Genomic DNA, 144,179 nt, shown 5'->3' on the forward strand with positions numbered 1-144,179 from the left:
AGGTTGGACGTTTTTTCACCCACCATGCCAAATGACACTGTTTTGGAGTGTAACTCACAATATTACTGAACAATAGATGTGAGCTGGCAGAGGCCATGTTGTTTGGATCCGGTTTAAGCAGGGAGTCAAAAGCATCCATTAAATCTTTTATCTCCAGGAAAGTGAGAACAAGAAGAATGACTCTGGACTTTGACTTTCAACATTATGGAGAAAAAAGACTTGTGGTCTCTTTGATGAGGGAGCCGAGAAGATAAATGAGTCAATTTATTCGGCCATATTTGTTTCTTTCGTGCAGGAAAGTTGCTTTTTACACAGAAGTTCTGAAATGTGTAAAAATGGACAGGAGTGAAATTTTGTCAGACCAACACTGACCTCTGTTGGTAGCTTGATCTCCTACATCCCATTTATTTCTCTGCCACTACAGTTGCTGCCTACAGTATAGTGTATCAAACTGGTGGCACATTAAAATATACTTAGATGGTAGCTGTTTTCCAAAACCCAACTAAAACAGCAACATGTGTAGTTCATTGTTATAAAAGAAAGTGCATAAGGCGCAAGACGCTAATCAAATGTCTGCATTGCAGCACTAAGGAGAACCTTTTTGCTGTGCTCAGTTTGGCATGAATTGTATATTAAATCGTATTTATACAGCATTTTTACAAGGTGGTGTATAAACAAAAATTCAAAACATAAACTATAATATCAGAAATAGGAAGGATGGAAAATAACCATAAATGAATAAAAAAGGCCATGCAATACATGTGATATTCAATCCACATACACAAATTGCTTTAGGGTTTATTTTTCACTGCCAACATAGGATTAATTCAGTGTCTTCATGGGTAGGTTGCATGTTCTCTCTGAGCATGGGTGGGCTGATCAGTGACTCTAAAGTGTGAAGCTGTGTGAAGATAGAAGTCACAGGTCAAAGACAGAGAGACATTTGCACTCACACTGCATGTGTTGATCCGTCAGTCCATCAGTAAGCCTGTGGGAGGAAACCAGAGTACCAAGCAACAATCCATGCAAACACAGTGACAACATGCCAACTCCATCCATAGCTCCCCCAACGAGGACTCGACCAGAGCACATTATCCCCATAAGGTAAGAGCTCTGACCACCAGACCACCGGTCAGCCTTGATTACATATCCATTGATTAATTCTATTTCAGAGTTTGATGAAGAGGAGCTGCATTGCAGTGAAGACCCCAGAAGATCTGAGCAGCCAGGATCCTGCACAGTGTGGGTGTGAAGGACGGCTGAAGATAGAAAAAGACTTGTTGTAAGATCAAGGACAGCGCACGTTGGAATTTGAACAACAAGAAGCAGAACTGACGAGCTCGGTGAGAAAGCACATAGAAGAGAAACAGTGACAGCAACGTGAGCAATCGAGAGATTTTAAAAGCGTGGGGAAAGTAAAAATGACAAAGAAAAAAGTGGAAGACTGATGCATACCTGCCAGCGAAGGGATACAGATAAGATGTGCATGAGCAGACTATCTGTACTGAACTTAAGCATAAAGCCAATTTACGAGATAATTTCCTTCTTTCAGACCATTAGGCATTATGCATTTTATTCAAATCTGCTTTTCATTCCCAGAAAACTACATTCAAAATCCACAACTGAAAAAATACGAGCTGTTCGACTTTAGCAAGTTCATCAAATGCTAAATCTTTTTCATTTTAACGGTGTAATTCACAGCTTTGCAGCTTTGAACCTTCTTCGGTCTCTGTAATCTTTGCAAACCCAGATTTATTTCATTTCCCGGGGAGATCCTGTCCGGCTTTGTCAGATTAGCTGGAAGGTATCTGCCCTGTCTTCAGGTCTCTTCAACAGATGCTACATGAGCATTAAGTGTGGACACTATGAGCCACTCAGGGACAGTCAGAGGCCTGTCCTGAAGCCACTCCAGCAGTATCTGACTGTCACACTCATGTGTGGAGTAACACCTCAGGCTCCTTCACTCTGGAGAAAGCGTCATTTAAGAGCCTCTGTCTGTTTAGCTGCAATCGCTTGTGACAGGTTTCACCACAGCAGCGTGACACAACAATAAAAGATACTGAGGCAGATGTGAAGTACTGATGTTTGTCAAACTTCATTATTATTTCTTGGTGTTTTTTCGCCGTTTAAATTTTTTTTTTTTTAACCAAAGTGGCTTGTGTCATCAATGAAGGCCTGATACATGTACTGCTCAGTGTACTGCTTGGAGGATTTTCAGCCTAAGATGTTGTGAAGTTAAGTTATAACCATATGATTCCTGATTATGAATTTGCCTAAATGAAGAATGACATAAAAACCCTTCAAAATGGCTTTTCAATCCAGTTTAATGCTGATGGTCAACATCAAGTTAAGCATCTTTTCCAACCCCAAATTACTACTTAATTATTTAAAAGTAGTGTTCTAAACAGGTTTGTAAAAACTGAGTTTGTTTAAATTATCTTTTTTCATTAATTTGTATGTACAAAATTGACAAAATGTGATAACTAATAATTATATAACAGAAAATATATGATCAGGTCAACTGTATCTTCATACTTGCAGGTAAAAATTACCAATTTTTTTTTTTTTTTAAAGATATGATGTGACTATTGAATGCAGATGCCCCCAAACAGACAACACCAGAAAAATGCTAAACATTTGGAGCAGTTGACACCCGGTAATGACACTTAACACTTAATTCTACTCACCTGAAATGATTCCAGTTTGAGAAGAAGAAAAAAGACACCTATTAAAGGTCTGAATCATTTTACTGAAAGGTTACATTTTTCAGGAATAATTTTGTTATTGAGGACTATAACACACACACACACACACACACACACGCACGCACGCACGCACGCACGCACACACACACATATATCTATCCATCTCCGAGACCACTTTATTCTACTCGGGGTCACTGGGGCCTGAAGCCAATCAAGTCTTACAGTGGGTGAAGGCAGGCAGACACACACGCAACTTGGACAGTTTGCCAGCCCATCACAAGCCACAACACACACACACACACACACACACACACACACACACACACACACACACACACACACACACACACACACACACACACACACACACACACACACACACACACACACACACTGGAATTAGTTCCTATGTTGAGAGAGAGAGAGAGAGAGAGAGAGAGAGAGAGAGAGAGAGAGAGAGAGAGAGAGATTCTGTAAAAAAATATACAGTCATAACTCAGACTCATGAAAAGAAGTCAGTGTAAACATATTGATGACTCACACACTGGCTGATGGTCACAAAGTATATTTGATGATATAAGTTATTTTTGAGAGGGTGAGACTCGCAAATACATTTAGAAAAATGCTAATATTTTTGGTCCCGGTCCACAGGGCACTTATGTAAAACACGGAGGTGGCATAAAGCTGCAAGATCTGCAGCTCCGTCTCACACTGCCAGTACCTGTCCGTGCTCTTCTGTCAAGGTTAGCTAGGGGAGATAATACAAAGATATGTGAGCATGTGCATGTGGGGGAGGGAGTGGTGGTGGTGGGGGGGTGTGAGTCATCTGGATGAGTCATGTGCAGTGTGTGTGTGTGGACAGCTCAGGGAAAGGGATGGATGGATTGAGAGCGGGGGACCGGGGTGTGGAGGCCAGAGCAGAATAGCGAAGGTGTCACGGTGCTTCATGAGACTAAACTGGACTAGTTAAAGGGCAGATGTTTTCCTGTGTAACACTGCTGCATCAGAATGCAGGAGCACACACCGTGTGTGTGTGTGTGTGTGTGTGTGTGTGTGTGTGTGTGTGTGTGTGTGTGTGTGTGTGTGTGTGTGTGTGTAAAAAGCCTGCTGCTACTGTACACTCCATCTGATGCATTTTTCATGTATTCCAGCGAGACAGCATGGCAAACATAGTTTAATGTCATTCATATACGCTCGTGCTTGCGGTACGCGTTCACAGCCAGCAGGGGGCCTTTAAAGTATGCAGATGTGGGGCAAATATCTCAAAGGCAGCTATAAGGTACTGAACTGTGGGGGAGCAAGTAGAGAGTATGGGGATTGTGGGAAGGTTTCACAAGAAATGACAGCCATTCAAGAAAAAGAAAAAAAACAAGGTTTGATCTTCAGCACATGGGATTTGTGTGTGTGTGTGTGTGTGTGTGTGTGGGGGGGGGGGGGGGGGGGGGGGGGGGGGGGGGGGGGGGGGGGGGCATTTCATTGAGATTCACCATCCAGGTTTTCAACATTTCATTCAGCGCTCATCCTCACACTCATCTTTTCTCACCCTGTCTTCATTCCTCCCCTTTTCTCCTCCCACAGAGGATTGGTTCACATCAAACACAGCCCCGCTGTTGCTCCTGTCACATCACTTTATCCTCCGAGCCTTCAAAGTGAAATGTCACTCTGTCACTTTTCCACAGAAAACACAAAAAGATGTACATTAATGGAAAGGAAAGCGTGAGGACAAGTGTGAAAAGAAGGAAGGCAAAGATGTAAATTGTTTACCGACGTGTTGGCTCGAATCTCCTTGGCTGGAAGGAATCGTGATCAGCTGAGTCAGACTGGTGATTTCGTCCATATTTTTTCGAATCTAGCTTCGTGAGTCAGTTTACGACTCCAGGTCTATACCTCAAGCAGACAGCCCTCTGCCTTAAAACAGCCAGTGACGAACACACTGTATCCATGCACAGTAGGCAGGACGGCATCAACTTTACAGGATTCATCTGACTTGAAAGGGAAATGACGGGAGGGATGGCGCAGTGGGACGAGCCACAAGGATGATTTCTCTCTCTTCCTCAGAGCCCACACACCTGAGAACGACCAGTCAAGTCTGGTGAAATCAAACTACCTCCAGGTGATCCTGTTTAATTAATTCTCCCCTACTAACACGAGGGAGAGCCGTGGAGGCTGGAGAAAGGGTTGTGGGGGTGATGAAAGATTCATGAGTAGTGGTTGGTGTTGGAATAAAGATATGGGTTTTATGTCAGTCTAAGTGAAAAGGATGTTGTAACCAAGTGATCCCAGCAAATAAATATGCATGAAGACCGAATACATGTGCAACAGAATGCACAGAGGATAACTCAGAGAATGAGTGTGTGAGAAGACGGGAAGAATACCCCTGCTTGGTTTTCCTTTATTGTTCTCTCTGAGCTGAGGGTGATTCCTGATTTTAACAATGCACTGTAGCACCACAGTTGACACGACTCCAGGCCCTCACTTCTAACAAGCTGCAGATTGGAAACCAGGCTGAATCATTGTCAGTGCTGCGCCTCGGTGCATGTAAAACTATGCAGCTGGGTTAGAATGAGGGACTCAGATGAGGCAAGAGAGAGAGAGAGAGAGAGAGAGAGAGAGAGAGAGAGAGAGAGAAGAGAGAGAGAGAGAGAGAGAGAGAGAGAGAGAGAGAGAGAGAGAGAGAGAGAGAGAGAGAGAGAGAGAGAGAGAGAGAGAGAGAGAGAGAGAGAGAGGGAGAGAGAGAGGAATATAAAGATGGTGGTGGTGGATGTTGTGGGGGGGGCGAGGAGGAAGCAAAAGAGTGTAAAGCAGAATACTGATTAGTAGTAGTGTGTGAGAGGGAGGGAGGGAGGGAGGGAGGGTGTCAGGGGAGGTGTGGCTGGAGCAGCACTCTGCAGGTGAATGCTCAGCCCAGTGGGGTCTTTCTCCTTCTTTTCCTCCTCCAGTCGTGATAAACAGCAATGAAAGACAAAAAAATAAAATCAAATAAAAACAACAACTCAAAAAATCCCCCCAAACAGACACTGGGCATCTAAAACATTAAAAGGGGGGAAATAATCACGCAGAGGGTCATTCGTGAAGTTGAAACTGATTGTGGAGGACACAGGCTTTCCCCAAAACATGAACGTGGAAACCCATAACCCCTCCCCCACGCATCATCTCCAATTCATCACTCTTTATCTTTTCTGTTTCTGAAAGAAGCAATCGTTGCATTAGAGAGCGGATTCTTCTTTGTTTCAGGAGGCAGCTGGTTGGAGGTATCAGAGCTGGAGAGAATGTTGCTGCACAACACCAACAGAAAAGAGGGGAGTCTGAAGAAATACAGCCTGAGGGTGAAAATGGGAGTGAAATAAGCATAAGAAAATAAAGTGCACTGAGGGTTTTCACTCCTCGTGACGTGTTACTCTTTCATACTTAATTCATGACACCCCAGTGAGAAAGCTGATGGCTGGTTCTGGCATTTGTGTGAGTAAGAGTACTGACCAAAGCTACCTTTGATTCCGTATGACTTATTAATGTTGGGCTCATTAGTTTGTATAACTCATCCCCTCTTAAGGTCTCTTCGACACACGATTTTGTGGACCTCTGAGAGAGGCACGAATTAATGAATACATGGAGAGAGGAGGGGGTTGAAGTAAAAAGATCGACAGGGCAAAATGTAGTACATCCAACAGTATTTATGTATAGTAAGTGTGCCAAAATATGATTATATGCGATCCTGTAAGGGAGCGTGTTTTATATGTAATTTTTTGTCATATATTGTATTTATATGCCGAACATGCTGCGGATATACATACAATATGTCTGAGTCTACTGTAAATGTGGCAGGACATGTTGTATAATATCATGTTGTTTGTTAGTTACCTCTAAAGAGGTGGCAATAACAATAATAACAATAATCTTGTGTTTATGGCACTCATAAACAGCAGTAGTAAGACATTGCTTTGTCTCAATTGGAAATCATTTATATGTTGATTATCAGCATTCTTAAAGAAGTAGAGCCCCACCTGTTTGTCTTATCATAATGAAAGGTTTCCGTCGAAAAGGGAGCAGACCCTCGCTCTGATCTCTGATTTTCCAAAACATGACAGAGAAGCCAAACATTGGCAGACACTCACAAAACCAGGACCCTTTAAAAAAAGAAATTTTAAATAAAAAAAATAAATAAAAAATCAATGAGCAACTACCCAGGTCTACACAAGATTTTAGAAATGGTTTCATTAAGGTTTTCTTCCTCATGGGCAAATCTAATTTCAACAACCTCAGAAGCAGGCAAATCTACAGGTTGGCCGACCTGTTTTTTTTTTTTTTTTTTCTTGTCCATTTAAGACAATCACCCTGAAAACATTCAATAACTGCATGTTTATGAGCTCAGGGTGGTCACCTCCTGAGCTGCCATAACTTGCATTGCATGCTGAGCATCCTGTGTCATTTCCCTCCCTGTTGCCTCTTCATCAGCCCATCCTGTATAACTCCTGTTCTATAATTTGGAGATGTTTACCTCCCCCTTGTTGCTTTTCGTGCTTACACTTAACTAGTGAATCATCACTTGTCGCTCCCTCCCTCTTCCTTTTAACTGCAGTCGCCTCACTTGTACACGCAAGAACTAGCCACCAGACACCAATGAGAGGATTAGATGTATGTGAGAAGAGAGGAAAAGGGCACGCTATGACACAGACAAACATATTTTCCAGAGATTATTATGTAATTGCATGCTGTTAACACCTTTTTCTCCTTTGAAAATCTTATTTTAGGGAGATTACCTTGTCGCTCCTACTAACACCTGTTCACCTCCTACACATCTTCAGTGAAGCATGTTGGTGTGGTGAAGGTGTGATGAGCTCTTGGTAATTATGAGATTAAAAAAAATAAAAAAAAGTCCAACCACTGCTGTAATCTTAGCTTGTTTGAGTTAATGACTTTTGAAAGTAATCGGTGACTCAGCAGTAAGGATTTTGTTGGAGGTGGTAATAGTTATTAACAGATTCCAATTTGAAAGAGAGTCAAATAAATGGAATATTAAATGTAAATGTAAATGGATTTTACAGATTCAGCAGTATCAACTTTTGCCATACGGATAGTGTGAGACGGGGGAATCAAACCACTGACAATAGGACTTTCTAAGCCAGAGCTGCTCTCATACAGAGCGAGGAGTGACAAAGTCATGATTTATGTGTTTTAATTTTGCTGAATAATTCATAAAACCTGAAGCTGGAGTCATAAAATGGGTCTTCTACTACTATTACTACTGTGTTCTGACTTAATCATGTGCTTCCCTCAAACAAATCTGTATTATCCAAAAGAGAGACATCAACTTTAGGCTGACTGTGGAGCAATTCACTTATATTAAATTATCTTATGAATAAAGAGATTAGACAATATTTACTATCTTTGCTGTAACCTTTTGAAGTTGCATCACATGGTTTGTTCAAAAAGAAATTGTTTGCTAAACAAGCTGTCTTTGGTCAGCCAAAGCAGGGTACGCCAGCAGGGCGCTCATACATTACAGGCTTCAGAAAGTAAGAGATAAACACAAATATATGTGCTACCCTGCTATACATAGAAAGGGAGTTTCAACCAAGGTCATGAGTCAATGATTTATCCATCCATCCATCCATCCATCCAGGTCATCAGACTGATCCTAATTATGTGACGTATGAACAGATGACAGCACTAAAAAAATCGTGAAAAAAAGCGAACAGTTCAGTTCATATCAGACAACTCATGGAAGATTTTCACCGAATGTGTATAGTAGTTTTGATGTAAAATTGCCAGATAAGAGATAAAGCATTCCACGTCCATATTGAAAGCCCTTCAGGAGGGACTCAAACATGGAGTTCCCTCACTGTGCGGTAAGAGTGTGAACCACTCCACCGGCCAGCAGGTCGGGAAATTTTTTTTTTTTCTGTGAATCAATTGATTGTTTTATTTAAATTTGGAAGACGCACGCGATTCATGTCGCTCAATACAAACGTGGAGCACGAATGATGTATGTTGGAGTACAAATGATGTAGTTTACATATAATCGAAAAGAAATGAGGTCAATTAATGAACATGAACCTTTACTTGGCACACACACGCACACACAGTGCAGTGAAGTTGACAAATAGTTTAATAATCCACCAACAGGAGGTGCAGGTGACTAATCTCCAAACAAACCTTTTTGTTGTCGTTTCCTCCCCTGAGATTTCTTCATCATATTCATCATACTTCACTCCTGGAGCTACACCCCCAAATCAATTTTCGGGGGTGGGAGGGTGGGGTTTGCACTGACAAAAGGCCTATAACTACAATACCCAATAAAAAACAACAACAAAAAAACAAAACACATGTAGTCTTGCCCACCCCCTGTCACACTTCCTTCCTTTCTTCCTCCCTACCCCCTTCCTTCCCTCCTTCCTTCCATCCATCCATCCTACCCCCCCCCCCCCCCCCTCCCCTCCCCCACCCTCGCGGAGCCCCGCGCGTCCTCCTGTTGACTAAATTTCCTTGATGACGTCAGAGTCTACGTACATGGTCCATGTAGGTGCTGCTTCTGAATGAATGAGTGTCCCCTCCCATCTCCATTACTAGTACTACGGGATGTCTATAAGAGCAGATCACCGGGACAGCCCGCTGAATTTCATGAGATAGCGAGGTGCGGGAGCGAGACGCCACATTGAAAACAAATCTCGCTCTCTCGCTCTCTCCCTCTCTCTTTTTTTTGAAAACTGAAAATTGCGCAGCGCGAGACAAGATGAGGGTAGACTACAAACATCTGTAAAGCAGAATATATCAGTTATCATTAACTTCCCTATGCGGGAACTGTGCTTTCTTTACAGTTTGATCAAGCCTTAAACTAAAGAATTCTCAGCGGGAGACCAACAAGGTAAGTTTGTCTCTTGTAATTTCCTCTTCAAACCGTCCAAAGTCTTTTACAGTCGATGTCTCGATTCACGTGTAAGAAATACATTTTCTCAGTTGCCGAGCTTGTAAAAATCACTGCGAGTTCACGCTGTTTTTCATCTGCGTGTCATTTCGCGAGTGTACGGTAGATTACAGAGGCTGGAAGTTACTGCAGTGTGAGTCACTTTGGCGCACATGGGCAGTGACAAGTGTGGAGAGAAAAAAAAAAGAAGAGAGGAGCATGTCTTGTAGGGTGTAGGCTACGCTGATTGCATGTTAACCAGGCTGCATCCCCGCATCACGACACGAGGAGGATTTCTCTTTCCTTCCTCCATCGGAAAGGTTATCCGTCTCGCGTGAGAGGACACAGGACACACCGGCATATAAAGCCGGGATGTTACGGGACAGCATGTACGCAGATGCGCGCCAGGGAGAGACGAGCCAAATTATAAGGAGCGTGAAGGTTTCCGCCTTTAAATTAAAGCTTGTACTCATCTGCCTGTTCTTTTTTTTTTAAATGTGAGCTATTAATGAAGAAGAGATCCTCTCCTTAGTTCGTTTTTCCTTTTTTTTTTTTAAATGTTGAAATGACATCGTGACGCGCTCTTGAGATGAAGTCAATTTTGCGTCATTCCTGCGCACATGCAGACAACTTCCAATCAGCCAGCAGAGGGCTTTAAAGGCACAGAGCGAGGCGCCTATAGACGTCCACAACCTGCATTGCGAATGTGTGTCTCTATATTTGGTGGTGTTGGTGGTGGTGGTGATGGGGGGGGGGGGGGGTTCTGATGAAAACTCCCCAAGGTAACTCCTGAGAGAGGGCACGGACCAGAATGGCAATGAGCTCGGTTCAGGAGCCTCTCCCACCGTTTTTGGCTTTAATGTCCAGCTGCTTCCAGCATCCACGCTGACTTCTAATCCGGCAGGACGCTGGAAACACCGTGACCTATAAAGAAAAAGGGGGGGGACGCGACTGCCAAGTGCACACGCGAGCGCCGATCCGTGTCGCTGTCCGAGGTGCTGAAGCGGCTTTGCGGCCTCGCCGGCTCACGTTGAGCCCGGCGATGCTCTGTGAAGCCGCATCTTTCGGATAAGCAGGTCAAACTCAGGTGATCTGCATCCTCTGAGTCAATTGTTCATCGGGAGTGTTATAAAGCAACACTATGATTTATTCAGATGTGTCACAGAGGATGTCGTCTGCTTTGCTTTGCTGATCATTTTTCCCCTTCAGCTCCTGGTTAAATGACAGTAGTAAATAGTATAAACTCACTGACCTCTTCCCTCAGTATATGGCCACCTCTTTTGAGATATTTACGGCTTCGCGTCGCTGCAGAAAGTCGGCCAGCTGCCTGATTGTCTGAGCTTCAGCACCATGGACAGAGACACACACTTGCCCACAACACACATTGGTGTTCTTCAAATAGAGTGTAACTTTTTTTTTTTTTTTTAATGAGGGGCCATAGCTGACTCAAGCACCTGTTAAGATAGATAAAATAATAATGGATACTCCTGACCAGCGCTGCTTCTTACATTTTCTGCCCGCTCACCTGTATAGGTTCCTTCAGAAGAGAGCCTTGTATAGAAATACACAAACAAAACCCCACTGGCCACTTTACACAGCTCCAAAGAGCCTGTGTACAAACATCAGACGAGTGCCTGAGTGGACTCAGATTTCCTGAGTGCTGACGTCAGTGCCAGAGTTACTCAGTTGAGCTTGCATAAGCCAACCAATCCACCCTGTGCTCCAGTCCATTTCTATCTGCTGGCTGACTCATAGCTAATCGGCATGGAAATCAATACCACAAACACAACAGCAACGTAACCAGCACTCTATCTGTACACAGCCCGGTGCCTTGGACAGGAAGAGGCCAGGCTGACTGTAAGGACTAGCTGTCATACATGATCCGATTTGGACACACGTTGTCACACACCTCACATGATGATTTGTGTACGCGGTACAATTATAGATGACATTTAATTTGTGAGCAAAGGGCAGCATCATGGTGTCTCTCTCACCCCCCCCCCCCCCCCCCCCCCCAGTTACCAGCTTGTGTTCTCTCACTACAGCCGGATTTAGGTTTAGTGCTTCTGCTCTGCTCTGCTCTGTCAGTCAGTGCATCAATACCTTGGCTCTAGACTGCTTACTGCTAAAACTCCTCCAAAGTACAGTAACAGTCTACAGTCATGGCTACTGATGTCTGGCAAACCTCTGCTCTGTGTGACGAAGTTCACCTCAGTGACTGTGAGAGGCTGGCTGAGTGGGAAGATGCTGCTGTACCGTATGAAGTTGTGGAGCCCGGCACTACTGAAGCCTGCATCACCGACATCATAAAAACCACAGAGGACGTCAGCCGTTACCACAGCCAATCATATTTCTCCTGCTGTATCCATGGTGACCGTGGCATTAGATTGTTACTGTAGCAACAGCACCACTGGTAACAGTCTACAGCCATGGTCGCTAGGGGGCAAAGATGCACATCTGATCCAGGGTGGTGCAAAAGAGCAAGTGACAGGAACATTGAGATGTCCAACAGAAAAGTGATCGAGAAACCGAAGGTTTAATCACAGAAACACAGAGCCTTAAGATGATGTCTTTATTACTGGACTTTATGAGTTAACGATAAAGGACATGTAGGTACAGAAAGGACAGAAGCTCTGTGGTCAATCCACTAGAAGTTTGCTGAAAATGTCTGTTGAGTCCTCATAATTAGATTTTTAAATTGTTGTAGTCGTCTGTCTGCTGTGCGGAATGTTAATTTCTTATAAAACGTGACAGTTTTAATGCTTCATATATTCTTTTTTTGTTTTTTCAAGGACATGCATGCTTGAATTCTGCCCATGTACCGTATGTTTTATGACAATTAAATTCATTAAAAATGAGCACACAGGAATTTGTATCTTTGCCAGTCGGAATGATTCTATTTACATTTGATTGACCACGTGAACGCACAGTGACGGTGCCTGGATGAAGGACAGCTTGGTGAATATCAACGTGATGTTTTAAGAATTCAGGACAAGATACGTCAAAACTTTCAGTCACAGATCGAGTTGTAGATGTGTATCTCACCACATTGTGGATTTGTACACGCAGAGATGCTTCCCTGCTGAATATTAAACTCCTCCTAGTGTGACTTCAACAGAGTCTAGTGGAAAAGTTACTCTACGCTAATGGTGACTAATGAAACAAAGTGGATGGAAGTTTACATTGAGCCATGTCAGTATTATTGTACAGTTTTCTTTTTCGATCTTTGTTACCTGTTGCTTAATTCTGCATCAAGTTCAGTTGAGTGTGTTTAATATTCTATACTTTAATGAAGATTACTGTACATCATATATAAATTATTCTTCTCTATTTGAACACCAGATAAAAATATAGCACCTATAAATGGTGTCATCGCTCTTTTATCTGAAGAACAGAGACAATCAAAACCCACTTACTGTACGATCGCACTGGGACAGAACATTTGTTATGGTGAGTCACAAATTCTATGGAAGTTGCTGCTACATTTCAATCATGAGATCTATGGATATCTCAATCACATGCACACACTGTCAATTAGATTGACAGAATGAAAGCAGCAGCATTATTAGGATTATTGCATTACTTTGCTCCCATTGTGGCTTTTGTCATGGCATTAGTTAAATGCAAATATTATTGACAGATTCCACAACACATGAAAGCAAAAAAGAAAATTGAACATTTATTATCAGCCTGATGGTAAAAACTGTAGAAAATGTGGTGCTCTGTTGACGTGAGTCTGCATGCTCATCACTGTGCTACACATCTTTTATTTCATTAAATCTCAATCAAATGGTGTTGTTGCAGTCAATACAGTAATGCTTTTTAATCAGGAAAACATCAACGGCTTGGGAATGAGGCCAGAAATGATACAGTATGAAAAATAACTGAAATCAATAATGCTCAAAGTTTCAAACATGGTTGATGCTGATAAATTGCTGTGCAAAATGTGTGTGGTCAGCTATGAGTCTACCACAGACAAACGACTTATTGTCGTTCTTATCACAAGCTGCTGCTCTCGATTGGCCACAGCAGAGCCATTACATGTAACCACAGACCACATGTTGTTATGGCAAAGGCTGTGACAAGTCATTGTTCTCTTTCACATTAATAATGAACTTCAATAAAAAAAAAAAAATGGAACTGAAAGAACAAAACACATCGGAAAATGTAAATAGATTACAGTATCAGGATCGTGGAGAAATCGACGTAAACAAGCCGACTGTTCCTGCTCATTAGAAAACTTGTTATGCCACAATAGAGTTACATTCAAATTATAACAGTGCTGCTAATCAGAAATGTTTTTTAAATTATACATCGACAATATTGACTTTTCAACAGTATTTTAATGGCATGAACCGCACGACTTTAAAAACGCAAACACTCATTCAGTTTTTCTGCTTTTCCACTTCGCTCTTTCCCTATAGGGCGAGATAAGACTGAATTAATTACTTTATTTAATTGAAATTTTTTTTTAAAAAAGAGAGGGAGAGTAAAGAATGATGGGTAAACAGTGAGAATCGACGGCAGGACGTGATGTGTTGACGAAGAAGGTGACATTGTGACAGCCCTGTGCTGGGGTGGCTCTTGGCCGGATGATCAGGGACAGGCTGACCTCCCACGCAGAATTAGTCATCTCTTTACACCACTTATTTTTCTTCCTCTAAAGACTCTTATTCAACCTTCCAGCAACCTTCCTTCACATTACTGTTTGGCCGCACAGGCTTCTTCTCTCTCTCCCACGCACGCACGCACGCGCACGCACACACACACACGCACACACACACACAGTGATGCTGCAAAAACGATTTGACGTACAAAGCGATTAATTTACTTCGATATTAAAATGAGGAAAAATCAGTTAAACAACAATCGGTCGGACAAATATGCATAATCATGCCAGATTTCACTTTCAAACAAGCTCTTAATGAAAAATGAACCTTCTTTTGTGATAATTCTGTGAAAGAATTGATGCTTTTTCTCAATATAGGAAAGAAGACAAAGTATCAGGGATGAGCGTTAACAGAATAAGCTTTCTTTACTCGTCAACATGCTGCCTTTTGGTTCACACATGTTCACAAAAAAAGCCACCAATGATTTTCTCACGACATTCACTGAAATGTCCATGATCATGCATGAAGCCTCTTACACACTCGCAGCATACAAATCCTCATTCCTCCGTCTGAAACTGCACATGCACCATCATCTCAGACATTCATTATTATTGCAGCAGCACAGTGGAGGAAAACCTGTCAACCAACGAACCTCTGCAGCCAAGCCTTCTGTTTCTCTCAACTTCTTACTTCTCTCTCTAAACAGTTTCCACCCACCTACAGAGTTTCTTGACAGATGTGAAGACAGGCAAGTTAGATAAAAAAAACAAAAAACAGCCATCTCTTAAGATGTAATGCAATCCAGAAGGAATAAAGCAATGAGGAGAGAGGGATAGAAGATGAAATATATGATTTGAAAGGGCTCATTTTGGATCTTATATGCAGGTCTTGAATTGCCACACCTTCCCCTGCATCACTCCAGTCACATGAAAGTGTTTGAAGTCACACTGTCTCATCGCAGAAGACTTATGGACCAAATAATGCGCAAACAGAAAACTTGTAAAACAAGAGATTCTACTGTCCTGCTTTTATACTCATTTCCTGCCATGACTCATTCACTTCTGTCTCGCCTCACCCCGTGCCTGATTTGTCTCGAGGACATAAAAGTTTAGGCAGTGAAAAGAAGCATGAGGGTAACAAAAGGCTGGGGTGATGCATTTCATTATTCACAGAACGAATATAAACCTTCCCGACGTGCAGTGAGGTGTTATTCGCATGGGTTTGGTGTAAAATGTTAGCGATTGCTGTGACTCACCCGTTCTCAGACTACATCACAGGTGCAGACGTGTTTTTCTATTTTTTTTTTCTTTCTTCTGCTCATAACAGCATAACCCCAGTCATACAGTTCATAGGAAGTGAAAATATATTATTTCAATCCAACTCTCTTCCTCTGAGTAGCTGTTCTGGGTCCATTTACTGATGACTTCTGAGTCATGATGCCACTCACTGCTGTCGGCTACACTAACATTTGCAGCTGTGCAGTACGAGGGCATCAATATTACCGCACGAGTCCCTGTAGAATCAAACTGTGGGTCATTAGGAATGACAAAATCTCAGGGCTGAGAAATTCATGTGATAAACAGATGAACAGAAATATGTCTCAAAGGGGATTTTAAACAGTAGTCATGACTTCTAATAGAAAATAGAAACTTAAATGTCTCATTTGTACCCCCTTTGATATATTTGTTTTTACATTTCAAATACCACTTTCATCCAATTCAGAGTAGAAAGTTGAATTTCCTCTGCAGGATAAACCACACCTCAAATTTAAGTTCACTTCAAATGCATTCTTTTTTTTCGGGGGGCAAATTGTGTATGGAATATGATCCTGAAACTTGGATTCTAACAATTGATTCTCTAACTGTGAGGCAAGAGCGCTTCCCTCTACATTCTCTAGATTAAATGAACCTAAACATGTATACAAAAAACATCCAGGCTATAATAATATGTTTTTTATGAAAATAACAAGGAATTTCAGTTCAAACATTAGATCAGTCCAGCTAATTGTCAGAACAAACTACCTATAGTTTGAGGAAAAAATAAAAGGAAATGCTGTTTACAGATATAGTTTAATGTAAGCCGCAGTAAAACAAATGAAGGTTTCCATGGATCTGCCATATATCTTTAAAAAATAAATCACTTTGTGTGTGTGTGATTAGTCCAAATGTTTTTACTGTGATTTGAGTGTGTACGTTTCCTTAAGCTATGGAAGCAATTTTCAGTTTTTCAGAGAAACAAGGGCTGCAGAGCCCCGTTATTTCCACCTCTGATCTGCAGAATCATCACCTATGTGATGAATATGTCAGAGATCACCTGTAACAAGCTTCAAAAAGTAGGTGCTGGCGGCAAACATGCACATTGAGCGGTGAAGAGAAAAGATGACAATGCGGCACAGAGTCTGATTCCTACCACGTCTGGATGCAATTTCAACGCATCAAACACCAAAGTACAGAGGGTACCAGGACTCACTATCTGGCAGGCATGCTGCTGTGCCTCAGCCTCTCCACGGTGGAAAGTGTGTGACTTGAATGCCTGTCCAGGCTGCAATGAGCTGTACACACACTGCCACCCAGTGGCCACTCACCTGTTTGCGTCTCCGGAGTGAAGAAAAACAGACCAGACGGATGAATTTTGGACCTCAAAGTGGTCATCTGACTGCAAGAGGAAGGACCCCATTTTTCCTCAGTCACTTTGGAAAATCTGTTGAATTATCATCAACATTCACAAAACAGAAAATGTATTTCTCACAACAATTCCTACAAATAGCAAAATACCGTGGATCACCTGCAAAAACCCTGTACTGGGCATGGCACGTCACTGTGCACAGGCACATATTTAACACTTAACACACCTTAATGAGGACAACCTGCTAAACGTGGACAACGGACAGGTTTTTCTGGCAACATTCACTGAACGGACTTGGGCTGGACCCGATTATTGGAATATTCAGACGTATTCAGACGTCTCCCTTCCAACCCACCGTGTGTGTTTCTTCCCTGGGGGTTGTCCACTGTCGGGTGGAACACCAGTCAGCACGGGGAACATCTTAAACTGGATGAGCACAAGTGCAGAACCACGTCCGTGTCAACAAAGGCACATGTAATTACCGTATTTTATGGAATGGTTGACCCTGTTCTCACGTGTTTCCAATAGACGCACCCCAACGCTTGCGCGAATGCACTGCACGTCTAAGATAATCAGGCCTTTAATCCCTCGAGTTTGACGCATGTGCTTTAGACTTTTCGGCAACACTTCCTCTATTGACCCTGGTTTGTGCACTTCAAAGGGGAATAAGCAGCAGTCATGTGTGCAGCGTTGTTCCTCACTGTTGCACTGGGTCAAGGTTGTTCAGGGTTCTTACGGTGTAAATTTATACAAGAAGAGAGTGAGAGAAATGTGTTGATGCCCGAGTCATGTTTACCAGCATTTGTTGTGACTTATTGTTGTTCTGCTGGTGCAAAGTCGCAGAGATCATATGAAACAAGCACCAGGCCAGCAAGGACTTGAGCTGAACTCAAAGATCTCAGACTTGCTCAATAAAAGGCCCCTGTTCCCTCAAATATAGTTTACAAATTTGTCTAAATCTGTCGGTGAGCACTTATCTCGGCCAAGGAGAAGTCCTCCATAACATTTGTGTGAATATTTGAAATGAAATAGGCCTGTTGTGCAGATAGAAAAAGTCTTAGATCTTTGAGTTCAGCTCATGAAAAATGGGAGCTGCAGTGTTTTATTGATGTTCAGTGTAAATTGCACAATGTCAAAATAATTATGGATTTTCCTGGAGTGATACCAAGATCATGTACGGTATGTTAACAAATTGAGGTTGACACGTTTGAGACAAACTGATAAAAAAAGTGTCATTACTTCATCATCAATGTCATCACAATATCATAGTGAAATGCAAACATGACTCGCTTTTTACTCACACGAGATATGTCTTCATGTCTGATTACCGTAAACCCTCCTGCTGATTTATAGTTTCAAAGTCATTCTGATTATATTCCTTGGACTTCTGGTCTTATTCTTTGTTGTACTTATTGATCTGAAATAGTACGAATGCTGAGGTTACCGTAATATGGCTGATGCTATATACAGGGAGAAAGTGATATGTGTATGTATGTGTTGGGTATGTATTTTTTTATCGCCATTTGATGTGTCACTGTCTAGATAGAGAGATAGATAGATAGATAGATAGATAGAGAGATAGATAGATAGATAGATAGAGAGATAGATAGATAGATAGATAGATAGATAGATAGATAGATAGATAGATAGAGAGATAGATAGAGAGATAGAGAGATAGATAGAGAGATAGATAGAGAGATAGAGAGATAGATAGAGAGATAGAGAGATAGATAGAGAGATAGATAGAGATAGATAGATAGATAGAGATAGAGATAGAGATAGAGATAGAGATAGAGATAGAGATAGAGATAGAGATAGAGATAGAGATAGAGATAGAGATAGAGATAGAGATAGAGAGATAGAGATAGAGAGATAGAGAGATAGATAGAGAGATAGATAGAGAGATAGATAGAGAGATAGATAGAGAGATAGATAGAGAGATAGAGAGATAGAGAGATAGAGATAGAGATAGAGATAGAGATAGAGAGAGAGATAGAGATAGAGATAGAGATAGAGATAGAGATAGAGATAGAGAGAGAGAGAGATAGAGAGATAGAGAGATAGAGAGATAGAGAGATAGAGAGATAGAGAGATAGAGAGATAGAGAGATAGAGAGATAGATAGATAGATAGATAGATAGATAGATAGATAGATAGAGAGATAGATAGATAGATAGATAGAGATAGAGATAGAGATAGAGATAGAGATAGAGATAGAGATAGAGATAGAGATAGAGATAGAGATAGAGAGAGAGAGAGAGAGAGAGAGAGAGAGAGCGAGCTCTGCTGGCCACAGAGTGATTCTTGACCACCTTGCATCACGCGACACCGTTTCAAGCGTTGAGCTCCAAAATAACAGCAACTAGTGAGACACATCATCAGGGAAATTAATATGTGGCAGGAAGGGCTGCATCACACTGGCCTCTGTTACCAAGGAGATGTGAAAGTGGAGAGTCGAGAGGAGAAACACCTGACCGGAGACACCTGGCGAATAACGAAACCCACAAATGATCATGGGACTCCATGGGTCCGAGGCCGCGCTGAGCTCCTGTCCATCACTGTTTGCTGTAGCAGCCCAACTGCAATGGTGTGTTTATTTATTTATTTATTTATTGACAGACTCCAGCATCAATAAATAATGAGGATGGAGTGCAGTCGTGACTCGTGCTCAGCACTCCTCAGCTTTATAATAAAAAAAAAAAAAAAAAAGGCAGGCTCATCTCTCTCTGTGATTGAGCTAAACATTTGATTACATTCACTGTTAAGCGTTTCACCAGAGACGCAAGAAAATGACAGAAGGTCAGGTCATGTCGTACGATGCTTTATATGCACGCATGGGTGAAAAGTCACACTGCCTCCTACAATATGTCTGTCATGCAAACGTAGAATAAAGAGAAGCTCGTTTGAAGTGTCAAACGATTTACAGCGACAGGACTGTATTTAACAGAGGCCACCCACTTTAACACACTTCAATTCCATACAGCGTGCTCAAGGTCATCCTTTCTCTGAGAAACATGACGCACGATTCCCCCATGTGCGGGGAACATTTTCTTCCTCGGCACGGCGAAAAGACATTCGCATGAACATTAGTGAATTCTGAAGACATGGCCTCCTCGCTGGGCTGCGTGTATTATGGGCTTAAAAATCCATGACGGAAAAAAAAAAGTGAATAGAGCACTGAATGCAGTTTGATCTGCTGCGCTGTAAGATGAGGGATTTTACATGGCTGGTAATCCGTTTGAGGAGAGGCTGAGAACTCCTCGGGCTTTCGCTCTGCTCGCTGACAGATGCTCTCAGAGACGAGGACCCGCTCTTCTCCTCCGGTCTGACCTTCCCTCGGAGGCAGAGGTGGGGGGGGGGGCGGCGGGGGGCACGCAGGGGAAGGGTCGCCGTGTGTCATTCACCTTGGCAACCGCAGGGGGCGCACTGGCTCTGCTCGCATGTCTTACTGGGCGGGGCTGGCTCTGAGCCTTGTTTCTGCAGGGGAGGCAGTGGGATACAGTAAACACTTGGAAAACTGAGGAAAAAAAACAAACAAAAAAAACCTCAAATAGAGGTGATGTTGGTCAACATGGCTGCTGGAGAGAGTTCTCAAAGAGCAGCAATTAATCTAATATGCAAATGTGTCAAGTAATTAAATGAGAACATTTGGGATACAATGTCAAGGTTACAAGGTCAGCAGAGCAGGTTGCTCAAAGCCAGGCCTTTGGGCAACCTGCTCTGCTGTCGCTCGGCCACTAGGTGTCAGTGTGGTGACATGCTGACAGAAGCAGACCAAAGCTACACTTTCAATCTGCAGCAGCAGCAGTCCCCCCTTCCCCTCCCCGCCCCCCCCCCCGGTCCTGTTCACCTGAGTCTGTCGGCGGGCGGGCCGCGCAGGCTGGTTGTCAGGGTGGTTGGGCGCCCACGGACCCAGGCTCTGATTGGAGTAGAAGTCCATGGGGTAGACTTCCTTCCAGCCGACCTCCTGCAGAGCGACAGCTGCCTGAAACAGAACAAGAAATAAAGATGGACAGTCACACATCAAATGGCGATAAAGAAAATAAAAAATAAAAACACGGAGCACAGGCAGGCTTGAAAGTGCAATAAAAACACCCTCTGAAGATCTCTGACACATTACTCTCCCTTATTGTCTCCTACTGTGTTCACAGTTTGCGGTTTTTGGGTAAACGAGCTGCGGGGAACCACAGAGTGATGAGACGACACGACACACAGACGACACGGAGCAGACAGGTGCCACAACATTAGGGTTGAATAACTGGCAGAGTTGTCATGTTATCCCCATGCAGCTGCACCGCGTGACACAACATCTGTTGGGAGGCGAGCGGCGGCACTGGCATGACGGCGCCGGGACATAAGTTCAGCTCGCTCCATATGGAGGAGAAGCACTCGTGAATATTGAGTGTGAATGAAAGAGCAGAGGAAGGATTGAACAGATGAATAAACAAGAGTCTTGAATGAAAGAGTGAATCTCTCCATTGTCCATTTTTGTTTTTACTCTCCATCTTTCAAATTCCGGTTGAATACGCTGTGAGTGTGTTGAGATGATTCATACACACGACAAATAAAGTCACATTATCATTATGTTGAACTAAAATAGTCTTACCGAGCCCTCAGCACAAAATAAAATCTTGAAAGTGATTTCAAACTGTTACACAGCGTGTGTACGAGGTTGAGTTGTTTATGAGCTTGTGGTGTTCCAACTGTTGGGATCTCACAGGACCACAGAAAGTTTGTTCATTTCAGGGAAAAGACAATTGTCATTTGTCATGATACGCAGTCATGACATGAATTCTGACCCAGGAATGTGATTGTCTTTCACACCCAGTGGGGGAGGAGGGGCCTCTACAGGACCCCCCCTTTCTGCTCACAAGACTCTTCCCCCCATGAACTCAGCCAGTCACTGATTGGTTGAAGCTCCCAGGTTTTGACACCTCCGAATCCACACGTGGAACAAAAGGCTTTCAGCCAGCCTCCACGCTCTCTCTTGCAACAAAGACTCCGAGGAGCAGGAAAACCATCACAGACCTGAGCGACCAGCTCCTCAGTCTGAACAAAGGGACAACCAGGAGCTGCAAAGAAGGACGGCTCCTGAAACATCAACTCCATCTTCTTCTCCTCGGCCTGCAGAACCAGTTAGCAGGAGGTGCTAACTACAGGAGAAGACACCAGCTTCCCTCCAGCAGGACAACAACCGAACTCCTTCAAGGAAGTGGGAACAACTGGGCTTTACCTGAGATTAGTTAAACCTGATGCTATGATAGAACTGTGTAACTTTTATGAAGATGTGTTGATTCTGTTACAGTGATTGAGTTCTATAGATAATGATATTAGGAGCTGTTAACTTGTAAACCAACGTTAGCTCTGCCACAGACACAGGGTCTGCATGCTAATCTTTGCTTTACTAACTTGTCAACTCACAATCCTACACATATCACATCAAAGACAACATCACACAGTAACTGAACACCATCTGATGACTCCTGACGTTTTACAGAGCAAGTCGCAGTCACATAAACTCATTCTAGAAATGGTCCTTTAGCAGAGACACACCAGAAGCAGATGCTAAGGCTAGCTTCTATTGTCCCCCACACATGGTGGAGACCCAGGACAGACTTCCTGTTCTCTGATAACCTCCATTTGGTATGTAGTTTCTTGTGATCCGCCATCTTGTTTTGTAGTTCCATCACACGTCTCACACATACACTCCCTCCACCTCTCTCTCTTTCTCTCTCCACACACACACGCACACCTACACACACCGAGCTGTATATAGGTAGTTAGAATCTGTGTTTTATTTGTTTTCATTGTAAATAAATATAATTTTTGGAATCATACTTGTTGTTTTATTAATGAGCACAAAGGTGAATGAAATGTCGACCTCTTCTGTGTCAAGAACTCCAAAATCCTTCAAGCTTTACTGTTAACCCTGGTAATTGTAATTAATTTAACTATTAATTCAAATTCCTGATTAACTGTGTAGTATATCTTATGAGACTGACATAACTGAATCATTTCCTGTTAAGACAGGTGGAGCTCCGAGGTTCTGATACAGATCAGATTAAATTTCAACAACATTATTAATAACTATCTTTGATAATTATTAATCATTATCGATAGCCAACCATAACATAAATAGTGATCCATATGAGGTAATAAATCCCTACACAACAATAACAGAACTAATTTACATACCAAGTGATTTTTATATATTTTTTTGTGTAAAAACATCCTCACCAGAACAAGGCTTTTACAGAGAACAGAGGAACTTCCTCAAGTACTCCACCTGTTTCTCCTCGTTACTGTTTTCAACGGCACAAACTGTTTCTCACATCAATTGTCTCACTTTTTTATTTAGACGGGTATAACGTATGAAAGTTTTAGTTTGGTGTGAAAAATGTTAATTTACCATGATGCATTTCCTGAATACAAGAAGTCTGACTATCTCCAAATTCAATAAACAGCAAAATCAAACAACCCACTACTTTACAAAATCTGATTCCAGTTTCTATCCAGATGTCTGCATGTATATGTTTTTACAAAATCAACCTGTCAGTAACTTTCTCTTAACCCTGTTGACTTTGACAGGGTTAATAGAAAGGCACTGTGACCATTCGGCTGCTGGCGTTGTTGCCATCTGCTGCTGCGTCGTGGGTCTCCGTGTTGCATTACACCCTCGACTCAAACAGCTAGATGTTGATTACATGATTTAGGAACAGCAGTTACTTATTGAGAAATGACACGACTGTTTCATGGTTATTTCTGCAGACTGAACCCTCTTGTGGGCCACTTAAGGCCTGCGGGCTGCGTGTTTGACACCGTCGATGATGCCAGGTTTAGATTACATGTAGAGGCAGATGGGTTTAAGCCAGCTGGCACTCGTATAAGACCAATGCTTAGTTCTGCAAGATGTCTGCAAAAACCTCCCAGCACAGTTCCTCAAAAGCCGTGTGCGCGCCGTTTTCAATGCACACGGTGCACAATTTGATATATGCCTTTTGTTTTCATTGGATTTAATTGTGAAGTTATAGCTTTTACACATGTGATCTATACATATAGCCACTCTTTAATTATCAACCTTTTAATGAGTACTTTCATTCTACTGTTTTGGATATGGGTGACTGGTTCTGTTGTGTTTTCTATGTTTTCAATGATGCCGGCAGGTGTGAATGTGAGTGTGTGTGGTTCTCTGTCTATGTGTGCTTGTCCTGTGATGGACAGTCTCCTGCCTTCACCCCGTCAACTGGGATCAGTTTCAGCAGTAGAGAAGACGGAGAAGTCTGAACATTTAGTTTTATTGCTCTGAGAATTTGAATGTCTCTCTGAGTGTACTTGCAGGCATACACAATTATTTATGCTGTCATTTGAAAAGATTTTTCTCTTCACTGTTTTATTGTCAATACATTTTGAGGCAATCTGTTATGCAAAAGTTTTCATGTGTATTGGCGTTTTCTTTCCGTGCCTATAGTACCATTAGGAACAGGTTGAAACTCTAGCTATGGAGGCATACAATGTATATAATACGAGACTTCTCAAATTCACCTTTACGTAACCTTTGCTAAAAGAAAAAAAAAGCTTATAAAGATAAATAAAGATTGACTGATGGCAACGTCCTTTATATCAACTGAAAACTGTTTGTCTTCTTCTAGTTAAGATGTACTACAGCAGATCATCTTTTTCAAATAGCCTCCTTCCTGACGTCTTCCATGAACCTCGGCACTGACCTCCCTGTTCCCCTGCCGCCTCAGCATCAGCATCCTAGCATATTTATCATCCCTCCTCACTAAATTATCCAACATGAGATGTTCCTTTAATGTGCTCATTTCTAATCCCGTCCAACCGCAGCTCTGTCACATGTTTACTTTTGTATTTCCTTTTCCAACACCTCAAAAGGGGCATCCTTGTCCTCCTCCTGTCCTCTCCTCTCCCCTTTGCCCGCCCTTCTCTCATTTCTCCAGCTTTTACCAGCCGCTCTCTTCCTCTCCTCTCTCACACCAACTGACTCCCTCTGTGGAAGCTAGCTCCTCTTGCTAATCCCGCCTCTGACAGGAGAGCCAAGTGTGTCTTATTGACTATAAATATAACATGAGACGTACTGAAAATAAATGCTGCTGCTGAACACCCCCCCACCCCCACCCTTCGTCTTGCTCGCTGCACCCTCCCAGCTTGTTCTGCTTCATCTCGAGCCTAAATGCCACAGTAAAAAAAAAAAAAAAAAAGCACAGTGCACTAAGTCGTATAAGCAGCCGTAGGTATGAGACGGAGGTGAATTAAGACTTATCACAGCCGTACCAAAACACAAGTGCAGCTGGAAATTATTTGAATGCACACACACATTGTTCCCAAATAGCTGGAGGGGGAGAGCAAAGCGAGCTGCAGCATAAAAGGCTTGAGAAAACAGATTGCTGCTTTTCTCATTACAGCAGGGCGAAATTCAGACTTCATAAGCACTTATAGAACTCAGTCAAAAACAATATAAAATAATCATCACTCTTTCCTTTCAGGTGAAAGCTATTATTATTCCTAATGGCCTCGTTCTGAAAGTGCTTTATAAGCCGAGCACAGCACGCATGATTTGTACCCAGAGCAAGACAGCAAGCGTTTTAAACAGCAAGCCAATGTTGAAAACAGTAATTCCCCTCGCAGCCGTTTTACCAGGATTCAAATCAAAGAAGAATCATTAAACAACGCAACAGCTGACATCAAATACTCGCCAGCGAGGTCACAAAACAGCCCAACCAGGCACAAAGCAAGCATGTTGGGGTTTTTTTTCTCCTTTTATTTGGTCCAACGGCAGCTGCAGCGGAACACACACATGCACACACACGTACACGCACACACACTTGTTTTGAAACAGATCTTTATGGGTTGCTGTCCGATCTATCTCTCCCACTAGAAAAACAAGACAGCTGCAGGAGGTGGAGACTGTGTGGCCTTGTCGCCAGCAGGGGGGGCTAGCCTGCAGCAGATGCTGTTTCTTTATGTGTGCAAGTGCTGGCGGAGAGAGGAGGGAGGGGCAGAAGAGGGAGGCACGATGCTGCAGGCCTTGATGAGTCCTACACAAAATCACTATTCTATAATGTATATATATATATATATATATATATATAAATCCAGCTTAGCTGCCTATCTTCTGTACGGTAATGAAGGTTTCATTGAGACATCTGTCGAGGAGTAGATAATCAGGCTCGTGTCAGGAAATGGAGTGACGGCTTGTTGAGCGACCGTCAGGTGTGTGTTTACCTCGTACGGAGACAGCAGGGGCTTGGAGAAGGCAGAGCCCCAGTCGATGGAAAGGCGTGGACACGCGATCTGCACCCACCTGCAATAAACACAGAGGTACACATTATTCGGGAGCTCAAACGCACACCTATGAGCGAGAGCAAATATGTGTGAATGCAGCTGAAGAGCGTCGGTAGAAGGTGGGAGACTGAGCTCCTATTAGGCAGGCAGGGCACATCAGCAACTGCACACTGCATGTGGATACGTGATGCAGTGGGTTGAGCGGGGGAGCCTCCCACCACCTGATCTCTAGCATCTGCTCTGGAGAAATGTCCTGATCTGCGGCACTGCTAAAGACTGTCGTGTGGTCGGCTAGAAAGAGGGAAGCTAAAAAGAGATGGAGTGTGGTGGGTCTGGTGGGGCGGGACTGATTGCAGGAGGCATAAATGACAACAACAACAACAACAAAACAGGAGAAGAAGTGAGCGGAGGTGAAAGGAGAGGGAAAAAAAACACACCGAGAAAGAAAAAAAGGAGAGGTTAGGTGAGTGTGAATAAAAAAGCTGCACCAGCTGGTCTCCATGGAGGTAGCCTACATAGCTCGCAGACAGGGTGGTGGAGAGAAGGGTTGGGAGAGGTGGGGGGGGGGGGGGGCATTAGCAAGAAGGGGTTGGAGAAAAAAAAAACAGAGGGGACACAAATATGGGGAGAAAGAGTAATGAAGATGAGAAGAGCACCGAAGAGGCAGAAGAGAGGAGATGGAGGTAGATTGGCAGGGAGAAAAGTGTTTACTCTGGAAAAATGCATGAGAGGGATGAGGACGGTGTGGATGTAAACAGCTGCAGGGAACAAATGAACAATGGGAAAATGGAGCCCGAGTGCGGCTGGGGCTATGAGGGTTAGCTTTCACAGATCAATGCTATCCGCAAGCCCATCTGCACCGAGGAAGCATGCCCTCCCGTGTCCCTCATCCTAACCATGCAGCTCCATCAGACATATTGACAAATATGAATTGAGCTACAGACAAGAAGCAATGTCCATAAGAACACACAGGTGGAGATTCAGGCAGAGGAATGTCTGAATGACGCGAAACACAAAAATAACAAACGAATAGACGTTTCACTTTAATTGCTTCGATACTGTCAAGTGCACACGACTGCGCCAAATTCTACTTCTGTCTATTCTTCATTTTCCAACTTTTACACAGTTTCTCAACTGCAGAATTGATTACACCGCTGACTCTCACTCCACTCTGCTGTTCTGTCACAGAAATATTCCTCCCACTCTGGGCAAGCGCATGGCATTTTCTCATTTTCAAATAAAACTTCTTCTTCTTTTTTTATATCTCTTCCCAAAGAGTGAATTCTTATTCATCCTGCTAATTTGAGAGCCAGCTGAGTCTGTCTGTCTCTCTCTCACACACACACACACACACACACACACACACGCACACACACACACACACGCACACACACAACACACTCCCCAGACCAAAGTTCACCGCGTTGAGATTGAAACGGCGTCTAAAACGTGACCTTTAAGTCTATCAGCTGAAAAGCATAAACAGAGTCCTCCACACCGCCAAACACTTCACACGCATCACAACAACCTTGGCTTATGCGCACGGGAGGAAGGAGCGCTTAGCGGGCTTGAGTGTGAGGGTCTGTGCACATGTATGCAAATTAACCTGGTTTTGTGTCTTTACATCTCTGCACGTGTAATGTGAGATGTGAGAAAAAAAAAAAAAAAAAAAGAACGCTGGGAGTGGTTAAAAGAGGGTGAATGATTAATAAGCAAAGGCGCCTTCCGAGTAAATCCTTGGGGATAACTCTGGAGAGAGGAGTCTGAGAGAAAAATAAGACAAAAAGCATGAAAGGAAAGCCAGAGAGGACGCTCCTGGGGAGCAGAGAGCTGATTGGCGCATCGAGCGAGAAGGGATGTGTGGCATTAGTAAGGAGAGAATGGCTGAGTGGCGGCGGCCAGTAGCAGCATGCTAATGCAGTGCTTAGCACTTATTAGAAAATGTGTATATATTCCGTGTCACTTTGTGAATAATTATGCAATTTCAAGATAATTTGAGAATTTGTTTGCAAGAATGGGGTTAATTGTATGTTCATAAGTCAGACAGTTTTATTAAATATAAATATTTCATATTAGTTGTCAACCAGAATATTTCTTGGAGAAAAAACATTGAAACTAAGACAATACGATATACCGGTTGCATGTCTGTAGATGATAGCAAAGGACTTTTTCAAATCCAAACTCCTCTCTTTGAATTAACATATTCCACAATGGTTAAATATCAATGTATATAAGATTGTGTGCAAAAAAACATGGTTATTAAAAGAAATTGGCTGGAAGATATAAAGTAAACCTGACCTCCACTTACTAATTTCTGTTTCTATTCATTAACTCAATCAGAATTTAAGGTGCCACATCTAGTGTAGTACACAGAAAGTGGTGCAAATTATAATTTCAGGATACATTGGAGTCAGTGAGATTAGCATTACAACGGTAAACAAATATCGAAGCGGGTAAAAGAGGTGGAGGGGAATGGTCAGACTTTTGTTGAAAGTGGTTCAGTATTAACATAAACAGAGTATTTAGTACGCATCGAGTACAACATCGTGTCTTCAGTACTCCTCTAAAGAATCCATTTCTTTTCGACCTTTCAACACAAGAATGAGAGGAGCAGGATGGAGGTCTAGCAAAGTGTATGTGATATATAAAGGTAAAAACTGCATGACATTTAGTGTTGCTATGCAATATGAGCTCCAGCCTGGCCTCAGCACATTACCTGCTGTGGACCATTACACCCCGACACTGTTCGCAGGACCTCCGCCTGCTTGGCTCTGCTTCACTTACACATAAAAGTCCCGACCCGCTAAAAGCAACGACAATTAACCTTTTTCAAATGCACGAGAAAGAATGTCTTCGCTTTTGAGTTAATTGAATTAAAACAAACAACTTCATTTAAATTGAGCCAAAATGTAAAAAAAAAAAAAAGTAAATTCGCACCGAAAGATAAAAGGCTGAAATTCAGCGGATGGCATTTACTGTCTCGCCGAGATAAGTGTGTGTGTGGTGCCGAGATATCTGTACAATAGTTTAAAACCTGCTTGGGGACAGCCTAATTACACACTTAAGAGCATATGCTAATGGTGCCTCTCTCTCTCTTTCTATGACTGAGTATGTGTGAGCCTAATGACACGGAGAGCCCGGGGGTGGACTCGGTACAGTGTGCCGTGTCGGCTGCAGCCGAGCAGCAGCGTGTCCTCCATCTCCCCGCCAACCATCGTTCAATCTCCCCCTCTCTCTCTCTCCGTTTCCTTCTCTTCCTGCTTCAACACAGCCGGAGTGATCGGCATCAAACACTGGGTGGTTTGTATTGTCTATTGAAGCCTGGTGTAAGACTCCTGTGTTCTGACAAACTATCTTGTGCAGACAAGGGAGAAAAAATACAAAAGAAAGATGAATAGTAATAAAAAATAAAAAGTTTGATAAGTAAAACAACAAAGTATGAGCAGAGGAGATTGGCTTGATGCTGTCCAACACAATAAAGATTTAAGGTTGCGTTGTGAACAATGAGATCCAGGATTCCCACATCGTTTTCAGGCATGCATTTATAATACTTTGCTTAATTTTACATCACATTTTCAAAACTTTATGTAGTTTAAAGCTGTGGTAGATTCTAAAATGGCAATACACAGAACACATTTTATTAAACCAGACATGTTTTAATTTTCGCTTTCGATAGCCGAGTTTCATTATGTTTCAATCTGTCCATATGAAGTGAGCTATTCTGAATATGTTGACAAATCAAAGAAAATAGAGGATTACTACATTAAGGAAGCTAAAGTTGATAATGAATAACCCTCATATTCCAGTCCAGGCTTCACTCAGGTCACCATAACTCCCAGAACGCTCATGGCATCAATAAGATCCAGAAACGACCAGAAAGCAGAAAAATAGAAATTGTGGCAACATACATGTCATCAGCGCAGCATACTAGATATTCTATGATAAAAAAAAGACAGAAATACTAAATCATTGTACATGTTTTGACAATTGTAGACCTATAAAATATATATAAATCCAAGGCGTCAACATCAATAAGGGGCCTAAAATAGCTGTCTGTTAATTATCTGGCAAAACTACAGATTAGGAGGTCTAAATAATGAAGTGAAAAATGTCGAATCATTGGCACATCATAAAGTGAAGTTGTGGTGAGTCGCCCCACCCTCACAGCGAAAGCAGGAAGTGCATCCGGTGTTAAAATGTGGAGTAAAGTGGGAAGTTTTGGGAGAAAGCTGCTGTGGCAACCTCCCGTTAAGAGGTAAGAGCTGAATAGACAATCAATCATCATCACTGGAGAAAGCGGAGTTTATTTATACTGCACTATTTAGGATGGCTGCAATTCAAGGGTCTTTAAATCATTAACATGGGAAACCTGTTTTTTGAAAGAAAAAAAAGGAAAAGGAGACACTTAAACATTTTAAAATGAGGCCAGCATCGCTGCTTCTAATAAAAAACATTTCAGAGCAGCGAGAAAAGAAAACACTGTGATGAGAAAATCTAAATTACACCAAAAGAGCTCATTGATCAAATTGGCAAAGAAGAAAAGTTGGTAGTAAATTAATAGAAAAGGTTTGCTTTTTTGCAACACACATTTTTATTAAATCAAAATCAAGATCTTAAGATACCTTCACCCATGTTTAGGTTACTGTTGAGTCTGTTTTTGATACTTTTTCTGTATAAAGCTTATTTATCAGTATCGGAACAGTTCGTAGACCAATGACAGCTAGTACTTTTTAAAAATTTGATATTTTCAATAAATAAGAAAATGTATAAGTATAAAGAACCTTGCAGACTGGCGAGTAAGAATAAAAGTACATTGTAAAATGCTGCAAAATAAGTTGGTATTTTTTTCATTTCACTGTGTTTTGCACCTGAAAGTATCATTAGAATTGGCTTTATGCAGAGATAGAAGTAAATTCTGTTACTATTTGTGAAATGTTCAGCGAAAACGGACATTTTCAAAATGTATACTCAGCGCCACAAAAACAAAAAACACTGAAGTTAAAATTGAAATGTTATCATGCCACTCATATCATTACCAGTCTGGCCCACTTGAGATGGAATTGGGTTGTGTGTAGAAACTGAACTGTAATGAGTTTCAGTTCAATGACAATTTTCCTCCAAAATCAACAAAAATCTGTTTCCTTGTGTGACATGACTTGTGCTCCGTGTGATGTTAGAGTTTATAACGTGCCGTACTCTTGATGTGCAAGACCTGGCAGCACAGCTTAACTAGGATTTGAAAAGATTCTCATTGATGTGTCAACCAGAGGGGAGGCAGAGCCTCCTTATATACACATGCACACATTGGGCTGGATTTTTTTTTTTCTATTGAAACACTCTTGTTTTTGACACGGACACTATAAAGGCTCCTGAAATGGACCTATGTGAAAAGCGTTTTGTCTGTAATGAGGGCTTGTTTTGGTCGAGTGAATCGTGTCCGAATTACATAATTTTAGAGTTGCACTCGTACGTCAGTCTGAAGAGGAGAGCCAAAAACACAAAGAGGAAAAAAGAAAAAGAAATCGCTTTTACCATGATCACTTGCTTTCCGAACACAGCCCCCTCATCTACCTCTGCATCCCTCTCTCTCTCCCTCTCTCTCTCAGACCTTCTGTGCCTCTCTCTCCCACTTCCTCCCTCACACATCACACCTCTCATTACTCCACAGTGAGAAGCCAATCTGAGGGAGTGTGAGCGCCTGTGTGAGTGTGACTCGAGCTGTTGCACATCAGTATCTCACCAACCTCTAGTCCATCTTCAACTCCCATTTTTGTGCTTGAAAGTCGGGTAGAAAAAAATCGGACAAATTGAACCTCGATGCCCGAGCACTTAATATTTTTAACAGAGGAACTTGAGGATATAATTTCTCAAGGCAGCAGTGGACGTTGTTGGGCTGAATACTGGGTGCTAAGCAGCAGATAATATTCCCGCACCCACATGACTGTGATTATCAGAAGCATGTATAAATGATAACACACATGTTTGCATTAAACATCACACTTAGGTAATAAATTAGCATGTGAGAAGTGAGGAAATCAGTACATTATATGGGTTCTCCTTCACTTTGGCTGCAGGTAAGCCGGCATATTTAATATGATTATGCAGAAAAGCCTAAAGGTAGAAAAAAAAAAAAAAGATAATAAAAAAAAAAAGCCATGCTCAGCAAGGGCAAGGCTAATGTATTTTTATATTTTTTAATAGAGTCTGACCTTATTGCAAAAGCAGTGTGAAAAGTAAGCAGCTTAATAGACTATTCATGGATGAAACTCCTCTCACTACATTCTCGGATTTGAAGGTGAACAAACTGAAGTACAGGTGAATGTTAAATAGACTCCACTCAAATCCAATCAGTCACCTTCACCCATTAATGCACACGTTAACACACGGTGAAGGAGCAGAGGTGAGGAGAGCGAGCAGCTTTGACACCGTGGAGCGGTGGAAGAGATTTAGGTGAGATTTAGGTTGGAGCAAGGCTCTTAAACCCCCGGCTTCTCCCCGGGCGCTGCACTGCGGCAGAGCGCTGCTCCTCAGAGCTAAAGTTAATCATTAATAGGATCGATTCAATGGAGGATCAATCGAGTTGTCCAAACTTAACACCGGAGGTGATTGAGCTGTCGCGCAAGCTGCTTGTCACAGGTTTGAGCAACTTGAGCACACAGACAGGTGGAGACGGGACTCAAACAAGCGTCCCTGAACAACCACACAGATGCGTGACGGCGGACGACTTGGAAACTCACCAAGACCGGCGTGCCGGTTTTGTTTATGAAGCTATAAACTTCTGTTTGTCAGCGCTCTGGAATATTGTGCACTTTCAAATTATGCTGACGCTCCCATTATGCGTGCAATGATGCTTACAGAATACATTTCTGATGTTGTTGATTGCAACCATTGGCGAGTACAAACTGATAATAATAGCTTTCGCAGAGTACATGATATCAACGATGAATCAACTGGGGTTTTTATTTTTTTTTTATTTTACAAAAGATCAGGAAGAGATTTCGTGATGATGGATAGAAGGATGACGGAAACTTTACGTAATGGATTGCAACCTAATGGCATGCGGACAACACGAAATCACCACATATATTGTAGTGTACGTCTCCACACAAAGCAAAATAAAATGGAAACTTTTCCACGGAGCTGGAAAGAATTTCATCCTTGAACAAAATGGTTTCATGTATTGTATGGCGTCTCAACAGCATTGGGGAGGGGGGGTTACTTGAGGAAATACACAAGAATAATTGTTCAAACGACAACATTAGCCTCAAAGCAGCTGCAACCTCAACCTAAAAATAAATGCACTCGATTTGTTTTCAACAGTTACATTCTGCAGCAAATAAAGGACGTGTAAAATATAGAAGGCTTATGGCGGGATAAAAAACAAAACAAAACAGTGGATTGTAACTTATTCTGCTTTGGCTAAGCACTTCTGACTTAATGAATTGCCTGTCCTAACTTGGGGAATCATTAGTGTATGAATGTGTGCGTCCTATTACTCACGCATCTACATCTGGCATCAGATCCAGCTTACTGGGGAAAATCTCAGAGAGCAACACTCGAGTGAAGGTCTTTCCCAACGACTGCAGCCTCGACTCCAGGTGCTAGAGAGAGAGAGAAAAAAGGTCACATTAAATAGCTGAGGTGAGGAATAGCAATACATACTTTTCAGTCCTCTCTAAAACCCCATTACAGTAAATTCACAAGTTGCAAATCAGACACTGCGTGAGATTTATCCATGCTGCAATCCTTGAAGCACTTCAGCCGGGAGTCACTCAGGAGTTTTGCTTTATTGCAAGAAATCTCAAAAAGAAGACTTTTTTGTTCAGGTCGCAGTCTTTAAAGCCATATTTATCCATCCATTCATTTTTCCCTGCTTATAAAAGTCAATAGAATGAAAGAAAGTCGAGTCAAAACCATGTGTGAGCTGTTTTCATTGCAAGAGTTTAAAACAGACTTTCATACAAAGCTTAACTTTCTTTATCCCGACATTCACTGGAACCATGTCAAGAACAATTCAGATTTCACTGCAATAACCGAACCCGTCCTCCTGTCAGTCTAATGACACAGTTACTTCACATTCGGGTGTAAAAACTACGACTCTTCGTGCAACAAATCCCAATCTGGTGACGTACGTACACCCAATTACACAAGGAGAAAATGACTAAAGTCCGAGGTCTATTTTAGGTCATAGCAAGAATAGTCCTTAGGACTTCACCAAAATGTCATGTTTTTTTTTACTTATTTATTTTTACACCAGAATAAAATTGCTCTACCTGTCTCAGTCAATCCTTCACTCCAATGAGAACTGAGCTACCATGTGAGGTGCTCGTCCACCGTTGGGGAGCAATCTGGGACGTGAAACACTGCACTTGAATTTCACCCATATAGTGCATTTTGTTCAGTTTTGGTGGTCTTGAAGCGCTTTAGGGTGTTGATCACGTTTGTCTATTTACTCAAACTCACACACCGGGGGCAACAAACCTGCCACGCAAGCGACGAGTGCAGAATTGGGAAGAACTTGTGGGTTTAGAGTGTTGCCAAATGGATCTTTTGGCACAAAAGACAGATGAAGATGGGAATTGAACCGCCAACCTTAGGACTGGAGCAGCTGAGCTAGGTTTAATTTAAAAAACGTTTGGGCCATTTGGAGTCTCAACAAAACCTGAATGTCACTTTTATGTGCTCATTGATCCCCTGCTCGTTGTATTTTAAACCTGAAACTGAGCTGTCAACGCTCCGTGTGAAATTTGCATGACGTTGAATGTGCAGGTTTTCTCAAGATACTCCAGATTTCTCCAGCAATCCCACGACATACACAGAGTTGACTCTGAAATGGTTGCAGATAAGGATGTCTGTGGCTGATTATCTGTTTCAGTGTCAAACCAGCAAGCTGTTCAGGGAGCGCCGTGCTTTTGGCCCAGCGGTGGCGAGGACATGCTCCTTCCCACCGAGTCGGAATTACTTGGACGGATAAATAGTACAGACGCTTTCTGAGAGAAGTCGGTACACTCTGTAGTAATTGAGCCAAATTAAGTTATATGTGATTAGTACCTTTTCACAAGCTGTTAGCACAATAGAAACCTGCAGCCGGACAGAAACAGCCAAGGTTTTGTAGCAGAATTTAAAGGCACTAAGCCTTTCGGTGTGAGTTTACGTTTCAAAGATTGTGAAAGCACTCTATCACCCTGAAGGAAAGTGGGCTCACATGGAGCTGGCCTCGCTCTCCTTCCTCAGCTTGAGAGGAGCTGGATCAGGTCCTTTGGGTGAAAGCCCAGACTCCAGAACACATCTAGTATATCAATAAATGAAACTGTTTAGTCAGTTTAAAGAACTCTGTTTTCTTGCAACCTTTGATCTCATGGGTCGTGGGGCTGAGGTGTTATTCGGGGATGCAGGAGGCAGCAAAGAATCCCACCAATGTTCCATTCAGTGAGATAAAGGTGAGAGCGCTACCGATATCCACTGTCCTTGCAAGTACCGTGTGACATTTCTATGGCGGTGTTCTTATCAGAGGTAGTTCTGTCCCTTCTCTGGAGAGGTTATCTGACAGTACACTTCTAAATCTTGACAGATCACTAAGGTAGAGCTGGTGAGTTTTTATTCAAATCCCCCTTTTAAAGCTCCCCGTGTCTCCTGACACACCAGAGTGGAGCTTCGGTCTTTCGTTTAAATTTTTTTTCCCACCAAAAGCTTGCCTAATCATTCATGTCTGGATATTTACAAATAGAAGTGCACTGATACAAGCCCAAGAGTGAATGTTGGCTGACGAAACCTCGCTGTGTTGCATTTTTTTCTCCCCACATTTTACATCAGACATCAAGTGGCGTCTCGAGTCTTCCTACATATACATAGCACAGTAAAGTAAGAAAAATAAGAAAGGCGCACAGCAGAAACCACAGAAATGGATCAACACAACTGGACTGGGAATATAAAAACAGTAGCAGAAGCAGTAGGTGAGGAGAGAACAGAGAGACGTGGGTAGTAGATCAATTGGTATCAGCAGATACACTAATACACACCTCGCTAACACATAATACTGTGAACTTGCAGAGACTTTCAATTCTTTTGAAAGGTAACATTTCATCCAGTGCAGCGGTCTGCAACTTTTATGGCCAAAAGAGCCGTTTTTGTCACTTTCCTCCAAATCAAATTTAACTAAACGCGTCTAACCTTTAAAATGAGGCTAACACAGCTTCTGAAGTTTCATATATAGTTTTGAAACAGGTACAAAAACTGGATCTTATGTTGCATTAACAAAGTTTCAAATACAGTTTCGGATGGTCAAAATGTCATCACAATTTCAGCTGTGATTCTCTCTGATTTAGAGGATTCAGTTTTCTTTATCTTTTTTTTTAGCACTTTTGTAGAAAATTATAACATTTTAATTGTTTTGACCATTTTGGCTTTTTTTTTAAGCAGTTTTGTCAATAAAATGAAAATGTACGTTTTTTTAAAGGTATATTTAGGTATTATTTAGTGAAAGCTTCATGGAGCTACTACAGAAGGGCTAAAGAGTCACATGTAGACTGGCTGAACTTCTACTACATGTTCTTCTACATTCTACCTTTGGTAAAAGTGCAATTCTGATGAAAATCTTAAGGGTCGTCAGGCACTGGAGCCATTCCCGGTGGAGAGTGGACAAACATTACAGACATTAAACTTGGAACTGGTTGAGAGAATATCATAGGGCGAAACCAAAAGTTATGAAATAATCTCAAAGTGCATGCTCTTGGTCTGTGGGAGGAAGTATTTAAATATTCGGTACAATATCCACCCACACACAGGAAAAAAACATGACAACTCCACAGAGAAAGGTCCCTGAATGACAAACTCAAATTGAGGCCCTTGAACAATTACTACCAAATACTTTAAAGTATTTTCAGCACAGGTGTGTTTGAAAATGTACCTTTAGATCTCAATGCAGACTTGTGACCAGTAATATATCATCAGGATCTGCAGGAATATTTGTGGGATAAATTGAAATGACATACCCATCTTTAAACTGAAAATGGCACAAATAATCAAAAAGGCATACAGTACATGTCAGTAACGACTCAAAACGTATTGATTTCTTCCTTTTTAGGTATCTATGTGTCTCACTCGCTTTTTTTTTTTTCCTGACTGGGCGTGTGGTCTTTTGCTGCTCCCTTGTGTTGATTAGTCTCACTCTGATTGTCTCATTTACCTTGTTTGTGTGTCTAAAGATGGACACATCGCAAAAACATAGAAATTCCATTGTTTACTCAAGGTGGCCTGAAACATTTTTGGCAAAAAAAAGGGCGAACAAAGGTGATATATTGACTTGCTTGCCTTAACCACTGCCGCTTCTAATGTCTAACTAATCAACCAAAAGTTGTTGGACACCACGTGAGAACAACAGTTCTGGCAAAATGATGCATGAAGAACAAGTCCAGAGAGATTCCAGGAATGTGTTTATGGAGCGCACTTCAGAAAGAAGTAAAAGAGTGAGGAACTCTCCTGGCATTCATGAAACACAAAAAATCTACAATGTTAAAAAAGTATGAAAATTAGATTTGAATATAAATAATGTGACATGCTTGATGATGGCTTTGTATTTGTATATTGCAAATATTGTTTGTAAAATGCACAAAGACATATGTAAAACTGTAAATATTTTTTGTGAAAGTTGGACATTCACAAATAATAGACTGATGTAAAGGGAGAATCTTCTCTTCTGCTCCTTTTCATTCGGACTGTGTCGGATTGGAAGTTTTGTTGAGGGTAGTGTTGATAATTATTAATTTTGAATGAAATAAATAAATAAAATGAAAAAAATTAAATTACTTGAATACAAAATGTCTGACTGTTTGTGATGTGGAAATCGTGCATTACAGAAAAGCATGTGTAGTATTTATATAGAGTTTGCATACTTATTTATAGACCTGTAAGAACAGAATACATAAATATAGTCACTTAATATTCTATTATCTCAGCAACACCAAGGTACACCAACTATCAGGGTCGACAGCAACATCAAGGACAGATTCTCTGGCTGTTTGGCTGCATCATCCGAGCAGCCTAAACGTAAAATAACAAGCTCCCAATGTGAACACCGCTCGCCTTATTAGCAGTACATGTAACTGAATCACTTGTTGGACACTCACACAGAAACACATTTCAAGCCATTGCACACGTGGCCTCGGGGCATGTGGACTGTTGAAGTGAGGGCTGCAGCTCACCTCCAGGACTTTGGGGCTGCCCTGCCGACCCAGCGTGCCCATGATCAGACCCCAACGCTGCGCCTGTCGAGCCTTGTCAATAGATTGCAGCCTCAAAGCACGCATGGCTTCATGGTCATAGTACTCCCTGGAGAACACCTTACTATAAGGGTCATACCTACAAGAGATACAAACACACACACACACACAAAGTAACCAGATGCATACATATGAGTAGAATGTGCACATAAAACCCCAAACCAAATTATCCATTAATACCTATTGTTAAGGTTTCTATCATGAGGGATGAAGTGTCAGTAAAGATGAAAAATCCAATCATCAAAAGCCATCAAGTATGACAGGAGTTAGTGTATCGCCGGGAAAATGGAGGTATTTCTGAACATCTAATCTCCTTTTCTTCGGTACAAGGGGTGCACTTGAGATTAGATCTTGTTTATGAGACAGACCTGTGATCTGCGTGTACCGTCTGCAGTAACACTACTTCACTTTGCATGCCGACAAGGACTCATCCAATCCCAACTTTATCCCCCAAAATGTTGTGCCACAGCGATGCGATCAATGATCAGCACAGCAGCCTTGTTCCACACAGAATAGGTTTATAAATTCTCATTTCTGGCTGTAAAACATTATTTGAGGTCCTTACAATGTTATTGCATGTTTTCTTTCCCCTCAAACATTTCCTGCAACCTTGCTTTATATCACTTGAATATTATCAGCTGCTCTAAATTATAGGATTAACATTATAGCAGCAGTACTAATCTCCTCCAATGAGCATTTAGTGGATGGTCCTAGAATATAAATAGCAACAATGTGAAAATATGACATGACAAACGATGGCCTTTTGTTTCACAGTACCTGTAGGCAGGGATATCTGGGTTTGCAATCATGATTGACTCCAGGTGAAATCTTCCATCTCCGAGATAGCTGTACAAAAGGCACAGATGTTACAGGTAAACACAATGAGAAAAATAACAATCGTTGCACAGAAAATCCCCTCCAGGTAGTAAAGATTCAACAAGCATCCACTATACTTACCTAATATTGACCCATCCTCTCCATCATCTTGCACTCCCCCCCCCCCCCCCCCCCCCCTTTTTTTTTTTTTGAAATCCATTCATCTCTGCAGCCTTTTTAACAAAGACCAAAGTGTTCCCAGACAGAAGGCCTTACGGCTGGGGCAGAGAGTGGAGTGTTTGCCCATCTCTGCTGTCCGGGAACATGACCCTAACGATCGCAGCCTGCTGTTTATGGAGGATGCAAGCTCTTCCAATTAACCTGAGGTCCCGTGCTTTGGATCCACCAGGGCCCGAGCAGGCAGAGATCGCAAACTGTAAATACACAGTGGCGTGTAGGTGCCTGAAAACACAAGGTCCGTTACATAAAGCTCGAGCCCCTGTGAGAGGCTGAGATGAATCCCGCTGTTAGCGTGAGGGGGCTCAGGTCGGTTCCTCTTCTCATTACATCAGTCTCAGTCGGCCTACTGGCTGCGGACACACAATTAAAGCCGCTAATTGGTCAGTGTTCAGAGCAGCTGGAAACCTTGGCGGCGCCATGCTGCGGGTGGTTTGCCATATAGGCTCCCCCAGAGACACACTAAGCCAGGATTGTGTTTTGTGATGAGTGCGTGTGTTTATGTGAGAAGACACATGTTCATGTCTCTGTAATCACATTCAACACAATACACACGAGTCGAGCCACTGCTCTTGTTTGCTGAGAGACATCCAAGGTTATCGTACAAATAGAATCCCAACAACAGGCCTGCTGCGATTCAGCCAGGGATGTTCTCAATAGCCATACATCACATGAAGACCTCACATAATCTGTAAGGTCTTTAAGTTATTACCCAAAGTGCCCTGAGATGACTTACATTACCATATGACACTAAATAAATAAAATTATGTTGAAAAGAGATCGAATCGTAGCTTTAAAAGGCTGCTGTGCTCCACTCCAGCTCCAGCTATCCAAGCGACCGCAGTCCTACCATCCATATTCAATTGTGCTCTGCAAAAGTGCTCTCGCTGTAATGGTAAATGCTCCACAGTCTCTGTGTTATGCAACACCCTATCTTCACATTCACATCTTCATATTGTTCTGTAATGAGCGAGAGCCGGAGTACAGGCAGCAAATGGAAATGGTCCACTGATCATTTCTTATAGCTTTCCTTTCAATCGAGTATCTGACTTTTGAAGGAACATTTTATTATAAAGAAGACAGAAAGCTAAGTAGCTTCAATATGGGCCTCAGAGACAAATATGCTTTCATTGACTCTCCAGCACACAAACCCGAGAAAGCAGAAAACCTGAGCAAATACCATTTTTCACAGATTATAATTAATTCTAGATATTTGAGAGGTAAATATTAATTCAATGCTTTGCTGAAAGGGATTAACGAAATCATACACTTTTAAGAAAAAGAACAAGTTGTTAAAAAAGCATGCCTGCTTCTCCAAGATATAATATTTAATTTAGTCAAAAAGCAGAGGAAAAACTATTACTATGATTTTCACTGCATGATAAATCACTTTTCATACTTTGTTTTATGACAAAATGTGTGCGGTGTGTAAGTAGTGGCTGCACTCTGCTGTCGTGGTTAACTGTTGCCTCATAATGACATTATTAGCAGCAGGAGTTTGGGCTTTGTATACTTTCTGTTCTCATGTTCTCTATGTGTGTGTGTTTTCTCCAGCACTTTGGCCTCCTCTCATAGTCAAAACAACATGTGTTTAAAAGGTAATTGGTGATTCTAAAGTCGTCTGTGAATGTGAATGGTTGCCTGTCTCTGTGTTTGTCCTGTAATGGACCGGCGACCTGTCCAGGGCACTTCCTGCCTTTTCACCTCTTGTCAGCTGGGATCGGCTCCAGCGCCATGCAGCCTTCAGCTGGACAAAGCCGTACAGAAGACAGATCGATGGCTGGAAAGTGGTACTTAATCAGAGAAAGAGGTTTGAAGGTGTTTCGAGGGGAATTCAAGTCCTCTCGAAATTTGTGTTTCTCACGTGTACAACATAAATAAGCATGTGTATCCAACGTCCACATGAGAAGTGGAAAGACAGGCAGACAGAAACATGCCAACTCTCATGCAAGCTAATCGATTCCCTCTCCCAGCACACCACGACTGACATCAAAGACAGCGCGTTTCGGATTAGTAGGTGAAACACACGCTCACCCCTCTTACACACACACACAGACACACAAAGACACACACACACACACACAGCTGTTGTCTCCACTTGTGCATACTGAAAAAGCTTGCACTTGGCTCTTTTAGGCACGCACACGCTCACATGCTGGATGTGTGTAGATTAGACACAAGAGGTGACGCGCCCAGGTGTAATTATGATTGTGGTGGGGGGCGCTGACATTATCTCACCAAGCAGCACAAGGCAAGGGATTTTTCTGCGGTGGAATGACACGAGATGCAGGGACACAAAGTGGCTGCGGAGCTGTTGTTTGTCACTTGGTCCTGTTGCTTTGCAAGTGCACCCTCTTCTCCTGAGAGCAGGGAGAATACGCACGACTCTGACAACTGCAAATGCATGGAGTTGTTTGGTGGAAACACACAATAACTGGCCTTTTCAGAAGCATGCACACCATTTTTTTCTCTCACTTACACTAAATTAAAGAAACTCAGTGGATTCAAAATAGGAATATAAAAACAAATTTACAAAATCTTCAGACACTTTTCATCACACACCGAGTACACACAGTCTGAAAGGAGGATGACAATGGAGACGTGTTATCACAAAATTTGTCAGGCTGCATGCAATTCAATAGTTTTCACAGACTGGAGGGTATTTCTAGCGCTGCCATTCAGGTTCAGCATCTGGCTGTTTCTAGCTGCTTATTGCACATAGGTACTGATCGTCACCACAGCCAATTCTGACTGGTGTAATGTCATACTGATTATTCCTCCTGTGACATGGGTGGGCATGGCAATGGCAAGCAGAGGAGGGGGAGAGCTTGACTGGGTGAGTCACCGCTGGATTTCTGGATAATTTCTAGTAACTGATGAGAAAAAAAACCGAGGCTTGGTTGAGTCGGTGAGTTGGAGGACGTTTCCTTACATTATGGCATTGACGTGACGGTCCAAGCGAGGGGAGGTACAGCCCAGAATTTCTCCTGGTGACAATGGGCGACATTGCGGGACAAGCACGTCGTACTCTAGCTTGAGGACTGAGCTCACCGCCTGCAACAAGAAGGAAAGGACAAAGAGTTTTGGTTTGGTGTGCACAAGAATAATGTTTATTGCATGCACACAAGTTTTAGTAGGTCTAAATCTATAACTGCTGCAGGCATTAACTTGAAAACCCAGAAATATGTAAGCACAGGCTTTTCGTGCTTCGAAAATTTCAGGCTCATAAAAAAAATAAAAAAATAAATAAAAAATAGGCCAGAAATGTAGCAGATACATCTTTCCTCACTAGATCACTATGATTGCAGTCACACCAACGCAAAGTAATATTAAACCCTGTCAACCTATCAAACTTTTACTTTGAGAAGGAAACACTTTGGCACATTGTCATAGATCGTTACAAAAATATAGGAAATTCACAAGTCAGTTTCAGTAAAATTAAAAAAAAAATGTCAATGTGTTAAAACCAATGTGCTATTCCAGTTTCAAAATATTATTCATTTTTTTTGGGTGGGCCATTTATAACGCTTGACACTTCCACCTTCTTGTACCACACATTTAATTAGGTGGAAAAAAGTTTTTGTACTAAAGATAAGACAATAAAAGTTTATTGCACACTCCAATCAGGGAAATCTATCAAGGAGTTTCCAAATTCTTTGTTTTATTCTCCAACTGACTGACAATCTTCACTAAAAGGGTTACAGATCACTCTCCCCTTTGACTATGGATAGTACACACTTCTGTTACTCCGCAGAACCATTTCAGAAAATAACCAAGAATAGTAATAGTCACGACTAATTGGATTGTGTGTCATCGTTCATTCTCGAAGACACATAGCTATATAAATATGCCATGAGCCACTTGAGAATTGTTGTAGTGTAGGTTGTGCGTGCCATATTACTTCTCCAAGCATGTGTTGTCTTCAATAAAAATCTATAAATCATCTCATCACCGTTGTTTTCCGACAGTTTCTTTGCTTCAGCTCATCAGGTTTCTTGATGAAACTCACAGCACAATGTAGAAACATGGTGAAAGCAAGACGGGATTTGACCTTTTCAATGAAGCTATATGACAAATTCAGAGTTGATAATCCGAGACATCTCAGATCAGGCTGTTAGTAAAATGGGACACGCTACAAAGTCCCATTACAGCTTTTTTCATGTTTTGTTACCATTGAATAGCAAATGTCAGTTTTCTTTTTCTTCGCATACTTGTTGCCAATATGTTCATTTTATTCGTATCTATACTACCTGTTCTCCTAACTTTTTTGTAAATGACGTTATGTTTGAGAGGTACAGTCCTTTTAATAAGTATTCAATGTTTATTGAATAGATAAATCCAAAGTCAAACAAAGTCTCACCGCCGAGCGTCTGGCTACGTTTGAAAGTGTTGACCTTTTTTAAATTTAAGCTGGGACTTGGAGCTTTAATGATGTGTCCATCACTTCTTTTCAAACTGAAGGTGCACAGAGCCCGAGTAAGAAAATATTGCAGCTGTCTAAATATATGCACTCTGTGTATGAGGGGGGGGTCAAAAAGATGAAGATCGGACTGAGGCGAATCGTGCATGGAATGGAATAAGTCTCATCCTGCCTACAGTACTGCAATGGGACCATATATAGACAAAATATGTAAATCAGAAGAGAACCAAATTGATTAAAGATGTCTTCACTGAAAAGATGAGTTTAATTTTCAAGGGAAAAATATACTCTTGTAAATACCCTCAATCATTTAGAATGTGAGAAGAGAAGACAACAAACAATTCCGACAAAAAATGAACATGAACAGTTCCCGCGCCCTGAGGTGGAGACATAAATGGAATGTTTTAAGGCTACTTTAAGGCGGTCCCCAGGGAACTTGGGTGAACTCCAGTGCCTCCCGCCCATACTGTGTGACCTCAACAAGCCTACACAACATAAGACAAGAAGACTTAAGGTGGAGGAACACATACACACAGTACACAACGGAGGCACACAAAGATATATGCACACAGATGCTCTCAAACCTCCCCAACATATAATACAACCTACGAGAGCAGAGCGCGATTTAAAAATAGCGCCGGTTACATTAGCAGAGGCTCAGAGCAGAGTTGGTTCAACACGGCAAATGAAAGCAGCGAAAAGCATTATGGAAACAGGAGGCAGTGAGCTTGAAAGAAGGGTGTTCGAGTTTAATAGTATAGCTGCAGCCATCCCTTATGTAAAGAGCAGCGCTGAGCACTGAACTGAAAGGCCTCCCAGAGTTCATTTCACCTTTCAAATCCAAAATATACTGCTGCAGGATTTGTCAAACCCACACTTGAACCGAGCTTAAGTGTGGAGAGTGAATTTGTTCGAAAAGAAAAAGCAGAGAATCTTTAAAAAAAACAAAACAAATGGTAAAAATGTATATGTGAGTACTCCTGTTGTGTTTACCGACACTGGTGCCATCACTTTTTGTTTTGGTTTCAAACTACATTTATAACGATGGTCAAACTTATAATTACTAATCATAATGCAATAAGAACAAAACAAATTGAGGTTGTGTGAAACTTCCAGCTCATTATTATCAGAGTATAAAACACTAATTTTACCGTTAGGATCATCTGTAGATATTGTTTTCATATTTGACTGTGGTGGCTTTATATATTTTTTTTAAATGTAAATTCTGCAAAGTTTTGAAACTGTCCATTGTCCTGCTTTTAGCTTTTTGCTTTTAAGGATCTCAAATACAAATTGATGCATCTTTAATGTATTACTTTAATGTGCTCCTCACTTCTTGAGAAGCATCTTGAATCGTTTGTCTGAATGGTGCTACTTATATAAATGTGAGTGTGTGAGTGTGTGTGTGCGTGCACACACTGACAAACATCTCTATATTTATTTGATGTTTATGCATGTGCCTTTTTGCATCTATTGTTCATTTCAGAGGCCTTGTGAAATCATTGTGAGGCACTTTGAATTATTGTTGAAAGAAAGGTGCTCATACAAAACTTGACTGAAAATTGTTCAATAAAATGTTATGACTTAAAAAAACATTGGGGGGGGGTTAAATAAGCATTTCCTTATTCGCGCAACCAGAAGCAGCCTGTCCAGTTCTGTGCTTCAGGCCTTGATTGTATGGAGTCTGCATGTTTTCTCTGTGCAGTTTCCCCCTGGTCCTCTAACTGAAAATGGACCTTAAGTGTGAATATGTGTATGTGACATGTTCATGGTGTACTCTGCTCCTGACCCAACTGAGATTATATAGGAGCCTCCAGCTCCAAACATCCCCTGGGTTCGAGCGTGCAAACCATAGATAGATGATTAATCAGATTGTTATTCGCTCCAACAGAACAAAAGGGTGGACCTACATTTTGTTGCCCCAGAAATGATGATTCAGAGTCAAGTTTTAGGCTAAGAAGTGCGACAGCACTGTCTCGCCTTACGTTTGATTTGTGAAAATGAATAAGCCAAGGGGAAAACAACAAGCCCTGCCACTGTAGTGGTTTGATTGATAGTTTAACAGGAGACTCAGGAAGCAAAGCACTGTTAAGGAGGCACAGTTAGAGAGACGTTGAAGCAGTGAGCCACCACAAATATACTCGTGTGTACTGAATAATACACACAGGCGGCAATAATTGGCTCAGTGAATATATAGAATCCATCCGCCTCAGCCCTCTTTGTCTGCGCAGCTGAATTTTTGCATCACTCATACACACAATCAGACACGCAGCTTAATTACCTGCAGAGCTGCCACAAACTGAATAGTGCTGACGAGTGCCAGAGATTGTCCAGGAGGGAAGTTGAACTTGACCGTGTCCAGGAAGTGTGCATTGTCCATCTGGATATCCACAAACACATACAGCATCTTAATACCTGCCGTGGAGTCGATGGGGACTGGAGGAGACAGAGACAAAAGAAAGACAGATGAATAATTCACAATATTATGTCAGGTAAGCTTGAGTTACATACACAATTGATGCACCCTCATACACTAAAGTGCTGCACATGTTTCCCAACACAGCTATGAGAAGACGCAGCACATGCACACATATATGTGAGAGTGGACGCCTGCGTGATATAACTGAGATTCCTGCAGAGCGATTCACTGAACTGATGCAAAGACCTCTATTATTCAGGGAAGGAGAGGGACACATGCGATTACTATTAATGCTATTAATTTCATAGGCCATTTGCTACGCACCCGAGCCTAGGAGACGTAGCCATAAACGTGCCAAGTTAGATTTTGATGAATAAAGTAGGCGAGAATCCAAGAGAGGATCGGGGAAAAAAAGAATTATTGTTTATGTTGGCAATTCTAATTATTCTTCCTTTGGTATTTTGTCTACACTGCTGATTGGGAGTAAGAGGACATTTTTCTTTTATAGTTAAGCAAGTGATCCATTCTCGTGTAAAAATTGTAATGGATGTAATGGCCTACATCAGTGTGCTCCATTTAAATGTATCACAGAGGGTGATAAAGAGATGCTCATGACAATGGCAAGCACAACCTGAATACATGCAGGGCAGTGGCCGTCCAGAACCAGGACTGGACATCTGTCTATTAGTCTTGTACACTTGCTTCTCTAATATTTGGAGCTGCAGGGAGATGATGCCACTTAATATGGGTGGAAATACTCCATGGGTCTTTGTTGTTCAGATAGTCCAATTCTTCATCAATCCAAAGACATGTGGTGTGTGCGTGTGCGTGTGCGTGTGCGTGTGTGTGTGTGTGCGTGTGCGTGTGTGTGTGACTCTGTGCTGAATGATTGTCAATAATGTGAAAGGGCTTAAACGAGGAATAGTCTTCCTGTGAGGAACCACTGCATCACCTCACCGCCCCAGGCTGGACAACGCCGGCCTAAATTGAGGCCAGTTTGACAATTGAAAGAGAGACAGCCCCACTAATCCCTACATACATGCTCAACAGCTTCAAAGTGCTTAATCAGAGTGAGGGCCTGTCATCTACCCCGCCATGCCCAGGCTCCAGCCACCCCACCGAAGAGGATGGCTGCCCAGCTTTTACCGTTTTATCATTTCATATTGTTTTAAAATATTATTTTATTCATGGATATCTCTCATATGCTGAAGTGCCCTTTGCAGTTTATGGAGTTTGTGTCATGTCAGTAATGCTATGCCTCTGGGGGGGGGCTGTCTGACTTTTGTTATGCCGCTGTTTGTCATCAATACAGTGACAAGAAACAAAGGAGTGGCCCAGAGAACCAACAATTGGTCTTTACAACTGACTGAGAAGAGATGGGATGTTAAGTTGAGTTAAGTCTGAAAGTGGACTGGAAAACACTGCAATTTAATTCAGTGGTTGGGGTCGGGGGTTTCATAATTATCTGTATGAAGTCCGAAAGGTACGGCTGGCGGGGTAAATGAGAGTGGAACAAGTAACAGGATAGCAAGGGTGTGGATGTGTGTTTGGCTGGAGCGCGAGAGGTGGGCTGTCAATTAACGGGGTGGGGGGGGGGGAAGGAATGATGAATAGGCCTGTGATTGAACAGGGATGGAGAGGAAAACAGATGGAATGCTATTTAAAAAGCCTGACTAAGCTGCAGCCCACATGTTGAGTGAGAAGGCAGGGAGTTAAATATATCATGAGACTAAAAAGGGCTGGAAGAGAGAATAAAAAAAAAAAAAAAAAAAGTAGACTGAGACTAACAGCTGTCTGTTGCTTGTTTATATGCACTCCAAAACATAAAGGGCAGAGGAAAGTGACATCGATCTGTGTTCACATTAGCATGGTAGCCTGAGAGCACTTAGGTGCTGCAATTAGAGGCACTGTCAGTGAGACAGACAGGACTCACTCGCCCCATTATGGTTTATTCTTATGTGTCACAGCAATAAGGTCACTTAGCACAGCTACTTAATAACAACAATGCTCATGTAAACAAATACCAGGAACAATCAAAGCAAGCACAACAAAGAAAAGGTTGGACATCGCGGCATGCTGTTTTTTTGTTGTTGTTTTTTTAATGGTTTGTTAAAAATCAATATATATACACTCAGAGGATCAATTCCATATTGTACTTGGACTCAATATCATAAAAAATGCAGCTTCTTCTATATGTAGTCCTCAACTAATCGTCGCCTCGAAGCAACAACTTACTCATATCGTGAGTTTGTTTTCATACCTATATGATGTCATATCGAGAAAAAGTCTGACCTGCTTCTGAGTAAAAGAGAACAGTGAGCATGAAAACAAGACTCTGGTCTCCATAATTATTTGTAATGTTTGTTACGTTTGCAGTTCTCTTAAGAAAAAGAAAGTAGGTCACGCGAGAAAAGTTTTCAAATAGAATGCTGGAATAATAGTTTTTTGCCCTTCTTTCTTTTGCTGGACAATGATGAAGTAAGAGCAGGATTATTACGTGAAAGTCTGGAAACTTTTTTATTTTAGGGCAGCAAACATTTCATCCTACCAGCAAACTCAACACAAAGGCAGCAAACCCAATGAAAATGTTTTTCGGGGAAGGATTGAAGGAGGAAACCAGCGTACTCAGAGAAAATCCATGCACACGAAGAAAGAAGAAAACATTTTCTACAACAGTGCTTATAAACAAAAGTGACACCAGCAGACAACTGAGTAAAAATTTACATTATGTACTTTTGTTTTTATTTTCTTGGATTATATAAAATCAAGGGTTTCAATTCATATTGGAGGGTTCGGATTAAGAGCAAATGATTGCAGAGGTTTGACATTATATTTAACTGGTGGCGTTGCATTCCCCTCTGCTAGTCACATGTACGGTGACATTATACCAAGAAATCTGAAAGGCCTTCAGGAGAAAGGCTGCAGATGCCTCAGAGGCTGATGACGCTTTTGAAAAGATCTGCACACAATAAGAAGCAACCACTGTTTGGATAATTAGAGGGTGCTGATTTCAAGTAGCTGTCAATGTGTCTGGCCACCTTGGTGATTTCATGGATGAATCACAGAAATCTCCCAAAATATTATCAGCAGGAAGATCTCTGTAGCGTTCCTGGAAGAGTTGCTGTTGAACAAAAATAGACCAACTATGTATAATTTTATAAATGAATACAGGATGTTGGTTTAGTAGTAATTTGTTTGACAATGTTCATTTAACAACACTCGTGTTTCTGAGACACTCAAATTTTGAAAGGTCAAGATAGATTGGAAAATGTCCTTGTTTTTGCACATGTGCATGGTGGTTACGTTTCTGATCATGCTACAGTGAGAGGAGTTACAACATTTTAATTATTGCATGTATTGCATGTATTTGGTCACTTCAGATTCAGTGGAGAAAGATCTTTGTACTGCTGGGTACTGTTGTACCAAAGTTAACCAGTGATCCACTCCGAAGATTGCAGAAAGAACCCATCTTTGCTGTCGGTACACGGTAAATACTTATTGCCGATTTGGTCTTGAAGTGCTCATATTTTTGTGTTTACTCAAACCAGCGGTCATGAAACTGCAATGTGAAGGTTTGGAGCACCTCAGGGAGCCATGACACTTTGAGAAAAGAACAGATGTCGAACCAACAACCTTGGACTGTAAGACTATCCAGTCCTGGTCCAGTCATTCTTGTTTTTCTGGCAGCCAAGCCTTCATTATCCGAGCAAGGCTGCTACATCCTACCCTTGTTTTTCTGGAGGCAAACAACCATAACATAAAAAGTTTTATTTTCTGTATTGCTCTCCTGCCACCTCTTTTTTTGGTTTGGTATTTTTTTTTGTATTTATGCAGTTTGTATCTTTGGCTTTTTTGCTGTGACCATTGTGATGCTTACTAATTAAAAGTCAACAAGGTTTAAAAAAAAAAAAAAAAATGCCTGTCACTCACATCTGTGAACCTTATTAAAACTTTAAAACGTGCCTTTGTGGTGATTCCCCATGTTGTCCTTGTCAAAATAGAGGTGCTTTTCAGTTTCGAAACACTGCATGAGAGGACAATAAAACTAAGAAGCCAATACCACAAAGGAAATGAAAGAGAAATGCAGGAACACAGGAGAGTCAGTGTCTCTGTTTGAACGCTGTGTCTTTTATCTCCCACAGGTGGCTGACATCAGCAGGGGGAAATGCTGCAGACGCCGTCGTCGTGACTGAGCGTTGGAGGTCAGAAACACACAGGCTTGTTATTCGCTGACAAATCTTTAGTTCATTTGATTTCTCTGAAAATCCTGGAGATCAATTCAAATTTGCTTCAACTTCATGCCTGACAGATTCATCTCACCATCAATTGAAATGTGTCTGATTTCTTGTAAACACACATCTGCACCCGCATCCATGATTAGCAAGCAAACAAACAAACAAACAAAGTCATAGAGTTGCATTAGGATTCTGTTGGCCAGTTGTGGTATTTGGGAGAGTTGAGCTTGTTCTGCTGAGATGTATCAAAAGTATTGATTTAACATTTCCTCCCATGTTTCACAGGAGACAGACAGTGGGGGCGAAGGTGAAGGTCCTCCACAACTGCGCCAGGCTTTCAAAGGACGACTGTAGTGCATGTTCCCCATTGATCTGCTGGAGAAATGTGATGTCCAGGCTCCAAAGGTCTCTTATGCTTTTCCATACTAGAGTGAGCGGACTGCACTAACTAGTTAAGTTTTCCATTGATCGATACCCTCGTCTGTCTGTCTTTCTGCTCTGGTGCTTCGTTTTTCTGTGCAACTCACGCTGGATGAGTGGGAGTCCTTGATGAGGTTCTTACTTTGTGTTCCTATGAGAGGCGCAGCCCGCCTGCACATTGACAGAGATAGAGAGAGAAAAATGGACGGTAAAGAGACTCACTGAGACAACTGTGGCCATAGTGCACCATGAAATCCGCTCCCAGGGCTCGGGCAGTGAAGTCGTCCACGCAGCAGGCCCCATACGTCACGTCGCCCATCACAATGGTGTCTGCCTCTGTAAACCTGGGATGAAGCCACACAGTAATCAGTAGTTACGCACCTCTCGCAGTTTGTTACCATGAAGATCGATACACATAGCATGCCCGACAAGATGGGATTATGGCAGTGCTGAACGAGATCAATCCCCATCCACTTGCTGCAGATACAGTGTCTGTATAGTGTCTGACAACAGTGGCAGTCAATGGCTGACTCACGGCACATCAGGGTGACACACTACTATTCTTTTGCTCCTGATGACTGGCAGCTCATGGCCAAAGTACAGCACAAGCTGTCTGGTAGTTAAAGCTCTGCCAGGCATGGGTTAATAGGTCATCAGTGACTTTGGCTGCAAAAGGAGGAGGCTACACAAAGAAATACAAGGAAAGCTATGAACAGTACAAATAAGGAGATTACAGTCAGCAGTGGCCTTTGTCTGTCAGTCCATGGCCTAGATTTATTACGCATCTGCCTGGAAACAGGGGGAACAGCCTCAGCAACAGTCTGTGTTTACTGCATGAAAATAAACGATTCAGGCTCAATGCTTTATGCCACAAGTAGCTTGTGAAAGTCTAGTGCAGACCGTGTGCTTCTAATGTTCCACTTTGCAGCTGTTGCAGAAGAAAAATTTAATCTCGGCCTTCTTGAGAGGACAACTCACAAATTAACCAGGCATCTGTGGACCCAGATCTGTTCGAAAGATTTGCAGATTGCGCAAGGAGAAAACAAGCCTTTTTCTTTTATCGCCCTTTATAGGCGAATAAAATGCTAAGTAAACCCATAAAGGCTAAGTAAAATGAATAAAAGCCGAGAGTAAAAGCGAGAAGGAGCGAAGGAACAGAATCTTGAGGCATCGTAGAGCAGGATAGATGGGTAGGCGAGGGGGTGGTTGTAAAAGGTGGTTGTTGCCAGGTATTTGTGGCTGTATTCTGACAGATTTAGGCTAGACAGAAGGGGTAGAATAGATATGAGATGGAGGGCTTGGTAAGACAGGAAGTAAGTGATAAACAAACGTGGCTGCACACTGAAACGGCATCTGTAGAAACCAAGACTCTTGGTAATGTGTCTCCTGCTGCCCAATCTTTCAACCCACATTCACTTCATGTTGACTCCTTGCTTTGCTCCTTGGTCGTAAGGGGGGGCTTCAGATAAATTCTCTATTTCGCTTTTCCTCCCTCGGTTTTTCTGATGTAATCTCTAGTTTGTGTTCTCTGGGCTCCTCATCATTGTCCCCTAGTATTTTCTGGTTTCCCTCTTTTTCTCTTCCCATTTTCATGATGCTCAGGTTTCCTTATTCACTGGAGCCCATTGTTCTTCTATTATAGTTTGCTGACTTTGGATGGAGTTGTGTAAATGTGCATCCGCCTTTTATCTAAAAATACACATCCTGCCCACCAGTTAATAAAAAACAACAAAAAAACAAAAACAAAACATTACTCCCTGCAATCCACTGCAGAACCATCTACAATGCAAAACACAGCTCTACAGAAGATTACTTGTATCTAATCGGCCATCTATCTGCCAGAAATATCATTATCACACCATCTCCACTGGAAGTGTTATTTCCAGAGTGAGTACACTGAAATTTCATGGTAATAAATGCTGAGAATCCGATTAAGAGGCCGATAGGAGACGTGTGACGCTACTGGGAGACGAGCAGAGTAATTACCGGGCGAAGTATAGTCCCCTGTCCCACTGGGGCGGAGGAGAAGAGGCAAGGACGGTGATGGAGTGAATGAGCGTCAGAGTGCGGATGACAGAATGAAAAGTTTATCAGTGTTAATCAAATCCTATTTCTGGCACACTATCTCAAACCAGGACATACTACATGACTGCTGGGTGCGTATAAAGCAACACTAGCCCCCAGTCCCTCCTCATTTACATTTATCCCATTCTCAAGCTCCATAAATATTACTCTTCCTCTCAATTCCTTCTTGCACTTGTCCTTATAGTGTCTGTCATTTCCATTTCTCTCAGTATATCAGCACTAGTTTCTGCCTCATCTCAGGCTACTCAGTTCAGCCATTCCAGCTGAAATGTCATTAAGATCTAATTAAGATGTCAGAGGCGCTTGTGAACGCCATAGCAGCTCTTGTTAATTAGCTCTTTAGCATACAGCTCAATATGTGTGAGAAATTGCCAACTGATTGGAATCATTGTTGCAAAAACTATTGCGCTTTCTGTGTGCTGCAAACACAACCTTGAGTTTACAACCCGATGAAAGCATAGCACATGCAGGCCGACATACACAGTGCAGCGTGAGAACATGTGCACATTAACATACAGGCTATGGATTTCAGCTAATTGTACTGTTCATCAACAGGTTAAATCCAAGAAATGTGTTACATAAATAATATCTCTCTCACTCACATTATTTTCCTCATGGTGCAGGAGAGGCATGAAGGCAAATTAATCTTTTTGCTCAATCCTCTGGAGATGATATCCCTTTACTTAGTCTGACAGGAATTTCTTCTGATGCCACCATGAAAAAGAAACTGGTGGCTTACAGCTCAGAGATGTTGCAGCAGTCAAAGAGAATGAAAAACTTCTCCTGTCTCTGAAACATCCCATTAGCCTGCACGAAGCCATTCTGTGGCAAACGGCACTTATCTGTTGATGAAAATGACTGGACTGAATTTAACTAACAGGGTTGCACCATCTGTTTGAATAACTATTGATGGAAGGTTTGTAATCATTGGTAAGATGGGAAGTTGCAGGTATTTTTCTTTTTTTTTTTCCTCTGGGGTATTGGCTTGAGAACAATTTAGAAAGTGTGGCATGGGCATTTTTCTAGTATAGACTGCATCGGAAACTGCATTCCGCTTTACTCAAAATGTCATTATACGACTAACAACACCCATTTTTTCTTGTCACTCCATAACAAGATAAGATGATTGCAGTTATTGCACATTGCTGCACAGATGTGCCTGAAAGTTAGAAGACAAATGAGACTGGATTGATTAGTAAATTCATATTTATGTTGTCTTGTGGCTAATTGTACATGCAGTTTTCAATGTGACTGACAGAGGAGTAATTTAAGTACAATGGTTAAAGTTACTTTACATTCCAGCATTTGGAGGGTATCAATTCTAAATCAATTTTCACTCTGACAAAGGATGATATGTTATTTTGTTGTTACGACAGATGAACACTAATGTAATGATGTCCTTTAAATTCCCAGTCAAGATATATTTAGAGGTGTAATGCCTAGAATGCTTTGCATCATTCACTGGTCCCGTATTAGACTGTTATGAATGAGAAAATAACTCACCAGACCAAACTCCTGTCAAAATATTAGCAATTGTGTGAGCTTATATGTCTGTACTGTCACTTAAGGTTTTTGTGACATTTCTCCGGTTTGGCCCAATTAAAATGAGGGCTGGTGTGATTCCTGCATGAGTGCGGACCATTTATTGAAGTGCAAATGCTGCAATCCAAACACTGCTGCACAGCAAACATGTTTTAAAAGCAAACCCTCACTATGCTCCAAAATGAATGCCACACAGGCTGTTTAAAGCACAATTACAGTCTGAACAGAGCACAGATGAAGCAACATCTCCTCCCAGACCATTATCAAGATGTGTTGGTTGCTGTTCATGTTGTAGTCTTGCAACAAAGGCTGCAAGAGAGGACATGTACAACCACTATGGGCTATAAAAAGAATTGCCTTCAAAGTTAAATAATTGCCATGGTCATACCGCCTTGTGGATGCCCGATCCCGTCAGATCTCTGAAACTAAGTGATGTAGGGTCTGGTGAGTACCTGGATGGGGGACTGTGAGGGAACACCAGGAAGCCTGGGTAAATGCAGTGAGATTGAGTGATTGGTGGTGGTCGGAGATTAGCAGCCTGGTTTCCGTCAGTCGACCCCAGGGCAGCTGTGGTTACATACGTAGCTTACCACCACCGAGTATGGACCGAATGAATAATTGCAATGTAAAGCGTCTTTGAGTGTCCAGAAAAGCACTCTATAGAACCTATGCATTACAATGTAATGACAAAGCAAAGACTATGCTTTTTGTGTTCAACGTATCTCCTGTTGTGGCTTCAAAATGCTATATAAGTATATCTAGTATTGACATCAATAAAATTGAAAAAAATATGTTCTTGATAGTTTATGTTCCCATATATTCTGATTGATTTCAACAGAACCAGAAAATGACTGAAGAGCCTTGCTAAAGATAAGGCAAAATATTGATTGGAATCTTAAACCTGGTTTTCCTGATGGTCTGCTAATGTGAAAACAAGCTCCCGTGACTCTTAAGATGCTTCTGTGACGAGTGGTATTGAGCCATTTAAGTGAAATGACAAGCTCACAAAATCTGCATGAGATCTGCTTTTCCATTAATTTATATGCATTTTATACCAGCAAGTGTGTGGATGGTCAACAGAGTTAGCGGATTAAAGAACACTGTCTTTGACAGGTGGCCTGATCCAGTGTGTAAATTGGTTTTCCTCCTTATTTCCACACTGATTTGATCTCAGATGTTCAGTAGAAGCTTTACATAGAAAGCGCTACATTTTGTATTTTGTACTTTTTGAGAACGCTCTCTTGCCATCTGAAGATTTGAATAATTTAAACATCTCTATCCATATGATTCTGTAGTAAACAGCAGTGTTTTTATGTTAGCTATTGGTTCAGTTTCGTGATATCTACACACAATTCGCCATCAGGTTCTGTAATTAAAAAGAAATCAAGCTATGCCATGAATACCAACGACCAACCACGTTACCTTGGCAGCAGAACAGCTTGGTAGTTAGCGCGGCCCTCTCAAAAGGAGGCTTCTGTTTTTAATCTTCAGCCAAAGCCCTCTCTATAATAAGTTTGCATGTTCTCCCAGAGGGTGTGTGGATTTCCTCTCGAGGCTCTGTGTTCTCTCTCTCACTCCAAACACATGCAAATGGGTTTGTGATTTTAAATTGCCAAGCAGAGTGGTGAATATTTTGACAACGACAGATCGGATATCTGACCAGTCTGTGTCACTGCTGGGACAGATTCCTGCACTCTTACAAGGCGCTGTGCCACTGTGTGCTCTTAAAAAGTCAGGTCACAGTATAGGGGATGCGAGCCCTGTGGTAGTTATTACTAAACTTATTAAATCTGACTTTGGTTTTGTTCAGCAACACTTTTTTACTATAGAGCTTTATTGAGTTGATTTATATACAGATGGACTTTAATGTACCTCACATTAAATCAGTTTTAATTGACAGAATATCAAAAACCATCAGCAATGTGCCCCCGGGTGCATGTGGTTCGATAAGTAGTTGAATATATAAGCATCTACTTATCAGGGGAAGTGAATAACTCTAATTATCTCTTTATCATGGCACCTGTTGGCAGGTGGATAATATTTGGCAGGAAGCAATTATTACACCCTCAGCGTTGATACATTAGAAGCAAGCAAGGAAAGACCAAATTAATGTTTTTGAGTTTTGAACAGCGAGTTTGAAGATCTGGGTCAAGGGCATCTCCAAAATTGCAGTTCTTGTGGGCTGTTTCCAGTCTGCAGTTGTCAATATCTATTAAATATGGTCCGATTAAGGAAAAGTAGTGAACCGGCGACAGGGTCACGAGCGACCAGGGCTGACATGATCCCATGAAGGCACCACCTCACCTTCCAGGACTTAAAAAGATATTGTGCTGAAATCTTGTTAGCAGATACTACCGCAGGAGGTCTAGTGGAGCCTTGAGCTGTAAAGGGCTGCAAAGCGGCACACATATCATTGGTCATAATGTTACGGCTGACTGGTAGAGGTACAGAGCTGACCAAGTGGTCGGAGCTTTACATCAATCTCACATGAGCCGAAGCTTTGAAGTCAGCTATTTTCTTCTCCTCATACTGTTTCTACATGGCCGCCTTTTGATAGATTTGCTCGGTGTGTTATGAGAACATTCGATGTGCATCTCAGCACACTTTTGCTTTTTCTCTTTGCCTCGCCTTGGTACCAAGACATGATGTCCTCGAATGAAGAGACTTTGAAGTGCCAAACTTGTGTGGGCACATCAGACTATTCTTTTAGCTGCTCCTGTATTTGTTTACTATATAATGATCTGAGGTTTCCCAAGGATTCACAGTTATTCAGATTCAGCTCGCACTTTTTAAAGATTTTCACATTATCGTTGCTATTGGTCAGAGCTCCACTTGTTTCAATAAAATGTATTTTAACTGTGTGATAGGTAAATGGTGCATATAGTACATTAGCTGTACATTGGGCTTCATAAACATGAAGGCCTTTGATAAATTACTTACTGTATATGGTGAAGAGACTAACTCATGTGCCGGTGTGAGATTTAGGAGGAATGCTTTGCGATTATCAGCCATCACATTATGAGCAGAAGTGAAGTCCTTACAATGGCACTATTAGTAGAGAAGATATCTAAAGTGGCAAGTTAACTTTTTATCCTCAAATTGGAGGGAAAAAAAACCTGAAGTTTTACACGAGCGAAGCTATGATGGCAAGATAACCGGAAGAGCAGTGAACCAGTATCAAGGTCCTGGACAGCCAAGGCTCACTGATGCATGCAGCCCCAGTGGTCAAAGCAAACAGACGAGTTACTAAAGCTGAAACTTCTGCAGACATTTATGCTGGCCCCCTTTGAAAGCTATGAGAACACACAAAGCATCCCGGTTTGTCACATACAGAAAGCAAAAGGAGGTCTTATGTGACGTTAGGCAGATGGTCATAATGTTTTGGTTGATTGGTGTAGTTCAAATAGAAAGTCTTTATGCAGGAAAATTGTATGACGCAAGAACCACTAACTGAATTGTTGCTTTGCAATGAGTATAATAAATGGTACACTTGGCTTTTAGCTGTGAATACTAAATGTACTCGTATAACCATGGGATTTACCACAAAGGTTTAGATAGAGGAATTAAAACATATTTCAAACATGTTGGCTTATGGAGAAAAGGAATGTACTTGTAAGCTGTGACACCCAGGTGTGATTACCTTTGCAAATGTTTATGTGGACTCACTTGAAAGGCAAAGATGACTCACTGGGCAGCAGGATGGAGATAAATCCATGCACGTCTTAACAAGGGCAAGGTAGCCCTTTTTATCCGTGCTTGAGATTTTCATAGAGTACTTACATGTCTTAAAATTGGACACGAGTGCTTCAAGCGAGTACAGTCTCCAGTGTCACACCTTGACAAACACAGCTGAAAGTATGAATATGAAAAGGAAGGATTAGGATTGACCAGAGGCGCTGCTCTGATTCCACCGAGGAACGTCTTTATTGTTACCATCTCTCCCAGCAGTGAGACGAAGGCTTAACTCTCCTCAGTGAGTATGGCCATACGACTGAGCTGCCAGTGAGATTTTTCCCTTTTTTTTTTTTTTTTTAACATCTGAAAATCTAATAATAGCAGCAGTAGCCGACTGGCCCTCAGAGGATGCAGAATGACAAGCAGGTCAGCAAAGTGAGTGCCGGTACAGCAGCACTGCTCCTCCACAGTTGCCATTGTGGGCCGCCAGCTCAAAAGAGCCATATGTGGTGTGTTTGCATCTCAAGTGCGCACTCGCATGCACTCACACGAACGTATGCACACAAGCTCACCTTCCCCTGAACACAAAACACGTGTGATTTATTCTGTACATCTGGCAGGGGCTCATATTTTATTCCATTACATTCCAGACATCAGCCACCATCCACCCATTGTGTGCAAGCCAGTGGGTTTTGGCATAAGGGGGACAAGCAGATTGGCCGAGGAAGAGAGGCTTCTCCCAAAGGTAGCTGCATAGCTCAACAGTGATGAACAATCGTTATTTCCAAAAATGAGTTCAATTGAGGTAAATGAGGAAGGAGGAAAAAAAAAAAAAAAAAAAGATTCAATTCGAGTGAAAGAAATAAAGGTAAAAATGTGGTGGAGAGGGGGATGATGCACAGAGATAGACGCGAGTTGACAAACAGCAGAAGAAAGTAGGAGTGTTTCTGCCAAGCCAGATGAGGTCTGAGGGAGGGGAATGTCCGAAATAAGTACGACACTGACACTGAAGAGGAGAGGCCAGACCAGAACGAATGAGGGAGACGAGCTATTTGGTACCCGGTATGCAATATTAGCAAATCTGATACCTATAATCTACTTTCTACACATCAAATACCCTGACAAAGTATTGCTATCTAAAAAAAAAAAAATGTTGGCAATGGACACTGGTTTGGAGGATTAAATAATCTCTACTGCAGTTGAGGTCTCTCTATTACTATTACACTTAATTTCAATCTGATATTGATACATGGATCCTGTCTTTCTTCGAGAAAATATATAGACCCCCCCCCCATATATATATATATATATATATAATATGACAGTCAAACTGCCGCCACTGAACATCTGCCACCAGCGAGTAAACAAAACGGAGATGGAACAAGCGTGGAATGACGCTCAGACAGATGTTTTCAGTAATGCCATTAGATAATCCTTTAACTCCCTGAAAAACAAGATCATTACTGCTATTTCTGTGAGTGTATCTCATCTATTTGCCACGGCATTTATTCAAAAGCCTGATCCATGGGTCATTACGGGAAAGCCTACAGCTTTATCAAGATGGAGCCCCAAACTATGCAGCAGAGCGGCACACACTTAAAGAGAGTGACAATCCCATTTAACAGAGAAAGGAAACACTGATATGGCAGCTGGTATAACAGGTGATAAGTGTTGTGCTGCTGCTGCTGCTTGAGGAGGTGAAATCTCAGGGCCGGGCCTACAATCAGGAGCAGATCTAATCTTTCAGCAAATCCGAAAAAAAATAAATAAAAAATAATAGAGGAAACTAAATGCAGTTTGACACAGTAGTTATCAGATCTGTGAGGGCATTAAGACAGTCATGGGGGATAAGAAAGACCACAGATAATGGGGATATTAACAGTGCAGGGACACTGAAGCTTCCTTGAAACTGCTGTTACGGACTCAAATGGTTTAGTTCACATCTTGTTTAGCCTCGTTTATTTTAGTCAAATCACAAATTCACGTTGGAAAATCCTGCATGTCAAAGACATTTCTGGCTCCATGTGAAAGGATCCTGCCTGTTTACCAAACCAGATGGTTTGAACTATTAGATATTTTGCAAAAACATTAAGAATAAATACTGAAATAACTGTACCAATCTAAAAAGATACTGTAGATAAATATATTCATTACAGTTAATCTCACTTGGAGTCTGAGGTTGGGGGTATTTCAGAGAGGAGTTTGAATGTTTTCCCTGTGGATGAGAGTTTTTAACATTAGATAAGTGAGTTGTATCTCTAAATTGACTGTGTCTGTGAATGAGAGCGTTTAAAGTATCCCTCTCTCTGTTTGACTTATGATGTGTTGACCTGTTGCAGGCGTATCCTGCCTGCACCTTCTTTTAGCTCCGATCGATGTAGTGAATGGAGGGGGATTAATTTTGTTCTCTTTTGGTCATTTTCTGGCCTGAAGACTTGGCTTCCTTTCACCGAGCTGCTTTTGGACAAAGCTCATAGATTCTGTCAGTCAAAACAAACACGACTGAGTCAAAGGCTCCACTGGCAGCATTTATGAAATAAGGTTTGTTGGCTATATTTTTATTTTTTGGTTAAAGGGGTAGATGTCAATTTTTTTCTTTCAGTATTGAATACACAGCAGCAATTGGAGCATCGCAAACTTTGAAAGTCTAGCCAGTGAGAAATATTTTATTTCAATTGATCCCAGGGACACAAATCTCACTTCTATCTGAGCAGAGATGTTGCAGCTTTGATTTTTATAGCCACTTTTCTTTATTTCATTGGAGATACTCATTTATTTCACTGGCATTTTTATTGATGTGAATAAAATGGTATTTGGTACTTTTGAGAATGAGAGGAACAGAGATTGATTTGAATATCAACACGACAAAATACACACTGACGGACGCCACTCAGTGATAAATGTCCTGATAACCACACAATAACTTTGCGTTTGCATAGCTATATTATTTAAAATAGATGCCAGTGATAGTTTTACTTACTACTTTTTAAATTTTTACCAGTGCTGCCAACTGATTAAAATTTTAATCAGATTATTTACAGACTTGCTGTGGATTAATTTTGCTTAATCACAATTTAATATCATAGATTTTTAAACAATATTAATCCTTTTTGAAGGGGAAACACGTTCTCGGAAGAAGAGAATATATATGCACTTAACGTGTCTATTAAACACTTTAACAGTTCGTGTTAACAAAAATGGGTTCTCTTTTTCAAACAAACATTTATCGACATTGATGGGTTACTCCTTTATCAGCAACTACTAAGACAAACTACCTTGTTGACATTGTCTGATAGGAGACGCGTAGCACAGAGCTGCCTGCTCATGGAGTTCAAATCAGACCAAGACAGTGGCTCGGTCACATACTTGCTCTTTGATTGCTAAAAGCGTTCAGCGAAACCTACTGCAGAAAGAGTTCAAGATGAGAAATAATCTGTAGTTACTGAATCTGTCCTCGTTGTGGTTCCACTACAGATAGTTTTGATGTTTTACAAAAGTTCCGGGATGCATCGGACATCATCTCCCCATGCCTCATTTGCATAAATGATGTTGTGTAATGCAAATGAGATGCAGGGTGATGCAAAACACTCAGAATGCACCACACTGCACCCAGCATGCACTGCGGAGCATTAATGAATGGGAAGCGGGAAATTGACAGGTCCTGTGGACAAATATCTTCATTGTGCACTGCAGAAGGGTTAATTCCATTGGAAACCTTTAGTCAGATTAATCACGATGGATTAATCCACGTTAATGTGTTAATTTTGTTTTTTTTTACCATAAAGCACAAATCAATTCGAGAAAAGAAATGAGAATAAAAGGATGGATCCAAACTTCACATTAAAGTAGTCAAATAAGGAAGAACAAAAATATGAAACCCTCAATAGAATAAAAACAAAGTATTATACCTTTAAAACAGCAATCTGTTTGCAGCAAAGTGTCTCAAAGATAACTGGAAAAAGTCTCAGTACGCTTTTGATGCATTTCTTATATCTCATATATTAATCTGAGGAGATTATCAGAATAATCAGAGAACCGCTGACTTCGATACCCCAGGTGAACAAGATATATACATTCTTAGTTTCTACTATCAACGTAATGAAAACTTAAAAAGAATTGCAGTGTTTCGTAGAAAGATTATTTAACGAGACCTGAGATTTTGTTTTTGGAGCATTAAAGGGGATTTGGATCAAAACAAGCTGAAACAATTACACACAGTTACAATTAAATTAACAATTTAGAAAACAACAACAATTTGACGCTATTTATGCACAAAGTTGAAAAAAAATAAAGAATGTTGTGATAGAGAAAGAAAAAACAAACAAGCAAACAAATTGAAAAAAAAACAACTTGAGCTGGGATGCAACAGTAATAGTAAAGTTGCACAAAGGTCCAACTCACATATTAGAAAGGAATATCTGAAAGTATTTACCACCTTGCCAAACCCCACTGCAGACAACCTACAAGCTGCTTCTGTGAATTGCAGTGTGGACCACAATATTTATCAAAATCACCATATCTACCAAGAATTCTAACGACATAAGTCAACTCAAAAAAGTGACATTTCAAAAAACCTTTTCTTGTAGGGATTTATGAGGTCAAATCCATCTAATCTCTCTTTCATTTGCCCGTCAGACATCCCTCCTTCGTCTGTCACATGGCTCCCTTAAGTCATTTCACAGTCCTCCTCTTTTTATTTTATCAGACATTTTGTCTCTTTTACTCCTTTCTTGTCACAACCTCTCCTGAGCTGCAGTCTATCAGTATATTTAATCTCATTATTCTATATATGCTTCTAATGGTGAGGATTGAGTTGCCATTTACATATCTCTGAACACTTAATGATTTCATATTATAGTAATTTTTTTCTTCTCTATCGTCTGGATAGCTCAATTTAAAAAATGAATATAGTAGCAGTGAACAGTGAAATCACTGAATAAAACAGGAAAGTACTTCACTTATAACGTGCAATTCCCTGCTTAAACAATCTTAAAGTGCTTTACAGGATTGTCTATCGTCACCCTCAGGCAAAGACTTACAAGCCAGGTTTAAAGAGCACCGTTCGGGACACAGACATTTAATATGACTGCTAAGTTGTGGCACCTCAGAACGCCTCTGACCTCGTCGATACCGTCATGGCAGCAGCGATCCTCAGGAACGGGTCAGCTGCTCAACCCCCACACCAGTCTGCAGGTCTTTGGGACAGGGCTTTCAGTGGTGGGGAAGGCTTGGCCCTGAGGTTACAAAAGCCCATTTTGCAGGTTTGAATCCCACCGCTGACAGGTTCCTGCTGGGGTTCCTCCACCTGTTGACACCCCCCCTCAAGCTCCCCTGGGCTGTGACCTACTGTTGCTTGTAAGTGTAGCTAAGGTTATATATATACAGGAAGGGTCAAATGCAAAAAGGGAGGCTCCACAAGGGGACTGATGAAGTATGCTTCTCCAACTTTTCTTTCAGTGTGTCTGCCCCAAACCATCTCCAAGTAGAGCTCTGGAAACGCCCCCTGTTAAAAATCCTCTTTGTACAGGCCCACAACCTCGAGCTTCTGCCAGGTAAATCCATTGCATATCTTCCTGTCTGTGTTTTTATCCGTTCATGTAATGTTGCCTTGGGTTAGGTGCGCTATAAATTTCAAGTTGTTTTTTTTTTTTTATTACATTAAAAGGACATTAAAAAGAAAAGATTCAGACACCTCAACGTTTGAATTGAGTGTGTTGCACAATGTCGCATCAACAAACAACCTGCTTTATCACAGAGCCATCCATTGCAAGGTACATCCTCTTTTAAGTCATGCCATTATGTTCACTTCAGTGCTTGTTGGGGTTGTTTTTATCCGCCCGTTCATCTAAAGCCACTTTATTCATGTTACTCTCACGGGGGCTGGAGCTCATCCCAGCAGACAAAGGGGAAGAAGGCAGGCTGCAATATGGACAGGTCAACAACAATGCCAAACACATATTGACAACTAAGGCCCATTTAGACTCAGCAATTTACTTATTTACCGCGTTGGAGGAGAAAACACAAAGACAGATGGGGGAACATGCAAGAAAGGCTCTCAGACTGTAATCAAACCCAGGTGGAAAGTGATAACCACAATGAGGACAATCTCTAATAATCGTATAAACAAACATTGTGTGTGTGTGTGTGTGTGTGTGTGTGTGTGTGTGTGTGTGTGGGCGGGGGGTTACTAAAATGTGAAATGTTCAATAAACACTTCTCATGTTTTAATTAAAGAAAAAATGGGTTTTTAGCACTGTCGCTTTGTACAGAAACACTGGCTCGGTTTACAATACTAAATGATTACCACACTTGTGTGAAACACTAAATAGCAAATCTCAATGTCAAATTATGCTTTCATACATTTGTGGTTGTTTTTATTCCCTCCGCTTTGCAGACTGTGCAATGTGTGTCCTTCAACTGCCACAGCAACAACAGCTGAATCACTGTGTGAGGACATTTTAAAACCATATGCAATACTCTCCCAGTGCAATCTTTTCCAGGCGACGCATAGTTTTGTACGGGTGTCTTGGAGTGTAATTACATGGGCATGTGCCTGCGACTCTGCCGTTTGAAATGAAAACGATTACGGCCTGTCTGAGAGGTTATGTTGGAAGGCAAACTGTGGAGAAAAGGGGCTGAAACATTCGCCACTCAACAAGGCGTATCTGTGTCTGGCACAGCTGAAGGGGGATGGGGTCATGTTTAAACAGTTATGAAATTAGCAAAATCTAGTTGAGCACATGACAAGCGGTCTGTTTCATTCAGAAGTCAAAGTACAGCCGTTCAGAATAACACTTCTTCCTCCGCATGGCTTGCCTACTCTTGCCCAAGTTACAGTGGGAGTGCTCATTCCTTCTCTCCCCCGTGCCTCTGGAGGGAATCAATTGTTCTTTTTGCTATTTCCAAGGTGCCATCTTTCAAGATATCATATTACACAGTGTCAGCACCTACCAGGATTTCCAGACTGCCAGGGCAGGATGACCCCTCCCCTCCAGATTAGACGCGATCAATTTCAGAAAGGAGAACTGGTGGGCTTTTCAGTGGTCCTCTAGGCCTTTGACTGTGATGTGCACAGAGACATAAGTGTGTCTGCTTCACTTTACACTCTTCTGAACCACTATCTGACACTACAAGATAATCCACCTGTGACGGCCTCTGTGTTATATCATCACTGGATGGTGGAGCACATGCTAAATGGAAGAAAAATAGTACCTGTGGTGATGGTGGTTTGTAAGGGCTTCTTGCCTTGTCATTTTCTTTTGCTTGTTATACTGAGGTCCAGTATGTCGGGCTTTTAAATTGATTATGATGACCCCACATAATATATTAGACAAATTCAAATGCCTACAAATGTACATAGCTGTTGGGTTTATATTTTTTTCTTACAAAATGTCTGGCATATAATAATGGGTGGGAGCTTTACCCTTCCTCATTTTCCTCCCAAGTTTGCTACCGGAAAACAACCATGTTTCACATATGAGCATAAATGCATACCATGCGTAAGCAAACATGTTGGCACCCAAACACATTTGCTCACCCAAATCTGTTGCTACAGCTCAGCTGTGGGTGCAGTGAAGACTGCAATGGTGTGAGAGCAAGGAGGCGTTGGAAGCTCCTACCAGGTTTCTTCATAATGGTAGGTTTGACATTCACCCCGAGAGGCTGTGGGCTGTGATTGCTGCTCCCACAGAAATGAGTCAAGCTGCCATGACGAATACAGAGGGATCTCCTCTGATGGATGGAGACAGCTATGGTGAAGGACCTGAAGACGTCTGGGGGCCGAGTGCGCATACTGTACCTTGATTTACCAACACACTGCATCTGACAAGTTGAGCCGTCATTGCTCTGTGCTGGCAGCTTTCTGGCGCATTTCGTAACGAAGAGAGACAGAAAACAGGTACAGTATGCCAGTGGAATCGCCGAGTGAATGTCTTCCATCACATGGCTTTTTGAATCATACATGCAAGCGCTCACCTCCTCCAGATCGCTCAGCAACGAACATTGCAAGTGCCTGCACTCCAGCTTCTCTCACTGGTCAGATCTGACTGAGTCCTGCTCGTCTGCTGACAGTCCAGGCAACGCTGGACAAACAGTTTCAGACATTTGTCTTTTTCACTGTTTCAGAGATCGACAGCATGTTATAAAACACACTGACAAAAACTCTGCTGGTGAGGATATACTGCCAAAACTATCACATTGTTTATTCGAGAAAATAAAGGTGTTGTGACAGCAAATCATCCCTCTATCCACCCAGCAATACACATTTTATTTATCAAGCTCAGAGAAGGGCAAGAACACGTCCTAACCACTGGTCAACACACTCATCAGTTAAAGTTAACATTAGGAACCAGAGTATCTATAGAAAATCAAACAAGCATGGAGAAAACAGTTCAACTCCATATCCAGAATTAACCACAGCAGCTCAGTGTATGATTTTGAGCCGATTGTTAAGATTCTGAGCCAGCGATGGCAGCAGACAATAAGTTGAAGAAGCGCTTAAGTGCCGACAATTCGCTCTGATTGTCTGTGCCAAAAGCTGAATTAAATCATTCCACTGTTGTCGTGTAATTCACTTGAAAAGTTGAAACTTCACGATGACACTGCAGAAAAGCTCAGGCAGGGGATCATGTGACGTCCTCAAAGGGAATTTAAAAGCAACCTGTTCAGCTCTGCTTTTCGTTTCTGAACAATGACATGTTTATTGCCTCATTCCTCTCAACAGTTTTTATCATTTCCGTTTTATTCTTATGCTCTTATTTTCCATTTTTTTCCGGAAATTAAGTTTAATCTAGATTTCAATGTCAGTTTCACATTTCCTTTGGTTTTCTCATTTCATCTTGTCTGCCATCAGCTTCATTTGCATTTTGTCTTCCTCAAGGTATTGTCATTCCAGTTCTCATCAAACTCAATTTAATAACTGCCGTAGTGTGCCTGTTAATGCTTTTCCCAATTAATATGTTGCTGCTTTGTTGTCTTTTCCTCAATTGTGTTGGCTTAACAATCATCTGTAAAACACTTCCAGTGGCACTAAACTGGCTGAAAGGAGCATTTACAGCTCAAACTGATTGATTGATTGATTGATTCATCCAGATCAAAGGTAAAAGGTCAAAGAGATCTTTATGTTGCCCTCAGGGAAATTAGTCTGCTGCCTTTAAAAACACAAAGACACACAAACCAACTTTGCATACTGATCCCTGTACCAGAACGAAGCCTTTGCCAGAGAATATTAAGCATTGCAATACCTCTGTGTTCAAATACAGATATCCACCATGAATTAATTTGTCCTAGAATACAAGAACGAGCACTGAAAGTATCAGTTGAAACAAAAGAGACTCTGTACACTGTCTGGGAGCAACATTACCACTAATAAGCTTTTACACAAACAAAAACTGACGACAAGGTGATGCTGCGAGACAAAGCTATCAAGGTAGTGACTTCAACAACAATACTACTGGTGGGATGCTTTGGTTTTCATGATCCATTGGTTTGAGGAAGGCATCTGAAAGGTCAGAGATGTTAATCTGCCACCAGTAAATTGAGAGGTAATAAAAGTCAATAGGAAGGATCCTGTGGGGACAACGATGATCATCATAGTTGGTTCACAGCAGCTCATCTAATAATGGCCAAAATGATTAACTCAGAGACCCCCTGATTGATCACCAGTTTAAAATTAGATCCTCTCAACTGGCTAGCATTTCGAAATGTTGCACCGGTTTAACAGCCTTTACACCAAATAGAGACAAACTAAGAAAAAACAACTCTGTCAGACATTTGAGTATTATTTAAAAAAAAATCTGTTTTGATTTATTAAAATTCCTGACAACTATAAGTTATGATGGCGATATATTGTGAGTCTATAAGCTCAGCTGTTTTCATTGTTTCATTGTTTCATTGTTACAGTCAGCAATCATTGTTTCAGCTTCATTTACAAGGAAATCTTCAGTAACACTTCTGTCCTCCAGGTGCTTCTATAATAATTAGAAGTGTTGGGCTCATAATAAAATAGTCTCAGAACCTGCTGGGACCATTTTTTGCTGACTATTGTTATGCAGAAAACCACTTGAACTGAAAGACCCAATAAGTGCAAATGGGTTCAGGGGTTCATTTTGTTAGCTAAAGGATTTATGTGGGCTATTCATCATATTTTAATTGACCACTTTTTACCACCTCCACTTTCCTTTTTCTTAATGTACTTTTTTTTTTTTTTTTAAAGCTGTACTTACTACTTTTAAGGTCACAATTTGAACGCTGTGAAACAAAAGTAAAGAAATACATACCCCAGGGCGATGTAACCTGTAGTTTAATTGCCAGCATCACATAATTTTGTTAAAGCATTTAGGCCTTGCCCTAAAATTAGCCAGCGCATTAGCAACCGTTTTGAGCCGATATAACTCAAGGGGCATTTTAAGGTAAAAATGAGCAACAACCTGCAGATCCTGAAAGACATTCAAAGTCAGCTTTTATTATCCCTCATCAAGCCACAACCAGTCAAAATGGTGGGATAAAGTACATATTAATAAAGGAATGACTGATTAAAATGTGTATGATTTCAATTTGCCCAGGAAAATAATCCAATGTCAATACTACAAACGCAACACGGATTGCATACAATCAGACGTTGTGCTGAACCTTCTTGTTTTCATCATTCCGACTGACAGGCAGCCTTCCAGATTTTGTGTTATTGACAGAAAATATTCAGTTGGTGGAGCCTCTGCTGCAACCACACAAGAAAGAACCAGAGCTTCTGTGTGGAATCAGATGGGTAGCACACAAATAACTAATTGAAAGTATGCAACATGAGGGTTTTTTTTCTCTTTCATCACGGCAGTTCAGTCATGTTCTTCAGATAGCGGAGGTATGTTTCCACATTTTATGATGTACCGATGTCACTGAGGATTTGAGGCCTTAATGCGACTCGTAGCAGAGTTACTGACTTGTCTAATGGAATTTGCAGAACTTTACCATCTTTACTGGCACTGTGAGGCATAAATATAAATATAAGTGTAGTGAATTTATCCTTTCAGTCAGTCTGTTCTCTGCCAATCACTGGTGAGTCAGAAATGTTGTCAGTTGAGTTGTACAGTGGGGAAATCTGAGGGACTATGCAACACAAGCGGACCACAGGGGGAAAAAGGCTCTTGTTTTGTATTTTTGATTAATCTTTTGGTAGGTTTTTTTTATAACTCTAACCGTCCCTCCAAAGGCCATAGTAGTCCCCCTTCCCAAAAAAGGACATTTAGGATAATGGCACCACAACCAGTTTTACCAAAAGAACCAAGACTCATTTTTTCACCCTGGCAATTTAGGGGCAAGGTAAATGTATTTATAGAGCACCATTCAGACAAAAAGTAATTCACAATGCTTTAAAAAGGAATAAAAAAGGACATTAAGCCTTTACAAATAATTCGGTGGCAGAAAAATACCCACAAATATTAATTCAGCATATTCCAGGTACCGTCGCAAACAGCATAAAAGAAGAATAAGGTAAAAGCTTAATTAAGATAAAGGCAATTAAATAAGTTAAGTCTCTTGTTTATTCAAAATGCAATTGCTGTCTGACAAAGTAGAGCTGTATAAGGAACTTTTATTGTATGTCTGACAGCAGCATCACTGTAGGTCCTTATGGGTTGAAATACATGGTATCTTGTGTTTTGTGATCTATGAACACCCTGATGACATCAATTCACATGTGGACAGAGGTGACTTAGTCTTTGCTGTTGCTTTCTGACTAAACGACAAACCCTTTTGGTCTTGAGTGCTTGGAAAATTTATCATATAAAGGCTGAGCAGCAGAAAAGAGGACCTTAAATAGAGTAGCACGACAACATGTCACTGTACAGGACAGACCAACCCTGCTGGTGTCTTTATTTTCCTCCACTGTCACAAAGGCAGCAGCAGTAAATACTGCTGTAAGTTCATAAAAGTATCTTTCAAACGCAGAACCAGACAGCTGGCACACCATCAAACGCAATAAAACATATGGTGTTCTGACAGCACATACATCAATGTCTGCCGGCACACAATCTTTGCTTTGAAAGCTTCTTCTCCATTGTTTGCTTGGGAAAGCAGAGTTCACAAGTCTTTAAAATCACACGACAATGCCAATGCTGGCAGAGTAAGAAAATAGTAAAACAGGAGAATCTAATAAAGATTGATAGTGCTGGATGTAATGTTTTATCATGGTTGTTGGGAATGGAAACTAAAGATGACCACAGTATTTCAAAGTAGTAAGTCATGTTTGAAATCTAACATTTGCACAGATACTTTATATGACAAACTTATATTTTATTGATGTCTTGTTTGGATTTGTTATATGCTGAGACTATGCAAACTCTTTAAAATCCCAGAGTACAAATGTCAGGTATTTTTTTTCTAATTGTTTAGAGACACGATCTCCACAATTACCAGCAAAGAAGAAAATGTGGAGTTTGCTATTTGAGCCTGCAGTCTCATGGAAATGAAACCCCTGGGCATTTACAGTTCAAAAATAGCCTTGTGTTCATATGAGGTTAATTGCTGAGAGCTAAGTGATACTGAGGAAGACTGTTACAATTATATTTTTCGGAGGTGCATTGAAGAGGGCCAATTCTTTAGCAAAATGGGGGGGGAAAGGACACATTCGAAGACACATGTCAGCCTGGCTGATTTACTAACCTCGCATGAATTTAAACACAATCTAACAAACTTGTTAATTTGTTATCCACCATGATTTATGCATTTTTGGGACTTTGCCATGTTCTAAATAATGCCACTCTATTCTGCAGCAATAAGATGCTGTAGTCTGTAGTGCAGACTCACTGCAAATGCAGTAATTTGAGAACAAGAGCACATACACTGTAACTTTAAATGTGTGCATATGCAAAGTGGCTGCATTTTGGCTGCAGCAGGCCATAATTCAGGGCAGCTTGTCCTCATTAAGACTTAGCAGTCTATCCCACCGAAGCTTCTTACACTGAGGGCAGCTTAGCCCTTTCATCCCCATTTTGATATGGACCTCAGCCCTGTCTCTCGAGTACAGCCATGGCAGCGATGGCAGTGGTGGAGCGCTCCCACTCCTGGGACCTGCAGTGGCCCTTAATGCAAGCTGGGTGACACCAGGTCAGGCTGCAGGCTGTGGCAACTCCCCAACATTAACGTCATTCATTTTCTCGACATGCAACCCGTCCACCCCCGTGGGAGAAAGAAATAAGCTTGAGTAATGTCATCTGCTGCATTTATTTTTTGTTTGTTTTTAAATGAATGCCACATCTGTCCCAGTTGTTCTGTTAAATATGCTCTGAAATGGCAGCTTTTTAAAATATTTCTTAGTTTGTCACTTACCATTGCTAAGTTTTACATGAGACGCTTTAAATTTCATGAAGTGCTGGAAGGCTGCAGGAAATGCAGGGTTTTTTTCTCTCTCAAGCAAGCAATTCTATCGAGGCTGGGTTAGATTAAACATCTCGAGACAGACAGACTTCACCTGCAGGTTAAGCCTTTGAAGGGATTGGCCAAATTTTGATCCCCATGTTGAGATTGTTATCAAGATTATTCTCACTTCGAAGGCGACGCCTCTCTGTTTACAGTGTCAAGTGGAAACGGATTTGAACCGGTGATCCAAAGACCTTCAGGTTGTCCTGACAAATGTGGCAATACTAACCTCACATCCAGATCAAATATTTTGTGTTAAGAAGCCAGCATACAGTGTTGACTCAAAATTCATTGTTTGCCTCCACAAGTCCAGAAACAGACTTGATCTGGCTGGTCAGTAATATGGTCATTTGTCGGGCAGCCACACATAGAACACAAAGCCTATATAGAGAACATCCTTGGTCAGCCAGGAGAAATTATCTATATAAAGACAACAAATGATTTGTGGGCCTCACCATGCATGAATATCGGCACAAATGCTGCCTTGTCACCGTCTTTTTATCCGTATACCCTTAGAATAATTCCTGATTTCATTACTGACCTACAATATAACAGCAACACTTTATATATATATACATACACATACACACAGACACACACACGCACACACACCCAATTCCTTTGGATGCATTATTTAAGATTGTTCTAAAATGAAACTTGCTGCGAGTGTCACGTCACAGTGATCATGGAGGGAAAAATAATGTTTGCTTAAATTGGACTGCACTGAACCGGGGCTTTTTAAAAATGACGCACACCCTCAGTTCGGCAATGGTGTTGCAAAACATTGCCACAGCAAGATGCAGGTGCTGGGTTTCTTTAAAACCTACGGTGAACTTGTTCCAACTAAAGGCATCAGCAAAAGCAGAGAGGCAACTTTACAAGTCTCCTGATGTGAAAAGACTTCAGCACAGATTGCAAAGGGCTTGCAAAGCCAAACTTGTACAGAGGGTTAACGTCATTTTTAAAAAGGACCCCGTTTCCCACATGGGGAATAGAATAGAATACAATAGAATAGAATAGAATAGAATGTATTAAAATAGAATGGAATAACCGAACACACCAACTGACCTAATAAAGTATTTTGTCTGTGAAAGGAAGGCAAAGTTCACAGAGAAAATCCATGTAGGCAGAGAGAGAACAAACAAACCACTGTACACTGCAAAAAATAGTAGCCTATAAATAAGATATAAACATTATATATGAAATTGTGAAATTATCTGTCCATGGAGCAAGTACATTTTACTTAAGTAATCGTGAACTAAGATTTTAAAAGCTAGATTTAAGATGTAGGAAAATCAAATACTAGAAACAAGTAAATAGCTTTCAATAAAAGCTCAATTATGCATCATGACTAAAAATACGATTTTAAATGTTGGCAAATGTCGATTAATTTGCAGTGCAGAAAGGCTCCGTCAGCCAGCGGGTTAAAACAAGGAACAGTCCAACAGTGCTAACTCCTGCCCCCCCATAGATTCGCTCTAAAATATAATAAAATAAGGGTGATAAACTTAAAACTTAATCAGCAGCAAGGTTTTTGCTCTGCCACTTGTACTGAACTTTAACCACCTCTGCTCCATTCTCCACGTTTCAACAGTTCATTTGGACAAGCCCCCCAAAACAAACTGAAATTATGGCCTAAACTGTTCAGATAACACTTACATTTAAAAGTGGTTGAGTGGTCCTGCAAGATCAGCATAGATGTCCATCACTGAGCAGTTAGTTTTCTGGGTAGACGTCGTCACTCAAACCCGGCTCGTGTCATTTCACAGATCTAAAGCAACCCATCAGTCTGAGCACAGGATGGGCGATAACTCAGTAGTTTGTACATTCTCTGATGTTCACGCAGCAATCAAAAAATGCATCCGGCAGATCTGTAAAGTGTAGAACTGCAAGCCTTACTAGGCTACATGGTGGAAGCAAAGTGAAAATATATGAGGGGAGAGAAACTGTACAGCAGGAGCTAATGAAGGGAAGCCAAAAGAAGCATCTTGTCTGCTGCTCTCTGGGAGAGAAACTGCAGGGATGGTGATGCGAGGCTCTAAAATACAGTGACAAGTGATATAAAACAAGGTATGAAGTCAGTGAGAAAAGCAATTAGTGCCTGCTAATTGCTCTCATTAGATGAGATGGGGCCCATTTTGGCAGAATCCATGATGGACAGACGGAATTCACACACATAAATGTGGACGGGGTGGATGTGCGGTATAAACGCGGTGCTGCACACAGCGGTAGCTCTCAGTCTGATAGCAATGAGCCCGATAAGACTGGACCTTATCAAAAGTTCACTACATCATCTTTCTTCTGATAAAATAGAAATGGTAGAAATGACTGTAAAGGGAATGAAAGATTGATACAGGGATACAGGAAGTTTGAAGTCGAGATGAAAAACACGATAGCCTTGTAAGCAAACGTACACAAGAATGGCGAGTTTGATAGAAAACCTATTTTCCAACACTGTGTTCAACAGGAAGCTCCCATATGTGTATTCTAAATGTGTCTTGGCAGGGTAATATAAAGCGCATGCAATCGTAAAGACCACACTAATGTATCAAAACTGATGTAATCCAAGTTTCCTGCATGAAATCAAATATCCGCTCAGCCTGAAAAGTTTATGGAAGCTCCCGGCCCGTCGTTCTTCATCTCCTCCATCTCGTAATCAGGTTGCTATTGACTAAACACATATGAAAGAAATCCACTCTGGTTGGTTAATGATAGCAGCCATTTTCTTTGAGAAACCACTTAGCAGACAGTGCTGCTATGGAAAAAAAAATAGGCCAACTGAAGGTGACATGAGACTGTAGATCAACAATGGGAGTGTTTATAAAAAGAAAAAAAGATGTGATTTTGCATGTTCAGTTACACGTGGATACATTTTTTTTTTTTTTTTTACAAAATTGTACAGAGCACTGAGCAGTCCTTTGTGTAGCATAAAAGACACTTTGGTCCCATTAATGTTTCTTCGATCTCACAACTGGATTTAGAGCAAACCTTTTGGGTGTCGGCGTCAGCGAGAGCCGGTGCGCAACAGCGCATATGCAGACTGAAACGGGATGTAATTAACAAGAATAATATATCTTCCCTCTTCCGCAATGTGAGCAAGGGAACCTCTGATATCTGCTCTGTCCAAAAGCAGCGTAATCGTGTCTCATTTCCAGCTGAAGCCTCGATCCAGTCCAAGGAGGGGAATTACATTATATATCTCTTCTAATGAGCGCCGAGTGGCTTTGCTGGTTAAACTTTGTGCGCTGACCGCTCGGCTTCGACACCTGCAACCTTTATGACTAAATGGGTCTGTTTTTATCCATTCTTCCCTCCAATTTAATGTGTCTGCAGCCATTAAACATGTGGAACCTTTAAAATAAAGACAACAGCTTTCATAGTGTTTCAACACTCAGGGGCAACATCAACAATTTGAATATGAATGAATTTTTATGTAGAGAAATACATTTCAATGCTATCGTACTTAATTTACAATATCCTAAGCTTTTGGCTTTCTAACTCATGTAAAATACAGCATCTCAAAACAATATAATAACGATGATGTTTTTTTTTAACCAAATGCTATAAATATTAGGTCAAATGAGAAGAAGAAAAAACTCTGAGTGTAGAAATAACTAGCACCACAATTAACTCTTCAATGAGTTTTTTAGAGCTGAACATTTTTATATGCCCTGCCTTTTATTGACTGGCTTTTAGCTGTTTTCTAAAAAGTTCTCAATTTTACCCACTATTTAATAGCTTATTTTATTTGATGGCTTCAGGCATATACATATTAGTCTACCCATTAAATTTCTATTACACTGTACATTTGTGCGTATACGAGTGTTTTGCATGCAAATATGAATGTGCAATAATACCAATACCATCCATCTGCAAATATGTATGTTTGCAAGTCTTTAACCTTGTAATGTATATAGCAATTATCTGTGGATCACTTTGGTTAACATCTTATTGTCTGAAAGGTGCTTTTTAAATTAAGATTGATTCATATGAACCACTCATGAAATGGAAAACAGATTTAAATAAAGAAGCAGTAGCAATTGTTTGTGGTCATTCGGTGTGACATTTTGCCGCGTTTGATCGTTTTAATCCACATATCAAACATTGAATTAATCCAAAAACAAAAAAGTAAATGAATGAGGTATAGCAGAAAGCCTCTGCTTCTGAGCATGGTTCTGCAAAGGTTTCTTCCTGTTAAAGAGAAGTTTCCACTCCTTTCCACTGTTGTTTATGCTTGCTCATGTAGAATCGGTGGGTCTTTCTCTGCTAAAGTGCTATGAAATGACTGTATTATGTTTGGTGCTCCATAAATAAAGTTGAATCAAATTGAATGTGACGACATGGAATTACAATACATATCTGCAAACTTTTTATTTTCCATATCTGTTAAGGTTATCGAGGGCCAGTGTGTTAAAACTCAGCATTAACCTCCTGCTGTGAAAGGCCACTGGTCAGGTGAACTGTTGCATGTTGTGACGCTTAATATAATGTACCATAAATGTCTTCTGTGTAATGGAATTAAAACAAGAGATAGAAATTACAAATACATCTTCATTTGCATGTGATTTTATAAAAGCTGCACCTTACCTCTCAATAATGTCGGCAATGGCACAGGCGAACATCTGCAGGCCTTCTGGAAGCTGCAGAGCAACTGGGAGGGGGGGGGGGGGGGGGGGGGGGGGGGGGGTGGAAAAAGGCAAACAAAAATAAGAAGTTGCAAGCATATGTTAAGAGTGATGGCAACATGTTATTTAATAAATCCTCACAGCACAGCTATACATAGCTGCTGCCACTGGTTCAGAGAGCTCCCCTGACAGCAACAGTGACATTTCAGGGCAATTTTTCCCTCTTCCACAGTTCTGCTGCTGGTTTATTTCAGCGGGTGACGGGCTGTTGGAAATGCAGTCCAAACCAATCGCCACAGATCTGCTTCTGCAGCTGCTGGCCGGCAGTTTCACCGCTTCAGCTCCCTTTCTCACTCAAAAAGATCAGTTTTAATGTGGACAAATTGGTGGAACTGAAATCAAGCAACCAGTTCGGCTGCACTGGGGCCGCTGGTGCGCTGACTACAGGAGACCCACCAATTTACTGAAATGCAACACCACCTCCTGAGATGAACCAATGGAAAAAAAATAAGAAACACCTGGCTCAAGGCAGGATTCAGGAAGTGGTCTGTGCCTCATTTCACAAGCCCAGTGCATTTTCTAATTAAAGAAGCAAACGAGGAAGCAGGAGAGTGCCTATCAGCACCAGTGCACTCCGCCTACAATCAGTGAAATTAACCTACTTGCTTTATGCATATTAATTCTGAGAGCAATGACTTGCTCCAGCTGTAAACAGGTGGATCAACATGGCATGGAAGACTGTGATGGACAGAGAGACAGGAGAATTAGCTGGGAGGCTCCAGTCCACCGCAACCCTGAGACAAACAAAGAGGTAAAACAGACGGACGCAATAAATATCCTGTAAAGATTTCCTATAATGTGAATCTTGTGTATTTTTTTTCTTCCAACATTCTTTGTGGCTTACTACATCTAGAAGCCAGGAATATTCCAGTATACGTTAATCCTGCCAGCTCACCATGAAATAAACATAATGACATCTTTGTACCAAAGACTAAGATATTGATGGTGTCAAAATGGACTCTCTAAGGAATACAGGAGGAATCAGAGCATGTAGGACGTGAAGGAAGAGCCCAGTGTGACAAACAGTACATTAGTAGAACAAGCAAATATTGTGCACAGGGATAGCGTATCCCTTTTTGATTTTGATTTTTCAATATGGCTTTTTTTACCCCACTTAAAAGTGCAATTTTAAAAATGTTTAATGAAAACTCAACCATTTTTTTTAATTCAAGACATGTTCATTGATAATTGTATTACTGGTAGTTTCCTTGCCAGACTTGTGGAAAAATTACCATATTAATATCCCCAGAGCCACATGTACAAGTTGAACTTCTTCTATCCGTATAATGTTCACTCCACCACTCAAAAAGACAGCCCACACTTTCATAATACAACTGGCATTACTCACATTTCCCTTGCTGCCAATGACAATTTGCTGGATAACTGATCTATTTGATCAATTCTAGAACAAATAAAAGGACATCTTGTAAGTGGGTTTGGGTTTGTACAGCACAAGTGGTTTGGGGAGGTTTCACGCTGAACCAAACCGGGTTCCAATCAAGTGAAGGGAAACATTGCTTTCCATCTTCCCTCTTGTGTAAAAGACGGGGACATGAATGAATATCTGCATCCAATCAGAGCCTCATTCTCTCATCAGCCTGGTAATATTGCGTCTATTTCAGTCCCCTGAAGAAAACCAACAAAAGCTCGCCCGTCTCTGTGTCTTGCCAGGTCAGAACCATCTTTGAAGGATTGTCAATGTTATCCACTTGCTCCTTGTGGCTTGTTATTGAGCTGCGCCCACCTCTGCATCCGCTGTTCATAAAGCTGCCGCTAACCCAGGAAAGTCCTTCCAGGCTGTCTGAACCTGCTCCCGATGCGGAGTGAACTTGCTCACACTGATGCTGCGTCCACTTTCGGGGTTTAAGACTAGCTTGTCGTTGAGTCCATTTGAAAACAGCTTAATTTGCTCTTCCAGAAAAAAGTTTTAGACAATCAAAACAGAAGAAACAAGCACACGATGACAATTATGACATGGTGATGGGTGATTAAAAAGAGCAACTGGTATTAGAAGAACAACAATGATCATTTATTTCTGTAGCAATTTTCAGACCAGTTGTTGCTTTACAGTGCAAATAAATGCTTCGCTTATAGATACAAACAAATCCATGTTTGGATGTGAAATGCCCATGTGATTGTTTCTCTCTGTGTTTGCTTTGTGATGGACTTGCAACCTGCCATCTTCTTCTTCTGTGGTAGCAATATTAAGGGAAATGTATTTATAGAGCACCATTCATACACCAAAGCAATTCACAGTGCTTTACAAAGAAACACATTAAAGCAATGCATAAAAGAAGAATGGATCGGTGGACGAATGATGGGATTGTGTTTGGTTGGTGATGTTGCTTCTTGGGGAAATGGTTCAAATCTGCCAGATGTGTTGAGTTTGCATGCTTTTGCTCAACATTTGTGGGTACTATTTGGGAACACTCGCTTCTTTCCACGATCCAAAGACATGATTGTAAGGTTGAACTGTGACTCTGAACTGGCGGATGGAACAAATCCGACTTCAGCTGTTATTATGACTCTGTGTGGTCACCCTGCCGTCAACAGGTGACCTTTCCAGGGTGTACCCTGCATTTCTTCACATATTAGCCTCACCTCTAGTGACTCCAATTGGAGATGGATGAAAGCAGGATTGAAACATAAAGGGTTTTCTTAAAACAAACTGAATCAGGCCAACTGGACTTGCTCATATGTCTTTAGAAAGCATTTTGACCCTGATCCAAGTGGCCTCATTGGTTCATGATGTTCCCTCAACCCTGAAGCCTGTCATCGTTTCATCGTCCAAGTCCATTTGACCCAATTCAATTTTCTTTAACATGCCAACTACATGGAGAAATGAGAATATGCATGGACATGAAGTTTTGTGAAGTTGAAAATTGGTTGAAAAGATTGAAACTTTAATTTTAGATTTTGTGAATCATGGAAAGTCGCATTACACAAGGAGAGGTCACAACTCTTTTTTTTCTTATTTTTTTGTGTTGATTTAGTCCCCTACGTTCAGTGGTTTACCCATTTACTATTACTACTTTTTTCTTTCTCTTTATAACTGTTCATAGCCTTTAAATTTGCAAACATGCAAAGCGCCAGCTTTGTGGTCCAAGTGAGCGACTACCTGGGGACAACGGCTTTGCTCCATTCAACCATGACATTTTCTCTCAGTCAAAGTCTGTCACACCTTACTTCAATAAATCCATCATTGTCTCTGAGGACACATGAGGACTTGGAAGACACCGAGTTCACCACACAAACCTTTTCACATGACTAGGCCTGAAACAATTTGAAGACTTCGGTCAGGACAGCATTAAACAATAAAAGGCTGGGACGGACAAAAGGCCAAGGAGGCTGACGAAGGACGGCCATGAGATGGAGCAAAAGATGGAGCAGTGCTGAAAGGAGGAGCGAGAGCACTTCTTATTGATGAAAGGTTAAAGGATCACCGGGCGCTCATGCAGACAGTGAGAGACAGGTCATTACCTGGAAAAGGGCAAGTTTATTAACAAAGAAAGGTTTCACGGCACACTTCTGCCTCGACTGACAGAAGCAAAAAGCTTTCTCTATCTGCAGCTCCCAGTGAAAGGTGAGTCAGACGCTGGAGGCAGCCCTGGCTGTGGAAATGCATGTTTGAAATTGCACAGAAGCACAGGGCGCTGCTTCTGCCTTTGAAAGTGCATCTCTGCACAAACAAACAGACCACACTGAATGTTTTGAATGGATTAACTTCAGTCACTGTATTTATACACAAATCCCCCCATGAAATATATATTTATATATATAAACATTTCCCTGCTTATGAATTCACATCTCTTAATGCAACACACCGTTGCTCAATCTTCTAAACATGCCGTGAAGAAAACTTTGGTTTACTCCTGAACTGAAAATCATTTGACTGTTGTATGACTAATGGCTGCAGAGATTCATAGACATCAGCATGTGGCTTTATGTTAATACAGACCGGAGGAGAACTAGCAGAGTGTTTCAAATACACATTTACTGGTGAACAATCAAAGCCAAAGGATTCCTCCATTTTCTCTAAAGGAAGGTCATGGCAAGAAAGGTGAGAATAAGGTGAGAGAGTGAGGTTTTAGTTGAAATTTGCATGTGTGAAAGCATAACATTTCAATGAGCTGTGAGATCAATGAATGGTTTTAAACTTTGAAATGTGTAGTATCAAAAATTGGAAGATGTTTAAGTAACAAGGACAAAACCAATTGTTGAGGCTGGACAGGTAGGCCTACTGAAAGTGAACCTCAACTTATGGTCATTTATGAGACCGTCTATATTATACAGATTTTCAACACTTCTATATGGTCTCGTTGGTCCAAAAACACTGTATCAAAAGTTTATTGCTTTTACTTTGATTTTCTTCCATTTGAATATTGGATCATAGGAGTTCCATTCAGAATCTGCTATGGCTCCGCCCACACATGCCCATCTTGGGAAGAGGAGGAAGTACTTCCTCTTGTGGCACCATGTGCCAATGCAGAGCTGCTTGATTGTGGGAGGAGTCAAAGGGAGGAGCCTACCTTGATTATGATTGGCTAAACCCCCAGTTACCCGACATAAGGTTTGATTTCTGATTGGCTGGTTGGAGCGACACACTTCTTAAAAAACTGAAACAAGCCAAGGAGAGAGAGTGAGGACACACTTTATTCACATCTGGGGCATCGTTCCAGGTATGAGGCTGATTATTACTGTTCGAAACCCATTAGAAAGTGAATTTTACATAATATGACCCCTTTAAAAGAGTAAAGCGGATATTTTTCTGCAGACTTATGACTATACACTAACATTATTGACAAGATTAACTTTCCTTTTTGGAACAATTGTCCATTCATCCCTAACATTCCCAGTCTACTCCCACAAGCAAAACTCTCTCAACAATCTAAAAGACTTTTCTTGCATGGAATGCCTGTTTCAAAAAGCTCCTTCATTTTGTAGTGGTATTGAAATGTGGCCTTTGTGACTCGGGTTAGGGTTAGTGTTAGAGTATTATTCCATTTAGTTACCATATTCATGCTTAATCTCAGTCTTATTTCTTCTGTCTTTATTTAGCAGCGTCACTCAGGCGCTGTTGTTTAAGTTTGACTAACCATGTGTTCTGAGCTTTGGTAGAAGCACTCTGTGCAAGACTGATAAAACAGGAACATTGTGTCTTCCCCGTAGCCACCACCTCGGTGGTGATCCACGCGTAGAGGATGCCCTGAGATTGTGCTTACTCTTGATAACTGTCAAGCGCAACAACTTGTCTATTTCTATGATGCATATCCTGTAAACCCTCCCATTTGTTAATCGAAATAAAAAGCACAGGAGAACGGCAGAAGCTCAGAGCGGGTCAGGAACGGTGACGAGAGCACTTCCTGCTCGTTCTCCTCATGAGTAAAAGAAACTTACCCTTGTTGTCTTGTTCTTTCTTGCAGATTTAATAAATGTCTATAGCCTAAACCTGACAGTTAGCCAGGCGGTTGCTGGCTCCTTCCTTCATATATTTCCCAGTGTTTGTGGTATAGCTTTCATTGCAGGTTCAATGTTTAGAATCCTTTTCTCACTGTATGAGCAGGAACCCTTTTTTTCTGAAGGCCTTAGGAGAGCTCTTGAGATGTGAACTTTCTTGTAATTTTCCCACACCCCCCCTAACATGAAAGTAACTGCAGATATTAAAAGGTATTAAAAAAAAAAAAAGAACTAAATGCTCCATATGGTGCTTATTGTCTTGAAGCTCAAGGTAACATCTAAGGGAAAGTGTCAACTGTGCTAATCTTTTGATTATCTCTGCTTTAGTTGAGAGAAGACCTTGAAAAACAGAACTCCTCCCTAGAAAGTACTACATTACCCCAGAGAATGGCATTCTCAGACTCAAGGTCCCTCAAGAGACTCAAGGCCGTGCTGCATTTTTTTGGCTCTATCTTTGTTATCTCTCGTCTCAAAGTTTCTGCAAGATAGGATTAAGATGGCATGTACAAAGTCGAACAGCTGTTGAAAGTCAGAAGTGAAATTAACTGTGCTTCAAAAACCATTACCTTCAAATTTAACTATTCTCAAGTCAAAACATTGCAACCTGAAGACACACAGCAGTAGCTGAACAGCTGATTCCGCACATACATAGGATGGGTTGAATGTCGACACGGCCTTCAAATATTCAAAGAATACGCAGATATACAGTACAGGAGCAGCTCAGGGGTTTGTGTAGACAACTCCAACATGGGAGGGATCAAATATTAATTAGTGCCACTTTTCATTCACTGTTTAATGAATTTGATTCATCACACGATAATGTAGACGTAAAAAAAACTAAGGGAGAAAAACATGAATTTTTATAAACAGATCCTTTGTCTGACTCAAGTGCTATTACAATAATGAATCAAAATATACCCAGTAGTGTGTCCTACATGAACGTTTTTAAATGACTCTCTTAGAGCAGAATGACGAGCGTGGAATTAAATGTTTTACGATAAGTGAATGGTTAGACGTTATTGTGTATTGAGAGCGTTTTTCATAATAACTGTAATGAGTCTGTATTGCACTATTATGTTGTTCTATTAGCATGAAAAGCTTTTTTGCACAAGATGTTACTACAGGATTTCCATTTCTCCAAAATATCAATATCTGCCTGAAAATGCAATATAACTTGTTATATTTTGATTGTCAAGTTGCAAAGGAAATAGAATTTTTTTATTTTTTTATTTTTTATTTATTTATTTATTTATTTTTTAATGGAAAGATCCAAGAATGAGCAATTCAAGGAAAATTTAGAAAAATAAGTCCAGCGACTCATCCTTGGGTTGTTTTTTTGGTAAATGATAAATTAAAGTGATGGACTGCAATTTGCTTTTTAAGTTTTGTATGTGTTATTGATCCTCTTGGGGAAGTAATTTCTCTGCATTTAATCCATCTTATATATGGGAGCAGTGGACTGCTGCAGGTCAAAGGTCACACTCACAAACCCACAGTGGTGACCTCTCATAAAGTTTTTTTAAGGAAATATTAATAAACCAATGTGGCATTTTAACTAATCTAACTTTAAAAGACGGCCAAATGTGTTCAAACATCAGTCTGTAAACCTGAGGGTCAAGTATTTCAATAAGTGCCCTTTAAAGAGTAAAACACTTTGCTTCCATCTCGTCTCAAAAAACCCAGAAACAAGAAAGAAAATTGAAATGGTACTGTTCTTAGGTCTTTTTTTTTTTCTTCTTCAGACTAAAATGTGAGACCTGACTGAGCAAATTATCTCTCAATTTCATTTTGTCGTCTTTGATTTTTATTTTAACAAAACATGTGATGTACTTTTTTGTATGCATCAGTGTGTTGTTATGTAAAACTTGTATAAATAAAATGTAAAACAAAACAAAAAAACATGTGATGTAACCAGGACAGCAAGTAGCCAACAACAAACATTGCTGGAGGATAATACTGCATGGGAAATGCTCAAGTGATGATATCAAAACAACACAGAATTAGACTGAGATGACAAAATTCAGGCAAAGCAACAAATAAGCTTTGACTATTTATAAAATCAGAGAGGAGATGCTGGGCACAGAATAAATAAAATTCCACTGTATGCTTCTGAGCGCTCACTTTCAAAAGAACTGTACGGGACTCAGGAGAAGTTCAAAGGCTGGCAAAGAAACAGATGGGCACAAAGAGGAACGGAGACAGACGGGATGATAAGGTGAGTTCTGCACTCGAGTTCAGAGAAAAGGGAGAACGAGACGGAGAGGACGCGCTCTGATTAAAAAGCAAAACAAAAAGTGTCGCACAACAAACAAAAAGGCAAAGCCAGCAGGCTGCAGTAAACGTGCATGCTCTCCACCAGGGACCACTAAAAAATATATATGATTCAATCCTCTGGCATGCCATCTGCATATTCCAGCCGAGGCAGGAAGGGACCGGAAAATATGACATATCTTACATTTCTATGATACCACCCCCCCCCCCCCCCCCCCCGTCCAGAGGCTATCACTAAAGCATTAACCTCTGACCCGTCTCACAGGAGAAAGCTAACATCAGGAAAAGTCAAAATATACAAGCAGTGAAGCATGAGAGCACGAAGTGAAGCACACAGGGCATTAGGAGAATAGAATACTGAAACATCTGACTCACAATCTGGTGCTGGATTTTTTATTTAATGCTCACCCCCCCCCCCCCCCCCCCCCATGTAGAAATTGGTGCTCAATTTATATTCTTTCTCTGATTGTATTATTCTGTTTGACTGGACTGGCTTTATAGTAAAATTGTGTTTACATGGCCTCCATCCTAAAATTAAACTAATGACAAATTCTGCGAGATGTGACAGTCTGTCAGACTGGTAAATGATTCTGAGCTCAAGTTGAGCTGCTCTCAAAATGATTCTGAGAGAGAGTTTTGGAAATGCCTATTAATTTTTAAAAAAACAACTGCATGCAGATGTTTAGCAAAGGTTTGTCCACTGTGGTGTGAGCGCAGCCCTCCAAAGCCATCAATTACACAGAAGGGAAAATCCTTGGGGGAACTGACACCCCACTAAAGATCAAGGAAGGCCGACAAACATCGCCTTTACAAATTACAGCAAAATATAGTGGGAAAGAAGCGCTGGTGAAAAACATCTTGACTCCTTAGTGTCCATGCTGAACGGCAGGTAACAACAAAAATGCAGTACAAGGTTGCACAAATTAACCATGTTTGTCAATTTCTATCAGCCGTTGATATATGTAAAATAAGCAGAATGATAAAAATACATAAAGGTCCCATATTAAAAAATTTTTTTTCAACATTTCACAAAGGTGTCAGACATCCAACAACATCATATCCAAAGTGTATTTCCCCAAATCCGGCCTTGGTCCTGAATTTCTTCCAGTCTAAGAATCCCTGTGGTGAGCTCTACTGAGAGGTTGTTTCTGTGCGTCTGTCCACGCCTACTCCAGGCCCGTCTCAGGGAGAAAATCGATGTTGCCAGATTGGGCAGGTTTCTGCCTAATTGGGCTTCTTGGGAAGCCAGTTTGTGTTACCTTTTTTTTTTTTTGTGCTTATAATGTGTTCTTTATTTCACATATAAACGTTTTATGGTTTTAACGTTAGTTTCTACAGAGGTAGAGAGTTGGTGCAGGTCAACAACTCTATAACGGTCAGTACAAGTAGGTCAAAGGCAGACGCACACACGGATGGCATCGTGAGTGAAAGCTTTTTACAAACTGTTTCCTTCACATGACGCCTAATGCTCCTCAAACTTCGAAAGTAATTGTTAATGCAGTCACACAGGGCTGTACAGTTGGACTCCACTGTTTCATAGCATTTCAGCTGAGTTGTATCAGATGCTGACATTAATAGGCTTGAAATTAGTATTTGTGAATCGGGATGATGAAGGTTCGGGTGGTGCAGCACAATGGCTGCCGTTCCTGTTACTTGATTTGATTGTAAATTGAAAAGCATTCCCCTTGTTTAAATACAGGCTGTGCAAAAGACAGATGCAGATCCTTTACCTCAGAGTAACTTCATCCAGCCTCTGATCCAATTCAGCTGCAGTAAGTTAATCCAGCAGCCAGCGGTGCCATTAAAAAACCTCCCAGCACAGACAGTTCAGATGTCTGTGCATCCGAGACTGAACATCTCCATATTTCGGCTGGCCGTGAGCACGGCAACATTATGGCCGGATCCGTTTTTACTTGGTGTCTGTGTCGTGCCAGAGCTCCAGCTTTCTTGAGAGATGTCGACCCAAACTGCGACTCACCTTGGCTGTAAAGTGCCTTCTGCACCTGCTCTGCTGTCATTACAAATCTGGCAACCTTCCCACGGCAACTGCAGCAGCTGTGTCTGAGCCTATCATCCTGTGCAAAATAAATGAAGTGTATTAGGAAAGAATAGCACTCACCTCTTCTGGCGTTTGCCTGTCTCACTCTCCAAACTGTCTTTTGGATCTCAAAGTTGTAATTTGCCGGCAAGGCTTTGATTGCCTCCTGTAACTCGGGGTCTTGGAGGATTTCATCTGGGATTTGATTGGCAACCCGCCGCGGTCCTCGGGCTGGAGGGAGAGTTCAATTATTGAGCTGTTAGCAACATGGCGAACACATCCCAAAGCATACATGAAGTAGCCAACTCCTCAGATAAAACACACAAGATTAATTTATGCAAATGCAGAATTTATGAATAAAGCACATAGAGAACGAGCATCAGAGAGCACCATTCACTACGTTTTCAAATTAGTGTTATACAAGTCATCAGGCTGAAACGCTAGCTGCATGCTAAGAAATAATTCTCTCTTTTTTGAGTTGAGTTGTGAAGGCAGCAGTAGAAACCTAGAGGTCATGACTGTGTCTCCCTGACCAAAGCCCTCAGCCCACGACAGGTCCGGCTGCATCAGGAAAGATATCCGATATAAAAATTGCCCGATCGCATGGTGCACTGTTGTGACCCTTGAAGGGAGCAGCAGAGACGCACTTGTTTCAGTTCGTTGTTAAACCCCTCCTTCACATACAGCCAGGATTTCAATAAAACCATGATGTTTAATGTAATGCAGGGATTCTCAGTCTTGACCCCGAAGGCCCTCACATGCTTTATGCATTTCACGGGTGGCATGCCGCAAACTACGACATGGATGTGATGAATGTGGAAGCAGCATCAAGATTGATATGTGAAGACTAAAGAATGTCAACCGTCACTGAACCGAGGTGGGAACTGCGACAGCATATGCAAATGAGCAAGAATAAAAGTTTCCCGTTTGTCAGTGGTTTCCAGCATGAAGGCCGGGACCTCGGTGGAGGTGGCAGCCGAGGTCACGGGTCGTAAAATGTGCATGTGTATGAATGGAACGCAGAATTGTTTGACTTCACTGCAATGCTTTGCTTAAAGCAGAGAATGAAGATGTTCATTTTTATTAGAGACAAAAAAAACACCAGTGCTGTGAAGAGGTGCATAACAAACCAACAATCAAGCAGCTTTGGCTCGATGGCAATCTTAAAATCTTACGCTCTGGTGTTGTGTGAGTGTCTTTCTCTGCATTTCTATTAATAGGGATGTGTAGGATGCAGCTGTAGTCACAGTGGAAGATGCAAGATCACCATCCCAATTACCTGGCAGTGTCACAAGATTGTCTTAGAAAGATTGCGATGACGCCACATACTCAGATGATAGGTTCATCATCATGATTCTTATGGACTGCCTTTCAGTTCTTCGCTCTCCTTTCTGGCTGTTGAATGTCAGTACATATAACTTTAAAACCCTAAACTTGCTCTCAGCCTTAAAATAAACACAGCTTTTGTTGCTGCTGCTGCAGCACTTACAGGTGCTGGTCATATTATTAGAATACCATGAAAAAGTTGATTTATTTCAGTAATTATATTCAGAACGTGAAACTTACACATTATATCAATTCATTACACACAGTTATATATTTGAAATGTTTATTTCTTTTAATTTGGATGATTAGTACTGACAATTACTGAAAATCACAAATTCAATATCTCAGAAAATTAGAATATTCGTTACGACTAATACAAAAAATGATTTTTTAGAAATGTGGGCCAACTGAAAAGTATGAACATGGAAAGTTTCAGCATGCACGGCAATCAATACTTCGTTGCAGCTGCTTTTGCCTGAATTGCTGCAGCAATGCGGCGTGGCATGGAGTCCATCAGTCTGTTGCACTCCTCAGGTGTTATGAGAGCCCAGGTTGCTTTGATAGAGGCCTTCAACTCTTCAGCATTGTTTGGTCTGGCATCTCGCATCTTCCGCTTCACAATACCCCAGAGGTTTTCTATGGGGTGGAGGTCAGGTGAGTTTGCAGGCCAATCAAGAACAGGGATAGCATGGTCCTTAAACCAGGTACTGGTAGATTTGGCACTGTGTGCAGGTGCCAAGTCATGTTGGAAAATGAATTCTTCACCTCCATGCAGTTGGTCAGTGGCAGGAAGCATAAAGTGCTCTAAAACTTCCTGGTGGACTGCTGCATTGACCCTGGACCTCAGGAAACACAGTGGACCAACACCAGCAGATGACATGGCACCCCAGACCATTACTGACTGTGGACATTTGACACTGGACTTCAGGCAACGTGGATTCTGTGCCTCTCCTGTCTTCCTCCAGACTCTGGGACCTTGATTTCCAAAGGAGATATAAAATGTACTTTCATCTGAAAACACAACTTCGGACCACTCAGCAGCAGTCCAGTCCTTTTTGTCTCGAGCCCAGGCGAGACGCTTTTGACGCTGTCTCTTATTCAAGAGTGGCTTGACGCGAGGAACGCGACAGCTGAAGCCCAGATCTTGCATCCGTCGGTGCGTGGTGGTTCTTGAAGCACTGATTCCAGCTGCAGTCCACTCTTTGTGGATCTCCCCCACATTTTTGAATGGGTTTTGTTTGACAATCCTCTCCAGGGTGCGGTTATCCCTCTTGCTTGTACACTTTTTTCTACCACATCTTTTTCTTCCCTTCGCCTCTCTCTCAATGTGCTTGGACACAGAGCTCTGTGAACATCCAACCTCTTTGGCAATCACCTTTTGTGTCTTGCCCTCCTTCTTTAAAGTGTCAATGGTCATCTTTTGGACAGTTGTCCGGTCAGCAGTCTTCCCCATGATTGTGTGTCATACAGAATCAAACCCAGAGACCATTTAAAGGCTTTTCCAGGTGTTTTGAGTTAATTAGCTAACTAGAGTGTGGCACCAGGTGTCTTCAATATCTGACCTTTTCACCATATTCTAATTTTCTGAGATAATGAATTTAGGGTTTTCATTGGTTGTCAGCTATAATCATCCTTTTTTTGGCAAAAAAACACTTGAAATATATCAGTCTGTTTGGAATAAATATATACATTCTACACATTTGACTTTCTAAATGGAATTAATGAAATAAATCAACTTTTTCATGATATTCTAATAATATGACCAGCACCTGTATTTTTCCGGGTTATGTGGGGAGAGTGATGAATATTCTCACTTGTCAATTTCCATTGCTGTAATTTAACATTTTTCAGTACACCCTTCACAGTAAATGTGTTAAGATTTCAAGTGGCCGAACCCCCGGCACAGTCCACCTCCAAGGAACTGCAGGTCGCTCATCAGGCTGCTTCAAAGTACCTAATGATGATCAGTCCATTTGAGTGACGTGTTTTGGAGCACAGAGACAGTAAAATGATCAAATGCAATTTCACTCTCAAGGTCATGAATGACAAACGCTGAGCTGATAAAACCACGACAAAGAAAAAAACTTTAAACTTTCTTAATTTCCCCTAAGAATGTATTAAAACTGTTGCTTCGTTTACTTCTGGTTTTTCAAGTTTGCAAACCGATTGATGATGATGTCACAAAAAACTGCATCACTTTGACTCAAATCAATGATTCGATGTTGACTTTAATAAAGAAGGCAGACAAAATTATGTCATTTTCTCTGATTAGCCTGTAAATATGTAAATGTGAAACCTGTTCTACAACCAAAAAGATAGCAGTAGTTAAAATTTATGTCGCAGCTTTCTGGATAAATCTTTGCCAGCAGAAACTAATGATGATGTTTATCTTTTGGCAGTGGAAATGAGAAAAAGTTAACTTTAATATTTTAACAGCACCAAGTCATTTACATATTTTAATCATGGACTACTATATATATATATAGATATATATATATATATATAAATACCTAAAACTCAGAGAAACATCAGAGATGTGAAGCACAAGTGAAAGTCTGATGATTGTATCAGTATTAACGGCATCAAAGAGCCTGACAGCGGACAATTATTACCATATGTGACAATTTAAACCACAGCTGCTTCAGACACTGTAATTATACTGATTAATTTAGGCATTATACAGTGTGTAATTCTGGATTTAAAGGAAATGTTTTTTTTGTACATTCTCTCCATAAATGCTGGGATTTATGGCTGGTCGTTAGCATTAAATTACTGTAAGTAATAGATTACTGAAAGTAATAAATCTATAAAGCAACTTGTGAAAAATGTTGATTATTAGTGAAGTAAACTGTCATTTACTCATCAACAATATATAAAGTAATTGAATAATTAAAGTTAAATAAAAAATATTTTAATAAAATGTTTTAAATTTGAATAAATTGGTTAAATTGGGCCCGAGCACACATCCCGGTTCTGGCATCAATGTCGGTTCGTCTTGGAGTGATCGTGGGATCTTGACCAATCTCTTTCAACAATGCGGTCACCAGGTTTTTGTCTCAAGAAAAACGTGCCCGTCCCACACCCACCCCCCACCCCCACCACACTCCTCCGTTCGTCAGAAGAGAGTGAACAACGGAGGTTTCGGCCCAACAAATTTGCTCCACCTAAATAAACCGAGTCTCTGTGGGCTGACAATAAAGTATTTGCATCACTCTCATAAGTGTGCTAAAACAACAAGAATGCACAGCAATGAGTGTAATCTTACAATAATGGGAAAACAGCAAAGTTGTAAATAGATATCTTTTAGAATGATGAACTGGTGTGCAGTTAAGCACAAATATACCCAGGTGGGTTCCAATTAAATAGCAATGTATTTAAGAATTAAGGGATTCTTTAAAAAATCATCTAAAATCCAAGCACAGTATATTTCAGTTCTGGGCCATCTATCTTAGCACAGGATTTCATTTTTCAGACTGGACAGTGCAGGAGCATTCCCAAAGGGGGACTTTCCCCTTCAAGGGTTTCCCTAAACCATAAAATGCTGGTATGTTTTTATGGTCCGTCTTCATACCATAAAAACAGATTCTAGTAGAAGAAGGATTCCATGTTGTCAATTGTGACCTGAAGGTGACTGTTCAGCGACCCAAAGGTTGAAAATCTCACAAACATTTAGATGCATCTAGAAATGTGTCCAATCTTTTGAATCAAACTGCATTCCTGTAACTTTTACATTGTTCAGTGTGGTGTACTGTGAAAACCAGACTTCAACATTTGGCCAAGCTGATAAGAACATAGAAATATGGAACAAAAAGATATGCTTGTTTTATTGAATTGTAGAAACTACACTGTGTTGCGTTCACAGGGTTTTCTCAGTCAGGACAGTTTCCCTGCTGTTTCTTTAGGGACAGTAGTCGTAATGCACTCCGGTCACATTCTACATCACCACAGTTGTTGCAAGGAAAGGAAGGTGAACTTTGGCCACCTTTCAGACACGAGTCTAAAATTATGAATGCTACTTGCCAGAGGCAGGTGACTCACAAACATGCATTTACGATTATCTTGTATTTAAAAATGCGCATTCAACCTTAAATTCACATAGGAAGAAGAGCAGTAAGATGTTGGGGGTCGTGGGATCTCAGGAAGCCACAGTGAAGAAACTGTCAGCGGTGGGAATCGAACCAGCGTCTGAACACAAAGTTGTTCCTTAAGCTCTCGGTCAGCATGTGCTTTTCTTTTCTGAAAGTTCAAGCTATTTATCGAGCAACAGATTTTTATTTACTAACATCTGTAGTTCATTTTAGGACTAGCTTTACCTACTTTTGTTTGAGATCGAGTACAGATGATCATTAGAAAAATCCAAAAAATACTGGACATGTTTCTCCAAAAGCATCTCGTAAAAATCGACAAACAAACAAAACGCACACCGTTTCCCTTAGTGGAATGGAAGGTTTGTCGTGTTTATTTACCAGTTTATTCACCAGGATGAACATAACTCTGAATATTATAAACACGCTGCATTACTTTGTCGCTTAACCGGAAGCGATCAACGACACCTCGTCAACACAAGACAAATAAATCATTTTTAAAGTACATTGAGAACCTGTAGCGACACGTCTAAATCAAAAGACGTCGATATAAGAAGCCAATATTTACCTGTGGGCTTTTTAGAAGGTACGATCCGCACATCGGTCACGGGCGCCGCCATGTTGAAAGCAAGGGAAAACTAATCGACTGTTGAGCTGAGGCGAGAGACTCCGAGCGCCGATTTAATCGATGTGACAGAACGGGACAGGCGGGGCAGACAGAAGGAGGGTATTAACGGGGGGCTTCTTCTGTGAGTTCAGAGGCAATAAAAACCATACATAAATCAAGGATCAGGATAACAGCGTAAAAATTAAAACGAAACAAAACAATAACAAAACAAAACAAAACCACAAAATGAAAATTTTAAATAAAGCACTGATCCCCGGAGATTAAAAAAAAACCCCATCAGAAGCAAGTAAGCTTTTTTTAATGACATTATTTAGTAGATGCTAATGAAAATATAAATAATGAAAAATAAACATGTAGTTATGAATGTTTGTATACATAGTATAATGGGATATATAATTCACATTATGCATAATTATAATTACTGCACCAATTCCTTGTACGCTACAAAACAATCTGACTATTTAAAAAAGGTGTAAGCACTCCAGGCAAAGCGGCGGATTATTATCTCCAATAACGCATTGATCTGTTATCTATAAGTTATTGGGTGGATGGAGGCTGTTTGCTTTACAAATCGTTTTATTTTATTTTTGCACGAGAGCCGCCAGAAGATTTGAAAAATGTTGGATGAGTGTATGATTTTTTACATTTTTTATTCTAATTATTGAGAACCTGTGGTGTGAGAGCGCACGAGGCTGGTGCAGCAGGAAGAGCAGGGCAGTGTGTGAGAGATGGAGCAAGCTCACAAACTGACTTTCTTCCTCCTCCAGTGTGTATCATCGGGCTCTCATCCATAGGTGGAAGGCAGAGAGATCCTCACAGACAAGATCACAGAAAATCTAACAATTACGCGTGGAGAGGAGAGCTGAAAAGGGGGATTTTAAGGAAACCGACGCATCAAAGTCTACATTATTAAGAAGGATTTGAGGAGTCTGCGTGCGTAATCCGACATCAGAGGCGGAATGTGAATTCAAATAACTTATGGTAATTAGAGATTTTAACGAATATGATGCGATTTTAACGGCTGCGGAGCCCCGAGACAGGAATGGAAGATTGGACACTTTGGTTTTTTTTTAGTCTGGCTGTGCGCATCGTCCACAGAAGTGATCTGAAGCCCCACACGGGCTTTTAGGTCTGAGAGGAGTTGGACTGTCAGGGTTTGTGCCGGACAACTGTGCGTTTGTGCTCAGCGCGCACACACACACGCTAACACACACGCGGGCGCACACACACACGGACTGGAGTTATCGTAATCTCGGACGGATGCTTTCAGTGCGGCTGTTTGACAGCGATCACCGCCCCGCGTCCTGTGCGTCCGACAGGTCTGCCAGACTTGGAGGGGAGAGAGAGAGGTGGGGAAATGAGATTATTGTTTGTTTGTCAACGTTAACGAAACCAGAGGCAGTCTGCGACTCAACTCAACCCCGGAGGATCGCCAGGAAATCCAGAGGAGTGACGGCCACCAGAGCTCCGGATCAAGTCCCAAACTGAAGCGCCCAAGTTTCAAGTCTGGAATATAAGAATAGATGATTCTCAAAGGACATAAGACCAAGCACACCTAGGCCTCCAAAATGTTCAAAAGGGGTGAGTAAGGCTCAAGTTTTGTTGACCCGAATAATTATTTTTGCCTTTTTTTTTCGCTTGAATTCTGACGCCTCTTGGGCTGGTTTGACGCTCCTGTCTTTGACACGGATGAAACCTGTTTAAACGTCATTATGAGCCACATCATCACGCGCACGTGTGTTGACGCTCTGTTTGAGGCGCATCTCTTAATTTTGCCGCACAAGCACCAAAAGGTCTCTGCGAATTAAATATACATGTGTGTCAGGATACATGGGGACTGCTGTGCGATATTAATCCAGCTGATGCCGCACTGCAGTTTATGAGTTGTACCTGGGTCACAAGGCTATCTCTCTGAGCGCCGCGCTCTGCTCAAAGCCTTATTATTTGGTGCGTCTCAGTACATTCAGATGTGATGGATCAAATCGCAGTTCACAAGGTTATTCTCCACCGGCTACACGGTATATGAGCACCGGAGACCTCTGGCACCTCATATAACAAGGAGGAGCTCCTCAAAGTTTTAATATCAAGATCTCCCAGAAAGACAGACACCAGATCAACTTGATCATCTCTGTTGCAGGAAAGTGCCTCTGTCACTCCAGGCTTTAAGTGGTGTACAGCTGTCTGCCTGCATTGGGTGTCTGACAACAGTAGAGAGACAGAGCAAAACCTCTAATGAGAATGGATTACAGCACTGCATGCTCCCACTGTGCTATTAGTAAGGGAGTGAAAAAATGGGGAAATTAAACAGTTTCTCAATTTGCTGCACCCCCAAGAGACCCCTCAGGGACTCCTGGAGATCCCTAGATTCCACTTTAGAAACTGCTGCATTAGGCTTAAACGTGCTTATCACTTTGTCTTGGCATAAAACCAACCCACTTGAATTTATATTCGACAATAATGAATGTTGAGGATATGTAACATGTTCCAAATACCACAGAAGATACATGCTTGTTGGGGGCCGCCCACACGCAATGCTTCCGCTGTGTTTTTATTTATTCAGTTTGTCTTGTGAAAAAACATCTGTTTAGGGTGTGTTTGTTTCTGCTGTGCCTCAGGGGCAGAGAAATACAACATGTTTTTTTTTCCTGCTGCCATCAGATCGATTATGACTGCTCCAACAGTCAAGATGAAACATGCCATGGCGATGGCTGCTTATAGCTGGAGCAGCTTCGAGGGAAGGTTTAATGCCGAAACCTGCATCCTGATGGTTTCTCATAACTGATCTGGCTCTACAAGAAATGTCTCCTCATCTTTTATGAGAAGTGTTGTGTCTGGATGTTTTTGGGAGAACCAATATGAGTCATAATGTACTTCCAGAAGAGGCTCTTTAGTGTTTAATGCATGAGCAAATATGTCTGTGCTTTGTGTCAAACTAATGGGCATGCTGGTAAAGGCCTAAGTGATAATATATTGTTATTATCAACAGACCATCAAACAGAAGATTTCCCACAGCACACATTCATTTTCCATTAATGCTGAGGGTTAAATGCTGGACTGAAAGGTGCAGAGGTGATTGACATCTGAGGCCTTTATAATACAAACAAACACGCGCTACGCTCAACCCCCTGCTTCGCCCAGGGTTTGTATATGTGAATCGGCTGTCCAGCCAGTGCACAGAGTCGGACGGAAAATCACTTAATTCAAGACAAATGACTTCAAAGTACGTCTTTCACTCGTCTGCCCAAAGTGCTCAGTGTGCCAACATGTCTGAGTTTACAATGGTGAAGCAAGGATGCGTCATCTTTGCCAGGAACGGCTGGAGAAGTTCTCTGGTGAATTTGAATGTGTTTGCACCTAAAATAACACATTCCAGGACTGATGCATCAGTCAGTGCATTTCCTGTGATGGAGTCACCAATCACAAACGCAGGGAAGGAAATTCTATTAGGTGACACGTGCTGGCAGCAGCCCCCAGGTTGACTTCACAGTGGACCTAATGTCCATGGTAATGGAGTGGACACATGGATTTCACGATGGTCTCTTGGCTAACACTTTGTCTCCGGAAAATTGATCTCTTCATTGTTGGTCCATTGCCTGATCAGGTTGGTTATTGCTGCAGCAACACGGGGTCATGTCTTTACAATCCACAAATATTTCTCAACATGTTCAACGTTAATTGCGTTGTGTGTATTCATGAGCAGGTGAGCCAACATGACTCTCCTATCTCTGTTTGAGCAGTCACAGTTATGTTCTGGTTGCGTGTATGTCTTTTCTGTGGCTTATGGAACATGTGGGAGTGTGCCCCGTCCCCATCCGAGTACATGTGTACATTTATCCACCAGTGCACGCACACATGTCACTCCATCTTTATCTTGACTTCACTGTCTGTCTCGCTTTCCCTATCTCTCTTTCTCTCAAAAGCAGTCAGCCATGGAGTGGGCACAAGGGATGATCTGTCAGAACAGCTCTGAGATGGAAAGGACAAGATGTCCACTGAATATATCGTGTTGTGGTGGACTGTAATTGCTGCTACATGTGATTCAAAATTATTGGAAGGAGCTCAGCAGAGTTTCTCTGTTTGGTTTTTTTTGGGACGCATAACAACTGCAGTCATTCATTGACAGCTATTCAACTCACACTGCTCATACTTGGGCAAGGCACTGCATTTATGTTTATTTCAGAGCAGGACAGAAAAAAATCCATTTGTGAAAACTTGATACATGCTTGAGAATATTAATCATGCTGTTGTTGGTGTGGAAATGAATTCATTTCAGTTTCCGGGGGTGCTGGAAGTGGCGTTTCACTGCTGAAAAGTCTAAATAGTGGAACGTCATGATGATATTTGAATGTCGCAGTCTATAAAAAGAGCTATGTTTGCCTCTGTTGCTTTGCAATCTGTTCTCTCCAAAGCTGCCACACACTATTAGACAGGCTTGACCCTGACTGTTTTTGAGGTGAGGCTGCAAAAGAGAAAGAAGTGCAGTCTATTGTTTGAAGTGGTGCCGAGATTCCTAAAAACCTTGCAGTTGATTGAACTGAAAGATCTCAGCACATAAAGGCAAGATGCACATCATATGGCTATATATAACATTTCATACAGATAGAAGTCCATAAATACAATTAGTCAAATTTCAAAATGTCTTTTTCAAAATAAAGTCATCTTGTGTGTCTATACTCACAACACAATGACTGTACAGGTAGTAAACTGTAAACCTGGTCTCTGTTTCTAAATCTTTACACTGTAAATTCAGTCATAAAATGAACTGGATGGCTGCCCAAGTCACTCAATGTATGTCACGTTCGGGAAACTCTTCTGCTTCAACTGTAATGTAGCATAAATATAATTTGTACATAGAAGGCAACAGTGTGCAAAAGTACTGATAAGCAGGTTAAAGCGTTGGCGCTACACGTCTTACCTCAGCCCTTGTGCATGAACATTAAGATAATTCATCATGAACCATAAATCCAACTTCTGAATAAAAAAAAAAGGGCTCTGAAGGCAAGATAGAAAGAACTGTACTACACACACACACACACACACACGCACACACACACACTGAGGTTGTCAGGCTTGCAAGATAAGACTAATTAGGAAATGCATTTGCACCGACTTCATTTAATATAACAAGCATTTTTGATCGATTTTAGCTGAAAGGGGAACAAAGGGGATTGTGGGAAGGCTACAGATCATGCAAGCTTTATGTTGGCACGTGCGTCAACAATTTCCGCGAATATTAATTAAATACAATTTTGAACAGTGGTAAACTTATCATCTGAAGCTAAACAAAACAACTCAGTCTGCCCTATAATCTTCCAACTACAATGACTGACAATATGCAGAGATAATTACTTGTAGCGATTACGACAAGCTGTAGCATCCAGTAATCATATTTTGTAAATCAGCTGCAATCACAAGCATTGACTTTAAAGCAGCACATTGCTGGCGTGTTGCTGTGTGCGGGTTTTTGGTTTTGTTTTGTTTTGGGTTTTTTTAGCACAAGCAGAGATAGTTGCAGAGGATTTGCCATGAATGTGATTTGCACAATGACTGCAGCACAAGGAAAACACCTGTGGCCTCTGCTCCTCTGTGTTCTACCTGTGCAGCCTGTGAACCTCTGCTGGTGGAGTCGGAGACACTCCAATCCTGCTCTCCACAATATGTAACAGCCATAGATGCCAAGGGGCTTCCTCTCCACTGTCAGGGAGAGAGTTTTGACTTTAAAAATGGTATGACTCAAACACATCAAGTGCTATTTTGATCATTATTGAACTGAGTTTTAAAAAAGGTTTCTCTCTGTGTGCCCGTTCAGACCTGGCATTGACATGCATCTTGGATGATCCAATTACATGTCTCGAGCCCTGACGCAGACTGTTTATACTTGTCCATATGCTGTGTTTCAGGCGAACGACTTGAGATCAGATTGTATTACTGTCGGAAAAAAGAGCCGGAATAGAGTGGTTTGGTACGGTTCAGATTTCCACCACAAGAATTTGGGATTTTCCAGTAAATAAGCACTCCAAAGGTTGATGCTTTTCCGTCACCCTCCTGTTGAGGTACTCAGGACGACTGAATGTGTCCAGTTTTGCAGAGCTGTCTGCTGATTGGTCAGTGATTTACGACACGCCGTTAGTATTTTAGTATGTCACCTGTATGAATCCTCTGTTGTTAACACATTCAGCTTTGCACTGGTTGTTTTTTTTTGTTTGTTTGTTTATTTTTTTTTGACCGATGCGTGGGCTGCCGCGTGCCGCCCCAGAGCTCCGGTTCCCCAATACTGGAGCTCTGGAACCTGCCGGTATGTGCAACGTGATGCAACGCAACGATCGGACTTGAACCGCGTCCACGCACAGTGCACCTGGACACCGGAGCTGCTCCGAACCCCGAGCCCCGGGGTCTGTCCTCGCGTCGCGTCAGTGATTTCTGCCAGAACCAACCGGCATTGTGAAACGAGAGCACACTTCGGTGTTACTTCACAGGGGCAACATTCACTCTCTCGGAAACTACACGGAAGTTGCAGCTGCAGCTCTGTGGCTGCAAAAAAAAAAAGACTAGTGCAAAGCGGAGGATGTAAACCCCACCTACATTTAAACCGCACTCTCTGTGGTGGAAACACGCACCAGATTTGGCTCTGGTCAGCTTTGCCTTACTGCTCTGTAACGCACCGTTCCATCCCTTGCACCTTTTGTGCAGTAGAAACATGTCTTAAGGCACCTTGTCTCTGCATATGTTACACTTATGAGAATTATGGGCCACTCATCTCCCATGCAACATATTTATTTTCTGCAACACAGAAACACATTGTTCAGTCCGGAGCACGCTCGGTGATTCACTCTCTTCCGCATCACGTTCTGACTTCCGCTCCATACTGTAAAACACGTGCACTCATAACCACAATTCCATGACAAACACATACAGTATCTTAACCCTTTCGCTTATTAACAAAGAAGAACATAATGTATATGTAGACCTAAAGTACAAACGTGCAAAATAAAGTTTCAATCACGGATCACATTAATAAAGAAATACCAACTACTGCTGTAATATACATCCAACTTATAACAGTGCTTACGTATTTTAATGTGCCCGCGACGGCATACAATTCCGCCATTTTGGGTTTCCAACGCGGTAACTTTTATACCTTCATAACTTCATTACAATCTTACACTTGACATCAATTATTCTTTCAGGCACTAATAACCATGCACGACTGTTGGCAATCACTTTTACCTAGTTTCTAACACCAGCTTACCTGCAACACAGAAACACATTGTTCAGTCCGGAGCACGCTCGGTGATTCACTCTCTTCCGCATCACGTTCTGACTTCCGCTCCCGGCGGTCAGCCACTGATACGCACCGAGTGCCCTCTACTGGCGAACCCTATATTAGCTAGTATTGCCACGGATTAACTCTTAAAATGATATTCATTAACATAAAATGACCTTAAGAATAAAGAATAAAATAAAATAGGGGGGGGCAACTATTTCTAATTATGAACGTACACATAGTGCCACACTCTCCCTCACAAAATTAAATGTCTCCTGACATTTCTATTTACAGTACATAGTCAACAACAAACTTTTAACACACTTCCACAGCCCATGGTCTCCAAAAGGCATTACTCTCAATAACATGAGTCTTTGCAACCTTCAAGTCCCTTTGAACCAACGTCGGCTGACCTAAAGTGTCATAACTCAGAACTGTTGGTTGCTGTCTCAGTCTTTGGGGTCGCTGTCTCACAGTGTCAGTCTCACTCTCATTCACACCTGGAATGTCCATATGAGGCTCACCACTATATGACCTTTCAAGTTCAAGGTCAGAGTTCTGAAGTGGTTCTGTCACGGGCTCTTTGCTCTGGAGTGGCAAATCCTCTTCGCTCTGGAGTGGTAAATCCTCTTCGCTCTGGAGTGGCAAATCCTCTTCTTGGTGCAGACTTGGTAGAGGTTGGAATGGCTCCGCCAGGGGGTTGAGTCGAGTCTTCCTCTGCATTCTTCCTGGAACAGGTCTGAGGTGCCACAGGTAAGTACCAGTATCACTGTTGTCATCATCTGACGTGTCATTGTTCTCTGGTTGCTGTTGCTGTTGTCTCCCTGCAGGTCGAGACTTTTTCCTTGTAACACATGGAGAGTCTTTTTGGGTCTGAGCAGTCTGTGTTGGTGGCTTTTCAACAGGTAAGAAGTCACAAGGCAGCAGGAGGTTCCTATGTACCACCTTCTCTCGACCACGACCATTTTCAGGACTAATCCGATACACTGGACTGTCATCTGCTTTCCTCTCCTTCACAATGTAGACTTGGTCCTCCCAATAGGACTGGATCTTTGCAGGCCCACCTCTAGGTGTGAGATTCCGAAGGAGAACTCTATCACCAACTTGAAGATCTCTCCCTTTAACTCTCTTGTCATAGTAGATTTTCCCTCGAGCAGCTTCTTTGGTAGCTGTTTTCGAAGCCACGGTGTAGGCCTCCTGCATTCTCTTTTGCCAACAGCTAACGTAGTCATCATAGTTCACATGAACTTCATCATTTTTCAGGTTGAAAAACAAGTCAATGGGCAGGCGTGGAGAACGTCCAAAGATGAGGTAATATGGGGCGTAGCCTGTTGCCTCACTCTTTGTACAGTTATATGCATGAACAACCTTTGCCAGTGACTCTTTCCAATCGTCTTTCTCCTTGTCTTCCAGGGTCCGTAACATGGACAACAGGGTACGGTTGAATCTTTCCACTTGTCCATTACCCTGTGGGTGGTAGGGTGTCGTGTGAGAGCCCTGAATACCTGAGAGTTCTTTGAGTCTGGCCATTAGCTTGTTTTCAAACTCTTTGCCCATGTCATGATGTAATCTCGTTGGGAAGCCGAACTTTAGTGCAAAATCATTGAAGAGCTTTTCAGCGACAGTTTTAGCTGTTTTGTTCTTCGTCGCGTAAGCTTGGGCAAACCTCGTGAAGTGATCCATGACCACCAATATGTACTCATAGCCATGTTTACACTTTTCCAGGTGAAGGAAATCTATGGACACAAGCTGGAATGGGTGAGTGGACTGGATTGAGGTCAGAGGTGCACGCGTCTGCTTACTTGGCTTCTTCTTTTTGATGCACTCACACTTTTCTGTAACAAAGTGTTCAATTTCTTTCGCCATCTGTGGCCAATAGAACCTGTCCCTAATCAGGTCGAGTGTTCTTTCCACTCCTAAATGACCCATGTCTTGATGGAGCTCTTTGAAAATCAGGGGACGATAGGCTCTAGGAACCAATAGCTGTACTCGGCGGGTTGTTTGGCGGCGTAGGACACCATCTTTGTCGATGACAAGTTTCAACCACTGCTTAAGCAGAGCAGCTACTGAGGGGTGTTCTGCCTTCACCGCTGTCCTACTTGGTCTTCTACCCTGTGACTTGTACCAGAGCACTCTTGACAGGACTTCATCATCTTCCTGTGCTCTGCGGATCTGGTCTGGTGTTAGGGACTGATTTGTGTCAGAATCTTTGATCAATGTTAAAGCACTAACCTGGATGACTCCAATTCCTTGGCAAGGGAGTCTTTGCTCCACCAATACGGATTCCATTGATGCACTTAGCGCTTCTTGTCCCACTTGTGTTGTACAGCTCTCCATGTAGCTCTCAATGTCCAAGGGCATACGCGACAGACCATCAGCATCGGCATTGGTCTTGCCGGGACGATAGCGTATGGTGAAGTTGTAGTTGGCCAGTTCTGCGACCCATCTGTGACCTGTGGCATTGAGCTTGGCAGTAGTGAGCACATATGTTAGTGGATTGTTATCAGTATACACCACGAATGATGGAGCATGGAACAGATAATCCCTAAAACGTTCACAAATGGCCCACTTCATCGCCAAAAACTCTAACTTGCCGGAGTGGAGGTGGTACTTCTTCTCTGCTGGACTCAGGGTGCGAGAACCGTATCCTATGACCCTCATCTTGCCTTGCTGTCGCTGGTATAAAACAGCGCCTAGCCCAACTTGTGATGCATCGCAATGTAACACGAAAGGCTCGGTGAAGTCTGGGTACCCAAGGACAGGAGGTCTGGTAAGTGCATTTACGAGCTGGTCCACTATCTCTTGGTGGGAGCTGGTCCACTTAATAGGCATTCGTGATGATAAGTGACCGTTGCTTTTTTTCACTCTTTTCTTGGACTTGACAGTGGAGACTGGGGCAGTGTCGTTCTCAGCAGGTGGAGGACTAAGCAGACCATAGAGTGGGTGGGCTACACGGGAGAAGTTGGGGATGAAAGGCCTATAATAAGAGAGGAAACCAAGCATTTGACGCACCTCTCCAACGGTTGTGGGTGTCTTCTCCTTTAAAGCCATCACTGGGGCCAACTCTGCTGGATCCATTGTATAACCTTCACCTGTTACCAGTTTGCCTAGAAACCTCACACTGTGCCTGAACAATTCACATTTCTTCGGAGTCAACTTAACACCATGCTCTTTGTAACGCTGGAGGACAAGGCGGATGTGTTCTACGTGTTCGTCAAATTTGCAGCTGTGCACAAGGTTGTCATCCAGGTACGGGAGACAGATAGTGTCTCTGAGACCTGACAAACAGTGTTCCATGCTCCTCTGGAACTCAGCGGGTGCGGAGCTCAGGCCAAAGGGAAGGCGTACCCATTGATAGAGCCCCCAGGGTGTGATGAAAGCGGTCAAGGGGCGACTTTCTTCATCCAAGAAACCCTGGTGGTATGCCTTGCCCTGGTCTAACACTGAAAACCACGAGCTTCCACCCAGTGCATCCAACATGTCCTGAATTCGCGGTATCGGATGGCGGTCTGGAACTGACTTGCGATTAAGCTCTCTGAAGTCACAACAAAGGCGTAGTGTTCCATCTTTCTTGCGGACACATACTACAGGCGATGAGTATGGGGACCGTGATGGTGTGATCCAGCCTCTGTTCAGCAGGTCTTGCAGATACTCCTTAACTTCTTTATGCAGGGGCTTTGGGACAGACATGTAGGTCTTTTGAACAGGACTTGTATCATTGAGGGTTATGTGCATTTTCAAAGATGGTATGCAGCCCACATCGTCGCTGTCGTAGGCAAACGCCTCACATTCCTCCCGCAACATCTGCTTTACCATGACTTGTTGACTCTCTGTCAGGTGCTGGAGATCCACTGGCGGATCCCATGACGTTGGTCTCGGCTTATTCTCTCGGAGCTGTGTGTCACTTGGGTTGGGAGACTTAGATTCTGTATTGTTCATATCTTGTCTCTTCAACTCATTTACTTTTGACTGAATGTCTGCTGCATAAACAGTTTTTACTGGTTCCAGGTGTCCAATCACTTTGTGACTCTCCAAATAAATGGGGTGGTCTGTAGTGTTAATCACTGAGATGGGCACATAAGGAACTCTTCTCTTTGGGATTTGTACCAATACATCTTTGAAGATTACGCCCTCTGGTGGTGGATTAGTCACATCAGGTGAAAACAGCATGTCCTGACCTCGTGCATGTGGACTAACGTGTGACCGTACGTAGACTGTGGTGACTTGGTTAGCTGGCAATGACAGTCTTTTTACTCCAGTCCGTACCACACCAATCTCTGAGTCTTCACTGCTGTTCTGCACTAGCTTTACAACATTGTGAGCTGTTCGTACAGTTATTTCAAATGCTTTACTCATGTAGTGGGCTAGCTGTTTTCTTCCATCTTTAGTTTTTATGTCTTCTTGTTTGACAATAGCTTCAATAACATTGTATCCAATGATGGGGTCTCCGGCCACGGCTGAGTCACTGGAAACTAAGATTGGCACTTGAAGCTCATTTGTGGAGGACGAATCACTGTTCAATTTAAATCGTACCTCTATCCAGCCAATGTAGGGAATGGGCGTGTCATTAGCAGCGAATACTGAAAGTGTCTCGTTGTCTAACAGTTCTGACACAGGTCTGACAACTGTGTGAGGAAGGTAATTTTGTCGCCAGTTCTCATTTACTATGCTGGACTGTGCCCCTGAATCCCATAATACTTTGATCGGCTGATCGTCCATAACACAGTTCACCATGCATCTGTTGCCCACTAGACTGACTAACCTTGATTTTTGTTGAGGTGGTAGGTAGCAGACTTCAGTTTCGGCTGATAGGGTGTTGGCTGTTGTTCCTTTGGTGGCTGGTGCTGGGCTTGGCTGTTTGCTTTGGGACCCTTGACTTTGGACTACTGCTGGTCCCATCTCAGCAGTCCCTCTCCGTTTCCCGACGACGGTCTCTGCGCTTGACATCCACGAGAGTAGTGACCATCTCGCCCACATTTGAAACAGTGCCCACAGCTCTCTCCTTTTCCCTCTTCTCTACACCTTTTACAGCCTTTTTCCCTCTGTGTGGGTCTCATGGAGCGGGGATTAGTTTCCATAGCAGCCATAAACATTTGTTTCATTTCTTTACGTAGTTCTTCCATAATCTGTTGGGTGTCTGTCTTGGTCTCTGACCCCCTCACTGACTTCATGGACACTGCAGTGGGAGGTCCTTTGGGCTTGGATTGATTCTGAACAGGTGCTGGTGCTGCCTGACATTCTGTTTGGAGTTCCTGCACCCTTGGAATCCTAGCTGCAGTCAACCTTTTTCGTTTTTCTGATCTCTCATTTTCTAGTTTTGACGCTTCATTGATTTTCTCGATCAGTTCCTCATCCGTTATGCTTACGTCGTTGAGGAGGGGCTGTAACTGATATTTAATAGAATCACTGAGCAGCCCAGTTTCAATGGAGCGGAGAAACTTGCGCTGGATGGTGGCCCTGCTGTACAGTTCATCAGTCTCCTCATTTGCTGCTTTCCATAACAGTTTCTCTTTGAGTTCAATTGCACGAAACACAAAGTTGAGAGCAGTTTCTCTGGGTTCTTGAGAAACATTGAGCAGCTGATGGTAAAGCTCTGTAGGGCTATCTACTTTGTAATGTCCCTTTAATATGGTCAGAAGTTTGGTGAGTGTAAGCCCACGTTTTATCTCCAACATGTCTCTGAGGGGCATTCCTGGACAAATGGCCCTGATTACTGCTTCAACTATTTCAGTCTCTGAGTGTCCTTTTTCAGTCCCATTCTCAATCTGGCGGACTAAGCTGAGGTAAGATAACTTCTCCTTCTGTCCAGGCTCTCCAATCTGCCCACAGATTTTAAACTCCCTTCTCAACATCACCTCTTGTAGAGTTTGTATTGGCTCTGGTCGAGGTTTGGGTGGAGATTCTGTCATCTTTACTGAAATGGCCTGTGGTAAGGTGTCCTCAGAGTCCTTCTTTGACTCTTTTGATGGGGTTTTCTCAACTGATTGGCTCTCCTCTTTGTTTAATCCCAGGATATATGTGGCTGTCTCATTATAAAACTTTTCCACTTGATCCTCTTCTTCACTATCCTCAATCTCATCAAACATACCTTCCGCCATCTTGATGAGTGTGCGCTTGGTCTGGCTGTGAGGGTCTCCGCTGTCCAGGCCGGAACATTTTAGTCGCCTGCAGACGTCCACGAGTAGCCCTCTATCCAACTGCCACAAAGCCGTACTCACTTGATCACGTAGGTGTTCAGTTGATTCCATTTTGGTCTTGAATGAAGGTTCGTCTCTTGGGAAGGAAGGTGGTTGGTGATGTTGACTCACTAGCGCCACCTCCTGGCTGGCTCGCCAAAATATGTTACACTTATGAGAATTATGGGCCACTCATCTCCCATGCAACATATTTATTTTCTGCAACACAGAAACACATTGTTCAGTCCGGAGCACGCTCGGTGATTCACTCTCTTCCGCATCACGTTCTGACTTCCGCTCCATACTGTAAAACACGTGCACTCATAACCACAATTCCATGACAAACACATACAGTATCTTAACCCTTTCGCTTATTAACAAAGAAGAACATAATGTATATGTAGACCTAAAGTACAAACGTGCAAAATAAAGTTTCAATCACGGATCACATTAATAAAGAAATACCAACTACTGCTGTAATATACATCCAACTTATAACAGTGCTTACGTATTTTAATGTGCCCGCGACGGCATACAATTCCGCCATTTTGGGTTTCCAACGCGGTAACTTTTATACCTTCATAACTTCATTACAATCTTACACTTGACATCAATTATTCTTTCAGGCACTAATAACCATGCACGACTGTTGGCAATCACTTTTACCTAGTTTCTAACACCAGCTTACCTGCAACACAGAAACACATTGTTCAGTCCGGAGCACGCTCGGTGATTCACTCTCTTCCGCATCACGTTCTGACTTCCGCTCCCGGCGGTCAGCCACTGATACGCACCGAGTGCCCTCTACTGGCGAACCCTATATTAGCTAGTATTGCCACGGATTAACTCTTAAAATGATATTCATTAACATAAAATGACCTTAAGAATAAAGAATAAAATAAAATAGGGGGGGGCAACTATTTCTAATTATGAACGTACACATAGTGCCACACATACCCCCAGGCACAGACCTGGGGCCTCATTTATAAAACTGTGCGTAGGATTGGCGTCAAAATTGGCGTACGCACGAAACACAGAAAGTGCGTACGCACAAAAATATCCTGATTTATAAAACAGTGCGCACGCACGTCCTACGCCGATTTCCCTTTATAAATCACAATCCACTCTAAATGTGGCGCACCTGTGTGCGGGTCATACCACGCCCATATTTGTTCATGAATATTCAGAGAAACGCCTCTCATGAATATGGATTCATGACTGACAGCATGCCGAAAGCAGCAAGGAAAGCCAAGAAGCGCAACTTCACCCAGTGTGAGGTGGAAGTTCTCGTCGGGGAGGTGGAGAAGAGGAAGGCGATATTATTTGGTGGACACAGTGTTGGGGTCACCAATGCCAAAAAGGCTCTAGAGTGGCAGCATGTGGCGGATGGTGTCAATGCTGTGGCCTCAGAAGGTCGGAGTGTGGCTGACGTGAAAAAAAAGTGGTCCGACATCAAAGTAGACACAAAAAAGCGCCTGGCGTCACACTGGCAGAGCGTCTGTGCCCCGGGCGGGGGAACGGGCCCTCCGGAGCTCACCCCGCTGGAGGAAACACTGGCGGGGGTCATCGGGGAATCCCTCCTGAGTGGAGTGGTGACGGAGGTGGAGGGGGACACCCAGGCCCGCCCCTCCCTACACGCAGAACACGCGCTGTGCGTCGGGCCCCGCGATCCATGGGGGCCCTATTTTGCGCAAGTGAATTGAATTTCCCTCGGGGTCAATAAAGTATCATCATTCTCTGCAAATGCGCAAAAGATGCGCGTGTATTTTCTCGAGAGGCACGTAGAGCACCGCCACCAAGTCATCCGAGGCAGGAGAGAGAGAGAGAGAGAGAGAGAGAGAGAGAGAGAGAGAGAGAGAGAGAGAGAGAGAGAGAGAGAGAGAGAGAGAGAGAGAGAGAGAGAGAGAGAGAGAGAGAGAGAGAGAGAGAGAGAGAGAGAGAGAGAGAGAGACACAGACAGACAGACAGACAGACAGACAGACAGACAGACAGACAGACAGACAGACAGACAGACAGACAGACAGACAGACAGACAGACGGCTTCCAAACGTCAATACGATTCAGGAGCTAGCAAAAGAAAGAAAAAGTCCAAACAAGAAGAGGCTCGTGCTTCACTTGAAGGTGGGATGTTGTTGAAATAAAAAAGATTGTTCCACTTTTGATCTATAAAGTTCTTGTTCCACTGTTGATAGAGGCTGTTCATTTGATTCGTTAGTAATTAAATTTATTATTATTATTCTTATTATTATTAATAGTAGTAGTAGTAGTAGTAGTAGTAGTAGTATTATTAGTATTATTATGTTATTGGAAGGGGGGCCCCAAAAATAAAATCCTGCTTAGGGCCCCCACTTGGCCAGGGGCGGCCCTGGGGACACCGCCGCCTGCCCTTCAGGAGCCCGATGGTGCGCTCCACAATACTGCGCGCCTGGCTGTGGCGCAGATTCTAGGTCCTCTCCTCTGCGCCTTGTTGGTGAGGAAAAGGGGTGAGCAGCCACCGCTTGAGGGGGTCTCCACTGTCGCCTGCAAGGTCGGTGAACGGGTTAAACACTCCTACAAAATTGCAAGTCTCAGGATTTCCACATTAATTATCCGTACCGAGAAGCCACCCATCACGTACAGCGCCGGCTCCAGTCTGCGCCCAACACTGCTATATGAGCTATATGATATAGGATATTACACTGCATTCATATCAGTGTAAACATAATACTGTTGTCTTACTATTGTCTTAATCATATGTTTCCCGTGTGCACTCCGGGGAGTATGTTTGTATATTCATTGTAGAAATTTTATTTTTTACTATCCACTTCTTGCAAATACACTGTCCATATATGAGAGGTCATATAACTTTATTTTACACGATCGGTTTCACACAGTTTCTCCCGTTTCTTTCTTCTGCCATCGGTGGCGCAGTTTCTCCTTCCCCCAGTTATGTGCGTACGCATGGGTCAGAGTTGGCGTGGAGGACCGCACATTTTCCCGTCAAGTTCTCTTTTTATAAATCCCACGGTTTGCGTAGAGAGTGGCGTACGCATTCTTTTGTGCGTACGCAACGTTTATAAATGAGGCCCCTGATCTTTTCCATAGTTTCTTTGGAAAATTGCAAAGTTTTACAGACTCTATAACTTGGACCGGTGCATTCTCTTAAATGAAAGCACAACATGAACCGATGATTTTCCTGCAATGCCACTGTCCCAGGGTGGTTTTATGATGCATGTTGTTCACAATACAGAGCCTGTGTGGTCTGATGCGTCTCTGGCCACCTTGGGAAGTGGCCTGAGCGAAAGCGCTTTGGTGCTTGTTCACACTTTGCTTTAGGGCTCGCCACATGTGATCGGATCACCCGGATCATATGTTAACGTCAGGTCTGAATGGACTCTTTTCTCCCATTAAAGAGAGAATTGTCTTCAGTGAGATAAATGTTTCTAAACAAACACAGTGCTTGTGACTTAAAATGTTTATGCAGATTTAGCAAAAAGCAATAACTGCCCATCTGTCAGTTTGTGCAGCAAACTTTTAGTCAGCATCAAGGCCCAAAGAGAGTTTTATTTAAAGAGAATAAATTCCTCGCTCGCATTATCACCTTCCTAATCCTCTCACTGTGTTAGCCTTCTGCTATCACTCCTTGTCAGCTCGGCATTGTTGTACTTTTCACTGCGACTTGTGTTTCCGTGCAGGGTGAGAAGCAGCGTACGGACTGATGGCTGGGGGTTCGGCGGAAAGGGGGTTGAGAGAGAAGTGAAGAGGATAATGTGGAGAGAAGCAAAAATATAAACCTCCAACTGATCCCTTAAATCTTTCTAAGCTGCCTGAAAAATAGAAAGCAAATCTGAGCGGGGGACGACAGTTCCACTCCAGCTCTGACAGTTGTTTTTAAGAATGTAAATGCAAAGACCTTCTGCACTTCTGTTGGGAATGGTGGAGTTGGTTAATCAAAACATCAAGTTGACGCATGTAAATGGGATGCATTAGTGGCACAGTGATAGGATGAGAAAAACCAAATATTTCAGCAAACTGACCTATTGGTAGTCTGTGGCTCGGCTCCAGCAAACACAATGTCTCAGGTAATTGACAGAAGAACATTACCAATTATTGGAAAACTGAGTTGCATTCATTATACGGCCACACAGCTCACCTCTGGCTCTGTCGGTGAATTCCAAGTATCTGATTTAGCCAAAGGAGGTTGTTTGAACCCAAACACCATTTATTTAGTGTCTGACTTGCAGAACTGCTTGCACTGAAAATGCAGACAACACTTAACATCAAGCCCAAGTTGACAAATAATTAACAAGAGCATGCATGTTTTTTTTTTTGTAATTTAGTTGACAGCAATGACTGGTCTGCATGTCACTTATTTGCCGTGAACATTTTTTTTTTTTTTCTGGGAGCCATTTCACACTTTCCTGTCAACCATTTCACACTGAATTAGGTCATGAGGGCTCCGAGTTTGGAACTGGATGTGGCTGCTCTTATGCAGCTGAGGACTCTTTTATTAATGCAGTCTGAAGAGACATCTAAAAGATTAAGACCATGCAAAATTCTGACTCGTAACAAGAGTTAGAGGTGGAAATTACTGCATAAGCACAGAGACGCACAGGAAAATCAGCTCCGCTCTATTTGCCCTTTTAGAAAAAAAAATAAAACATCATCAGATTCCTCTGCAAACGCCATTTTCTCAGCCTTTGGTGTGGAAATGAGATGCAAGGATGGTCATTAGTGGATGATAATGAGGTGAAAGAGACAAACAACCTAAGCCCTGTTGGTTTTTCTAATATTAATAATTAATTTGTGATTAAGTGGCTAATTGGAGTTTAAAGGTCAATGTCAATGACAATGCCACAGATCTGAGGAGACGGGAGAGGGGGGGGGGGGGGCTCGACCAGAAGACCGTTGACAGTAATCCCAGGTGCTCTTCTGTTATCATGACAACTCTCCCCCCTTTCCTGAGCCATTTTCCCTGGGCGACAATGCCTTTGTGTGCTGAGGACAGCAGTTCAGTTACACCAGCACCTGGGCATTTGCCCTTTTGGCATTGAGCGTGAGCCAGACCTCAAGACGGAGTGGCGTATCGTCAAGGTGGAGCAGCCACAGAGAAAATGAAAGAAGCAAATGTCTTTCACAGGCCTGTTTCTCTGCCTTTGCTTTGTTAATAAAAGAAGAGACTTGGTGTTTACGTGAGCTCACAATCCAATGCATGTGATAGGTATGCAGTGACGAACTACCTTAGTCTCCTGTCGACCATAAAATCCTCCACAATCTCAAACAGAACAATCTCAACTGATCTGACTCCTGGCATTAATTCATCTTGTTTATGATGCTTCAGATTACTCTCACACTCCATCCTTATCACAGTCAGAACTAATTTATTTCGAGATGTCTGACGTGAAAACAATGGGTAATTCAGTCTCCAGAGTGGGCAGGTTTAAAGACGTTTCCAAATAATTAAGGGGGAAAAAAAATATCTGCTTGAGCTGCTCAGCAAAATTAAAACAGTCATTGGAATGAGATGAGTGAGAGAAACAACAATCATCTTTTCATTTTCCACTGCGGCTCCATGGCTCCATTCACCTCCTGCTCCACTCCTCCACCAGATCTGGCCTCTCCATCCCCGGCGTTAATGAGACAGGCTACTGTCACAGTCACATCTGAGCTCAGTGCTTGTAATATCGGCCGTACCCGTGTTCTGGCTAATGTTTCCTGTGCTCGTGTGTCTGTCAGAGCTCAGGCTGACTTTTAGGAACAGTCAGGTTGCAGGTAATTGGCGCAACCTGTTGATATTAATTCTGCCCTTTGATGTGAATGCACGACGTGCCCGCAATAGTCACCCAGTGCAGACTGAGTGGGCTAATTGTGGCTAATTCTTTAGTAAAATCACCTTTCATGAATTTAATTTTTTTAGCATTGCTGTGTGTTCATCTTCCATTTAAAAGCACCATCACTCCCTTGTTTTCATTAAAGTGAAATATTCCAACAGTAAATTAATTAGATATATAGTCTGGTACCAGATGTTGTTTTGTATAGGAGCTTGAGGATGACAAGAGGATTTACTTCAGAATCCAGAAGATAGTTGAAGTGAGAAATGGATGAGTATTATTTGAAAGGCAGGACTGAGACAGCTGGAGTTGTAGCAATTACAGCATGTAGGCCAAGGTCCTCTCGACAATCACACATCTTTTTATATGCAAATCCCTGACAATTGTCTTAGAATGGTCTTAAATTCAGTCATTTACAGCAGCTGAGCCAAGTTTTGACCTTATTAAGACTTGCATCGACGGGATGAGAATACAGTGGAATTACCAGATTCAATTTACTCTTTATTTTATTTTATCCACCAGTTCAGTTCCATATCAGGAAAAAAAATGTTGTGATGGTGTTTACAGCCATCTATTTCTGGTGCAAAGACTCTCTTTTCATAAATTTCAGTACTCTGAAAAAGACCATAGTCCTTGACATTTGTCTGTTTTCCTTCTCTATCAAACACTGCTCTTCAGCACTGGCCTTCACTCATAGAAGCCATTGAAGACACTAAGGCCTTGCATCATAAGCACGAGGCATCAGACTCACAATGGAGGTGCAAGGTGCTGTTTTGTGTGGCAGCGATAAGCGTTTTTAATTATTCCAGTATTTGGTAAAGAGTAAAGAGCCCAGAGTGGATTCAGATGACATTCTGAGGTGTATTGTGACACACGGTGCATGCAGCGACTGTTTATACTATGTTTTGTCTTGTGCTCCGGTGCAATGCTGGGCTCCTAAACTGATCCTCCTGTGCTGCTTTCTTTTTCAGTCAAGAGTCGTTGCACGGAGAGCGCCACACTCACAGTGGAAATAGTCGTGAGGTTTAGTGAAATCAGGAGCAAGTTATTTTACATTCCCATCACCTTGATCCTGGAGGATTTCGGTTGTGCATCCTAATGAAGCGCTCTCCTTTGCACGTTGCTCCGGTTAAAATCCAGGGCCCTGTCTCTTCAAATTCAGAATGGGTATACAAAAAAAAAAAAAAAGAAACCTCTCCTCAGAACTCCTCATTGCAGCCATCATTCTGGCAAAACAAAGAGACAGATGTCACAATACAATGCTCTGAAGCTGGACTAACACTGTCAAATATAGTCTTACTTCTCTTGGCAGTGCTGGAATAGTCATTTGTTGGGATTTTAAAGGTAAGCAAAAGGGGGAAGCTCGGAGCTGCTTTTTGAGGCTCACACCCATCTGCTGTGGTTGGCAAGAGACCTTGAAGAGAGAGCTGCATCCAGCTTTGCCTGCAGTCAAAAACGAGAAAAGAGGCAAGAAAAAAAAACAAACAAAAAAAACTGCCAGGCTAATAGATAGTCACTCCCATGTATGCTGCATCTCGTAGCTGCTGCTCAGAGTCAAGGCCTCAATCACACATTGCTCAATTCCCATGAGAGAACGGGGAACACAGAAGCCATAGTCTGAAAGAGAAAAGTGCCACGGCTCTGCCCCGGCACCCCCAGTTAAAGATCACTGTCTGAGCCATGTGTGCACCTCTGACAGCTCCGACTCTTACTAAAACTACAAGTCTCTTTATTTCCTAGACGGTGGGGAACAGGCTAGAGTTTGCCCTCAGCAATCACGTTAAAATGTCCCCAGACCCAAAGCGGAGACCTGCCTGATGTGAAAGTGTTTTTTTGTTTGTTTGTTTGTTTTTTTGTAGGAATGGAGTGTAATCTAGAGGGTAAATATAGCAGATGTCATCCGCTGTGAGGTCTCCGCTGGAACAATAAAATGAACATACTTCTGGAATACGGACTTGTTATATTGCTGAGCCGGGGTTACATAAGATTTATGAACTGCCATGGCAGTAACAATTCTATGTAGGGGGCGATTGATAGTGTTTGCTACTAAAATTCCTCTGGCTGGGACATTAACTCAGCAGATTTGTCCCTGTCTTCACAAGCACAGCCTTGTCAATTATTCAAAGGAGCAAAACAACAGCCCAGAAAAGACAGCACTTGGTGCGTGGAGCTCATTTACACATCTCTATTCCCAGAAGTGTGCACATGTGTTTAGGCCATAATGAGAACTGGTCTTTCATCCCTACGTGTCTGTCTACTAATTCACACCATTGCCATTGTAAGTTCCCTCATCGCCCCAAGACGAGGACATCAAGGGGAAAACAAAGAGGAGGAGGTAACAAAAAAGTATTATTAGAGGCTACGCTACCTGAGTTGCTCGCTTCACAGAAGTTACGAGACAGAAGACTTCATTATTTAAACTGAGCGATGCAAGACCAAAGACAGCGAGCAAGTGCACGGACTGGCATTGGGCTCCGCCGGCGCTCTAATGGAAAAAACAGGTTTTGTGTGTCACAGCAGCTCTCTCCAGTGATGGATGAGAAAGCTACCAGTCGCTATGAGTTAGCTCGCCGAACGCACAACGTCCTCCAGAGCCTTTCCCAACACAAAACTCTCTTTTAGCCAAACAACAGTTGTTTCTTTAACCAATTCTGATGACAAACTATCCCCAGGTCCTTTTGTCCTGACAGCTTGTTTGGACATGTTTCATGTGGCCAATATTTTTCAGGCTGTATTGTTTATTGTGCTTACGTTCCTTTACATGTGCATTTCATGCCCACTGAGGGATTTGAACCGTTCTGTTTGAGAGCCCACATTGTGTCAAAGACTCATAAAATAGAGGTTTGCATGTGTGACAGGGCTATTAAAATGGATGAGGCACAACTTCTATTGTAGGAGCGTTAGTGTAAGATTCACTTACACTTTTTTTTTTTAAAACGCTGAGTATACTGTTGGTTAAATGGAGAGGCAGCAGCAAATGAAGAGCATGAAAGGAGAGAAGGGAGCAATGGATAAAGGCCAAAGGAGACAGATTGTAACATCTGGTAGAATTTATGTGAGCCCAAGACGATGTCATTGACCCCGAATGGTGACATCCACTTCCTTGGAGAAGGCCAAATGAGGCTGTTCGGCTGCAGACATTTATCATAACCATGCTCTCATATGTGTTTAAGCTTTGCTGGGCAATGGACACAAATGCACATTCACTGTTACACACACCAAAGCTCACAAACATAAAGGTGTTAAAGTCACGTGACACATAATCCTGTTGAGACATGTCTGCATTGGAATGCAGAAATGGGACACATTTCTGGTCCTGCTGGCGTTCTGATTTCTGCGTGTCGTCTGCAACCTGAGCTATATTGACTAATCATGTTTGAGAGGACCGTTTACTGCATTCAGGTTCACACGAAACACCGAAGAGCCAGAAGGTAAAGGCAAAGATGCAGTCTTTGAACCCACTTTTTGTCAGGTAACAACACTCTTCCGCATGCATAATAATTTAGATATGTTTAGAGAGAATACTTGTTTCCAGACCCTTAGCTTGTGAGTTCCTGGGAATGATGGAATTAAGATCACTGACTGGAGCACAGAAGTTTAGTTTAGGGATTGACTGATAGGATTTTAATACTCTTTTTCATACTCTTTTGAATGTCTACCTTCTCTTACAATTCATGTTTTCTGTCTTTTGAGGCTCTCAGTGAAGATGTGATTTGAGCCTTTTCAAATATCGAGCCTATCAGATTAGCTTGTAAATTGCCTCTAATGTGGCAGAAAAGACTGACCAACCACACTTTAGTTGCCTCCGTGGTTTACACGATGCCTTCGGGAACCAACTATGAGGGACCAAGTAACAAACGTAAAAAAAAATAGTCAATGACTTAATGAGTTGCACTCGGTCATCCGCAGTGGTAATAGTTATTAAAGTTTTACTGAAGAAAGATAACGTCAGACTAAAACAATGAACTTCACATTATTTGAATATTGGCAGGTTACAGATATAATCTTTTTTTTTTTTTTTTATATTTTACAATCATCAGTTGCATCAGATTGTCCAGAGCATCCATATGAGATGAATTTCTGACACTTGATTGTCCCTGGGTGTGAATGTGAGTGTGTGTGGTTGTCTGTCTCTGCGTGTTTGTCCTGTGATGGACAGAGTGGTGACCTGTGGAGGGTGTATCCAGTCCTCACCTATAGTAAACTGGGATTGACTCCAGCGCCCCGCGACGCTTCACAGGATTAAGTGGTATAGAAGATGTAGGGGTGGATATATTGTACCTCGATTTGCTCATTTGCACCTTAATAACAATAAAGGTGTTTGTTCATTTAGTCATTAATTAATATATTAAGCATACAAGTCAGTGTTACTGCAACATGTTATGTGCACAGGAACAGTTTCAGTCCTTCTGCTTAAGGCGATCATCATGTTGTGCAGATAACTCAAAATATAAATTCTTCTTCCTCTATTGAGGACCCAGTGTAATCTGTCTTAAAAGCACCGCATAGGCCATCAAAATACAGCATTTTAACTTTTAAGGCCCCGTTGAAATGCTTAGGCGATAGAACATCTGAGAAACCAATGCAAACCGGGTAGTCTAAAGGATTTCACTGTTGACTGAAAGGATAATTATATTTAGAGAAGAACAGAAAATTGTTTGACGCACATTTGCTAGACTTGCTGTGATAACCGTTATCTAGGCAGGTAAAGCAATGCAGGAAAATTAAGTAGAAAAAGAAAAACAACACACATGCAAAAAAAAAAAAATCAATCAACATAAAGAAAGAAGCTCAAACAGATCAGAACAAGGGGGGCGTTTCAGCTAACGGTGTTTAATTTGTGTATCTTGCTTTGTTTATTTTTTATCTCCTTGAGTATGATGTAAACACCATCCTCATCCCAAAGTCTCAGTACAACACAAGTTGCATGACGTGGCAGTGGGAAGAAGGTGCACTTACATCCCAATCTGTTGGGGCCTCTCCACAGCAGGCCCACGCACACACGCACACACGCCCAACAGGTTCGCAGCTGTCTGGTAGACTGCATACATTTAGTCAGTTGCTCATCTCTGCATGGAGTGCCTCGACTTATGAAACTATGCAATGATGGCACCATTATCCTACTGATCAGAACGGCTCTTGGCGCTGTGTGGGAGCAGCTGGGGTGATCTGGCTGCAGGTGCACACACACACACACACACACACACACACTGCATTTCCCTCTCCCCTTGTTTCCAGATTCGCACTATTGTTGTTGTAGCCGTGTTCGCATGACTCCTCTTCAGTTTTCTGCCTCCTACCTCGCAGATGCAGGCACTTCTATAGAGCTAAAATGCTTCAGTTTCCTCTCCATGTACAATGCTCAGCACCTCATTATGGCCCACATCATCCTCCTGAAGATTGTGATGTTAACATGTATGTGGGGAACATCAGAATTCATGCTCTAAAATTCTTTACAAAATGTTTTATTATCAACTCCATAAATAAAACTTCCACAGAAACCTTTTTTTTTTTTCATACGACAACTGACATTGCTGTACTTTCGTATTCAGTATTGCTCATTTTGACAATACAACACAAACGTCATTCTCTGAATGGAAATTGTGCTGACATTGATAAGGCTCCTGCTTTGTCACTGTAGTTTGCATCACCATGGTGTTGATGTGCATGTTTGCGGAGTGAATCTAGATCGAAGTAGCTACAGTGAAAAGTGTGTTAAGTTGGGGTTTTTTCACCCTGTCCTCTCAAATAATTCAGTGCCAAAATAAAACAAGTTGAGGTTGACTTGGCACAAAACAGAGACATGCCAGATGACAAGGTCATAAAAAGCAGCTCTGAACACCAAACTAAACTAATAAAGCATGCATTCATGCTCAAGATCATTCAGAGTAGTATATTAGATAATGTGTCAAATTCAACTTGTGAAAGAGCCTCTGACAAGAGCAATAAAAGGCAGTCACTTTAAGGAACAGCAGCATTAAAAAACATGTTTTCTTATTTCATGATACATTTCTACTTTGTCTCTGATGTAAGTCAGTACCAATTTTGCTTGACATGTTAAAATAGATGCCAGACTGTATTTGTCTATTAAATAAATAGAAATCATATCTTCATATGTCAAATATTATTAAAGTTCACACTCCAGTATGTATAGTATAGGAGTTGAGTTGTGATTTTTTTTTTTTTTTGGGGGGGGGTTGTACCAATCATAGAGATTTTTGCAATGTTCACTAAAAATAATTAATGGACTTTATCCATCCTGATTTGGTGCTAATTAGTCTCCTGTCTCAAGAAGCAACAAGTGTGCAACATCTGTGTGGGAGAGGGAGAAACTCACTGCCAGGTCTGCATCAGCTCATTCCCGCTGCGTGTTTCCCCTTCCTCGTCTTTGGCTTCTGATTAATAAGTCACATTGGAGGAGACGTGTGCTTGTGCGTTAGCATTTGTGTTTCTACTTTCGGCGGGCAAAGAATGCGGCGTTCCCTGAAGAGTATGTCTGAACATAAAGGCCGCGACCTCGCCGCACCAGTGTTGTGACCCTGCGGCCCGGCATGCTCAGCCCCTGAAAGCCCTGTAAACACTCCCCGAACTCCAACTTATCTCCAGTCACGACAACAAACAGGGCATTGTATAAAGACGATAGAAGTATGAACAATGAGCCGAGGTGTTTTCCGTCAGCTTCTGACAGATTTGGAATACAGATGTACGAGGGCAGATTGAACCCTGAAAAATGTCATCCCATCCAGCGCTTTGCCGTATGCAGATTTTCTGCAATCAGCCTGTCAACACATGTCCAAGAATTTGTGTGTTTTCTTTCGCTCTGAATACATTTTTGTTCCTTCTTGTTTTTAGACAACATGTAATACATTTCAACCACCTGCCATCGCGCCACATCACAAAGACAGGACAACAGACATGCTTAGTGGTGGTATTTGAACCAGGACAGCATCAACACAAACGATTAGATTTTACCGCAGCACTTCCTCTCGCCTCCTGGCAGACACTGTGTGTGCAGCCTCGAGATGAATAATTAATGTAAATTGGAATTGTTAGCAAGAGTGGCAAAATCACATGGGCTCAGGCTAATTGGGAAAATTTTCTATTTTTTTCCCCCCACACTCTACCTGATCGCCAGTGGTAAGAAATAAAGAATAGTGGAACATTATGAGGTGGGCCAAGTTCAAGTAAAGTTGAACAAGCAGATCTTTGAATTGTTTCACACAAAATTCAAATTCTGTTTGCTAAAATGAAAAACAATCATGCAAGAAACTGTGCAAACACCTTGACAAATTAAAAGCTCAAACCACGATGATCCTGCAAACTTCCAATTAATGTTTTGTGCTTGAAATGAGTCCTTATAAATTGTTATGTTCGCAAGGTGGGATTGATGCTAAATATTTCATTCTTAAAGCCAGCTCGAGAATTTCCTCATTTTGAAGGGTAACTGTGCTCAAACCAAGATATCTGAGCTCGACAGACTGTTGCTAGAGAATGTATGAGTGAGCTTAGACCATAAATAATGCTTAAAGAATTCTCTACATGCTGACATACAGCCAACCCAATGGCACTGCTTCAGACATACTGTCTGTCCAGACTGGCAGATCGTGTGAGGAGACCGTTGTTGGAATCTTTTTCTTCTGTGTCATTTCCTTGGCTTCCTTGCTTGCTGCAGAAAAAATTCTCCTCTATTCATCCTGAATTATTAAAAAGTGTTGTGATTCCCAGTATGATTGTGAATCTGGGGCTGCAGCTCTCAACTGCGTCGTCACATTTTGCTTGTTTTTCCTCTCTCCTCGCTGTGTTTTCCTCCTCTTTTCCTCGTGCTTTCTCGCCTGGCTTACTAGCCAGAGCATGATGCTGCAGTCCTTACGCCCCAAATCTCACCTTGAACAGGATTTTAGATGATGAATACTCAAAAAGTCGTGTCTGCCCTCGTCTACAGGGCAACGTCTGAATCTGTATTCAGGTCAGGGTGCTTTTCACACGGGAGGGAAGGAGGAGGGAGGGATATTTTTCTTACCCATCATGCACCACCAGCAGGACCCAAATTGGCACAGAGGTTTGGGCAGTTTCTCCAGGGATAAGCATCCAGTCTCTTGCCTGACTCTCTCTGAGGGAAACCTGCCAGGGACATCCATTCACCATGACACACGCATGCCTGTTGTATCCTCAAACACAACCAAAAACCCAAGAGACCAGCAGGAACAGCTACCGACAGCTGACCCCCCCACAACAGCCAGTGACCCCACCTCCTCGGGTTTTTGCACTCCCTCAGATTCCAGCCACTGCCAAACTTGATGTGCCAATGACTCCTTGGCACTGCGGAAAGCACAGTAGCCGCCCTGAGAAAAAGGTTACGAAAACAGCTGCTGGCAGATGAAAAATTCATGCAGTGTTACCATATATTTGAGTATCCCCGCCTCATCCTCCCTCCCTCCCTCTCTCCCTTCTCTTTCTGCATGATGCACAGATGACACACCAGTCAGTACAGCACATGGGTCTGCCGCTCTTTTGTCTCTGATCTGTGGGAGAATATTAATGTAGTGTGTGCTGTCTGAGATGGATCAAACTCTCCAGTAAAAAAGAAGAGGAATCTTTATCTGAGTCCACAAGCACTGGGTTGTAGGGATTTTAATGTGGCACTGGCTGGACGTACACCCTAATAGGCGAGTGCAGAAAACACGAGAAAGTTCCTTAGAGAGTCCAATAGAGGAAGATACGCAGAGAGAAAGAGACACGGATGGCTAAAGAAGCTCTTTCTATAGCTTAAAGCACTTCTCGCTGGACCGCTGGGGTATTTATTTACAGCCTCAGCTTGCCAAGTTACTTCCAGAGCACACATATCTCTTCAGAAATGTCCATCTTTAAGTCTTATGGTATGCAGGATGTTCCCTATTTAATGAGCTCAATAACTTGTGTCTGGGCAAAACTTTAAGTAGCAACTCAAAGCTCAAATAACTGTAATACTTTGCAACACAACCATCAGAAGCAAATTAATTATGCTATTAAAATACTCTGCGAGCCTGCGAGGAGGGCTAGATTGCCAACTTGCAATTATAATAAAGTTGTATAGCTCCTTAAGTCTGAGATGTTTTAATGCATACTCTTCAGGCAGATGCTTGAACTTCAGTCTTTTTAAGACCGTCTCAGTTCGGCCCTTGAGACGTGTCACTTCTTCTAGCATGTGCAAAATTTAGGATTAGAGGTTGTTTTACTCTGTACACTTTCCTCATCTCACTTGTCTTGCAGGAAAAAAACAATAAAACATGAGTCATTGGGGGAGGAAGCCCAACATATGGTTAATTGCACGGTCCTCCACAAGATGTTGTCATAAATTAGCGCGTCAAGTGACAATAATAGTCTGACAAAATTTACATGTGGATGTAATACATGGTCGGATGGAGAGAAAAACAACACGTCTGACTTTTACACGGATGACTGGGGTTTTTTGTAGTTGCACTGTGCTTTGGTGGCTTGTTTCATAGCAAGAGAGAGCCGAGTCTGAACCTGATGTCTGATGGTGCCTTTCTGTTGTCAGACTGGCTTCCCCCCCATAATCCAAACACAGACTTGTTAGAATAACTGTTGAGCTTGTAATACTTTATAGGTATCAGTGTGCATGAATGACTGTGGCTTTTTACTGGAACTGGCAACGTGTTCCCAGTGTTTCCTACCAATTTCTCAGAGTCAAACAGTCTCTAAATTGGGCCATAAATTGGTTAACATGGTCATAGATAATGGCCACATGTTTCAGTTTTCCTGGTTTTCAATTTTTTTTTTCCAGTGTCTAAGTTTAGATAATTGTCTCATAGTTGGGGATACTTTAATATGATTAAAACAACCATGTGTATAAATGTTTCCAAAATGCAAAACAAGCAGGGGCAGTTAAGAGCGATTTGTTCGCTGTGCAATCCTTTCCCCATTTGAACGCATTTTGACTGTAATTGGTCTTCTTCATGGCTTCAGAACACCACAGTTTAATCCTTCAGTGCGATACGTGCTATAAACTGAACGCCAAAGGAACCGTTATCATTAAGTCCCTGAATATACCAGGAATCACATTGGCTTCAAGTATCAACATGTTGAAGTGTTCAGTAATAGATGGTATTTTATAAGAAAACACAGAGGGGATGAATTTAACATTAAAGGCCACAGGGACTTTGAGTAGTAGTTTAATGAGGCAGTAGGTGGAAGTCGTTGGACTGTGCAGCCCAGAGCATCTCGGTGCGTGGTCCTTTATTCCGATCAATGTACATTAATGAGGGAGAAGCAGAGGTTAACCAAGAGAAGGACTGAAGAAAATAAAAAAGTGGTTCCAGGTTGTTAAAGAAGCTACAATAAGGAGTTACCAACAAAATGAGGACTGACTGCACAAATCCACATCCGCCATTGTACACAACGTGATAATCGGGGATTTGCAGTGTGAAATGAAGCCAGACGGTGTTTTTAGATGTGACCTGTCATTAAGCAGTTTATCCCCGCTCTAAGAATTGCCTGTGGCTTCACCAATCTGAAGGATAATCAACAGGCTTCTCAGACACCACCATGCAATGCTGCAAGTGTGTTCCAGCAATATTAGAGAGCATCCATCCACACAAGCTGCCAACGAAATGTTAATGTGAAAACATTCTGCTTGTGTGCACCTAATCACACCCCATGAGAAACAGAGGCTGAGAGCTCCATCATCAGAGGACCAACTAAATCAGAGTTCTGCAATGAAATGCAGTGGTGTCTTTCCCCCAGAGCATGCCCCCAGGGCTGGATGTGTCCACAGTGAGACGGTCTGTGATCAGCAATGGTTCAGAGAAGACTGCTGTACAGAGGCCATCATGTGCCGGTTGAAGTAGAGGTGATTTCAGATGTGTATATATGGTATAGGGGACGGTAGTCTTGAACGTTAATGGCAAAAAGACAACGCTGAAAAGTTTCTTTACAATGCTACTCTGTCAGAAGACTTGAAATCGTTTTTTTTTTTTTTGTCTTTCTTTTCCCTAGGTTTAGTTATCATTCAAGCTTCTTTCCAAAGATTGCCTCGCTGGGTTCAACCTCGCTCCCTATTCTCAGCGTAGCTCCCCTCGTCTGTTTCCCTGTTGTTTGTCTCCCGCAATATCACCGACTGCGCTTTGTAGAGTGGGAAAAACACTTGTATTGGCAGCTATGATAACTGACAAAATGTCATCTGTCTGGAAGACAGGGATCTGTGTAGTATTGGAATTCATTGCTTTCACTTTCTTCCTCCCTCCCTGTGCTTTACGGTGTTTTTCTGTGTATGTGAGTGAAACAAGAGGGTTGGCCCAGTGTCGTATTGGCTCGATTTTGTGCAAGTTTGTTAGACAGAAAAGTCACGAGCAATCATGTGTGTGTTATACTCTTAGTTGGATGTCTTCAACTTCAGATTAAATAGAAAAAAAAATTACTATTATTATTGAACAAGATAACTCAGACTTCTATGCTGTAGCTCCTGCCTATGTTGTTGATACACTGATATTCATCGCTTACTCACCTCCCTATAGAATAATGCAATCAATAAAAACCCATGCTTAATATGATTATTATAACTTGTATTTGAATTATTTAAATAGCAAAGATGCAGCTAGAATACATTGTTTGGCTTGCATAGAATCCCTTCAATAGGTCACGGATAGCAGACAGGACCCAAGTGCAGGACTCTGGAGGCAGGCTGAGTTCAATCAAGTCTTTTATTTGGCGATGACTATACAGACACGAGCGTTGCAGGTCGCTCCGCCACCCGAGGAGCACAGCAGACATGAAGGCTTAAACACTGGACCGGACGGACGAGACATCGATAACAAACAAACCAACAATGAACAAACACAGATAGGACATATATAGGGCAGGGTGATTACCGAAAGTGGCCACAGGCGTGGCGCTGGAGAGCCCAGACCTATGGCCCGCCCACTCTTAAAGGAGACCTCAGTCTACCTCCTGACAAAATATAAACATCCTACCTGACATCCACTGTGAAAACACTTTTGTTTACCTGTTTTATGTTGAGCATTGTAAGGATATTGATATATATTTTGTGTTTGTGTCATTATGTGTGCGAATATGACCCTGAGAATATAAATCTATTTCTTTTAAAATATTCAGTAAATGTGCTCCAGTGTTAGTTCATATCATTTGGTATAAAACCCATAAGGGTAAGCAAGAGCTGCACTATCTGACAGGTATACGACTCTCCTAAGGTTTACTTAATGAAATTCTGGTCGTCAGATGCAGAGAAAAAAACCTTCAGTACAACACTAATTGTGGCTACAAGTTTTGTTTTGATTCACAGTCATTACAATCTTATACTGCATATGCACTCTTACTATTTGCTTTCTGTGCATATAGAAACTTCATAACCGTGCATACATCGACATTTTCAGATGTGGCCTACTTTTGGCTGTCATTTGGACGAAGTGGAACATTTTTCATGCCAAAAAATGGTTTTATTTCCACTTTTTAAGAGATGAAGACACTCATGTGCTTAAGCTTTCATCACATTTGTTACTAACTGATGGAAAAACTTAAAATCTTTTATCAATATAATAATAATAAAACATTACACAAAGGCCAATATGCAAAGTCCACAATTTTTTTTTAATCTCTTTAAAGAAAACGGGTAAACAGAGATGAGCAGATATCTAAGCCGATCCTTGCTCTCAAACCTTTTGTCCTGATGAAGAACGGCTTAATCACACCTGGAAGTGCATAAGCGGTTCTCTTGCTTTTCAGGTAAACCAAACAGCAGCTGGCACAATGACACACACAAAAAAAAAAAAAACCTGGAGGAAAACCTACATATTTAACAATATAAATTCTGTATAGACAAAAATCAAAGAAAATTGTATTTGGTACATTCTTCCTCTATTCTAACAATGCTTCTTGGCAATAAGTTTTACAGCATTAGAAAGCCTCTTTATTTCCGTTTGAATTGGTGCCACATCTGTAAACAACATGCAGTTGTGGGATGATGGACAGAGCTGAGTATATGGGCTGTGCTCAAGAAAAAAAATACCAACATCTTTGTTGATTCTTGTTTGTATATTGACTGATGGAAGTCAGAATTAAAAAAAAGGAAAAGAAAAGCAAACACACAGACTGTGCTGGCAATTTCTTCAATGAATGGCCTGGAGATTTTGTGGCATGAGGAAGAACCAACACACACACACAGCCATGTGACGCTGGTACCTTCTCTTCATGGTGGTCACCAGTGTGCTCACACACTGCTGTGGCATCCCATTCTACAGCTAGCATTTATTAAGTCAATGTGGCTGTGCTGGTCATGAACAGCACACACAAGCTGCTCCCCCAACTGTTCAATCACGTTGAGATCAGGACAGCTGGCAGGTCATTTCTTTCTCTGTTCTATCAAATTCTGGAAGTCGTATCTGATAAACTCCACTCTAGAAGCAAGCGCTGCCTTCTGGGAGGACAGAATTTGTTTCCGGTCTCAAGAAATACGGGATTACCACCAGTTGCTGAATCTCTAGAGGTGACAACCTATGGAGTTGTAGAAGCTCAACGCCCACCTCCCAAATGGCTGTTGGGAGAATCTGAATTTCCAATGGTTTAAGATTAATACCAAACACAAATGTCCTTGTTTTATGTGGCCATTTTAAATTGGATTAACTATGATCAACTCTTGGTTGTTTAATTGTCTCTGCATAGGAGGTGAGTCACCAAACCACTTTGGAATAACATTCTTAACAGTAAAATGTCAACCTATTGCCCACAAGTGTTTCAAGAGGCGATAACCCAATTATAGCCTTGGTTGACGACTTGACATTGTCAAACATTGTCAAAGCTTCCTGCAAATATGTGTGCAAGGTGTAAGAGTTGATAATAAGGTGGCTGTGTGCATAAACACCTCAAATTTGGAATAGGGACACTTATATTATTATAATGTGCTTTTTCGGAAAAAAAAAAAAGTGTTGAATATAAAAAGAGGAGTTGTAAAAATAGATAAAGGAATGTTTTACGAAAAGGAAAATCAAGCATTACCCGCCCTTTTCACTGCAGCACTCGATGGGGGAATGGAAATATTAAAGGTCCCATTTTATATACTTTTTAAACAGTTTCAAAAAGGTATCGGAGGACCAGCAACATTGTTTTTAAAGTGTATTTCCCCTGTTTCTGTCTGTTCACGCCTATATGCTGCCTCTTTGGTAGAAGATGCTCATAGAAATGTTCTTTTTCAACCATACCACTTTGAAGCAAAATCAAAATCTAGACCAGGAGGGTCAAAATGAGTATCCATTACAAGAGGGTGTGGTTATTTCCCCGCATGACATCATAAAGAGAAAATATCTGAATCGCCTATATGAGCACACATTCACTAAAATATGGAGAAGGTGAGGAAGATGACAGATTTTCACTTCTGGGGACTCATACACATGCTATAGGGACACATATCACTGTTAGAAAACTGTTATTAAGTGAATATTGCATAATATGGGACCTTTAGGCTTTGAGAGATGAAGTGGGACTGTTTACCTGAACAGCGCTATTCATATGGCCGCCATAGGAGAAACATTTCCTGCTGGTTTCATGGCTCTCTGGAGGTTAGGGTTGAATCAGCTTCAGAGAGGAACGTCGCGTTCCTCTCTGAATGAAATGGTTGATTACGTCTCGCCTTTTTTTCTGGCTTGACTCACAGTGTGGCATAGCAATTCACGATGCAACACTCGAGGGTCTTGTGAAAGGATTGCCCTGCTGTTTTCTCGATGCCAGACAGGCTATGGCTGCAAATGGAACCAGACAACAAGGAAGCGCAACCCAAAACAGTGGACGGTTTGAGAAAAAAAAAAAAAAGATGATTGGAGGCTCCCCCAGATGGACCGGTCACTTGTCTCCCTCAAGTGCTCATTCATAGCTGAATTGATGACACTGTAGGACCACACACAAGCAAAAAGGAAGCAGTCCGATGAATGAAGGACGTCTAGCGCTGGACTGTTGCCATGGCGACCACCGTCAAACTTCGTCAGCTGCATGTCTGCATGCTGTGAATTCAAAGCTCACTGTCTTTGAGATGTATAATAGCCAGCATCAAGGACACCAAGTTTGTGTGTTTAAGTTTTTTTTTCCTCCACAATATTCCTGCTTTATCGGAGTTGCTGCAGATCTCCCCCGGATCACGTGACAGTGTGACATGAATACCACTATGAATAACACAGTTCTGCAAATTGCAACTGTCTAAACTGTTGCTTTCACTCAGTTTTGATTTCATACTTTGCCTTAGCATTAGCTTTTGTTAAATATATGTGGTTTATATGTTTGTGTCGTACATTGCATTTCTTTGTCATAGATCCTGCGGTGCAGGTGGCCTTTGTTTTACATTAGTTAAATTTCATTACATTTGAACTTTTTTTGTTAATTTGATTGATACTGTACACACTGTTACAATGAGTTACAGTAACCAAACTAACTTCAGGTAAAGACTGGTTGGGCAAATATAGAATCTGTCAAATAGTTTATAAATCAACCCCATAAAATAATACAAATAGAAACTCTTAACAAAATTTTGGAGATGGTGCTGTTTCCAGGGTTTTCACTCTTTGCAGCGATATTATCCATTGAAGTTTGATTTTTGAAACTTTTCTAAGTGGAGCTTACATTGTGGAGTTTGTATGTTAGAGTTTTTTAGACTGAGTTTTTTTTCCAAAGTACTATGGTTTCCTTTCACAGTCAAAAATATGAATTTCAGTATAGTTATTTAGCTGCCTTATCCCAAAATAACCACAAAAGTTGTTTTGTACTGGCACTACAACAGGGCAAACATTATTGTAACACTCTAAAAAGCCCAGTTAGTCTTTCTTCCCATATGTCAAAGTACAGAGACACTGAGGTTTCTTTGGTCTCTATATTTTTGACAGGCCTATCCCTCTTATGAAGGCCAGTATTTTAGGGGATTCTTGTAAAAGGCCAGAGATGTCAACAGTATCAAATCATCCGGTCTCCCAGGACTCCCCTCCAATCTGCAATATGAAGCCAGTTTCTCAAGTCTGCTCTGCAATCCAGAGAGCGTGTTAAGATTTAAAATGTAGAAATTTGGTTTTCCAAGCCCTCATAGCAGACAAAGCCTCCTCCTCCCTTGTGATCTCTGTCACCCCTCAGGGGGAATGCAGCCCGAGGCAGGTTGGGAGCACCTGTTGTAGGACAGTGTCCCCTCGTAGTTTTATTCCTGGAGACCCCACACACCCGTGCAATCTGTTTATTCAATGTACCTTCATCTGCATACTTTACTTACGAAGGAAATAGCTCCTTCAGGGCTTTTCCAAGTCAACATCTGAAGTGTTGCGGTGCTTGTAATTCCACCAGGTCATTGTCTGTGCAAGCAAACTACATTGTGTGATGATAAATACTTTATCAGCCGCTCTAAATTCATAACTAGTTCTGTAGCATAGTGTCTCTGTTAACTCTAGACTTTCTGACCATCTGTGAAATATTATTTATTCATACAGATTTATTCCATTGAAATAATTCTGGTGACTTATAAAAGTAAAATAATAATCCAAGAATTGTTTATCATTGTACGTTATTCAAAAAAAAGGAGATTTCTGAGATGTGATTCCACCTCCTATAGCCAATAAGCTGCCGCACCTGCTTGTCAAATGTGAAACGTCCATAAAAACAAGTAATAATGCTTCCCGGCCAGCTGAGATGACTTGGCTCTACTGGACCACCTAGTTGACCCTGACAAGAAATGCACTCTGTAGTCGCAAAGGACCAGATGGCAAATGTGGTTGGCCAGGTTTGTGTCTGGCTGGAACACTGTGGGAGAGAAAGCGATGAGTATACCAGGAAGGTGAAGAGCGAGGTGTCCAAATTCAGGCACGTGCCGAGAAAAGTGATGGGAGGTGTATATGAAACATGACAGCTGTGTTAATAGACAGATAGGGGCTTAATAGAACTAGGAGTGACAGATGGCTCCATCCAGCAGAACTGAAAATGTCTCTCTGTCTTTGTCAAATTTCTTGACACTTGTAAGGTACAAATACAAGGTAAGAGGTCAAAGATATGTTTAAGGTTACAGAAACTAGATACATAGCCATAAAACACCTTATTGCGATGTGGTTATAGATTTTTCTGTGCGGAGGTGAAGATAGATGCTGCAGCAGAGGGGTGGATATATAGTATGTTGCAGGCATTGTACCAAACTACAGACCATTGCTACTCATCAGAGTGGCACTATTGTTGCTACTTCTCGGTTTATTGGTGCTTTATTAAATACGATTGAAGTTTATTTTTGTTTTGTCAAGTGTATATCTGGTGAATTTAAATACCTAGAAATAAATAAGGATTGGCTTACTATCACAAACATAGTGAGGATATAAGCTGAGTGTTCAACACATTCACAACTCAGTGAGAAAACCCAGCTGCCAGCTTGTGTGTTCTCCCTGCATTCACAAGTTTCCTGCTGATATTTTGTCTCCTAGACCTGGGTGATGCATGGACCAATAGCATTTAAGTTGCAGATTTTAACTAATTGAATACCATTGGCCTCATCCTTTTCTTATAAAGTGTCTGAACTGACTGTGAAGCACATTATTAATACATAACAGCCTCTCTTGAGCCTGGGTTTTGGTTTTATCTGTTATGAGCTGCTTTATAAACATTGATGACGTGCTCTGTGGAGGACAACACTCTCCTGTCTAAACACGAAGCGCTCATTTCAAGGTAACGAGACCAAAATATGCATAACTTTGGATACTACACTCTAATCTATCTCCCTTAATCACAGTGGATGTTCAAAACTCTACAAAACGGAGCAGGTACAGCTCATGCATAAGCTTACAGCAACTGCCTGGCTTCAAGTGCAATAGTGTTTATTCATAAATTGTATATATTTAATTCACTAAACATTTTACAAAGTTATAATTTCCATGATGATTCTTGCATTTGATGCAACTCGGCAGCAGGCCCTTCTCTCCCCTTTCTATCTTGATGCTGGGAAGTGGACACACAGACACACACACACGCACACACGTTTATATATTTGCAAGATTTGAAACCATCTATTTTCAGAAATTATTAAATCAACAAAACTCTGGAGGTCACATCCGGACTTTGCTGAGAATGAAAGAGCTCATGATATAAAGTTACACCCTTCATCTGAAGAAAATTGGAAGAGATGTCATGTCTTGAAGTACTAGAATTGTGCAGAAATAAGATACCTGTGGCCCCTTGGTAATGCCGCCCTTCCTAAAAGTAGCTTATTTTTGGGCATCAGTAAATATTTATAATTAGTTACTCACTACCCGTGCACTGCAGACTGTGACAGTACAGTTTGTTATTGGTACTGAACGAGGAAGTAATGAGGAGGAGCCGGAACATGAAGCCACAAAGTGCTGTTGTTCTGTTGTCTAATCAGGCATGCTTGTGCACGGATACACATCAAACGCAGCCTCTCACTCGTCCTCTCCTCCAATCTTGACTCGCTCTCTCTGCACAGACACAAAGAGAGACACAATCGTTGCGAGCATTGGACTTGTTTACCTCTCTCTCCTCCCCAGGACACCCCTACAGAGACGAGATCATTTCTGCTGATGTATAGTTAGATCCAAGCCATTGAGTGTGGAAATATTGCCACTGCTCATGAAAGAAGTGTGGGCGATAAGAGACCCACAACAGCTCGTGTGAAAAGGCCAGGCCAGTAAGAGTGATACATTGCAGCTTTATATCATTTTCCCCTCCTGGAGTTTTCTTGGATGTGTATCTATACTCAGATGTGTATTCCTGTGCAGTTGTTGAAGAAGAAGGGCTGGACATCGTCACGCAGAACCACAATAAGTCTGTAGTAGTAAATCCAGCACACAGTGGGAACTGTGTGGCCTCTTTTGACTCTCGGCTGACTAATAGGTTTTGAAGTATAAACAGAGTAAGGCTGTGCACACCTATGAGTGGTGGGACACCAGTACAGAGATTGTAGAAAGGAGTGAAAAAAAAGCATAAGCAATCATGACTGGCATCAAGGCACCATTGCAACAACAAAATAAATCCAGAATTCTAACAACAATGTAAGTGTATATCAGCAGGATCAGAGAGGGAAAACATAAACAGACGAAAAAAGTGTTTGTCAGAGCAAACCAGAAGGCAAACATACGACTCTGTGGGTTTGCAGATGTAAGAAAGGCATGAAAATACTAACTGTTAAAACCAACGCTTTCAAAATATGACACTCGCTTATGTTCGTTAATGTATTGTCTTGCATTTTTACAACCAAAAAAGGGGATGTAATTTGCATCCATTACTAGAAATGTTCAGCTTTCTCTCGCTATATCTCACTTCGTTTCTGAACATATTCAAGCATGTAATTCACAGCAGATCTCTCAGAATTGAATGACACATGTGTTCTGACTGTAAAAATGCTTTGTGACGGCATGGCCTTTGCACAGTAATTTCCCTGCAATCACAGGAAATCAGCCAAGTTGAATCAACAGAAGAACCTACCATCATTCATGCACTTGACCCACAATCACACATGACATTTTTACACATCTTTACATATTCTCTTCCAAACCACAACCTTTAGAAATGACCCTGAATGAAAAACGTTTGCTGACCCACTGGCTCTTCTGAACACAAACCTCACACAGCACACACTCAAAGGGTGTACGTCAATTGTGAGTCAAATAGTAGTTGTGATTTCAGTAGTTACCTCACATGTTTTCATTCTTTTTTCATTGAGGTTGACACATTTTCTGTTTCCCCACCATCCACAGGGTCACTGGACATTTCGAAAAGCTTTGTTTGGTGGTGCGATCACATTTCCTTTTTCAATTTTCAGATGCTTGCTATGCATGTTTGACTGTGCACATCTCATGCCTTTTATTTTTCTGGAAGCTGACTCCAAAATCTATATGTTAAAGAGTCTTCTAATTCTACTTCTACTAGGGATACTTTAATTGAATCTTTGCATAACCACATATTTATCAGATATGCACAATAAACCTTTTGCCTTCTTTCATTGTAAACTAAGTCAATAATACAAACATGAGTCAAAGGTTTTGCTTGTTTTTTTTGAAGCACTAAATTGTTTTGAAATTATCAGCATCGTTAGAGATCCTGATTTTGGTCCATGCATATTTGAAATAAATGGAGAAAATAAAATACTGACGCTTTACTCTTGTTCGCTGAGACAAATGCTTACAGGAACATGAAGGATGTGCATCAAGTATCATTCAGGTGAGCCTCCAGCTACAGTGTGGTGCGATGACACTTGTAATTGAATATTAACTTTCTGATTCGTAGAAGAGTTGCTGTCTGCATGTTGGTGTACTTAGTCTCTATCTGTTTCTTTCAAGAACTGATAACTCTCAAACGTATAGTGCATCTATTACAGATCATTACAATTAAGACTATAGCTGACATCTCAGTCAATGCGTCACAGAAGCAGATATAATATAACTATGTGCACATTAGTAAAATAGGAGTAACTGATATGATGTAATATTTGCTTTTCATCGACATTATTAATGCCACTAAATTAATTTCCCATGATAAAATGGTAAAATAAGCATTTCTGCTTCAACTCCACAAACATATCAATAGTTCTGATGACTTGAATAAAGCAAGCAAACAAAGAAACCCAATCAAATATCAAGCCTATTAAAATTATTACTTCATGATTTGGTCACAGTCATGTGGATAACAATTAAAACAATAATTTTAGTACAATAAACTGTCAGGTTTGTGGCAGAGAGACCTGGCAGTCAACACAAAACCGGTAGGAGGAAACTGCTGAAAGTTGTTAGTAACAGTTGACCGTGTATTTATGGCACAGCTGCCCACCTGATTAATGGCAGTAGGGTTTAAATTGTGCTGTCGCCGCTGGTTTTGCTGACGTACAAACTGTCATCTGTGCATACATGAGTCCGGGCCGTCACAGATACATGCGTACAGGTACGTACAGATACTGTGCACCTTCACACAAACACAAGTTTGCTGTGTGTCGCAATCACAGACTCAGCCTCAGTTTACAGGATCATTTTCTTGCCATCTTGTCATGATAAATATGCCATTCAGTGATGCCTCCAGCTCTGCAGTTCTGTGATTGCAATCTCAGATAGGCGGCCCTTTATTTCCCAGTTCCTGTTTCTTTTCTTTCTTACACTAATACACCTTTCTTTTTTTTCTCAACCAGACATTGTTCTCTCCCAGCCCAGTACCTGCCGTGACTGTAAGTGGAAGAATGATGAACTCTTTTCACTCTCCTTTGCCCCTTATAGTCATGTTTTCTTCTGCTTTTCTGCTGCCTTTCATTTCCTCTATTTTCCCCCCACCCGTTTTGTGAGAAATGAAAAAGAAAACCAATTAATTGTAATACAAGAGACACAAGGTCTCATATTCCTAAACTGTGCGAATGAGTGTGCGCCCCAGCTGGGTTGACCTCTAGACACAGTCTCTCCTGCCTGCTCCTTCAGAGCTGTATTATCTCATGTGCTCTCTACTCTTCATACGGCTTCTTTATTGTAAGCAAACACGAGCGAGGGACAAAAGCACTCTGTCTGTCTTGGTGAGATAAAAAAAAGAAAAAGTCCTAATGAAGTAAACATTTCCTGCTCTAAAAAATGACTGAATACAAGTAATGGACGGATTGGTGCCAATTATGCCTTATTTTATATAATATTAAGCTTACTATTTTCTGGTAGGTTGACGATGAAGGGTTGATGCACATTTATTCTCTCTTATTGCTCTTGATGAGCATTACATAACTAAATATATATATATATAGCCTGTAGCTTGAATTTTAAGGACGAGCAATGCGAACTGTTGCTGTCAGTGAATCATGGTGTCCAGAGGGAATGCCTGCGTTTTAAACCCCATTGTGCACATTGTTAAACCCACACAGGTTCGTTAAAATAGGACTTTTATGGTACAGACTGCCTTTAGGGGCTGAGGGTGTGGGATGAAGCTCAGCTCTTTGTAACTGTGAGATCTGTGGTATGTAGACCACAGATGGCTGCTTGCCCTGCAACAGGCGCCCGCGTCGTTGTCTCAGAATGGAGATATGTGGTGCAATCTCCCTTTTTTTTCCCCCCCTCGTCCTCTATGCGTTTCCTCCTTTGTCCCTCTTTTATCCCCTCCATCTCTCCCCTTACATTGCTACGCTATTAATAGAGAATTCAGCCTCGAGAGGATGTATACTGGGGAACAGGGGATCGGAAGAATGACAGCATATGAGGGTGGAAGTGAAGTGGATGGAGAGACCACAGTGACTAGAGATTGATGAACTGAGGGCAGAGAGAAAGGGCAGAGAACTGCAATGAAGAGGAATAGTCGCGCTGCACAGAAAACACAGCTTGAAAAAAAAAGATTATGAAGGGAAAACAAAGAAGAAGATAAAGAGTGTCACGTGGAAAAAGCTTCAACATTAGAAAGTGCTCCATGCGGGCAAACGGGCAAAAAAAAACAATAAATCTAGGCAGGGGCTGCTTCTATGTGAAAACTGGAGTCTACAAAGCTATCGTCATGTTTTATTCATCTTTATAGTGTTGCCACCTGGATCAGAGATGGCTGTAAGGAGGAAGGCAACACATTGATAAATCCACCCAAAGTATTTTTATTTAACTGGAATATTGCCACACAAAGCACTGAGGTCAGTTTGGAGAGAGTCAGAGAGAGAGTCAGAGAGAGAGTCAGAGAGAGAGAGAGAGAGACTCACCTTGCTCAAACTCATTGCCCCTCCCATCTCTACCTCCATGCCATAGCCGCTACCTGCAGGCAGCAGAAAAACAAGACTGGGTCTGACAAACCGGAGCCAGAGTGCGAGGAATCGTCACAATAGTCACCGATGCTGCTTCCATTAGGATGTCGTGTGAAACAAGTATAATATCTAGCTGAATATAAACTGAATTAATGCGCATGCATCCATTATCAGTATGAAATGGCAATCAAAAAAACCTCTCTTTTTCTTCTTTGTCTGGTGGAGTGAAAGCAGATATAAACTGTAAACATCACACAGAAGCTTTGTGTATAACGGATAAAGCAGGAGCCAAGTATAGAAGCAGCAGGCTGCATTTTGAAAAAAGCAAACATATTTCAGTCTGATTTTACTCCATCATGCTTTCATTGCGACATTTTTTGGTTTAAAACATTGTGTTATTTAATATATAGTCCAAATTGAATCCCTGTGGTTACATATTGGGTTGCGTCTTATCTCGGTGTGTGGGAGGACACGGGTTTGAATGGTGGTTACAGCTAGACAAAAAGGAAAGTCCACAAGTTGGAAAAGGCATGCTGTGAAAATGGAGCTGCTTAAAAGCCCTCTTCTTCATTTACGTACCAAACTTACATGAGGTTTACAAGATCAAGATGTTAAGATTTCCATTGGGAGTGACCAGGATGGACAGGATTAAACACTAAAAGGTCAGACCGTCCGCTGATGTTAAGCAGTCCAGAGAAAAAAGCCAGACAGGCCAGGATAAAAAGATTTGGAGATGCACATGTAGAGAGTGAGTGGCCATATTAGATAAGGGATGTTGGAGCTGTTGGAGCCTCCAGAGGCCAGGATGTAGTGGATCAGGACATGGGCATGGTCGGTGTGACAATAGAGGAGGCTGTGGTGGGCCCCGAAGACGGCAAGACCAAAAAGGAAGATATGATATCGAAGGTTACACACACAACAGATGGAACCTTTTTGCAATCATGATCATCTATCTGATTTTCTTTTGTGTCTCGTCATTAGTGGAAGAAGTCCATTAGCCAAATGAACAGATTCAAGCACATCAACACGCTTTGTATTGAAAAGGGGAAGAAGAAAAAAAAACTTTCACCCCTGCTCAATTTCATGGCTTTTGAACACTTCGGTGTGCAGGTAATTGAAAATAACCTGTTGTTTGAATAGCTGTAAAGCCTTTCCCAGCCATTGCCTTGCCAATGAAAAGCATGTTTCCCCAATTAGGCTGCAGACAATAAAGTTACTTGCTGGAAGCTGGGATTGAGGAAGACGGGCAGGCCACATGTGAAGGCAGTGATTGGAGCGTGACCTTGGAGACCTTGCTTCCCTCCAGGGCCACTAGTCCCACTGAGCCTTAATTACAACCGCACGCTGCCCTCAAACACCGCCATATCTGATTCCAGATTAAACCGCTTAATTAAAATGAGAATTTTCTCTGAAAATGAGCCTGGTGAGGGCCGACGTCGAGGAAAGGATAGTGCCAGAATACCACAGTGGGTGTTGTGGGCCGAAGCGATGATTGGCTGCTGGATGGGATGCTTATTCTCGCTGCCACAGTAGCTTAACCAATTACCTGCTAAACACAGAATGGACCACAGCAGGATTAAAGACAAAGCACCAGAACGCTTGCAGGTACACTGGAGACGGATGGAGTTGGACGAGGTTACTGCCTCATTTTCTCTGGTAGGAAACACACGCTTTGTGAGATCAGTGCTGCTGTGCTGAAATCATTGTACCCTTCTCAGCCACTTCTACCTTGTTGAGCCCTTTTTTTTTTCTCTTTTCTTTTTTCCAAACTTTCCTCCATCTTTTAAATTTTCATTCCACAACAGCCGGATGCGACTCAGCCGCGTTGCAGTTGAATCAGTTGAAAAGGTCCCGTGGTGAATAAAACAAGACAGTGAGAGTTAGTATGCGACAGGGTACAAATTGCGTTACTACCACAATCTTTGCGCCGCTACAGGTGCTGTAATACAGACACGTGTTGCACCTTGTGGTTGCTGTGAGCTGCAGTTCACCCCTGCACTCAATTTCCCTTGATAATAGCTGCTGCTCATATTATGTGGTTAGGATTTGTTATTGCAGTGACTTGATAATATATTCGTACTTTCCTCTTCATTTGTGCTTTAAATCCTTGTCTTTTAAATGACCTTGAAGGGCTTTTGTGCCTTGGATCCATATGGAGGCTCTTCTGCTTTGAGCGTGTTTTACATGCGATGTCATATAATAAATATAACAGATTTATTCAAGATTGTTAAGACAAGCCTTTGTTGTGAAGAAATTCAGATGCTGTTTTTGAACCTACGGCACTATACTAGCAGCAGATAGTATGCTGAACACAGGCCTGCAATATATGATACAGTGCCAGTTGGTATCATATAATATATATAATAAATCATCATAACAATTTTGTTGGTATAACTGTATACGGGACAAAGATAGTCTTATGAAGAAATGGAGTCTGTTGGCTTCTTTCAACCTGTTTTTGTTGTTGTTGTTGTTGTTCAATCAAACAAAAAAGATATAACGTTTTAATATTATCTGGTTTTGAAAAACTGAAAAGTGTTATTCGAATGTACCAGAAATCATTCATTTAAAATTTGTAATAATCAAATTTAAAAGAACAGCCCCAGAGTCATTTGTGATCAATATCAGGCATGTTATTTCAACCTCACCTAATTTATATATAATTTATGTACATTACCGCTCCACATAAGCTCATATTCAGGCAGTCCAATTTCTGTTTTACAGGCAAAATGTATGTATATCAATTTGTATCCATGTAAAATGGACCGTTCGATATGCTCCTGGATCTTTTACATTTGAGTCCTAATTAAAAAATCTTGAGTGGCCCGTATTAGTGTGCAAGAATAATTTTATAAATTGATATTAGCTCTCCTCTTTTTTTTTCTGATTTAGCCGGAAGCTATGCAATTCCACTCTTCCCCGATGCTCTTCCCTCAGCATTCCTTCAGCTGTTATGGTGTCATGGTGGCTTTTGAATCGCTTTAATGGCTTTGAGACGAATGAGCATGCTTGCTGTGAAAACGGATGAGAAATTAAGAAATGCAAGAAATTCATATATGCAAATCATCCAGTATTTTTTAGCCTTGCGTTGCTAAATGTCTTGCTATACTGGTCGCGGCATTTCAAAATGCCTAGAATGGTACATGCGTTGTCGGTCCAAGCAATGATGCAGACACAGACTGAGTAAGAGCGTAACAATGAGACACACTGAAACAACGAGGTGGTAACAGACAGGCCACATACACAAAATGTAATATGTAAAAGAGTAGAAATTGACTGAAAACACGAAGATAAAAGGCTGAATGACCATACCAAAACATCTACATAATATAAGAAAATAAGATCCCGGGGAAAGAAAATCTACATACTATAGGTCTTGATACTTTTTTTATGCATTTAAGATCTAGAATATGCTCTGCAACTTACTCATAATTCAGTCTCTTCTCCCTTGGTGCTTGGCCCATCAGACTATTAAATTTGATAAAAGCTAAATTCAAAATTTCCATATTATATCTTTTTTCTTTTGTTAAATCTTTTTTTTCCAGATCTTTTACCCAAAAATCTCTCCCGAAATCAAATCACTTATTCCTTTGCGTGAGATCTGTTATCAACAAGTTATTGAGTTCTCTTGTTAACAGACAAACGAAACAACATAAAAGAGGAAACTGGAGACAAAAGAACTCAAGACAAGTAAACAACAGGTAACATGAGGAGAAGGTACTGTGGCAAGAAGATGCAAACAGAAGAAACTTTCAAATATGATAAATAAATAGAAGTTTTGAAAAGCCAGGTTGTCTGGACCAAGCAAATGAATCCCTGCATCAGAGTAATTGATCACTGACTTGACGTTAGATTGGCTACATGGTTATTTTGTGCTTCTCGAGAAGTAAACAAAAAAAGGAGATTGTTTGGGATCAAGTTTCATATAAAAGTAAAGAGAAAAGAATGCAGAAAGCGTAGCAATGGGTGGGTTTTGGCTTGAACTTCCCATCAATCTTCCCCGTGTCCTTAAAAAAAGCAAACAAATAAAATAGGAAAATAAAGTGGCCTGCCCTTTCTAATGGTGCACAAGATGCTGATTCAGGGCAGGAGAGAGAATAGCGCTGAGGAGGGACCTGATCATTACTGAGGCTGGATTTAAATTCACCAAACAAACACACACTGCGGAAAAGTGGGGTAAAAAAAACCCCCCAAAAAACATCAAAGTGAATGAAATAGTCACTTCTCAAATCAGCACACGCACGGTCTGACAGTAATTAATCTCCTTTTGGGTTGCAAATAGCTGGCCTGCTCCTGCATTAACCTCCGTCAGGGTTGACACTGTACTAATCTCTTCCCCTCTTTGACATTCACGCTGCTGCTGCGGAATACTATAGGACAGCGAGTTTGGAGTTGGGAAGGGATTCAGAGCCCGTCTTGGTTCCTTTACTCTTTCACCCCGGTGTCATTGCCTCTTTGCTGCTGGAGTAATTGAACAGCTGAGACTGTTTCATTTGTAGTAGGGAGAGCAGGCAGAGAAGAGCTGTCGGCAGACCTCGCTGTATTGACCTAAATTTTGGGTAGCGGCAAATTAAGCGGTCCGGTAACTCAACTGTGCATGTCTAAAGGTTTGTTCACACGGACAGCCAAGTAAATTTCTACCTCTTGCAAATCACATAAATTAGAAAACCTTGCCTGTTTTGTTACCTGTTGGAAAAGCAGTTCCGATGTACCGGATGTAAGCTGTTGCACTTCACATTCACAGTAATCAAAGGTTTTGGATGTCTCTGTGCTATTTGAATGGCAGCTCGCTCACACTCACCAAGATTTCTTGTTATTTTCCTATGCCTTTCCATTGTGCTGCCTCGGCTACGCAGCTCTTTACCTCAGTTTGACCTACAAGGTTGAATTCACTTTTGTGCTTGTGAAATGACTTTATTTGCCAGTGTGCCACCTCTGAAACGTTCTGCACATTTGGCTCTTCCCACATTCACACGCTTCTCTAGCTCATCCTTGAATTGTTATATCATTGTACCACAGCATTAAACCAGGGGTTTAAGGAAGAACCGCATGGTACAAAGGACTGCACTAATGGCATGTTTTTTTGTTTTGTTTATTTATTAATGCCTTTTCTTGGGTAACCTTTTCCTCACCTTTGCATGCAGAAAACAGCAAATAGTGAGCATCTCTTTGAAGGTACGGTTCAGCGATTGCTGGGTTGTTCAAGGATGCGGGAAGCTGAAAGTGGAGGTAAAAGATTAACTCTCTATTTATGTGTGTGTAAAAGAAGGCTTCTTCTCTTCATGCCTTCCCTGAATAACAATCCATCCATTCACATGCCCCCTGGGACCTTCAACATGGCAAAAGTGCTTCGGGACTCACTTCAGCAGAATCCATTTCCTTTTAAAGAAGAGAGTGTTGTGGCCTATGCATGTCAATATGACAATATGTGCGAAAGAGAGAGGGTGGGGGGTGGAGGGCGAGAGGGCTTGGCACGTCGTTGGATCGTATGGAAGAGAACGGTAGAGAGGGGTAACAGGGAGGGGGAGCATCAGTGAGAGCGAGCCTTTCATCTCTTCCTGACGCCTTCAAAGACAATGAGCCTCACCCAGTAGACTCTGTGTGGAGACATGAACGCGTACACAGGCCAACAGACACCAAGCCAAACATCAGAGGGTGCAGAGAGACACACGCCTCCCCTCACATGTTAACCACCTGAGCACATGGCCTGTACACAAGCCAATGTCAGAGAGGAGGGCACTATTAATAACGCTAATGATAATAACACCATTACTCCCGTCTTGTACTAGTAATTGACCTTGTAAAAGATTCTCCGTCGCTTGCTTCACTGATGGGAGAGAACGTCAGAGGAGGAAATGTTTTGAAGGAAATGCTGGATGTGGGTGGGACGCAAACACAAAATCCTGCTTGAGGATCACTTGACAAACAGAAGTAGAATTCTATCTGTGTTCCGTTGTTGTTTTCATTGTTTCACTTCATACAAAAACAATACCATGTGCGATGCATGACTTTGATGATGGAGACAGTTGTATATAGTTGATGCAGTCATGCACCGCTAATTAAACGCAGCCTTGCATCTTGAAGTCTCTGTTTGTTTTGTACAGGCATCCAGCTGTGGAGAAATTGCCACTTACATGTTTGTATCTGCTGTTATTTCATTATTTCGGGGGTTTCATTGTTTTATTTGTGGGGATTAGAACTAAACTGATGTCATGAACTTGTGAAGACATTGGAAACCAATTCCCTTATGACGAAGCACCAGGGTGTGTTGGAACATACCCACCAGATGCAGGTGAGAAGCAGTTCCGGTGTGAAATCAACCAGTCTTAATAACCATCTTGCCAGGTGGAAATGTGTTCTCCCTCTTGCTCTCTTTTTGTGGTGGGTTACACAGCAAAAACCCTGGACAACCGTGACACAATGCTACCGTGATTGCATTACAATTCTTACATGCACTGGCTTGTGATTGCTTATTTGACCTGTCATTGGTTAATTCCGTGCATGCTTCATGGCGTGAGCCGCAGAGATGGTGTAGCTCGAGGAGAATTTGGATTTACATAGGAGGTAAAGGAAACCGTGGAAATTATTCAGACTGCCGAAGAAAGAAAAAAGTGAGCAACTCGTAATTTTTATTAACTGTTCTCAATAATTCTTTATTTTTATAAGGAATAAATCAAGTGTTTTAAACAAGAATAATAAAAACAAGAAAGGTACATTTTCATTTCTGACATACATTTTCATCTTTCAAAATGCTCAGTGCCATGTTACTTTTGAAGACCCACAAACGACATTGGCTAATCAGAGTGGCTTGTTTTGGATCTTGTTTGCACGTTTCAAGTGAAAACGCATGGATTTTGCTTTTTTGTTTCAGAAATGTTCTGCCTTCATGCAGCAATGTTTTGAAAACGATGTCTGTTTGCACAGAAATGGCAGAAATGCATTTCTCCTATGAAGCCGCCAGTGGATGCAGTTGCTTGCTTCTGTGTGCAGAGAAAAAATACTTTATAAACCATAGCGATGGAGAGTAGACAGACATCCATATGGACGGACAATAAAGTTGGATTGTTATTATGGTGACTGTCAACTATAAAACCACCAAGTCTCAGGAGAATATGGACTGGGAGCCATGACACGATGGAGGAAAACACTGTTATTGTCCATCGACTGAGCATGTGCAGAAGAACCATTTACTCCGGCTGTGGAGCGACAAATACAATTTTAAGGAAGGTCAATATGGCCTAAATGGATTTTAATGTTCAATTTGAATGTTGAATGAAGTAGGTGAAGGTTTCCTCAACTCAGCCGCTCATGTTTTCACTCTAATCTTCAGCTTTTTACTTTGTCTAATTCCATTTGGCGACTTGTTAAAGTGGAGTGGGTTTTTGCTGGCTGGTGCTGGAAGCAAGGTTGATGATAGTGAACAATATGGTAGAGATGGCTGTGTGAAACCAAAACAATGAGCTCAAACACAATGAAATAGTATGTGAAGGATTTGAGCGCTTCACAGTAGCTGACGGTTTTCTGTGGATTCATCATTGTGAGTCACAAGTATCACAGGCTGAGTTGCTTGTTTCAAAAATTTTAATTGGTAGAGGTTTACAGGGTGCTCACCGATCCTGAAAACTGTGTAGGCAATGAAAGTCGTGATTTAAAGCTAAATCAGAAGCTTGTAGGTATTGTTTTTAGTGCAATCCACAGGTACAGCCTCACTGAGTTATTGTGTATTTTCAACATCGTGAGATGTGAGACAACCCTGAAGCAAACAGACCAATAAAAGTTCAACACAGTGGTCCTCTTCTCATCATACAGAACATATATATTATAAAACAAACAGAAAACTAGAGAGCAATGCACTATACTTCCATTAAATATTAAATACAACTGTCTTTCCTCAACATTCAAGTAGAATTGTTCACAGAGGCTTCTTTTTCTTTCTTTCTGGTAACTGCTTATGCATATTTAGAATGATATTTTCTCATGATCTGTGCTTGAGGCTCTGTGCGACTAGCACTCCTCTATGGTTGTTATTGTGAGGAGAAACGTCTTCCAGCGATGTGTCTCACTCTTTTGTCTTGTTTCTTTTTTTCTGTCTCACTGTGCTGAGATGAAAATGCTGCAGGAGGCAGGATTGGTATGCATGTGTGTGTCCATTTGTTCGACTGTTTATTTTGGGGACGTTGTTGCATTGCGTTTGACAGGCTGTAAGGATGAGGTGTTGTGTTTTGTATTGGCTCGGATCATAAACAAGAATAAACAGCTTTTGTGAAGTAACGCAATGTTTAGCTGGCAAGTTTATGTATATTGTTTGCAATGATAAAGTAAATTATTGCAGAGCATGCAGCGTCTGACACCTAATCACACACAGGGTATTATAACAAACCACTGGTCTTATATGAATTCAGTTCAGGTCTTATTGAGACGGAATATTCTCGACTGATTGTAATCACCATAATAATCACAAACCTAAAGTTCAATATTCTGTAGCAAGTTGCGTTAAATGGAAACAAACAAAGCATTGATTCTTTTGTTAAGTGTTTAACCAGCATTCCATAGTGCATTTCATGATGCTCGCAACACTTCAAACTGATGTCACTCTGTAATCACTGTGCAGGTTGATGTGACATATATTGCAGAAGGTTCTTGGGATTACGATGCAGTTACTAGTTAAGCATTTAAAAAAACCTCATAAAAGTGCAGCATATTGTGATCCACTGGGTGTGGGAGCTATAAAAACGCGTGCCTATAGTATATAAGGAGCAATGTCATCCCACTGAAGCATAGACATATTTGCTGATTGTTTGTTTAATTGAGTGAAGACAAATGCGCACTGTTTGTTTAATTCATTCAAAGCTTCCTCTTTACATTGAGGCAGTCATGAGAGGATTCGCCAGAACTCCAGTGTAGGAGTTTCCCCAGCTGCACTGAGCTGTGCTCTGGGCTGTTGGTCACAAGCCAGCTTTTAGCCCTGTCACTTGGCTATGTGACTGGTGTGTGTGAGTTGGAGGTAACAAGGTGACAGCGATGGTACCTGGGTGAGCAATGAGCAGCGAGGCGCATGCAGGCCATCTGTAGTGAATGCTCCGGCACTGCTCAGAGGTCAAAAACAGAGAGGAATGCAAAGCGCGGAGCAGCTTTTATTTCTTTGAACAAAGTGACCTGCAGTATTTCCTCTCATCGAGAGCTCATTTTTGCATCAAGGGCAGACCCAGACCTCCACACGGTGTTGCCACTTTATAGGCAGACTAACTTAATTTAATCTCTGAGAATGGACTTGGAGAGAGTTTCAGCTCACATTCAAAGATGTACAGCTTACTTAAAGCGGTCATTGCAAAGAAATAAGGTTGTGTTTCCCAAAGTCGAATGTAACACAGTCTTCCCTTCTTGGACAGAAAATAAACTGCACTGTGCTTTAACTGCTGCTCGTGATTTCTCATAGACTTGAAATAGACTAATGGATAAATTAATTTATAGTAAACAATATTTAGTCCACAGTCCATAATGTTGATGCATAGGCCCACAACATGAGGTTGATAAATGACTGTGATAACCAGGAGCCAGTCGTTCTCCAATTTCACACATCATTGTAATCAATGCCCAGTCCATCTGAAGTTTAATAATCTCAGATATCTGTAATTGTGGAAGGTAATGAACTGATGCCTGACATGAGGAAGTCAATTGTGGAGAATAGAAGGAATTTGATACAGACCATAAAAAAGTGGCAAATAACTGAGGCGATGGTGACGTTTCAGGGACGGAGAGAGATGGTGATTATCTCCTCCACGGGAATGCCAGGAGGTTAGGAGGATGGGGCAGGTGCAGAAAACAGGGTGCAACCATCAAAGCCTGTATCTGGAGCTGCTGTTGTCAAAAGCGGGGGTGCTGAAACCTTTCATCTGTCCGTTCCCAAGTGTGAGCTCCCGCATGTGTATGTGAACCGGCTGAGTCTATTTGCTGTATAACCCATCTGCACCAACAAGAGAGATTTGGAAAATATTTAAACCAAATACACGTTTTCCTGCTCTGAAATCACAACGTTCGCTTTTTGACC

At 41.7% G+C, this 144,179-nt stretch overlaps 2 protein-coding genes across 2 annotated transcripts in view; one reads left to right on the top strand and one right to left on the bottom strand.

The window, feature by feature from the left end:
* Nucleotides 1-19,640: 19,640 nt before the first annotated feature.
* On the bottom strand, nucleotides 19,641-92,175 carry dph1 (diphthamide biosynthesis 1). Its single transcript, XM_080513124.1, has 12 exons — nucleotides 92,111-92,175; nucleotides 86,213-86,362; nucleotides 76,268-76,331; nucleotides 51,191-51,312; nucleotides 46,176-46,330; nucleotides 42,407-42,528; nucleotides 39,199-39,267; nucleotides 38,344-38,500; nucleotides 33,644-33,744; nucleotides 26,084-26,162; nucleotides 20,691-20,825; nucleotides 19,641-20,317 (listed from the first exon to the last, which is right to left on the bottom strand). Exons 1-12 carry the CDS (start codon nucleotides 92,160-92,162, stop codon nucleotides 20,237-20,239), a joined length of 1,287 nt encoding a protein of 428 aa, XP_080369250.1. The 5' UTR covers nucleotides 92,163-92,175; the 3' UTR covers nucleotides 19,641-20,236.
* Nucleotides 92,176-106,824: 14,649 nt separating this feature from the next.
* rtn4rl1b (reticulon 4 receptor-like 1b) overlaps nucleotides 106,825-144,179 on the top strand; it is a gene marked incomplete at both ends in the record, with an annotated part of 138,892 nt that continues 101,537 nt past the window's right edge. The window contains one exon of the mRNA XM_080511065.1: nucleotides 106,825-106,882. Within this exon, the coding sequence (XP_080367191.1) occupies nucleotides 106,825-106,882 (58 nt within the window). The remainder of the gene's footprint in view (nucleotides 106,883-144,179) is intronic.

The sequence above is a fragment of the Blennius ocellaris genome, assembly GCF_963422515.1.
Source record: "Blennius ocellaris genome assembly, chromosome: 2".
Classification (NCBI taxonomy): domain Eukaryota; kingdom Metazoa; phylum Chordata; class Actinopteri; order Blenniiformes; family Blenniidae; genus Blennius; species Blennius ocellaris.

Bases quoted from the DNA above. Each gene is read 5' to 3' on its own strand.
- dph1 (XM_080513124.1), bottom strand. From the start codon at position 92,162: ATGGCGGCGCCCGTGACCGATGTGCGGATCGTACCTTCTAAAAAGCCC. The intron at 86,363-92,110 runs GTAAATATTGGC...CTCTCCCTCCAG, and splicing joins ACCTTCTAAAAAGCCCACAG to CCCGAGGACCGCGGCGGGTT. The intron at 38,501-39,198 runs GTACTGTGAAAC...TATCTCTTGTAG, and splicing joins CCAGATATCCCTGCCTACAG to GTATGACCCTTATAGTAAGG.